At 37.2% G+C, this 144,179-nt stretch overlaps 2 protein-coding genes across 16 annotated transcripts in view; one reads left to right on the forward strand and one right to left on the reverse strand.

Moving 5' to 3' along the window:
• Positions 1–5,848: 5,848 nt before the first annotated feature.
• On the reverse strand, positions 5,849–76,206 carry GOLGA4 (golgin A4). 10 transcript variants are annotated; one of them, XM_042806339.1, is made up of 26 exons: positions 75,817–76,205; positions 70,142–70,237; positions 60,645–60,743; positions 56,060–56,125; positions 54,619–54,906; positions 52,500–52,547; positions 52,026–52,082; positions 48,426–48,524; positions 47,757–47,895; positions 45,546–45,733; positions 44,310–44,393; positions 43,246–43,393; positions 36,841–37,019; positions 35,642–35,773; positions 34,497–34,652; positions 29,263–33,554; positions 28,403–28,524; positions 27,243–27,373; positions 23,032–23,145; positions 19,640–19,660; positions 19,390–19,458; positions 18,690–18,765; positions 16,265–16,368; positions 11,043–11,129; positions 8,455–8,518; positions 5,849–6,559 (listed from the first exon to the last, which is right to left on the reverse strand). In XM_042806339.1, the coding sequence occupies exons 1-25, from the start codon at positions 76,195–76,197 to the stop codon at positions 8,489–8,491; spliced, it is 7,206 nt and encodes a 2,401-aa protein (XP_042662273.1). In that variant the 5' UTR covers positions 76,198–76,205; the 3' UTR covers positions 5,849–6,559; positions 8,455–8,488. The 10 variants fall into 10 exon arrangements, with proteins under 10 accessions (XP_042662273.1, XP_042662271.1, XP_042662275.1 ...); XM_042806337.1 differs by having other exon boundaries at positions 54,619–54,933; XM_042806341.1 differs by having other exon boundaries at positions 54,619–54,825; positions 75,817–76,204.
• Positions 76,207–95,212: 19,006 nt separating this feature from the next.
• Positions 95,213–144,179, forward strand: part of LRRFIP2 (LRR binding FLII interacting protein 2) — a 58,648-nt gene continuing 9,681 nt past the window's right edge. For 2 of the 6 annotated variants that reach the window (XM_032997423.2, XM_032997425.2), the window contains exons 1-8: positions 95,213–95,824; positions 105,552–105,656; positions 114,758–114,844; positions 133,326–133,370; positions 133,663–133,776; positions 134,224–134,295; positions 138,858–139,028; positions 139,673–139,765. In XM_032997423.2, coding sequence (XP_032853314.2) covers positions 105,567–105,656; positions 114,758–114,844; positions 133,326–133,370; positions 133,663–133,776; positions 134,224–134,295; positions 138,858–139,028; positions 139,673–139,765 — 672 coding nt within the window. In that variant the 5' untranslated portion in view covers positions 95,213–95,824; positions 105,552–105,566. Of the gene's footprint in view, positions 95,825–105,551; positions 105,657–114,757; positions 114,845–133,325; positions 133,371–133,662; positions 133,777–134,223; positions 134,296–138,857; positions 139,029–139,672; positions 139,766–141,777; positions 141,871–144,179 lie in introns of all 6 variants that reach the window. The other 4 variants (XM_032997424.2, XM_032997426.2, XM_032997421.2 and 1 more) reach the window with 3 other exon arrangements.

A 144,179-nucleotide genomic window follows, 5' to 3' on the forward strand; every position in this document is an offset into this window, starting at 1 on the left:
AACAAGCAGCAGACCCATGATGTCTAGCAGCTCACCGAAAGTCACCCTCACCTTCTGCCTGTTTAAAATCTTATTTCCAAGGAGATGCTGGTGCACAAGCCCTCGAAAGGGTCAGCAAAGACAAGTGAAACAGAAGTGTTTAACTAAAAGTGTTTGATGAATAATTGCACATAGCCAGCACATGGAAGAGGAGCTGAAGAGACCACCTCTACCAGGCATCCGTGGCAGTTTTGTATTTATTTATTCACTGGTTGAACAAGGAGAGTGCTGTAAGAGCAGCACAACTTCCACAGTATTTTTAGGGAGCATGGGGATGTCCTTGTCCTGAGGAAAAGTACAGGCAACCTGGATTTTTCTTGCTCACTCTGTATTTATAGCAACATTTCTATTGGTCCATCCTAGAAATGAGGTCCCACCATGGCAAAACCTGCCTAAAATACACAAAAACTGTGCTTCATCTCAAAGAATTTAATACCTTGAGAATCATCACATCCTGAGTGTGCTACCTGAAGCTGAGGGATGGGGGGGTGGGGAGATGGAAATCCACACTTAACTAAGCTAGACACCTCCTGGACTGAATTTGTGGCTGGCCCACATTTTAATTCCGTGAGTAACAGCACTGGAATCTCAGGGCTGAAGCGTGCTGTGCTTTAAATAAGGCACAGATAACACTTGCCAGGGCTGCAGGGCTTCAAGGTGAGGGCAGTTTCTTTGTGGAAACACTTTTTCGGGGAAGTCGAAGCTAGAATTCAGTGTGGGAAATCAAAACATTCACTCTCCGAGACAGTTCAGCCTACCTGTTATTTTCACTATCCTAAAAGAAGACCCTAGTCTCTCACCTCATCCCTCCTCCTCCCTTTCTTTTTTTTTTTTTGTTTTTGTTTTTTTGCCACTTATTTAATCACCACTCTAAAACAGCCACATAACTCTGGTCCTAGCCTAGGTTATGAGGAGGGGAAATAATCTGTTACTTTTAAGGCATATTACTCTGTATATTGTAAGCCCTGGACAGTCATCACAACATACAGCAATATAATTGTTGGATTGGCTGTCTTTTTTTTTGTATAGTTTGCAATTTAGTTGTTTCAAGCTTATAAACTATCTCCAGTGGGCTTCTTTGCTTCGAGGCATAGGTAAGTACTGCCCATTTTGTTAAGGGGTAAAGGAAAGTCTAATTTTCAATCCTCCAGTTCATTTCCAGAATAACTTGTTGTATCAGCAAGAGTGATAATTTGATAGTATGAATATAGATACATAGATGTATATGTGAACCAGAATATCCAGCTACATTAACACAGGATATTCCGTTCCATCAATTCTCATGCATTGGGGCACAAAATCTCATGGGCAGCGGGGAGGTCTACTTTTAGACAGCTTGTGCCTACTCATGATTGATTACTTCTACCCCCTCCACAGGGCTGATCGGCTGCGAGAACAGCTGGAGAGCTGGTCAGAGACATGGCAAACTCAAAACTTCTACACATAACCAGCAATATATTTAATATTTCTCATCTGATTTGCCATGATGGACCTTACATCTCAAATAACTTTACTCTGTACTTACTCCCTCTTCCTGACTCAGTTACTACTCATTCTCTTGGTTTTCTATTTCAGCAGTTTCTCCAGAGTTTGTGGCTTGAGTGAAAAAGACTGGCAAGACTCAGCAGGAGCAGCCTACAGTGAAGGAACCACAGAGCATATGTCATGTTGGCTGCACAGAGAGATGCCTGTTCTAAATTTGTACATACTGTTTGTTTGATCATTTTGATTCATTTGTGAAAGATATACTACTGTCTCATCCAAGTAAGAAAACGTTTAAGTGCTCCCCTTACTCCAACAAAACTGGATGCTGCACAAGGCTGCTACATGCAATAGCTATTTTTCTTGCAGACATCAGCACTGTAGTAAGTGGGGATCATAGATCTAAACAAGAAGGCTAAATACTTTCTTGGACCACTAAAGTTTCCAAAACATAAACAGTGGCAAAGATTACAGCATACACTCTGCTATTCACCCCTCTTCCTTTCAGTGGAGTTAAATGCTTACAGAAATGCTGGAGATTCGAGCCACGCAGCCACCGAGAGGCTGGTACAGCAACTCCTGTGTCACGGCAGATGCCTGTACCACACGCCACTCCAGCGCCCGCCACTGCCGTACCACGACCTGCTAGCACAGCTGTAACTACCACGGCCTTAATTACAGCCTCTCTGAAATGTCACATGGTATTATGTGGCAACTGTAGGAATTAATAGCTGTCACTGTTCTACAGTGAAAGAAATCTCTGGAGACGTGCTTTGAGTCAACGTGCCTTGAAAATCACTCTCATCCATACAGGGAAGTAACTCAATGTCAACAGAGGAAGACTAGAATCAGTGTAAATGAGAGCCTGCAAGAGAAGAGAAAATTAAAGGTGGCAACTCCTAGATCATAAACACAATGTAGAGTAACGTGCAACTTACTGTTTGCTTCTGTTTTAACATCTCTCATTTGCAACATTATGAATATACACAACCAGAGGTTGGAAGGCCCATGCTAGCAATGCTTTTGAGGACCAGGGTCTAGGAACAGCCACGAGGAATCATATACAGCTGGGTCTGGATATCCTGCACGTATAGGGGAGAGGCTGCCAGCTTCTGCTCATCTTGATTTCCATAATGAATCAGCAGTGGCATTGTGAAAGAGCTGTCTTTCCTTGAAAAAGCAAATGAAAAATAAGTTCATCAATTTAACTAAGTCCATAGAGAAAATAGTATTTTCTGGAATCCTCACTTTAGAAGGGAGAAGCAGATACCACGTAATATGTAGGAATGAAAATAAATTTCAGTATAGATCACAGAAAGAGGGACTATAAAAGGCAGAACTGGAAGTTGAATGGGTTTATGCATAATGTTTTATAAAAAGTTTGAAATAGTACACTGCCAATAAATATCAGCCTAGGCACTGGAATAATACAGGAAAAAAAAAGCTGGTATTTTCATCTCACATAACAATGTTTAACCCTTAGGACACTAGAGGACACTTGATAAACGTTTTAAGTCTTATTTTTATAGATAGATGTAAAGAGTTTTTCCTATGCACATGTGTATGGGTCCATAAAACTATAAATATTATGTATGTTGCATGTAAAACTGGGAGAAAGTTCAACATAAGACAATCCAAATACATTCTCTTGCAGCAGCATCTTTAAACAATCCAGTCTGAGCAAGCTTGGGATCCTCAAACCTTTGCTAAAGGCAGCCAAAACTTTGATACAGTCTTTGGCTTTTAGCTGCATGTGTCTAAACAAGGATATTTTATAATCAGAGGTATTTGTGGCCTGGAGTATATTATAGTCACATTGGCACTACTAGCAGTATTTTGTGACACTCTTAACAACAAAAAAACACTACTCAAAGTGAAGCTCTCATTTTCACACTTTCACCGTAACTCATTTCCTTTATTTCAACTCTGAAGCAATGCCTTATTTACATATTGTCTTTTAAAAAAATTATTCTAAAAGCAGTTAAAATGTCAGTCTGACAAAACTTTGTACTTAACACACTTTCCCATTATGTTAAGGAATAGTTATGTGATTGCTTATGACATACATAGAAGGGAAAAAAGCCCCAAACATTTAACTTCTTCAAAATGTGAATTTGGGGAGTGGTTTTCTGATTTTGCTTTAAAAAAAAAAAAAAAACAAAAAACCAAGGATAACTATAATCTCTTTTGCATTCTTTAATTAGGTCACTTAAGGAGAAAAAAAAATATTTACTCTATCCAATGTTGTATGAATATTATACAGACTATTTTAGTTTGCTCCACTGCACTTAGGTCATGCTTGACAAAGTACAGTCCATAACTAATATCTTTCATGGAAAAGAAAAAGAACAAAACCAGAAAATGTGAAAAATAGCCTATTTGTGAGGACAAGAGAACTGTAAGTGATCACAGTGATAATCACTGTCAAAGTAACAGATCCCTGCACTTTATTTCCCAAAGCCTAAGACAACATATACCTTACATGGAAACCTGAAACTCCAATCTATGTTTCAGATTGCTGTAATGATAGCGATTGCAGAATCCGACAAATCCTCAGCCAGCTATGAGAGGAACACTCCTTTTTGAGAACCAAAATGTACCCATGTCAAGTCTGGTCCAGGGAACATGCTGGAGGCTGCCATTCTGCTACCAACAGAAGCGAAGAGAAGCTCTTGTAACTGAAACCATTACAAAGAACATTGGGGGTTTTTTAAACCAAATCTGATACATTTTATGCTTGATAAAAGGAAATAGCTCAACCCCTCACCCCCTCAAAAAAAACCCCCAGAAGCTACAAATAATGAATCAATATAAAAATGAAAAGGTTTTGCCAGAGAAAGCAGTGGGAAATAAAGATGTAACTCTGGGTCCTTAACTATCAAAGGCAAGCTATGTACCTTTAAGCAGTAAACAATAATTTAAAACCAGGTATATTCTTTAGACAGCTAGCAGCCACAGTAGACCTCAGAGCGCTCAAACTGTTGCACTTCTCCCAGTGTTGTCAGGATACAAAACTCTGCAAATACATTTAGCCGCTTCATTTCTTTCCCTGCAGATGACTAAAATAAGTGAACTCCAGTGCATTTACAAAAAAAAACTCCACCAAAAGGAAAACAAACCCCAACTGTATCAAACACCCTACATGTCATTGGCCTGTACTTATTTTTTAGAGCCACGCACAAATATCCGGCTGCTATCTGTACCCTGGCGCGAGGGGTAAGCTAACTGAACAGGAGATGGAAAACCACTGGACACGGCGAGAGAAACGGCTGAACTGGACAGGTAATGGCAGGAGACAGAACAGCTGACAAAAGGGATAGCGTGGTGAGGAATGGCCAGGTCTCACAGGTGGGTCTGGGGGAGATACGCAAGAAAAGGCTGAATTTCATAATCAGAGGTGAATACTGGGGATGGAGAGTCCTGAAACGCCAACACCACGGAGGTAACCGCAACTCTTAGTACCATATGAAGCTCTATTATCTAGGTAACAGCATGAGAAACACAAAATTGGGGTATACAGCAATACAAAATGTTGGGTAGTGCTCTTGGGCACAACAGCTGGAGCAGGACAAACAGCTGGAGCAGGACAAACAGCTGGAGCAGTTTGGACCACGCCACGCGAGCCAAACCTGCTCCTGCAGTCAGGAGGAGCCGCTGTTTTCCTCGGCTACCGGGAGCCCCCAGAGGTACAGACCGGGCATCCCTGCAGCAGGATGCACGCTGCAGGGCTGACAGCACCAACAACCAACCATCACTTCCCAGCAGTATTCCGAAGTATCTTTCAGGCAGGCAGCGTGGTCAGGCAGCCTGCTTCTACTCAGAGATGAGCTATTTCGAGGACCGCTGCTCCTACAAACACTTGTTAAAAATTATATTCATGGAAGACTGATCACTTTGAACCATCTCGGCAAACTAGCATGCACAGTACAGATGATGGTTATTGATATGGAAAGTATCAGAGCAGCTGGAGAACAAGTTAAATTTATCCATACTCGCATACTGCTTTAGAGGATCACAACTTACATGCCAAAATGACCAGACAGGCATTACTTGAAAGAAGAAAAATACTTAATTGAAAACTTTTACAAAGCAAACTTCCCTACTTGTTATATTCTCACGCCAGCTTTTCAGCTCACCATGTGTCTGTTTCACAGGGTGTGATCCCCTGAAAATCTGAAGGTCTCCACTGGCTTCTCACAGTTCCATGTCCTTGAAGAGGCATTTCAGCCTGGAAATGTCTCAGCTAAGGATGTCTCAAACAGGAATAAGAATAAAACTGGTGGTTCCTTTCAAAAGAAAAATCATACCAAAAGAAGTTCCAAAGTTATACAGTAAATAAACTTTATTTCATCTCAGCTCTTGTCCGATTAGTGCTGTCAACAGTCACAGATCAGCATATGATACAGTAATGTATTAACTATTTACAATTTACAGTAACATACTTTTTCTCCAGAAAATATAAGTACAAAAGCTAGGAGTAAACAAATGAGGTACTGCAATTTGGATTTCTTGTAGGCAAAAGCATATAGAAGTGACCTTTAGCAAACAATCCTAAGATCAAATCGGGAGAGAGTAGTCATCAAGAGTGCCTAGTTCATCAGGAAAATCACCTCAACCGCTACCCATCCAAAAATGTATTGCACAATTCATTCAAAAAATAAAAAAATAAATAGATGAAACAAACCATTTATTTCAACTCTTAAAAAACACCCAGTAAAGCCTGTATAGAGATACAGTAGTGGGCAATTCCTTCCTATGATAAAGTCGTTTCTCTCCAGAAGACAGTGTTCAATAGAAGAGAAAAGAGACTCATCACCAGATAACCCCTGATTAGTGTTTCTTGTCAAGGCAGTTTTAACTATATTCATGGTCCGAAGGTGGTGCTGAGTTTTGGTTCTTGCTGTTCTGTTTGTGATCACGAATAATAGCTTTTCTTCTTGTCCCTCCTCAAGGGACAACAGAGATACGAGCATATTTCTAAGCAGAAGTGTCATGAGACATTCTCGTCACCATTTCTTCAAGATGGTCGTAGCCATGACTAAAGGAATGAAAAGTTAGAACAAATGAACAAATGTTACATTATTGGGAGCAACTTAGAAGCACTTAATATTAAAATAATACTGACATTATTGTTTATTGATAGGAATAGGAGATGGAAGGATTTCAGAGAAATCATATTGCCAAATCATTAACTGATTTCGAGCAACTAATTCCATTCCAGCATCTGCAAAACAGTTGAGAAACTATGATGAAAACAAAACAACCCCTGTTGCTACAGTGAGGAATCTCACTGGAAACAGTCTACCACACTGTTGCATCTTAATCCAATGAACTCACAAAAATACCTGAGATAAAGTAAGGAACTACAATCCAATAGTGAGGTCTGAAGAGTTTCCATATGTATTATTTTAAGTTATGAAAGTGTAACAGGTAATTGCCGACATTGAGGTCAGAATCAAGCCCTCCTGTGATGTGCTCCAAATGCAGCTGAGAACACCTGAACTTACTACACCAGCATTACAGACAGCATGATGAGATTTTAAGTTTCAAAGGTGCTTTTCGCAACAGGGTTGTAAATAGCTCTGCTCTATCATTACTAACAAATCAATTATTTTCAACAAAGGGCTAGAAAAAAAGAGTTGCTGATTTAGTCACAAAGTGCTCAAGGCTAGGAGGCAAACAGTCCAAACTCTATTGCATTTTAAGTGCAATAAAGTGCATCCGCTATTGTATTCAAAGATTTAAAAGAACACAAAATAAAGTAGAAACCATGACTGCTAAGGTGAATAGCTTTTTCCCTTTGAAACAGATAAGATTTTGTGTTGACGGCTACATCTGCGTGACTGCAAGAGGGGAAGATAGCCTGTCAACTGCGTTGTGATGGCTGGCAATGGAAACAGCCTAAATTAATCCATTTTGCTCCGGCAGTGGCGCAGGCCAGCCACTGCATTTCAGCCCACTAACAGCAATTGCTTCATATGCACTGAATTCCTGGCAACTGCACAAAGCTTCTCAGTTGCAAAGGAGGAAAAGGGAAGTTGAGCTGACCATATCCTACGGAATTAATCTGAAGAGTTTATTAAATATCACACATCACTAATGACTCAAATGATAATCTTATCGGGCAGCGCAGAAAGTTTTAGCTGTGTGCTTCCATATCCTACTCCTCTCTCCACCACTACCGTTTGCGCACTGCTGGTTTAGCTTGGCTAGTCTGATGCAACCTGCATCTTTAGGCCTAAATCAGCTGTTGCTTTTCTGCAACATTCCAATTAGTGGTGAAGATTCATTATCAAAGTAGCTCAATAAAACCTGGAAGAGGGCACAATAAACTGAGAGCATAAAGCTTCCCAAATTGTTCTTCCTAATCTTTTTGCTTTAGTTTCTCTTGATATCAAGCCAAAGCTCTGATTCAGAAAGGTACTAATGTTTAAATGCAACCATATCCTAATTCCTCTACAGAGAATACTTCATCAACCTTTTTTAATGTAATCCATTCTTGTATTTATAAGATTAAATGCTTCATTTCAAGCAGTACAGTATAAGTCTCCCATAAATCTGACTTATTTCCCTATTCAAAAAAGGAGCTCAGAAAGCAAAGACAGAACAAAGCCAAGTTCAATAAAATTCAGGATTACTTATTAATTGATTTAACATCTGATTTGTTTGTTTCTGCAGTTGAGATTTCTGTAGCTCAATCAACATTTCAAGTTATGCTTATAACTCAAAAGGATTGGTTTTGAACTAATATTTACCATTTTCAAACTTGGCCTTGTAAGACAAAACATGATTAAGAGTAGAACAAAGTAGATCATACATTTGAATTTTTTTTAATGAACAAAAGCAGGCAAGAGCAAAAAGCAGAAGAATGATTCATCTCATACTACAGGTTTCATCTTTAAATAAAACAAATATGTATTAGGCTTCACTCACCCACATGCTAAGCAAGCACAGACTGATGGGATATTCAGAAGATACCACCACGAGGTGAGGCAAACTACAAAGCCAGGAAGAAAACAGTGTATTGGACTACTTTGTTATTAGTATAGATAAGAACTTTGTGCACATCTACTGTTTACAGACAAGATTGCTGCAATTAGATCAAAACTGTGTAGTAAAAGCTAGATTAGTGAAGGAGATACATTGATCTAGCATACGTTTATTGACTAAGGACTTTGTTAAAAGTTTTCAGAAACCTGTTAAATATATGCGCATTAGCAGGGTAAATAATTACTCACAGACGCTTAGTACTACACAAACTTATTCTCTTCCAGTAGCACTGTTAATTAACAATTTATACATTATAACAAGTTATAGATGTTTCGGCCATAAACTAACATACAGAAACAACCAAGTTTTATGTTAAAAATGCACATTTATGTTGTAGTTCAGAACTTCATTGCTGATAAGATCTAAATACTGGATGTTTTCAAATACCAGCACCACTCCAATATTAGGTGTGGAGAAGCACTACTGCCCTGTTAGTAAATGTCAATAAATAAAATACAAAAAGCCAAGCATATTTCTTCATAGAATAATTTATGAAGACCCTTCAACTTTTTAATCCTAAACAGAATTACGGAAGACTTGCCCCCCAAAATAATTTGTGCTTCAGTAAATAAATCTAGTAACTTTGCAAGTGAAGAAAAAAATTATTACATCCTCCATAATATACCCTAATATTTGAGTTTCCATTAGATGTCTAATTTAATCTCTGTGGATTTGGAAAGGAGACAATTCATAGGCTAGATGTGAGCCAAGAAAGGACTGCTATGTGAAACCCAAGTAGCTTTTAATCAGGACATGAAACTCTTTGAACGATAATATCCTTAACAATGAAAGCACTTGAAGCCTGCAAAAAACCTAACTGTATGTTGTAGCCAAAATTTAATACCAAGGACCAAAACCTGTTGGATGACTTTGAGTTAAAGTTTTAATTAGTATCAGAAGTTGTGAATATCTGTTTTAGGAAGACCAAGTTTCACATATGAAAAGCTGAAGGGACTGCAAAATGAGGTCCCTCCCCTCTAACCTCTCTTTTGGCCAACAGAGAACTCAAAATCTTTCGTAAATATTACTCTAGTTTGCCAAAACAAGCAAACAATAAAAAGTGCCATCTTTCTACCTGAAGGTCAGAGAAAGAGAACATTAAGAGAAAATCATGTTTGGGATGCACGATACCTGTTGGATCTGCAGTATTGTCAGCATTTATATCATTCTAAAAATATTTTAAATATTTAAGATTGCAAGACACTCTCAAATCCACTAAGTGTACAGAAAAATGTTGAAGTATTTAACACTTCCCTCAAATTTGATACTTCAAGCAGATAAAATGGTAGAAATTTTTTTAAATTTTATTACAATAGATCAAGAGGACTTTAATGTAACTTCTTCAATTGAAATGTAAAAATGTTCAAATTTTATTCTGTTTCTGAAAGTGTTAAATAAATATATATGCAAGGCCAGCAAGACAAAGAATACAGTTCTTCCTCTCACTTATTTCCTAAATATCTTACTAAACTGACCCACAAAAGAGAGGGATCACAGTGTTGACTCCAGATACAATGTAGAGAAAAGTATTACTGGAGTTTTTATCTTAATAAAAAATAGCTCTAATATATATAATACTAAAATTAATACCCAAGAAATTTTTATGCTCATAGATTCTTCTTCTATTTTGGGTCTGCTTCTCAAACCCAAATTCACCATTCTGCTAAACAGATCAGCTGTTAACGACCAAGCAACTGTCCTATAACAAGAAGTATATTAAAACTGAGAAAAAAACAACCAAACAAAACCAAAGTTAAGTGTTTAAGACACTTATTTTTGACCTGTCCTGACTCAAGAGTGATCTTGACATATTTTGATGTTTTTTCAGCACAAAAATAAAGCAGTCTCCTAAAAAAAAAAAAAAAACAGCAAACAAACAAGCAAGCAAATAAAAAAGCCCCAATCTTATTTTATTAGGATACTCAAGATAAAAACGCACATATACCACTTCAAACACACATATCTCAGTGACTGAGCTAATCAGTTTTCTGTTCTACAAGCAAAATGGCTTTCAGTTTTGCTGGAAGTGTTATCCCAGGACTGAAAAATCTCTCTTGACATACTTTTCATGAAAACTGGTATGACTCCATAGAAACTTCTGAATTTAAGAAACATGAATTTTCTGTCAGATTATTTTTTTGATTACAAAATCCACCTAGAGAATAGTAGTGATGACTGAAATTGCTTTGTTCTGTTGTACTCACAGTGATCAGAAATATGGCTTAATTGATGATGAGAAATATTAAGAAATTATGCTTGCTTCCCCTGCCCCTCTCCCCCCCGACTTTCACTACAAACTCAAACCTGCAGCTGTAGTTTGACATTCCATTGAAGAAGAGGGAAGGAAGAAGAAAGGGAGTTTTCCTTGAATGTGGACACAGGGGAAAAAAAAGACTTAAAAGAAAGTTTCTAATTCCTTATCCTTGCAACCTAATTCTCCTGCATAAACTTGGTTTACTTATTTAACTTACCAATGGTCGAGCATCTTCTCGTTCTAGTATCTTCTGAGTCTGATCTGCTGGGAACTTCAGCACTGTTGTTATAACCTTAGCCATTGTCTAAAAAGAAAGAGGTCATCTGTAAAGTAATTTCATATGCACTAAAATGCTTTGTAATACTTTAAAATACATTTCATATAAGAACACTGGATGCTATTTTTAGTACTATCAATGGAAAACACAGTGAAATGAGCAAGATATAACTACTTGTTTCACATCATATATGCATGACATTATGTGAACGATATGAAAACCATGAAGAATCCACATTTCACATTGTCACAAACTGCAGCTACTGTAATTTGATGTGAGCTCTATGGTATTTATGCTCAAATAACCGAAGTCCACTGTTAAGAGAGCATACTGTTACAAATACCGCTCCTACCACTTTTGATCTTAACATGGCTTTCTGAAAAGCACATTTCAGGCCCATGGCACTTGAGGGACTCCTTATGGATTCAACTATATTCACATCATCCAAATATCTTGTAAAGAAATGAAACATTGAAAAAGCAGACCCAAATGTCAGATGTGGAACCCCAGTTGTGTAAATATTTTTAGCATGTGTACAGTAACCCCGTATTTAAATAGCAAATCATTTAGACATCTTCAGATGAAAGATGCCAGAATATCAAAGCTTGGTGAAAAACAGGCAATGATCGTTTCCATTTTATAAACAGATGAGTGGGAAGAAAAAACTCCAAAAGGCACAAAACAACGTTCAGGTGACTTTTCCAAGAAAGGTCAAACTAAGAGCTGCAGTGCAGCTCAAACAGAAGGTGACTGCTGCAAAAGCAGTAAGTGCTGCTCTTAAAGAATGTGAGTGAGATAAGATTGCTGCTCTGAATGTCTACTGTTTATTACCAGTCTCACGTGTGGAATGAAGAGGGAGGCTGTAGCAACAAAGCAGTTGCAGAAGAAAAATGAGTGCAGAGGAAAATGAGAGATAGAGCCCTAATTTGCAACCATTGTTTCAGTATATAACTTAACTGGGGATAAAACTGACAAGAACGCAAAACAAACCAAGCCCTGTTGAACCCCTTCAGCTCAAAAAGCTTAATTTTAACATATAGTTAACATTTTAACATTATAGTTCCCATAATTAAGAAGCGCCTCTACTGCAGATCCCAGATACACAAAGAAATGTGCTCAGTGCCATAAACTAACATAATACTTTTGTATTTCTTTTGTCAAAATCATCATCACAATTATTTAGGACTAAAATATTGGCAAGCATTGAGCTTACAATGTATTCAAACTCTTTGAACAGATCTATGAAGAAAGCCGTCTCCTAACAATTTTCTACTGGACACAATGGCTTGCAAATATTAAAGAAAAATCTACAAACACTGCAAATACTCCATGAAAGCACAGACACTCATGTGCCAACTTTAATAGGGGCTATCTAAAACTTATTTCCTGAAAACACTCATTTTGTAATTTAGCATTAGCAATGGCTTGAAATCATCTCCAAGTTTCTGAGGCCACTAGGGAGATTTTGAAACAGAATAATTCAATGTTGTTCATAGTTGCATAATTATGAAACAAAGTTACAAGGATTGCAGAACTTAGGATAGTATGTTTAATACAGGCTTACCTTATCACTCTAACAGTCTATTGCACTATAAGAAAACACCAATAACTTTAAGTATGTAACTATGCACACATAAGTTCCTGCATTTCCATCTCTATATCTACCAGTAAAAAGACCCTGAACATTCTCACACAATAGCTAGTTCTGCTACAAGAGATGACAGTTTGTATTCCCATTTCCTTTCATGAAGTCGATGTATTTAAATATATCATCTCTGAAAATAATACATTTACAATTATACCGATCAGTCCCCTCAGCAATTAAAGAGCTGCTGCTCAAAGGCAGAACCTTGAAAAAAAAACAAACAAAAAAAAAACCACCAAAGTTTTACCCTTTGTTTTATACCCCTTGTTTTTCAGCAATGCACAAGAGCCCATCGAGGTGCCAGAAGAAGTTCTGCATAACTTTAGTATCTCCAAAACATATGTATTCCATTACATTCTTCCACGTACCTAGTTGATATCAACACACACATTTATTACAGACATACAAAACTCTGACCGATTTTCCGGCCTCAGAACAGACTCCAAACAGCAGAATGAATTTACGAGTAGAACATCTAGGATTTCTGCAGGACTTAAGATTTAGTGTGCAGTACAGCTGGACAGTGCATCTGTTCACGTGTCCGTACAAAATAGTATTTTGTTTGACCTAGTGGTTTATGCCACATATTTCCAGGTTCTGATACTCGGAACAAGGTGCGTGCTTAGAAAAAGCTGGCAATCTCACTTCTTAGAACCTGCCAAGGATAATGCAAAAAAATAAAGTTGGACAGGAGGTCAAGACAGTAAAATCCCCCAGCGAAGACATGTGCAGTTTACAAAGAATGTGACAGGTTACAGGTTACGTGTAATGACTGTAATTCCTGACCCTTAGATACTGAGCCACTATCAAACTCCAACGTTTCTCAAGTCTCCAGCACCGTAACACAACTGATACATTCATTAATCTCTCTACTTAATAGGATTTCAGCATCATTTACAAGGCTGCATAAATGGTAATCCATCCTAGATAGTTTGTACAGATTCCCTTGAACTCCTTTCAATAAAAAGGAAATAAAGTCTATAGAGAACATCAATTCCACTGCCGAACCACCTTTGAGACATGGCATATGTATTTGCAGTATAAAAGGAGACCCTGGCACAGAGAAAGGCCACCAGAATGATCTCACAAGAGAAAATTAGAAAAAAATTGTTTTGTCTGGTTCAGGAAAACAAAAGCTGAGAGAAATGTATGTCTGTACCAAGGAGATAAATCTCACTACAGATCTTTTAAACTCAAGGACTGTGTTGGGGAAAAAAAAGCATATGTTAATACTTCACTACCACACTTTGTGTATTAAAAGATTTTATCAATCACATTGTCACTGCTCATGGTTTTCCAGTCCATGTAGCAGGACGGAACCAGTTTTCAAAACAAAGTTGAGTAAATTTAAGATTATATGATACAATCCCTATGAAAGCGGATGCTAAGCTCAGCATCTTCCATCAACACATCTAATGGCTGAAAGAAAACCAGCAGATGAAGTCAGCTTGAAAGTACTTTTTGAAGCAAAATGAAGAGATTAAAGTATCTTCATATTTAAATTACTAAAAATGCTATCCTTCATTCTATTAGTATGTGCCAGTGCCTCTACAATCTTGATCAACTAATAATAGAGAACTAGACAATACCAGTACTTCTTCCCTTCTTGCAATACATCAGAACATTTACCCTCACTTAAAAATTGCTAAAATGTAACCAAATTAGTATGAACACAAAATAGAGAGGAATACAATTACATTCCATTTAAAAAACTCTTGTCATTTTCCCTTTCCCTATATACATCTAACTTCCCAAAGCCAAAAATTGTGGTGTTTTGAAAATTATTTCTGCTGGTTGTTTGTTTAAATATACTTCCCATTTCAATCCTATCAACTTTCAAACAATGCTTTCTCAAGTTATGGTAGGAACCAGATGTCTATCTTTTCCAGTTTATTTTTTTCTCCTCCCAATAGTAATCTTTTTTTTAGGAGCCTGTGTGCAGGCAATGCTGTAGTGGCATCTTCTGGTTAACTACAATGTAATCTCCAGGGGAAATAAATACATATATATCTGCAAACGCATATACACATAGATTTACTGTATACATTCATAAAGCTTTTAATCAAAGCAATTGAAAGACAGACAGAAGGAAGACCTAAAGCCAATTTACTACAGAACTGATTGTTGTTTGTTGCTGTTATTGAAGAAATCAACTGCAAATTTTAGTACATCACTGTTAAAAAGGAAAAAAAACCTCACAATTTTATAATCCAGAGTTTTGAAGCATGTAGAGTAATGTTTTGAAGATAAGTAAGAAATAGCCTTAATGAGTGAAAAAGAAGTTTCAAATTAGGTTTTTTTAAATACAAATTTGCTACATGCATCAGCTATCTGCAAGTCATCTGCAGCTGTCTCAAAACTTGAAGCTGAAATATTGCTGATGTTTTTTAGCATTTTCACTTGTCTAAATCCCTCACAATTCAAAACCATAAAATCCAGTAATGTACGTATTCTTCTTTTATGATTTCAGTTGTTTGTTATTAAAGTAAGAGAGTTGTCCAATGAGCCACAGGCTTGTGACCAGAAGGTAACTAGTGATTCTGCGTCTTTCTGATCAGGGATTTGTATTTTTAATAAAAAAGGAATTAATATCTAAGTGAAAAATGGGATAAAAAGACAGTGAAAGAGGAATCCCATAAAGACAAGATGTCCTGCACAGACCAAGTTTTATTCTGCACAGAACACAATGAGAACAAAGCTAATTAACATAGAAACCTACATAAAACCTCTTTGCTTAATAGTAGTCCAAGTTGAAAGCAGGACAACAAAGAATGGAAGAACTCCAGGGAAGAGAAAAATAAAAACAAACAGAAAAAAAATTAATCCACATAGCACTTATCATCCAAGAAAAATGTTTGTGGTATGACATACCTCTTCTGAACCTGGTCAATCTCAAAGCATCAGTATTGCTATAAACTAGTAAAATTCCAACTTAGGAATGATTTCAGAAGCTGGCAGCATACAAGAAGCCTACTGGGCAGTTTTTCACTACTTCTAAGGGTAAATTAATACTATCTAGAGAAGGTATACAGATGTGGGAGTCCTATAAATCATCTTAAGCAACAATTAAAGAGATACTCCACCATCTTAAGAGCTACTAACAAACTATTATTTAATCCCACTATTACTTATACTATTTGTGTCAAGATGACATCAAAAGAACACTTTTCCTAATATTGTGCATAACAGCTTTCACAGTACATCAAGCTTGACTGACAAGAGGACTTGTGTTAATAAAACTGTACTTGCCTACAAAGGTTTTTGTCTTCATAGGTACATTGGTGAGAGATGTGACAACCCTCACTACCCCACCAGTCATCTTTGCCTGCTGACAAAGTTATTAAGGTATGGAACATGTCACTTTGCAAAGAAAAAAAAGTGAAAGCCTATCGAACCCTGTGTCAGTAATAAACAGCATGTAATGAATCACAAACACATGGTACTTCACATCTATACAACCAGGATATTACACTGTATTCTAACATAAATCACATGTCACCATATACAACTTCCCTACCTTTGTCTCACGACCCATCATATATTCAAAGAGCACTTTCCTCAAGTATTCAAACTCAGTAGGCTCCCCAAAGAGGGAAACATCAGCATGGTGAAGGTTTCCATCTGTGTAAACAAAAATAAGAGAATATTTATACTGAGAGTCAATCATATGAATCCAAGTTTCACCAATGGCATGAACCTGACCAAGAACAAACGCCGGATTCTGCACGTGGGACAGATTAACAGCAGGCACCAGCCTAAACGGGGAGAGGAGTGGCGGGGGAGCAGCCCTGCAGAAAGGGGCCTGGGGGTGCTGGCTGACAGGAGGCTCAGCAGGAGTCAGCGGTTGTGCCCCGGCAGCCAAGAGGGCAAACCCCATCCTGGGGTGCATCCAACCCAGCACGGCCAGCCGGGCAGGAGAGGGGATTGTCCCGCTGGATTTAGCGCTGGTGCGGCCTCACCCTGAGTGCTGGGTGCGGTTCTGGGCCCCGGCACCTAAAAAAGGGCGGGAAGGTGCTCGAGCGCGTCCCGAGGAGGGCACCGAAGGCGGTGAAGGGGCTGGCAGGCACGTCCTCGGCGGAGCGGCGGAGGGCTCGGGGTTTGTCTAGTTTGGAGAGAAGGAGGCCGAGGGGCGAGCTCGCTGCTCCCCACAGCTCCCTGAGGAGGGGCCGTGGGGAGGGAGGTGCTGAGCTCTTCTCCCTGGGACCCGGTGCCAGGACACTGGGAATGGCTCAGGGCCGCGTCCCTCGGGGAGGCTCTGACTCGAGGTCAGGAAACATTTCTTTCCCGAGGGGGTGGTCAGACCCTGGAGCAGGCTTCCTGGAGAGGCGGTCGCTGCCCCGGGCCTGTCAGTGTTTGCGAGGCCTTTGGACAAAGCCCTTAATACCTTACCAGTGAGTGAACTGGTCAGGCAGTTGGACTAAATGGTCGCTGCAGGTCCCTTCCAGCTGAACTATGCTGTGCTATGCTATGCTTCTTCCTACCTGCTCCTTGCCCCAGCAGTACCTGCTGAGGAAATCCCTGATGACATTTCTCCCCAACCCTGCACCAGAAGCCATGTCCCAGCCTGGGCATTGGCTCTGGCACGCTGTGGGAAGGAGGCAGGGACATTCTGAGGGGGGTGAGAGCTGTGGATGGTCTCAAGATGACTGGACAATCTGCACAAATTTGCAAAAAGCAAGTGTAAAGTGCTGTTTTTGAAAGTCTTCTGTGTTCATCCAATTTCACTGAGTTTCCCCAGGATGGCAAAAAAAAATCTCTGACACTAGCGAGGCTCAGGGATCAAGCCCTCAGTCTGAAGCAGGATATGAATGCAACCAAATAGTTGCAAATCTTTTGGACATGAGCAATACCCATTCATTTCCCATAGATGTTTTGTTTTGTTTTTTTCTCCTTGTACTCATCTTTAGAAATGCCTCAGCTGTTTCCCTTGGAAAAACGTACTAAAACACAAGAGCCTGAGAACACCAGCACTCCCTCAGAGCTGAGATCCATCTGGCCCCACGCTCGCTCTCCAAAGTGGCCGACCATCGGTGTCTGAAGGAGAGCGTGTGAGCAGTGCAGATCCACTTCTGCCAGGGTCCTGGGGGGGCTCCCAGGCCTCAGTGGCTGGGACCGGCCCCCCCGGGACCCCCGCCAAGGGCCCAGGGGACGTGTCTGAGCTCAGCCCGGGGCCTTCGGTCCCTGCCTGAGCGATGGTGTCGGTGTGCCCGTCCCTGCCCCTGGCCCCTGGGTGGGCCTGGGACCTGCCCTGCAGAGAGCTGCTCTGCTGATGGGCCCCTCAGCCCCAGGGCAGCGCTGGGCACGCGTGGCTCTGGGCACAGCACAGCAGGGCTGCTCTGCTCTGCCCTGCTCCCTGCGCTCAGCATCGGGCGAGCAACGAGGAGACAGGGATTTGCGTGAAACGCCAGGGGCTGCGGCTCCAAAAACTTTCAAGCACACATAACACAAAGGTTACAAGGGGAAACAGCGTTTTATTTTATTACTGTGTCAGAGCAGGAGATCTTGCAAAGGAACTCTAATCAAAAGAAGAGTAAAAGCTCAGACACATAACACCAGAAATATCCCTAAAATCTAGTATTTGCATTTTTAAGAATTTTAAAGTTATAAAATGTATATCTAATTAGACAAGACAAATGGATAATTCCTCCCTACCCACTTTTGAGTGCCACTGCAAACCCCCTGGGGATACAGAAAGCTTAAGAACTCTGATATAGAGCTCTTCTAATTGTATGACATAAAAACAAATATCAAGCAAAATTCTGTGTGCTCTGCTCACCTGAAATCGCACACCAGCTCTATTATAACAGACAAGACAAAACAAGGATACGATGTCATAAGATATTATGTAAGTGTTTTAAAGAGACTGACATTTTAATAATTGTCTAAACTAAAGCATATCTTTCAAACAAACAGAAAACTTGTGATGAAAGCGGTGTACTTACCTCTGTATGGTGTTCCAACAGAAGTGACATACGTATTCTTCTCATAATTTTTCAGTCGGTCTTCCAGTACATGAATCTAAATACAGAACAGTCAAAATGATGAACAGTGTTCACAAGCAGCTAAAATAAGCATAACTGAAAGTTTTCAGCTAAGCATCATCTCCTTCTACGAAAGCAAAATATATTTGCTTTTTAAGGAAGGAAAACATTAAAAATGGTTATTAAAAACTGTCCTCAAACTACTTAAGGAAATGTGCGTACATGTGTATATACATATAAGAACATGTGTAGTAAATGTTATGCATATATATATATTTATCTACATGTGTCAATACACATAAGCATACATAAAAAAGAAAACACGCCAAAAATTGTACTTAACATCAAAAAAGGTTTAGTTTAGAAAAAGAAGAGATCCATAATTTCATTAAGTGCATTGTTCCATTGTTAGCAAATGTTTTGCTAACCTGTATCACAAGCACGTGTCATTTGCATTCTCAGGGGACAGAGGAGTACTTTGAAAAGCACACAGATATTGTGAGAGCAAGTACCAGTCACAGCTATTTCACATGCAAATTATTTCCATAGTACCTTTGTGGAGATGTGCCACATCATCACTTGAAAAGAACAAACCTTTTAATACTGCAAACACAAAGTATCAAACAAGAATACATTTTATTTACTCAGACAGCACCCTTACCTGCTCTTTGAACTCCTGCTCTTTCAGTTTTGAATCATTGACTAGTGTTGTCTTCTGTGCAAGCTGTGCCTGAAAGAACACACACATATGGAAATCATCAAGAAACTGCTGAAGATATATCACAGGTACCTCTTCAATAAACCTCTCTCTGCTTTTAAACACACACGAACTTATAAACAGCATTTCTGCTTTCTAACTGCTGTGAAACAGAATTATCTAGAGAGCAAAATCAATAAAATTTAAGACTCACCTGAAGTTCTGTTATTTTGACCTAGAAGAACAACAAAAAAAAGAGAATAAAATGTATGAAAAATACTAAGTATATCAAGCATTGGACACGGGTAAAAAGAAGAAATATTAATCACCTAGTTCTGATACAGTGTGTTAATGGAGGATGATAAAAACGGAAATGACCAAATCACACGTATAAGTAGTCCCATAAGTAGAGTTTGACTTATTTGTATGACATTACATAAAGATTATATTTAAATTCTGTCATTTGAATCTGGAAGACAATTATCATAAATATAACTTCAAGAAACTAGTATTTCCAAATCTTTACAAAATGCATATTGGAGATGAAGCACATGCCAGAAAACCCTAACTACTATTAACACTATTCACAGTATTGTATCTTTTTCCTTAATTTCTCAAGCTGTATCTGGAAATGTGAACATATCTGAAAACAGCTTCAATTTAAGAGCTTCATGAGCTCTACATCTTGCAAAGACAGCAATGTTTAAGAAGCATAGAATCAATTCTAGGCTGAAATTCATATCTTCCAGTGTTCCAACGCCAAGGAAAATAATGCTTTAGTAGTCATGAGTGTAACTCAAGGCTGTAAAAATCATTTTAACATCAAATCATTTGTGTGTGAAATTTCTTCCCCCCTGCCATGTTCCCCCTCTTTTTTTAAAGTAACCTAAACCTTAACAGAGAAGGGGCACATACTACTTGTTTCTTCCCAAGCCTCTTTGGAATTATGTTGAACACAAAAGCTTCCCCATCTTTGAAGGTTCATAAAACCTGTGGGTTTTCCTACAGTCCACCGACAGAATAGAAGGGAAAATCATTCCTCTATGGGTTTCAAACCTGTAGGTGCAATTCTTGATTTTGAAGAGCTCAACCATCTGACCAGACATTTATTTTCTCATGAAGAGTTTATGATACTTTTACATCCCAGCACTAAGACTTAACATTTATATTCACCAACTGTTTATCACAGTCAGACAAATGTTGTTCAAACAGAGTTATGCTTCATGTCAAAGCAGATACATTAGGTATGTGATGTTTGGCCTAGGCTGACAACAAGCAACATATGAGGCTTTCTAAGACAAACTTCTGTGACTTGGGAGACTCCAACTTTAGACAATATATGTATCAACTGCCCACAGAAAGTTGCTTCCAGTCAAGGAAGACTTCTGCATTGTTTTACTACTAGGGCTGAAGGGAAAAAATCTCAAACCAGATAATGTTACAAAGCAACAAAAAAAAAAAAAACAGTAAGGTGGGACAAAAGATACCACGGCAAATGTAAGATGACAGGATTCATTTGAATACACATGTAAAATCCAGATGTGAATTTGTACACTTCTGCTCACGTATGTCGACAAGGTCCACAGGCCTCATCCAATTTTCTCACCTAGCTCTGTAATGTTGCACACACATGCTATTGTACCAGTTGCAAATATATGCTATTGTATCGGGTAATAGCAAAATTAGTTTTCTACAGACATATCGAGGGCAGGCAATGGACAATTAAAGCAGGTAAGAACAACAATTCTTAATCTCTGAAGAGGAAAATAGAAAACTACCTCCTGACCCCAGACCAAATTGTGTCAAAGAGTGAGAATCCACTCCACTCTAAATATTTGAGCTCCTGATATATCTTCTAGTCCAGTCAAAGCTATCTGAACATTCAGTAGCATAATCTGACTATTAGAATAGTTATGTTGCTTTGAGATGAAGTCACCATTGCAAATAGTATGAAATATGAAATTCACATTCAGTTAAATCAGAGCTATACAAAAGAAAGCCTGTGAATAATTTGCTAAATTTGAATTTAGTTCGAATTCTCAAAATTACTCAAGAAAGCTCGATGCCTGTATGCCAGTAAAATCATGGATATTTAACTGCCACACACTCACCAAAAAATCCCATTCTTATTTTATAAGCACTCTGAACCTGGATGCTTTAACTCTTCAGTACATGCACTACCACACAACCTGGTTTTCGTCCCTTCCAAATGAGACATCATTTATCCTTTAGAACTAAGCTATTTACCAGCAACGGAGTTCTCTCAACTGTTTTAAACCCACCATAGATGAAAGAACTCCCTTGAGTTTCTCCAAAGTCTGCCATGGAAACTCAAGGAGTGGAGAACTGTGGACAGGATTCCAAACACAGGCAAAATTAGCTGTTCAGTTTGTTTACTGTAAGCAGATTCATCTTTACATAGAGATGTAATATCTGCGATACTAAAATATCTTACAGCTCTATGCTACCACTGCAAATCTGTGAGATAAATTTCTGGGAAACATTGAGAAATACATGAAATAACACTGCTGGTATATAGTTTTGATATAACTTTCATGTCCTATCAGTGAATATGCAATGCCAAAGATGCATGTATAATATGATGCTAAATAACTGCCTGTATTTATAGCATACTTCTATAAAAAAATAAGTAGTGAAATAGTTAATGAAGAAGTTTTGAAAACAAAGTACACTCTGTACTTTTCAGAATCATGGTTTAGGGTTTAGGAGTCTCTTAAATCTTCCTCCAGATAATAAGGTTAAATAAGATTATCATCAGCAGGTGGACAAGGGTCAATTAAGAATATAAAGCACTCTGATACAAATATTTCACTTTTCATTTTATGAAAAAAACACTCGTGTCATGGAATAGTTAATAAAAGTAATATAAAGGGTGTCATGAGCAAGTGCAAGGCAGAAGGGACAAACCTTAGGACAGTGAGATAATTTGTACTGTAAGTTTGTAGTGTCAAATAAGTATATTTAGTACCCCCACTGCTGTCTGTTGTCAAAATTAAAAATTTTAAAATAAGGTTAATATGAATTCTCATCAATGACTCAACTCCTCATACACTTTTCCTCTTCTCAGTGTAATAGTAACTAGTAATATTTTAATCAAATAGTTCTTCAAACTAAAATGTGGTCTCAGACGGACAAAAACATGCACTCAGTCTTCTTTCGATGAAGACCTCTCTGTCCATAACTGATATATTCAAGGCACTATTTCAGAGCTTCTTAAGAATTTGAAAAAAAAAAAAAAAAAAAAAAACACCAATCACACTAAAAATGATCCAATGTGATTTCCTTTCCTTCTGAAGGGCTTCCAGTAAAATTAACATAAACCCCACACATGTAAATGGCAAAAAACCCCACCTTAATCATCAGAACACAACCGGACTTTTTAACATACCATTAAAAAAGGTAGTATCAAATATTGCAGATTCTGAAGAGGTTCACTTTTGAAAAAGTTAACATCCAAAAGAATAGAAACTGAAAGTGAAGGCCAGATATATAAATAAAATCCAATTAACAGCAAACAACAGAATTTTATGAAGACTAAGCATTTCACACCTAAACGTATAAAAATAAATGTTAGTGCCAGCTTACTTTCTCACTGTTCCAATGCTGCTCTTCTGCTATCCTTTCTTTGTATTCCTTTTGCAAGTTTTCTAGCTGTGCCTGCAACTCATGAACTTTTGCTGTCATCTCTTCCTCACGAGCCTTCAAAATACAGGAAAAAAAAAATTACTTAATCATCTAGCCACTCAAAACCTTAACTACAGTGGGCAGAAAGCAATCACCAGATGAGTTATACTATACACAGAAAAGAATATGCTTGAAATTCAGGATAAAGACTAAGTTACACTACAGGACTGCAGAAAAGAGCAAGAAACAACCATAGAAGCTTGACAAGATTTTGCAGGCCTTTGACAAGATTACATAGTTAGGATTACAGTTAGTTTTTTGAAAACTACAGAGAAAGAGCTATTTGTACCAGGCACTGAAACAGCATTTGAGTATAACCCAGTAGGTGTGTGACTGGAGAGATTGTGCTTGCTTATATGACCTTCATGAAAGGGACATACGATGATATAGTCACGTCCTATACTCTGGAAGCGACAAGGACTTAAAATCATTTCTTCACTCACTCTCACAAATACGTTCCTAAAGCACTTTTAAGCACATTTTCAGAAACAACAACTTCCCATTCACAAGGGTCTGGAGACCACTGTGCAGCGTAAAGGAAGGAGGCAGTGGCAAGAATAGGAAGGAGGAAATGAACTTTTCCTGTATGTTTTCTGACAGTGTGAAAAGTACATTTATAGGAGAAAAATACGATGGTCTAAATCCTAGGAAGTTAATCCAACTATATGGCACTTTGCAAAAGAAGTATTTTTTAAAATTCTGTCCCCTCTACCCTTTTTGTGAGATAATACGCTAGGGAGCTTATAAAACAGCATTCCAATTCAAAGGGCATGTTTCCACTGCTGAACCAAACTAAAACTCTAGTTTCACTCATGCTAACCACTCAGGGCAGTGAGCTGCCCACTCTGCTATGCAGTAGTACTTCAGATCAAGTTAGTATAATTAATCAACTGTTATCAAGAACAGAACTGCTGATCAAAATTTTCTTCCATTCAAAATTTCAGGAATACAAACTAGAGTGATACAGATTATTCACTGGAAAAGTTAAGTGCAGAACTGGAAAGCTGGTCCAGGCTTAATAGATTTAGGGTATGCCATGAGTAAAACAATTATTTCCCTGTAAAGCCACTTTTTAATGTGTTCTTTGCATCCCACTTAAGAATAAAACACCCTCCCGTGCAGCTCCTCAGCCCAAAACCCACTACCAAAAAGTAAGCAAGGAACCCCCCAGCCCCCTCCCAAGCCAGTGAATGTGAAGTCACAGTTACTGAGCAAGTTTTACAGCCTAGAAATTCTAGGAATATCCATCTTCAATAAAAATCTTGTTCAAACACCATGACCTCCAAGAAGCGCTATTTTTTACTCATTCATATGATTTTTCTATGTCCTCAAAAACATATCGACAATTAGCCTTTCCTAAGATTTTTTTTTTAAGATGGTTATATTCCTCTATTTAAAAATGCTTAATACCTCGCATATTCAGGTGCTTCTATTTTCCCTAACTTGGGGTTCTTCTGGGGTGGGTGGTAGGTGTTGTTTTGTTTCTTGGCAGGGATTCTGAGGTTTTTTTACATCAAGAATCATAGAATCCTAAAATTTCTAGACTACTGTTCACTGAAATAAATCAAAATTGCATGCTTATCAGTCATGGTTGCTGAAACAGAGAAAATAAATTAAACTCAAAATGATGAACGACACCTTTGTAAAAGGGATCCACCTGTGAGCCACTGATTTTATAAACCCGTGAACAGAGATTATAATTTAAAATTTTAAATAATTAAGGATTACGTGGGGCTCCAACATGCTACAGAATCTGTATTTACAGTAAGAATTTATTGTTCTATACAATATCTGGCATATACTGAAAATAAACAACATGCTATTTGGATTTAATTATAGTTATAAACTAAGACTTTATTAAAGTCATAATTTCCCAAATCTTAACCACCAGGCCTATCCTGTATTCACATGGGAGTCATTATAACAGATGAAAGAGCACACACCTGAGGTTAGGTATTTTATTTTTAGCTCATAGATAGGCTTAAAATAAGCTAGCTGGAGCACAACATTCAATTTTTCCCTGATTATATACTTTAGTTGAAGAAAAAAGACTTAGGCCTCAAATTACAAACTATGCTGATTTACAAGTCCTTTAATTAGGGAGACTTTCATGAAATCTTATGTGATAAGAGCTTTTATGAAAGATAAGAAAACACCAGATAAAGCAAAAGAAGTACCAGGGGAGCACTTCACAAATAAATCATATTACGTTTAACAGACTGAGTGATTCCTGCTCGTCTTTAAGGATATATACTCAAATCAAGTTAGACTAATTTTTAGCATCATTAACCTTGTTTAAAATGCAACAAAGAGCTACAAAGTTGTATGAGCAAAACTCATTCTAGCAACTGGAATTCTTTCTGCTTCATCTTCTTACCATTTATGACAGAGACAAACCTCTCTTCATAATGTCTTGATGTGCAATTTCTCAGGCCTATCATGAGCCAAGTCAGGCATATAAGTGGGGTAGTAACCGGTAATAATGGGCTAAACTGAGAAAACCTATAGATTTACTGATGCATATGTTCCTATTTCTATCAGAGATCTCAATGAATATGACATACGCTCAATTTAATATAACGATTTCTTAACTTTTGAGATGCTTGCAATACTTTTTCAGGAAAAAAAGGTAACAAATTCTCAAAACTTTTATTTTTCCCTTCCCTAAAATAGGAGAAACAAAACACCCACATATATACCATTAGCTAAAAAAAGAAACACCTACTCTGAAAAGTAAAATACCATACTACAGCTTATTGCAGTTCCAAGCGACTGTCACTGCCATCAATGACATGCAGAAATAACAGTGTTCTTATCCTCCAATTGCAGAGAAGTCAAATTAGCCTAAACCTTCAAGAACATACATGAAGTACAGGACATGTATTTCTGATATATGTACGGACTGAATGCATCAGAAAATAGAGAGGAATCACATCTGCATGACTTAAAAATCTCACACCTATTTGGGCTTGTACAATAAGGACCTGAATGGCAACACACTGCACATTCAGTTAACAGAAATATAAATCATCCAGAAGTGCAGAATTTAGATATATGGTACAAGAAAAATTATCTCAATTGTTTTATATCATGCAATTGTTCTAAATTAGGAAACAGAAGAAGGGGTCTCTAAGTTTAAAACCCTGCCATCTCCATCCAACTTGATAGAAGTTAAAAAAAATCAGAGTGGAATACACCAACCTGCCTACAAGATGGAAATTTTTAGTATTAAAGAGTCAGTCATACTCAGTATGTAGCATTCTGGCCTGGTAACTGAGCAGACACAAACAGAATTTCACTTACATTTATTAGTACTGGCTTTATTCAAGGGACATTATTTTTTATTAAATTATTTGTGCAAATAATACTAAGATTAGCAAAATTAAAGCCTGCATCCCAATATAATGTATAGTCTACTGCAAACCATTTGATCTTTTGTTGCCATACATGGGGGGGGCTGGAACAATTTACTTGGCTAAAACAGGAGGCATCCTTGGAAGGTAAAGTATCTTTAGACTGGAGTTGGCTTCTAACTTCTGGTTGAAATGTTACTGGAGCAAAACTATGTCTATCTGCAAATATCATGAAGACAAACTGTTCACTTTCAAGTAAAAATGAAAGCTTTACTAGCATAAAACCTATGCAAACAGACTGCACCCTGCATAGAACAAAACCTTACTTTAAGAGCTATGTTGCCAATCTGGACAGAACATCAGAAAAAGGAGGTAGAGAGCGAGGCTGACCTATAAACACTGTATTGAAGTCCTGAAAAGAAACACACCACCATCACCACAACTCTAGTAAAGCTTGTATTTGACTCATCCACTCTCCTCATACCACTCTGGAAGACAAACTGCTGAAGGACACAAGGACTTAACTGTGTAACTTCTACTGAGTCAGAGATGGGGCTTAATTTTGGATGTTCTTTCATATCCATAAAACAAAGAAACAAACATTTTAATTGCAAACTAGGTCACCATACATATCAAGTATAATTCAAGCTGTAAGTTACTTATTAGAAAGAACTATAGTTTTTCTGTCTGGTTGTGCAATGAAAAAAGGGGAAGCTTATTTTAAAATGTATGTAGTCATTTCACTTTTCATAAAGATACCTCAAGGATTTCTTCATATTTTTTCACAGTTCTTTTTAGATCATCTTCTTTATCAGCAATTTTCTTATGCAACTGTGTTGTCTCTATGTGATGGTTTTCTATCAGTTCAGTTTCTACCTCCTGGGCTTTACCTGCAAAAAAAGACAGGTGATATTAAAAAAATCCATATTTATTTTGTTAAATTATGTCACAACAGTATTAAAAAAAGCTTACAGACAATTGTGGAATGCATAAGGAAAACTTGTCATGAAATTAATTTTTCCACGCTGTCAGTGATAATTATGTCACTTGATGCTAATACATATGAAGTTTGTTGTCTGCAGTTTGGTATCCAGAGGAATTTTTATTGCCTGATGCCGGACCTTTTCTCTAAAAGTTAAGATCACAACCAATATTTATCAACTAATTCTATCACCTACTTTATCTAGAGAAGTGATTGGACATGATTGTAACATCTGAAAATCTTCAGACATTCCTCACTTGCAGAGACATTCCTCACTGCTCACTTCTCCAACCTCCAACTTACACTGTGGTGGTAAAAGACGACCAGAGAAGTAAAGCGGAAATTTGCTGTACTCAAGTTATAACTGTATGGTATAGTGACCAGACATCATATCCAGCTGGTACCTGTTAGTGGTTACAGTGAATGAAGTCTGCAAGATGCTGCCAAAAAAATGCAATTCTGATTCCCAGATGGATCTAAGTTTCTCTAAGAGGCATCTTTCAGTGCCATATATTCAACAATGGTGTTAAAGGTTTGTACTGCTGAAGCCAAAGTAGTATTACAATGAAAATTTATTAATGTGCTTTCACCTCCAAAATCTTTCTCTCCTTTTTTTTTTTCCCCTTTCATACAGATGATAAAAAGATAGGTACCTATCACAGGTAACTCTTGCCTTGACAGATGAAAACAGAGTGCTAAATCAAAGATCCATCCCGCAGGGTAAGGAAGAACAGCTACATATGCATTTTCCTAATTGTGCTACAATTAACATTTCTATGTTATTTCCTGAGCAAGAGAAGTTCTTTCCCCGAGTTCTCCAGGCAGTCATAAAACATGTCTGTACCACAGTCTCAGGTAAAACCCTTACCCTAAAACATCTCAAGATTTGGTTTTCTGGCTATTTCACTGATTACAGTTACATTATTATTTCACTTACTGATTGTCTCTTTTACTGCTGTCTCCAATTCTCTTTCTTTTTGAGCCAGCTGAGTATTGAACTCTCTCATTAACTGCTTTAAGGTGGAGTTGTGCTTTAGCTCAATGTCTTCTTGTTCACATCTGTACAAAAATGTCAAAAAAATACAATGAGGAAATAAAATGTTTGAAAAGAGTGTGGGAACAGTTTAGCAAGGTAGGAGATCTGGGAATTTCTCCAAAACTACTTTAGAATTATATGAATTCTGTGGGATTCAGTGAAACTTTTTGTTCCTCTACGGCTGAATTCCCCTAGAAGACACAGGTGTTTCATTTAAAAAACAACCCAAAATTGAACCCTTCCAAAAGATATGGAGTTTCTGCTGAGGAGGATGAAGAACTGGAATAATGTGCTTCATAAAAGTGGAATTTTTAGGGAATTCCTTGCTTAAGAAACCATTAGAGTGCTGAGCAGTATACCACTTTTTTGTCCGCTACATATGAACAATTCTTGGTATCATTTGAACATGAAGCTCTCAGTACTAGGTATTAATAAACTTTGCTCCCTGTTTGAGGAAAATAGTCCTATGTTTTGTGTTCTGGCAATGCTGAAAATGACTATCACTAAAGCAAACCAAAGTGGTATTACTTTGCTAAAAGACAAATCACTTTTTAAACTGATGATTCAAATAGTGTTTTGTTCATGAAGTGCTACTTTCAAGTAGCAATTTTCTTGCTGTTTCTCTAAGTCTACTTAGAAAAATGACAGAAAAATATCAGTCATTATTTCATTGTTACACACTGAAATTAAAAAAAAGTATTCTTGAGGTTTTAGTGGTCATAGCAAAGAAACAGTAACAAGACCAGGAACAAAGAATTTACCTGATTTTCTGCTCCATTTCTTCTAAGGACTCCTTTTTAACAATGTCAAGCTCCTGCTGATGTTCCTTTCGCAGAGTACGTAAATCTTTCTGAAGATTATTCACTTCTTTGCGTAGTTTCTGTTTCTCCCTTTCAGTCTCTTCCAGTTTAGCCTGCAAGTCCTTCTGCTGGTTCTGCATATCACCTAGTAACTCCTGCAGCTCCAAACCAGATTTAGCCTTTTCTTCAGCATTTTCCTCAAAAGCTTTCAAACTGTCATTTCCTTCATCTAACTGTTGCTGTAAACTTTTTAGCTTTTCTTCATATCTCAAACTCATATCTTGCATCTCAGTCTTATGCACTTCATTCTCCTTCACTAGATTATTTTCCAATTCCTTTATCTTCTGTTCTAAAGATTGACAGACTGCCTCCTTTTCCTGCAATTTTTTCTGGAAATCTCCAATTACATTCTCCATATCAAGACGTTTTTGTTCTTCAGCTTTTAATTCTTCCCTACTGCTTGCTAACTCACCACCACAACGAGCATGCTCATCTGCTAACAAAGAGTATTTTTTGGTTTGCTCCACAAGTTCTTTCCTGAGGCTTTCAGTCCTACTCTGCTCCTCCTGATGGCTCTTCTCAACACATTCCAGTTTTTTAAGGAGTTCTTCCTGCTTGTTTTGCAGTTCTAGATGAGAGTCATTACTCTTTTGTTGCTCTTTTTCATACTTCTGCAACAATTCATCTTTTTCTGTTAATCCCTTATGTAACAAGTGCATTTTCTCTTCATATGCCTGTTGGACACTCTCAAGCATGTTTTTTTTTTCTTGTTCTACAGCAGCTTTTACACACTCTACTTTTTGCAGCATTTCTTTCTCTAAATCTGTGGAATCTCTTGTTGACTTAATTTTTTCTTCTAAGGACTCAATTTTGGCCTCTCTCTCCTGCACTTTTTGTTCCAAGTTTCTTAACTGATTTTCTCTATCTTGCTTAAATTGCTGTTCCTTTTCTTCCATCTGAGACATCAATTGCTTTTTAATAGAACCAATTTTTTGCTCTGCCTTCTTTTTCAGATCTGCCAGCTTAGTGCTGTTCTCTGCATTCAGTCTCTCTTCTAATTCTTTCAGTTCTTCCTCTTTGCTTTTAAGTAACCGTGACTTCATTTGATCAAATTCCCTCTCCTTTGCTTCAAATTCAGCTTTCAGTGAACCTATCTGCTTCTCAAGATTAAGCACTTTTTCTTCAGCCTCCTTAAACCTATTGTCCTTTTCAAAAGCCACCTTTTCTGCCTGCTGGAGTTGCCAAGCTATCTCTTTTCGCTCCATGTCTTTTTGTTCATTATACTTTTTAAGTTCCTCCATCAAGGAATCATGTTCTGAAGTTTTCTGAGCAATGTGTTCTTCTAGTTCAGCAATTCTTGCTGCTTGTTTTTTTAACTTTGCAGTTAACTCACTTTCTTGCTTTTCCCTCTTGTTTTGCTTTTGTTCCAATTCACTTTTTAAACTATTGAGGTTCTTGCTTTGTTTAGCCAGCTGCTCCTTCAGTTTATTTAGCTCTTCATCTTTTCTATTGGCTTCAGTATTGCTTAATTCAAGTTTGCTCTGCAAATCTTTAATAGCATCATGATTTTGTGTAAACCTGGTTTGTGCTTTCAGCTTCCACTCTGACAGCTTGGCTGTGCAATGATCTACCTGCTCAAGAGCTGATGCTTTTTCTTGACTCAGCGTCTCAACTCTGGACGATAACTCCTGTACCCGGTTTAACAACTGCAACCGATCCTCTTGATGCTGCTTGCTTAACAGAGACATGGCTGCTTCCTTCTCCGTTAAACTTACCATGCTTTCAAGTCTAACATTAAGGTCACTAATCGTTTTGTTGAGACCAGAGATCTCAGATTCTTTTTCCTGGAGTTCCTCCCTCATTGAAGTGACAGCATTTATATTTTCAGATAACTCTTTCCTCAGCTGTGTTATGCAAGTTTCTTTTTCTGATGCTGCTTGCTGCTGATGCCCTCCCTCTTTTTGCAATTGTTCCTTTTCTGTTACAAGTCCTTCAATGTCAGCTCTCATGGACATAATTAAATTGTCCTTCTCTTGCAGCTGTTGCATTGACTTTTGCAAAGAAGTACTCGCAGCAGAATGATGCTCTGTTACTTCTCTCAGTTGAGTTTCTAGTTCAGGAATCTTACTCATTTTAATTAATACCGCTTCTTTAACTTTTGCAGTTTGGCGCTCACAATCTGCAATTTTGTGTTTTACTATGCCTATTTTTTCATTACATCTTTCAATTAATTCATTGCTTTTTGTTTGCAATAGAGCTTCAGCATTCTTCCAATAAGCATCTAACTGGGCTGCAAGTTCTCTTGACTGCCTTTTAAACTCAGTTTCTTTTAGCTGAATTGCCTCTATTTTTTTCTCATAATTTTCATGATCTTTATACTGAGAAGACTGCATATTTTGGAGTTTCTCTTCAAGTGTTGTCATTGTGTCAGCCAGCTCAGTAATTTTGGCTTTGTCCTTTTCTTCAACTGCTTTCTGTTCACTGAGCTGTTCCTGAAGTCGTGACTGCTCTTTCAGGGAATGATTAAGATCACTTTCCAATTTCTTCAACTGTGTTTTCAAGTCACTTTCCCTATCTGACAAAGCATTCACCTTAGCCACTGATTGCCTTAGTTGTTCTTGCAATTCCTTCAGGGACTCCTCCCTTTTCACCTGTTCTTCCTTCAGGTGGGATATTTCTGTTCTAGAGCGCTCCTTCTCAGCACTGAAAGTGGCAAGTTTCTGTTTCAGGTCTCCAACTTCATATTCTTTCTCCTGCAGTTCCATTTCATGTTTTTCCTGGAGCTCTTCAACCTGCTGATTGAGTTTCTTTTCCCAACTCTGGGTAATTTCTTCCAACTCCCTCCTATGAGCCTCAGCAAGACTCGCTAGTTGCTCTTTCTGATTAGATTCCAGTTTTGACACAGCATCATTGATTCCGGCTGAGCTGGCATGTGCCATTTCCAACATTTTAGCATTGAATTCACTCTCTTTCTGACTGAACTCCAACTGCTTGTTTTCAAGCTCTTTTTTTAGTTTAGCTTCCTGCTCAGCAAGTTTCTTTTTAAAAGTTTCCTGCATATCTTTTGATTTCTGTCTGATTTTCTCCATTTTGTTATCCTGATGTTTCAGTTTACTTTCATATTCTCCTTGTAAAGCACTAATTCTCTCCTCTGTGGCTAACAGTTTCTGTTTAAGCTCTTCCACTTGCTTGTTCTGTAACTTCATGTGTTCAATTTCATTTTCCTTCTCGCTTAGACTTCTCTTTGTCTCATCAGCCTCTCTTTGTAGATCCTTCAGTTGACATTCATACTGTTGTGTTAGAGAGGTTTCTTTTTGTGTATTTTCATTCCTTTGTTCTTGCAAATGCTGCTTCAAGTCACGTACCTGAGAGATGTATGCCTCTAACTCATTCCTGACATCATTCAGCTGGGATTCAGTTCTTTCTAGCTGCTCGCTAAGTTGCAATTTTTCACCTTCAAGATCTGCATGCTTTTGCTGCAGCTTTGCCAATTCCTCTTCATAAACCTTTGCCTGCTCGTTCGATGTACTCTGATGAGACTGCGAAAGCTCCTCCAGCTTTGCAGACATTTGGACAAGTTCAGCTTCAGATCTTTCTACAGATTCCTTTAGTTTCGGTTCATGTGCTTTTAGTTCCTCCAGATGTCTGTCCTTCTCCTCCAGCAACTGCTTGAGTTGGTTGAGTTCCTCTTTGAGTACCTTCTCAACCCCTTGAATAGATATTTCGTGCTCTTTCAACATAATTTCAATCTCTTCTTTATGCCGTCTCCTCTCTTCTTCCAACTTTCCTTCCAGTTCTTTCTTTGCTTCACACGCTTTACTATTCAATTCTGAGAGCTCTTGTTCTAAATCATTACGTATTTTTAGTGCTTCTGATAGCTCAGAAGACAGTGCTTCTAATTCTGTTTGTTTTACATCAAGTTTTTCTAATGTTTTTTCATTCATCTCTTCTATGTGTGCACGGAAAACTGTTTCTTTCTCTTTCAAAATTTGATCTATCTCTTGTTCTTGTTTCTGTCTCATTTCTTCTATTTTGGTTACTTGTTGTTGCTTTAAAATTTGAAGTTTTTCTGTCCAAAGCTTTTCCTGCTGCTCCTTCATGTTCTCCAATTCTTTCTTGTGTTTTTCAACTATATCATTGATTTCCTTACTGTGCTTCTTTTTTTCAGACTCCATCAGAGTACTTAATTCCTCTGATTGCTTTCTGTCATATTGCGAATACTTTGCAAGAGAGCTTTCCAGCTCAAGAATCCTCTGTTAGGAAATACAGTGTTAAAAGAATATAAATATTCAAAAGGTAACAAGTTGATTAAATTTTTTAAAAATCTGACCAGGTTCACATAACCACAAAGACACTTATTCCATTATTTTTAGAGAGTATCAATTTTTTATATAAGCTTTTCATTCATCTAGTTTGTTCTCAACTTTATTTCCATCATGGTGAGCTAGGTATTTAATAAAAGCTTTTCATTTCACTGCAGTGAAAATAGGTAACATAAAAACTTAGAAAGAATTTAACTAATTCAAATAAAATAATTCACGTGATATTTATGAGTGGTATGTTCACTTTTTCTTATTAAGCTAAAGTATTAACACATAGGATGAAAAATACCGGGAGTCTACATGAGTATTACAGGGCCTTGCACACACGTATTGATTTATCTTAATTTCACCTCTCAAGGAAATGTTGCTGTAAAGGTAAAATGCTTTTATAGGCAAAACGTTCAAACTAAGATTTGGAAGTGGTGGAATAATGTACAAACTTGCATTACCAGATAATACAATCTTTGCTTTATGTAATGGCTAAAGACACTTCAAAATTTTAAGCAAATTTTTTACTTACTCAAGTAGCCTTGTGTTTGTATGCTAGCAGTACCCAGCAGTTAAAAAGTTTAAAGTTTAACTCTCCTGTACATCATGCATAAAAATCATGTAGGTGGACACAAATGCATATCCCACGCTATGATATGAAGTGAATATATTTCTATATTTTGCCATCTAATCTTGTAAAAAAACTAGGTGCTGCTGCATACAATGGCAATACATTAAATTTCTGTCACCACAAGAAGCACTGTCAGATTAGAACAATCCAACCACAACAAATCCACAGTATCTGTAAACTAGATGAATAAAACGGTTCAATATATACCGAAAGGAATTCTTCTAAACGTTTACCCTTTCGGAATCTTTACTCACAGTTCTAAAAGTCTCTACTTTTTGATGCATCTTCTGAACTTTCTTGTCACACTCTGACTGTATTGCTTTCTTCTGCAGCTCTAATTCTTCTAAGGCCAGGGATTCTTGCTGCTCTTGTTCTTGAAGGGTTTTTAAACACTCACTCTGTTTTCTTTCCTGTATCAAAAATGATTAAAACAATAAACTATAAATATAGCCATCACACCATCAAAACCAGTATAATAGAACATTTACAAACAAGTTAATAGGAGTCATACACTAATCACCTGTATTATCGCCACACACACAGAATTTGTATTTCATCCGTGAAAACGGAATTGTTATAAATCACTTCTATTTTATCTTCCTGGGAACTTTTTGTCTTTTTATGAAAAACATAATGCAATCCAGCCTTTCATTTTGGTTTGCTTTGCACAATTGAGAGTAACACTTTAGATGAAGAAAGGTCTGTTTTCACTTGACTCCACTGCTAAAGTATTTTTAAACTTCTATTCCTTATAATTAAAAAATAACCTGAAAAACAGGCAGAAGAAATATATTCAGGAAGGGACTCTCGAAGTCCCTCAGTCTTGGTCACCAACCATCACAGAGGAGCACAAAAGTGAATCTACTATTTGTTAGGTAAAATTATATGATGAAGTGGATTACAGTTTATGAAAAAGAACAAGGAATCCCAATGATTTCTCCCAGCCTGACCTAGAAGAAAATTATTTTCTGAGGTCAAACACTATGAATAATGAACCCTGCTCACATAACACAACACAACCAGACATAATGATACCGACACTTTCCAAGTAACAGTCTCATTCTTTGTACCTCTTTTACTCTAGTTGCTGTGGCTAAGCGCCAGTGATCCAGAGGAAGAAATAAAAAAAAACCAAAACCACACCAGAGTCTAACAAAAGGAATTAAAAAAAAAAAAAAAAGTCTTTCCCGCAAAATACAGATGTTAGTGAGCAGTGTTAGTGATTAATTATCAGCATTCAATCTGGATCACTGCAGCTGCTTTCCTTTCATGTTGCTGAAGTCTTTCATGTTGCATGTGAGCACAGAAGGACTTCACTGCAGAATACTGTCAGATTAATACTTCTAGTCCCACCTCACACTTAGAGAAATGTCTTTCTACACATTTTAGGAACACTTACAATAACTGCCTTCATCTTCTCCTGGAATGCCTTCTCTTGGGCGTGTAATCTGTCATTTAGCTCCTGATCTTTGGTAGCCATTTCTTTTTTATGGAATTTTTCTAGTTCAGCAACACGCTCCTCTGAAGACTTCTGTGAATCAAAGTCGGAAAAATATAATTTCAAAATATTAGCTAACAAAACACTTTGTATTATTTCTTAATAAGAAAAGCAGTACAACACAGAGAGGAAACCAGAACCATCTCTTTGCTCTCTTTGAATAAGTAACAGTTACTTGGAGAGCTTAATATTATGCCCTGACAGTTTTAATTTTCAAGTTTGAAGTTATCCATCTTCCTTCTCAAGTCTTTCACAGTTTTACAAAAAGAAACACCACATTTTCTAAAGACTCTTCTACCAAGGTGAGCTCAGTGTTCTCAGTTTCAGTTCAAATGTGGTAATAAATCGGAAAGGGAACTTCTGTCTGTAGCTGTCCCTGTATTCCTGCTATTTCATGAGCCAGAAAGTGGTGATACTATGTAGACAACTATCTACAATCTATATACATGCTTTATTTAAGAATAACATAATGCAAGTCAGTCACCCCTCTGAAGCATCAGTGTATCCTCTTAGAAAAATTAACAACATAAATGTCAACACAAGAATTGCAATTTAAAGGTGTTCAAATTTACAGCATTGCAAGGCACATGCAGTACTCCTGCAATGCCTACCTGAATACACCAGACGAAGCAAATTTTAGCAATTCTTAACTAGCAAACAGTTTGGCAACAAGTTCTTAAACGTTTACACATACTGGGCTAGGATAATCATTAAAAGTACTTAGTATTAAAACCCAAAATCTTGGTGGAGATGTGTAGGCTGACTGCCATTAATCTCTTCTTCTTGACTCCCTTTTTAAGTCTCAAGTGTACTTCCTATAAATAATTTTATTAAATACTGTGAAACAGAGTAATACTGTTCATTTTTACATGCCTCTAACATACTGATTTTAAACTGTTAGAGAAAAAAAAATATCTGTATGAGGAGTTTTCTATTCTAAGTAAATCTTTAATCCCAGAAATTAATTTTTATAGAACTTATTCAATGCAAAAATTTTACAACAATGTTCTGATATACTAATGTATTTTACAACTACATTTTAATTGTAATTGAATCATTAGATTAAAAGCCAATAACACAAGGTGAATTTCAGCTTTTACCTTCATAATCTGAACCACCTCTTGTTTCACTCTGGTTAACTCCCGTTGAAGATTTACCCTCTCTTCCTCACTTGCCTTTTCTACTGCTTTGATTTTTTCATCCATTTCCACCTGCAAATTTTTCCGGGCCTCCTCTGTCTTTTGGGCAAGACTCAGAGCCCTCTCAAGCTCTTCAAAAGCTGCAAAGAAAAAAAGTATATGATAGTCGAGAAATATCAATGTCCCTTAATAGAACAACAGAGTTCTCAGTTAAATTCTCTTGTAAATTACACAAGTAACAGAAGAATGAAGTTAAGAATCCATCAAGAATTCACGTGGGTTTATTATCTAGAAAGGAAAGAGAACTGACATATAGCAGCGAATATCTTTCAATGCATTCTGCAGCTTCTATTTCTTCCCTTAAAATCACTATAAAATACATAAACTGTATAAATAAACTATGGATTCACTTCTGACTATATGTGCTGAGTAACTCTGAAGAAGAGAAAAAAAGCTGCATGAAGGAAAAATCAAGTCACAAGTTGGTCTTCCACTAAAACAAGCAGACGGAAGCATAAGCCAGGAATGACTGCTATGCAAGTCATTTTTTACTGAATCATGTAGTTCTTCCTGAACAGAACACTGAAGTATAATATCAGGCACTTTAATTACCTAGGAGTTATTCATTTCAAACTGTACAACCTTCATAACCTTCTCTCTGAACTGTGGGTTTGGTGGAGTCCATACAGAGGGCTTTCAGTAATTTCACTACTTACTTTTAATATAAACTGCTACCAAATGCAATTCAGAGACACTGGAAGAATGTTTGTCTGTTATGAAGACTGTCCTGTGCTTCTAAACTTCATAAATAAAATGTAAGAAAAAAATATTAAGATTTTTTCCCAGAAAACTCAAATATCTATAAAATGTTTCAGAAGAACACCCAAGCTGCAGTGATGAATTTTATTTACATTTGCATAAGATGGACAAGTCTGCTGAAACACATTTTAATTTACAAATCGGAAGCAATAATTCCACAGCTTCTTCCCATGCTAAGGAGAAGTATTCCAACATACTTCATTCATTTCATAGATGATCATTTAGATATAAAAAGAAAGCAAATAGATTCCTGTGTTGTGAACTGGTTTGTTATTATTATTATTACTGTTATTATCACTATTATTATTATTCAATAACAGTATCTGAGCTCCTCAGTTAAACTGATGGCAGAACGTGTGTGGAATTACACAAGACTAGAATTTGATCAGTGTTAGGGAAATATCTTTTCTGGAATAGATCATTAATGTGGAAAACCTCTGATGCTTATCGAAGGAAAATCCAGTCTATTATATAGTTAATTTTTTGCATAAAAGAACTTTGGCAAAACACCTCTGTAAAATTCAAAATCACAGTGCCAATATCAAGACTGTAATTTATCAGAGAACAAAACCCCCAGAAGTATATTATTCTACTATAACCTGGACTACTTGGATACTAGTTTGGGAGCAAACAAAATCATTTTCAAAGTGTTATTTAGTATGCTACACTTTCTGCCACTTAATTCTATCCCAAAAAGAAAATCATAATAGACACATACATCTCTAGTTTCCTGGATTCAGCAGTACTTGGTAGGCATACACAGCAATTCTTGTAATCTTTAGTTTTTTGAAACTATCTTTAATGACATCCAGGCATGAGTTTGAGAAGTGAATAATAATTTCCATTCCACATCCTCTGATAATATTCAAAACTGAAGCCTTTAACCACAATCTATACTTTTGAGACAATACTGCAAATACGTTTCCAATTAACTTAACTCCATTAGATTGCATTCACCCAAATTCTGACCTTTTCCAGAATTTTCTTCTATTTACTGAAGAAGCCTTTCTCTGACTACTCACAGCAATGATCATGTTTTAGGGCAAGACAGAGTTGTTATTGACCCTGGCAATACCAAAGCACATCATTGTATTCACTTTTTCACTCCCAGTTCCACTTAAATAATAAATACTAAAACTCATTACAAAAAAGTTAGGAGCACTAGTCATTATTTCAAACAGCAGAACAGTCTAAAACATAATGCAAGCATGCACGAGGCTTATAGCTTATTTTCCAAGCACAGTTCTTGACAGTCCCCACCAAGGTATTTACCACCAGGGAGCCGCAGGACTCAAGTCCTCCCCCCCTGCTGCCCTGGGCACAACTCGGTTATGATCACAGCCTGCACAAGTGTTTTTGGAGAATGGCAACTTCCCTGATGCTCCTCTCAGCCCTGACAAAAGCACATACAGCCAGCAAAATTGGCCAAGTTCTTCAGTATTACAGAACCAAAAAAAAAAAAAACAAAAAAACAAAAACAACCCCACAAAAAAACCCAAACAAATAAAAAAATAAAAATAAAAATAATAAAAAAAAAAAAAACAAAACAAAACAAAACACAACCACTTCCCTACAGTTACAAAATATAGCCTCAAAATAAAGCCTGCAAGTAAAAAATTAAGTTATTTCACTTTTCCAGACATGTTTTCTGATTCTTGATGTAAGCAACATATACATTATTTTCATCTGAGAAACCTGTATCTTCTGCAAAAGGAAGGCGAATGCTTTTGCTGTAGCCCACAGACCTGCCACAGAAACGATCCAGATTCACACTAGGATTGACTACTGATGTGTAAGAGCTGAGCAACATGCAGTACAACAGCTCCATCACTGTAATTGCAAGCAGGATGCTAATACAAAAGCTGATGGGTAAAACGCCAAGAAGGTATGAAAGCACAAAGAAGCAACACTTCACAGAAACACACTTAGCTCTCTAAAAGTTAAATTATATGCATCTCAGGCACTTACAGCACTTAAGCAAAACAGAACATTTTTATTCAAATTAGTGAAATCCAGTGTAGCATGACACAACCAAGTTTTAAATCAGCAGAGGGTTAGACTATCATCAAGTAGACAGAACATGGTCTATATTATTATTATTATTAATCTATGGGAGATTTTAATGCTACTGCTGATAAAAGCCTGGAATAAAAGTCCCTGTTTTTATCCGAATACGTCTATTCTGAATGTAAAAAGTAAAGGCACTGTCTGTGTTCTTCCCCAACCAGCACAGTTACTGGTGAGGGAAAAAGTCTTTTAACCAAGGTACTAGTTAAGCAAAGTCTCACAAAGGCACAGTGGCAAATCAGAAACAGTAAGCACACCAACAGAGCGTCAGGTGAGTCTTGCAAAATCCCCTTCCTGTGAACAAGCCAGACAAACAGGAAACCTTCCTGTGCAGTATATGTGTAACACAAAAAGAGCCTGAGCAGAGTTTAAGAAGTGCAAGGTTGCAAAACCGATTTTTACAAAACGTGTGCGAGAGAGTTGATTGCTTTACATACCCTACTCCAAAGTACCAGTCTCAGTTCCCTTCCCCTTGTCCCTCCTCCCCAGTGTAACACCAGTCCCTACTTCTTGCTTACTCTCCCCGTGCTGCAGAGGTGTTGCCTTCAACCATAGTGCCATCTACTGCTCAAAACCGTGAAAAAAGCACAGAACAGGATTGCAAATGTGTTCTTACTAAAGGCTGAGAGCAGGCATCTTGTGAAGAGTTTGAGAAACCAAGGTTGAATTAATTTCCTATAGTTGATTCGTGCACCTAGGCAGTATTTCAAATGCACAGTCCAAGCTTTTTGTTTCTCTGTAGGAAGCTGCAATTTATACGTTAATTAAGCTTGCAAAAGAAACATCACCTACAAAGAATGGCAAAGTAAAGCAAAATGAATTTGCTTTCTAAAGACTTTTTTTTGTTTACTGTACAGAATATAAAAAAGTCAATAATCTGCATCCTGAGAAGTCAGAAAGGACTTATGCCAAGTAGTTTCAGGAGAAACAAACTTCAGTTTACCAGTAAATTAGAAATGCTATAAAGAGCTTTGCTTAAGTAAAATGTAAATAATCTCTGTACATTTCAAAGCATTTAAAAAAAAAATGAGTTGCAGTTACTACAAGTAAAAGCGCCTGAGAAGCACAGAATTTACTTTTTAGAGCCCAGTTCAAGCACCCAATGTGTGATGTAAGAAAAAAGAGCCCTTACCCCAGTCCTGTTCATACAAGGCTTGGGAAAGGCACCATGATTCACTTATTGGCATGTGTGGATGCACAAAAATAAGATGCTCTGTGAGATTTCAACATAATGTACCTCTAACTACAAAAAAAAATGAACTTCAACTGGGGAGACCCAGTTACAGTTTACAAAACACACACAAAATAAGCGTACATATATTTTCACTATTTCAGTATGCAAAAATGCATTAACATTAAATCAAACACTGGAGCATTTCATTTAAAGTCACTGATTTATAAAAAAAAAAAAAAAAAAAAAAAAAAAAAAAAAAGCCAGACACATAACTCCAGACAAGTTAAAAACATGAAGTGGAAAAACATACCACTTTTCAGCCTACAATACAGCAGTATGAAAGTGAATTCCAAGTGTAAATGTATTATGTTTATCTTTATTTTGCCATAACATAAATTAAATTATCATTTCTACAAATACAATATTCCATTAAGTCAATTCTTCACTAATGACATAGAAAAAGAGAAATCTAGAATTTAAAATCATCTCACATTAACTATCCAAGAAACAGAATGTTAAATATATTGACCTCAAATACATGAAACTGCCAAATTCTTAAAACTGGTACAACTCAAAGGTTGTGACCTAGAAGTAATTTTAGGCTGTCCCAATACTGATGGTGGTTTTCTCAAATGCCTGAACAATTCAATTCAACTGTATTGAACTACACTTCCATTGTAAGTCACAGCATTTTTGGAATTCATTAAGCCAAGGAAGTAATAGGAAAACCTAATAAAGGTCACCTTACAGTATCTTAAAAGTAGTGTTAACTAGTTTTCCAATGGTTCCAATATTCATATATGCATGCTTAAAAGAATACAAAAATAAATGCACTCAAAGGTAAAGTGGATGCTTATGCACCATAAAATTCACCAAAAGTACTTTACAGTTTTACTTAAAAGAGAAAATACTTAACACACAAATCTCCTCCTAGAAAACTGCAATGTGCACAACACATTATTCATAAATGAAATCACTTCTCACTACAATAGTTAATTTTTCCAGGTATCCAGAGCATCTCTAGCCCATTTTCAGCTTCTGGCTACACAAATCTGAGGAAACTACTGTATTAACTGGAGCGTGTAGATATTAGTTCATAATTAAGACGTTGCTACTGCTTCAAAAAATGCTGTGTTTCAAACAGCTGTGGCAATAGCTTCATATCTATAGAAGTATTAAAATATTCTTCAGCTTTTTTTATCGTGAAAAAAAGCTTCCTACTCTCCAAGAAGTGAACAAAATCCAACTTTAGCAGAACTGACTGACTTCTGAACCATGAATTTCCAGAGCTAGAAAGACATAGGCAACCTGAAAGAGTAGGAGAGGAGGGCACCTAATTAAAATTTGTTGCTTTCACAACATGGATATTCAAGTTGCTTTTCTGTATTACAGCAGAATGATCTACACACAGTAATCTTTAAAATTGAAAGTTCTGATCTAAATCTACATAGGTTTAAAATAAACCCCTATGAAATGTATAGTTTGAACTTCTTATTCCTTTTTAAAGAAAGAACATATGCATAATGTTTTACGCAAACTAACCACATCTGAGCTTCTGCCAAAAGAATGAACTCCTTAAAATGTCTATGAGAGCAAGTTAAATTCTTCTAAAAGAATTTTAAAAGATATAATGCAAAACAATTTCACTGTTTAACAAACAAAGGTAGGGTGGATTGACCTTCTAAGTTAGTTTCAAGCAAAGGAGAAATGCAAGCACACATAATGTTACCTAATTTCCATCAAAAGCAAACTACAGCGTGTAATAGTGACATAACTGCTAGGTTCCAAGCCTGAAGCGAAAGGAATCATCACTGCTGTTTCACTAAAAAGAAACCAGAAATGCTTCCGCTATGATTACTGAAAGAAAATACTTATTATGGTTGTAACACATCCTCTTGTTTTTACTTCTTCCCAGGCTCTTTTATAATCACTGATAAGTTTTCTATGTAAAATACTCATGATATTATAATCATAATTTATACATAGGTGCAAATTTCCCTCCTGAAGTTATACCAGCACAAAACTATCAATCTTTTCTCCTACCAACAGGGAAATACAGCTGCCTTTCAGCAGTTTCCTTCCTAACGCCAGTTGAATTGGTAACAGAGACAAGACAGTTGAAAACATCCCTAAACTCTACTGCCCTGAAGTTAGTAACAACACTAGCAGGGGTGAGATGTAGAACGTTAGGAAAAAGAGCATCTCTTAATATCCATTCCAAACAACTGATGAAAGAGTGCAAAAAGACCACACTGAAGCTTCCTCAAGTTTAAATGTGAAAGCTATTAATCTCTAGAGTTTCTTACCAGCTCTTTCAGATTTTTCTTTCTGTTCCTTTAATTCCTCGCCTTTTGTAGTTATTTGTTTGATCCGAGCACGCAGTTGGGCTATCTCCTCCTCCTTCATTTCCAATGTTTCATGCATTTGTCGCTTTGTCTCTGCAATTACCATGCCCTATGGAAAAGGTCCTTGTGATAAAAAGCTAATAAATAAATAAAACATATAGCTGAAACAATTTCAAGCCAGGACACAGTCCTCGTCAGGAATAATCTTTAGTCTATTACTACAAGACTAAAGATCATGGTGGTATTCTATGGCAGAAAACAGCAAATGCTAACAAAAAGAAGATAATAATAGGGATTATTTTGAAGAGTAGCCAAAATTTATCTAGTGGTGAAAAGACCTCATCCAGCAACTAAGGACCATCAGAAAACTTCCTCCTTCTGGTACAGATACTTTTCTTTGGAATATGTATTCTGTAAACAAACCAAAACTAAAAGCACTGTAGTGTGTGTGCTTCTCCCTGGGCACATATAACCAGTGTTGGTCATGACACTTATTACACCACCAGAAGTTACTCCAAGTACCAAGCCTGTGATAAAAAAAAACTTTCAAGAACAAAAAACTGAGTAACTCTTCATGTACCTAAGAAACTAGTTACTGTTCCTTCATCGGTCATTTATAAATTCATTTACATTGTATCGCATCCTCATTAGTGTTTAGGGGTTTTTTTGTTTGGTGTGGGTTTGATTTTTTGTTTTGTTGTGGTGGTTTTTTTGTTTGGGTTTTTTGTTTGTTTTTTTTTTTTTTTTTTTTTTTTTAAAGCTGGCATTGAGGAGTGTATTCAGCATAATTGCTCCATCCTAAATAACATAATCTTGCAGTATTAAGTATAACCCAACAGACAATTACCCTAAAGTATCTATACAATAAAATTCTCAGGTAGCTTAAAGTATTTACTCATTAAAACATTAACTAAACCACATCAGATGACTTAGAACAGCTTCTAATACCAAGAAGCCAGACATTTTAAGTTGTAAACAATCATCTTCAAAAACTATACAGAGTTTGAAGAAAATTTTTTGTTTACCTTGTCTTGTTCTAGCTGCTCAATCAAATTCTTTGCATCACGCAGCTGTGTAATCAGTTTAGTCTTCTCAGCCATGTGAAGGTCCTAAAAAAAGACCCCAACCACAAGATTAAAGCACTGCCATCTGTAAGAAAACCTTTTCCTGACAAACAGCTTAGGTTAGCTCTTACCCTGCACTATGCCTTGCAGGAAGAGCACGGAACAGAATCCAGGGAAACTGAAGTAGGCAGCTTTAAATTACTTCTAAATTTGCCAGTGCTAGGCTGCCTCATGGCTTCCATAATAATTCAGTGTCCTGGGTTGAATGAGTGGTGGAGTTTTTTGGTGTCAGGGGAGGGGGCTATTAAAGGGTGAGTGAGTCTTGCTAATCACTCCTTGGCTCTCTAGTTGACGAATCAGTTGGTGGAGGGGAACTACAGAGTCTCTTGGTGGCCCGTACGGGCTTTGTTACAGCCTCCCATGGATGTCAGACCTGCTACAGTAAGATGGGCAAGAAACATGCCTAAAACAACTGCTCTATTACCTGTATCTTGCTTACAAGAGAATCTCAGCAATGCAACGTAATTGCTCATTACTGGCCTTGTTCTGGAAAAGGTCCTTAAAATATTCGAGAATTTCAGAGCACTTTCAAACTGTGCTCTGAGCTAGCACTCAGAGACCAAGACAGACAAGAGAACCTGATCTCCAGAACTAAAATTGAGTACAGCTATACTTATCCCATTTTCATGTTTCTGTTACTATTAGCCACCTTACTTTTACTCCACACTCGGCAGTACTGGCCTTAAAAGGAAAACTGAGCAAAATATTAATATAAGTGCAGTCCCAAAGCTAAATTATCGTCACTGTATCGTGCTCTCCACCTTTCCGTATTTTCTGTTCATTTACATAACTGATGCCTCTGCCACTATGTCTTAAAGATTTAGCTCTGCTCCACTTTTCTGAATTTACCTCCTGTCTTGTGCTAGGACAGTCTTTTCCTCACCCTAACATCCCACAGCTACTTTATTTTCAATATCATTTTGATGGTTATTCATAATGTAAGGTTTCATACCCTTTTGCACAGCTTTTTGAGTAATTGCTGAATGTGCTCAATCCAGGTGGGTTTTGCACCTTTAATTCCAAAAAAAAGTATGTGAACAGTTTGTTTAATGGTCTGTCCTATTAATAAATTTTGGAAATACTGGAGTTTTTACTGTGTCTTAGTAACTACCCATAAAGTTAAAGCATTTTCCATACCTTCATTTTCTCCAGTTCCTGAAGCCTCTCTTCTAACTGTTCCTGAAGTGCCTCTTTCTCATTGGTTAACTGGGCACAGCGCTCCTTATGTGACCGAATCATCTCCTTACAACACTGCAGCAAGTTCTCTTGGCGCTTCACCCTCTGATTAAGAGTTTCCAATGTTTTAACAGAATCTTCATTACCCTCTACAAGACAAAATACCAACATGATCACATGCACATCTTTCCCAAAACGCAGACCTGCATTCATCATTCACATTGTGGGTGACCCTCAGGTCTCTAAAGAAAGATGTGCAGAGTCTGAAAAACTTCTACTATATCTGCCAGAAACATGCTACACAAACACAGTGTAAATACAGTCTTTCACCTCAAATTAATTTACAAAACTCCAGTTACTATATAAGCTTCAACAACAAACTATTATTCAACAAGGTTTTCTATGCAATTAAAGTCATCGTGATTTAGGAAGCTTCCTGCTGCTACTAACAGCATATTCCCAGGCAGGAAAAAATGTGAAGCAAAGCAAATCACATCTCTCAAGTGCCAAGAACACAGATTCTTGCTTTCCCAGGACTGGGTATGACGTTAATTTTAAAATATCCAGGTTGGCAATACCACATTTGGCATGACAAAGGCCATGTTTAGTGTCTTTCCGAGCTGTACTCCTCTCTGTATAACTAGCACAGTAGGTAATATTTTACCGTGTGTTCTGCTCTGATGCTCTGGAGTCTGTAGGAGCACTGGTCATGAAAATAGGATCAGACAAATTCAGAAGTTCGGTTCATGACCATAAGTCTTACACACTACAGTCCAGAAGCAGACTCCAGCACAGAAAACATCATGAACCCTGATTCTTAGGGACTGGATACTTACGTTATTTCCTAAGCACTACAAAAGATGTGATAATGGGTAAGAAAAATCTCTGGTCTAACCCTTCATATCATCCTAACATACAAAAATCATGGCAGATGCTGAATAAAGACTGAACCCTACCTTTTATGAAGGATACCTATGAATGACATGTGCGTTATATATCAGCATTATAATGTCCCTTGCTCAGTAATCAAATATACAAAATACTGGGAGTCCCTGTTTTGCCAATTGACGGGGTTAACACAAAGGACACAGACACCAAGCTAAAGAAATAGGCTTATTTGACTTTAGTTTAAAGCAGCAGAAAGAATAAGCAAGGTAATGCACCTAGTCATTAATACATAAAGCTATCTATAGTGATTAAGGAAGATCCATCACCAATTGCCCTCCTACTTTACCATCCCCCCGACCCGTGCATCAGCTGGGGAGCCCCGTCCCAGCGAAGGGTCGCAGAGCCTTTCCCAGCAGCTGGGAAGTCCCACGCAGGGCGTCCGCTCGTAGGGGAGGTCTGTGTCTGTGCTGTGAGAGGGCCCAGCTTGTACACAGTTTAACAAACAAATCTATACAAAATGCACGGGAGATAGCTGGTAGATTGACATGCTTCACTCAGGCGTGGCCGGATCTGGCCAGGATCCGGGCATGTCTGAGGAGTTTCTGTTTTTCTTTACATTTGGGATTTATAGTTACTTCCTGTTGTTTACTTAGTTTACAGGGATTGTTCCCAGGGTTGCATTTCATGCTGATAACACGCTGGTTGCTGGTCAGGGAATTCACTCAGAAGTCAACTTTGGTTTGAGGCCTACTGTTTGGGCCTTTTTTTTGTTTCAGTCCCGTAACTCAAATAACCTCCTGATGTGAGGAACACTTAGATTACTGAACAGCAAGAGTATCAAAATTTATCTTTGCTTTGACTTTTTCCTGAGTGGGGAAAAAAAAAAAAAAACAAAACAAAAAACAAAACCATAAGAACTCAGATATACTGGCAACTGGTGTCCTCTCTAAACTCCAGGGATAGGTCCTTACTTATGGGGGACAGGATCTCTTAATCATATTAAGTAGGGGTAGTAACAACACCAACCAGCAAAAGAAGGAATTACAATACTATCATCATTATTTACAAAGGCAATATGTATCAGATTTGAATTCTTATTAAAATTTAATACCTTAGAAGAGTTATGCTGTCCACTAGCTGTTACACTGTTTTCAAAACAACTGTCTCCTAGAAAATATACCCTTATTATGACATGTTCAGCCCTAAGTGTTGTTACTCCATCATAACTAACAGCAGGTTTATCTCCCAGAATTCAAGATCTCCTGAAAAAGCTGCAATACCTACCATTGCTTCCCGGTTCCACAGTATTTTCCGTTCCGATTTCTTTTGTTGGACTTTGAACTTGTGGTTCAGATTGGATATTTGGATCAGGCAATTCAGTGCCTATCTGACCATTCTGCAACCTCTGTTTCAGTAGCGATACCTAAACAAAATATTCTTTTTGTTAAAAAAAACAAGGATTCTAAGTATATCGTGTCATCACTTTCAAAACTAGAGACAGATAAATAAATTTAGTATTGGCGAGTAGAGAAAGGAAAAGTCTGTATGAATTTTTTTAGCATTTTTACAAAATCAGAATTATGTTTTCAGTTAACAAAAATAGTATCATCAGGAGTGGAGAAACAAAGACCAATTAAGCAAAACACATAAATTTTGCCAAAGCAATTTTCACTCAAATTTACTCTGGTAATGTTATGTTCTTGACAACAAAGACATTACATAGGTATTTAAGCACATACCAACAACCACATTTAACATGAGTGAGATTTTACAAGGGTATCTTCTACCAGAAAGATGGACTTAATTTCTAGATAATAATTATCTCTCAAGAAGCTTTACAACATCACAGCAATTATAATAGAACATGGACATGCATTAAAAGAAATACATAATTAAAAAAAAAAAAGTAGGAAGAGCAGTTTCAAAGAACATCTGTTGGGTAAGGTATCTTACCTGAGTTTGCAGAACACTAATAAGTTGATCCTTTTCTTCTAAGGAAGCATCAAATTCCTCTTGGAGATGTTTCTTAGCTTGTTGATCCATCTGGAGCTCCTGAGAATCATAAATAAATGCATCTCAAATGAAAACTAAAATGTCAATTTAAAATGCTTATCAAAATATTAAGAAATATTAAAAATACCTTTTTGCAGTGGTACCCCAGAATATAAACATGAAGTAGATATTTCTTTTACTATACAACATTCCATACAACATAGTAAGAACATCCCATTACAATACCAGCATTAAAACAGCAAGAGACTAGATTTGATGCAAAGTTATCAAGGATTCTTTCTTCTACAAAATAAGTTTGTGTAGGGATCACTCGAAGACTGCTCCTGGAAACTGTTTTCCATGCACACATTTCTCCTGAAAGTTGAAGACTGCACTTCAGTAAACTAGATTCTTCATTTAGACACCAAAGTCAACATCAACAGCAGAAACATAAGTTTCTCTTACGCTCATTCAATACCCTAGCATTCTAATATGACAAATGCCATTTATAAGAGCAGAAAGATGGCTTTTTTTATTCCTTATTTATTCCTATTTCTCAAATGAGAAAGCCAGGGAATGCCACAGAGCTTAACTATGTGGCTTTCTTTGCTACTTCGTTGCATTTATTTGGCTGAATGCTTTTAGAAACTTCTAGACATTGCCTAAATGCATTACGAAGATCTACATAGTCTTATAGAACACAGCCTTAGGGAGGTTTCTTTAATTTACTTCCTATGCTTTCAAGGTTTAAATATTTTAATTCTAATAGACACTAAATGTATTTAAATTATTTCACATCCAACTGCTTATTGAGAGATTCAGAACCATACACATTTCACACGTGTTGTAAATGATTTCCCAAACTTGTATTTTCCTTTTTTTTTTTTTTTTTTTTTTTTTAATATACTTATTTCATCTGTATGTATCTTCCCAGTGATTCACCCCAGGAAACTAATGCTTCTATGACCACTACTCTGCAAAGATCACTTTTATAAAAGCAAGCGCCACCCATAAACATAGGTTCTGTTAGCCAGGCAAAGATAGAGGACGATAGAAAGGATGAAAAAGCAAACAAGAGACAAAACAGAGGGCACTGGGTGCTTCCTGTGTGTCATTCCTCCAGCTCCCAGCCTTGCTTCCATGCCGCCCTGCTGCCCATCCTGCACCCCCAGCGGTGAATCCCCGGCAGCAGGGCCTGACGCTGCGCGAGCTGAGCCTGCCCGGGCAGGACAGCACGGGAGCAAGGAGCAGATTTCCCTGCAACACTGTCTGCAAAAGCGACTACAGCCACTTCCCCAACCTGCACTGCCTCGGGTTCTCGGCAGCCACCGGTCACACTTCCTCCTCGTGCTTCTGAGCTTCAGAACCAACTCCTGAGCAAAGCAAAGCAGTCCGGTGCAAGAACAAGCGTCAAAGAGATTTACTGAAACCAACACAGAATAGCCCTCTTTGGATCCCAAAGTCCCTTCTGATCCTCGTCTGAGAAGGAGAGCGCTGAAAACTGCTTGAAGACTACTGTTGAGGAATTATTCTTAACAGGAGAAAAATAAGGTAAGCAAAAGACACATGGATTTCCAGGGCTATTTCACACCGTCAACTTGTCCTTAAAGAAGACTTTATTCCTACATGGCCCTCCTAGAAAATACTTGTCTGATTCAACATGTTTATAGGGAAAACAGACTGTATGAGGAGGAAAACAATCCTTAAGATTAATTACTGATAACAAATAATTACATCAATGAATGATCTATTTCGTACCATTTCAGCTCCCACAATGGAAACATACCATGTTCTTTGTAATTTTTCTTTTAAGTCTGTTTTACCTACTGCTGTTAACACTCAGGCTTCCAAAAGACCAAAACTTTTTGAAGATTTTCAGTTACTAAAGAAGAATTTCAGTGTTAGACTTGAAGGAATCTTTAAATCTACATGACCTGTAAGAATTAAATTAGATTTTTATGCCAAATATATATATACAAATTTAGATCTATCAGAAATATATATGTGAATCAGAAAGACTATGACCGAAAAAACATGACAAGTAAGTATTCACACATCCAACCCTTTTCCATAATCAAAAGCTTTAACTCTGGTGTATATATATGCCTTTCAAATTTTACCAAGTATCAATAAGCTGGAAAACTAAACCTATTGGAGCATGCGGACATAGACTTAACACAGAATGAGCTTCTTTCATTTGACCCTGTAGTGAACTGAGGGGAAAAAAACAAACCAAAACAAAACACATCGGCAAGCCGCTTCTGTCAGTGCTGCTGTGGGTTTTCCCCTCCCGTGGGCTGGTAGTGTAGCTCAGGACAGGGCAACAGCCCAGGGGCAGGCCCCAGCTCAGGTCGGCCCGGCGCAGCCAGCACTCCAGCCCGCTGCTCCCAGCTGCCAGGGCAGCAGCGGCACAGATCTGGCGCAAACCTCTCCCCCCATGGCACGCCCCAGCCACAGCCCGCTTGCCTGGGTTACACCCCGCAGAGCGCGGAAGAAGAGTGCCCCTCATTTTCTCAGGGGCAATCCCCTGAGGGTGAGCAGGAGCCTTGGGCGCTTGCCTGTCAGTCCCTCACCCTCAAGGGACAGGCCCCACGGCCTGGAGCCGGTCTGCCCTCAGGCAAAGGTGGGACCCCGCCACAGCCTTGCAACCCGCCCCCCCCCCCCCCTCCGCAGCGCTGCCGCTGCTCGGCACCGCGCCCGCCAAAACGCCCGCCAAAACGCCGAGGCGGCCCGCGGCTTGGAGCGAGGCGGTGCCCAGCTCGCAGGCGAGGCCAGGGCACGGCCGGAGGGGCCCTCACGCCCCGGCCCCGAAGCCGATGCTGCGCTGGAGCAGCAAAAAGGCTTCAGCTGCACATTCCGCTTCATCAGGGTTTGACAGTATGGCTTTTCTCCACTGGCCCTTTTAATTTGTTCTGCCCAATAATTTGTACATGTACATGTCTTTTAATTAAGCCCAACGTGTTTATTATTAATACCAAATACATCGGTTTCGCCTTTTAATTTCACTATAACCTAAGGAGACAACAATCATAACGCGACCTGCCTGATTTGATGACTGAAATCAAACTATACTACAAATCCATAAAAACAATGTAATATTATGAGATCAAAATGAGTATTTTTAAAAAAAATTTCCCTATTTTTTTTTCATTGATAGTCATTAAAATCTTTATTTAAAAGTGCCTATTTACTTGTATTTGCCCAACATTAGTATTTCTCAATACTAGAAGACCAACAAATTGCATGCAGACATCTACTGCTGGGCCCAACAGTACTGTAAGAACCTCACGTTTTTCTACCTATTTCACAAGGAACAGAAAAGCAGTTCAGTCTGTACGATGAACTGCTCTGTCTTAGAGTATGACAATAAGCTGCTGAATAGGAAACATGCCAGAGAAATAACCCCACATAAACAACTGAAAGCAAGCAGTAAAAAACCCTGCTGTGTAATAGAAAATATTTTGTAAAGTGAAACAAAAAAATTAAAATCAAAAGCTAGGCAGAGAAAGATCCTATGTATGTGTGGTATAAAGTAAATATTCAGTCAATAAAGTAAATTACCTCTCTCAGTTCTCCAATTCTGCGAAGTGCTTTATCCTGACTCTGACTTAGAATGCCCTTAAAAAAAAAAGGAAGAATAAACATCAGGTGTGTTAAATGTAACTTCAGTTGTAAAGTATAAATAACTTCATACAATTGTATTTCAGCAGAATACTTCATGATTTCTATTTCTCTTTCAAGTCAAGCTCAATGTGTTAAACTGCCAACCGTGAGTTGGCCATCTACACCTGAACTCAGCTGATGCAATAAAAAAAGGCTGGAGTACAAAAGCTTCACAGTTACTTTGACAAACCAGTATTAACTTGGCTTCCTTAAATCCCAGCTAAGAGTCTTCTGTTATACTCACATGCACATACACACACACAAGGTGTTGTGTAAACATACAATGCATTGAAAATTAATTCTGTACTTGCACTACACATTTTAAGATTCAGAAAAGCATTCGGGTAAGAGAGGATAAAAAGTAATGCTCACCTGTAGTTTCTTCTTCTCCCGCTGGATAACTTGGTAAGCGGACACTAGCTAAAATACAGAAATCAGGTATAATGATGATAACACATGCACTTACAGCTATCAAAGTAAGTTTTATCACTATCTGCATTTTCCAACTCTTCACTTCATTTGAAAAAGCTCTTCTGACAGAAACGTACTTGGATTTTCTCATTGTTTCCTTTTTCAATTTATAAAACAACTCCAATGTCTTAAAAAAAAAATAAAGCCTACATGTCAAAACAAGAAGGTTATTGAGCATTCATTCAGTTTTCCCTTCACTGAAAAGACCTCTAAGAACAGCCATGCTTCAACACAGGCAGTCAAAAACCAAACGTATGAGAAAATTACATCCCAGACAGCTACCCTACAGGTATGTACATCTGTAAGGATACACATCCCAGGAAGCTTAAGTAAAATTAATTTTACAGTGAGTATGCATTAACAAATACACTTACAAATGTAGCCAAGAACGGCCAGTGTAATACCAAATGTTCTCATTCCATGTGCTTTGCATATACCCAGCAGACAAAGAAAGGCTAGAAGTGGACAATATTTCTCATTGTGAGCTGACAAAAGGACTTCATGAGTAACTGCATAATTTAGTTTAATTAAAAATTTGATCACAATTGCCTAAGCTGTCCAAAGCTGAAGTAGCACAATGGCACTTGGAACCAGAGTATTCCATTTTCAAATTGCTGAAAAATTAAAGAAAAGCAAATCCAAAACACCAAACCCAGAAATCTTTAATTCAAAAGATATCTTCAAATTCTTATTTAAAATAAATTGGCATTTTTCAGAATTCAAAATTACTTTTAATTACAGTCATACTTATTTTGCATTTAAAAGAAAACTAAACCTACTATGGACAGTTTCCCTTACAACGTTTTTGAGGTGCTAACTTTGTAACCTACTTTAACTGAGGAAAAAAAAAATTTACATCTTAAATACTCATTATGTATTGAAACTACTTTCTTTCAAGCTCCAGTAAAACAATTCTTTCTGACTGAACTAAATAAACTCACAAAATCAGAAAAAAAAAAAAAAAAAAAAAAAAAACAAAAACCAAACAAGCCTTTTTGATAGAGAAAATTAAAATTTGCTGGATGGACTACACTAAAAAAATACAAACTAAACAAAAACCCAAAGCACAACAACAAAAAAAAAACACCAAAACAAGCCTGCAAACTGAAAAACTTTAATTTTACCAATACAAATTACATAAACTTTAAAAAAAATGTAACTTATTACAATAGCTGGAAGAGAATGAAAAATAAATGGGAGACAATTACTGAATTAATGGAAGAAAGCTGTTTTTTCAGGCATATGTTGAACACTGTAATTGCTGTATACATATTATAGATTCCAGGGGTTTTGACATTAATTGCTAAAAGTCTGCACAGGAATTTTTGTATTTGAGGGCAGCAAACATGTAAAAAACTGTAAAAGCCAGCGCAAGTGTCCCATTTTAAATACAACACATGCACATACAAAAGCAAAAAAACCCAACACTACCACTCGGAAAGCTTTACTTTTCCCAACAACTGGAAAAATGAGTAGCAAAATTATTTATAGCATTGGTTTTCACTAAAATAGCAAAAGAAATAGTCCTTGAATTAATTCCTTTCAGGGAATATCTGGAAATTACAAGATATAGAACTTACTTATTGAAAACAAAACACTTGCCTATTGCACGTGCACTGTGCACTTCAAGAACAAGTTTCAGAAGAAAAGCAAATTTTCTGTCATGCAAGTACAAGCCATGCTCACCTCTGTACTGAACCCCACCCCTTCCTACAGCTTTCAGCAGAAACCTTCACAGCCTAACTTTGTGTGAGCAACCACTAATTAAGCTCTGTTGCTAACATCATGAAATAATTTACAAACAAGAGAAGGATATCCATGTTTTATTACCAGAGAAACATCTGACCTATTTAGGCCAAAAATAACCAGACTTACAGTAACAATTTAACTTCCATGCTAGCTGTATATTGACCCACTTGCTCCAGATATGAAAACAAAAGGATTATCCACTACTGCAGTATCTGTTAACCTCATCTTTTTCCCCTCTCTGCCCAGGGAAGTCAGTTACAACATTGCCTACCTCCGAGTATTTTCCTCTATAGTTGCCCAAACTGCGCTCCATTCTGCGCATTCGCTGCAGCAACAGCTCTTTGCTGAGGCTGTCCATGTTTCCCAGAGGCTCTTCCGTTTCACTTTCACTGTCAGAAGGTGGATCAAAGGTGGGACCGGCTGTGTCCAAGTCCAGTCGATTCAATGAGTCTCTTGAAGAAGTTCGTACCAGGGACTCCTTAGAAGGAGAGCGGGAAAAGGACTCTTTTACGGGGCTTCGAAACAGAGACTCCACGGAGGGAACTCGGAGCTGAAGCCTCTGGGCAAAAGACTGAGTGTCACTCAGCTGCAAAAATTCAAAGCAAGTAATTACTTCTGCACTGCTTTTCGGCGGACACACAGACACTAAAGCCCAGGAAAGAGATCTGACCTGGGCAAAGGAACAACTCTTGCCCAACACATGCTTGACACCAATAGCTACCACTCCCTTAGAAGAATCATCTCCTTGTGCAGAAAAATCAAGCATGCAGCTACCACATGTGGGAAATTTCAGACAGCAACTAAATTTAATAAACTACACCTCTGATTTAAACTTCTAAAAGACACTATTGCTGTGTAACCCCTTTAAAAAGTGAAGAATACGTAACTAAAATAAATAGTTGCATTTACTGTTGTCCCAAATTTAAAAAAAAATATTGTGCGACCCACTTCTTGATGTATTAAACGGAAGACTGTACTTATCTCAGACACAGGTATTTTCCTACGATTAAGAGAACAAATTTATTGTAAAAGTCCTTGTACGAGTTAGTGCTTGCATGCTATCTTAAACAATACTTTTCTTATTTTTATGACTTTATGATTTTGACATAAAATGCAATTACTGATTTATGCAGCTAAAGTACTTATGCTTTTCTAAAACAAAAGGTTCAGTGCTATGGCACCATACTCTGCTGGTGCTCCAGAAGTGATTTGAAAGCATTACTTACAATGTTGATGTCGAGACACACATGCTAGGAGTCACTGCTAACCCCACTCCAGCAAGCTAAGCTTTTTCTGAGACATATTAAAGAATGACCTCCACCTTTATCACTGGTGACAATTTTTTTAAGCCTATCAGTTCTTTTGCTTCAGCTAGGAATGAGAACATGCCCTCTACTTTTGAAAGCTAGGTTAACACTCCATATCCAGTGCTGGTTGTGTCTACGAGCAACGAGACACACCTCAGCGCAAGCAGCCTGCAGCACACCATCGGCTACTCCTAACGCATCCCCACAAAAAAAGCTCCACGCATCAGTGACAACACTTAATACCAACTAATGGATTACACACAAACACAACACCCTAGTATCTTGACAGGCAAGTACTTGTCATCCCTACTCCAGCATGAAGACATCCACTGGGCACTTAAGCCAACATAACACCAAGACAACACAGCAGCGAAGGAGAGAACAAACCCCCGTACCCTCCCATACCTGCGGGGAGGTTGGCCCACTTCCATTGTTTTCTGCAGATCTGGGAAGTGGTTGTTTAGTTAAGTTCTACAAGAGGAAAGACAACTGTTAGAAGGAATAAACTGCAAGGGCTGTAATTCACCAATTCCTACAAAAGGCATCTGTGCTTTTTCTTTGCCTGTGTTTTTAATACTTTCTTTTGAATGTTTATTAAGATGTCTTCATGCAAACAAGCTAGTTTGTTAAATTCAAAACAGATTGCTGCAATATACCGAACTACAAAGCAGCTACGTGTGCATGGATTAGTATGAGACATCTGCAAATGCTTACATCTCCAATTAAATTATTCATAATGATTATTTATGTAACATTTATGCACAAATCAAACACCAAAAAGACAAAATGATAGCAGGAAAAAAATCTAATTGATGACCAGTGTTGTTTACAGACAACATGAGTAACAGTGGAATCACACCACCTTTCTCTGTTTAAGTACATTTTGAGGGGTGGTAGCTACCTGGAAAAAAAGTGCTGGTAACAGGCTGTTAAGAATCCAAACAAGCACAGGAAGAAAATTAGACTTCCAGAAAAAACATCGTGTGCAAAACTTCATGTATGCATTCCTCTGTACTCCCAAACCAACAAAAAAACCCACCCCAAAAAAACCCAAACCAAACAAAACAGGAAACAAGAGTATTAATAGTTCTGGGTTTGTTTTTTACAGTTGAGACATTTCTGGTTTTAGTGTGTCTACCCTGCTTTTCCTATGTCCTGTGTTTAGGTGTTTTCTAACCTGTATAAATCCAGATGGTTTTCAGGTCAAACTGAAGTAGCAAAACATGCTAGAAACCATCTCAGATATTAGTTTTTTCCATAAGAAGCAAAGCATGGAGACATATCAAACAAAGTAGAGGAATTCAGCTAAAAGCAGTGTCACTTTTAATCTTTAATCAAGATGACACTGATAGTTATATGCAAGCTGTAAAATCTAAATTGTATATACAACTAAAATATCAATCATAATCATCCATATATCTGCTACATGATTACACCCACAGCTGCTACTCTGTGTGGATATGCAGATAAGTATACATAAACAGAAATGTGGAAGAGGAATAAATCAGTGTAAAAGGGCTTCAGAAATGTTTGACGTGGAACGAACTCAAGAAAGTACAAAAATAACAGAGAATAAAGAGAAATCCAGCCAGGTAAAGAAGCCAGAGAAATGAGTAGTCATCCAGATTCAGACCAAGCGAAATGAGCAATAACCAGCCATACAAGTACTCTGTTTGGATTTCAAAATTGCGCTTCACCTGGTTTGAACAAAATCTGCATTCTGCTTCAGAGCACTATCCTGTTGTGCTGGATTTATTCCTAGTGGATCAAGAGCTCTTACTGGGTTTTAAACTAAAGTACTCCTACATTTTATTCTCGGCTCCACTACTTGTTCTTTTTCACTTCCTAACTGGAAAGTTAATAATAAGGGTAATCCAAATACAAATGTATCTTCTGCTTTATAACTTACAAAGCATCTACTGTGCTAGTACTGGATTGACAACGAAGGACGACAAATACTTTACTAAGAATTACAAACTAACTACAAATACTTCTTTCAAAAACCAGATATTCTGATACCCATAAAAAGAATTAAAGGAAACTATGGAAGGTTTGTACATCTAATTCACAAGAATAATAAAATTTAAGATCTATTTTTAAACACAAGATTAAGTAATGTATTAAATCTGATAAGGTGTTTATGAATATAAAAACACCATGAAAGCTGTTCTTTTTGTGACGATCCTCAAAAAAAACACCATTTCAAAACTAAAACTAATATCGCCACTTTTAAAATTTTCCTATTAATTGTGCTGACATATTTGTATTCAGTCTGCATGAACAAAAGTAGAGCCAAATTTGGGATTAGACATTCTACTGGTATAAATCATAAAAAGGATACACTGGTAAACTTTTATATGAAAACTAGACCACCACAGGTATCTAGCTGCTGCAATTCTAAGTCACTGTGCTCTAGGGCAAAGGGTCATATTCTGGTGTCCACACTGTGAAAGGTACAGATGAATGGAAGTTGCTATATATAAGTACGGATCCAAGAGGCTTTGAAGAGCTTAAAAACCCCAGCCTTGCATAAGCCTTAAGAGATGTTTCAGCAAAACTAGAATCACAGAGCACAGGCTGGCGTTTTGAAAGTCTTACAAGCAGCAGTTACATCAGGATTTCTGGAGACCAACAGAAGCTTTTTCTCCATGAACCCATATAACATACATAACTGTATCTTCATTCAAAAAGAACTATAATCTCTACTAAAAAGGCTGGAGCACATTAGGACATCCTAGTGACACTTGTACTTCCTTTACTTCCCTATTTCTGAAACGAAAACTAATACATCTTGTTTATTTCTCAAAGGTATAAATAGATTCATAAGCCTAAAGAGCGAAAGCTTAAACGTTTGCATTTAAAAAATTTGACTGTTCTCCCACTTTCTCAGGTATTCCAAAACTGACTAAATTACAGAGGAAAGGAGGAGAGCTTAGTACACATTTTCTTCCCCATTTTTCCTTCAATTTTTCGTTAAAAGCCTCTCTGTCCAATAATATTTTAACTGTTTTCTCAAGCAACAAAACCCGTGCAGCTTAGTTAATAAAGAGTTTATACTAACTTCATCTACGCCAAAAAATCCACACTTACAGTCACTTCTCTACGATGCTCACTCTCCTGAATCACACATCACTTGCACAAACACAGTTAAAATACTGGTCTGCTTTAGAAGAATTAACATCCAGTTGTATGTGCTGATGAAACTTTCCCTCTCCTGCATCTTTAGTTTATCTAGATTTCCCAAACATATATAATGGGGTTTTTAATATATATTTGTGTATATATATGTATTAATATATATTTGTGTGTGTATATATATAACAGCCCTCCTCTTCTCTATAAACTTCTGTATCATTGTTTTCTCCCTCTCAATTCTTACCATTAGAGTACAGCTCTACAGTTTTCAAAAAGTTCGAGAACGAGTTTTACACGTAATATATTATTAATAAACATTAGTAACACATTAATAACTCTTACATTACTATTATTTGCTATGTATGTAGTCTTGTATATAAATATACAAGTCAGTGACTCCTGCCACTGAAGTATATACTAAATGATACTATACAGACAATATCTGAGCAGTCACAGAAACATGTTTTTCTAAATGCAACTATACTATGGATATCCTGTAGTGTAGTGAAAAACAGCCCACAACTGTTGGCTGCTGTAAGTATAGAACAGTTTAATTAAATTTTCAGTGAAACTAAGTAGTGAACACTGGACCTGGAATATGGTCAAAATACCTAAAACTGAAAAAAAGTAATAATCTAGTATCTATTTCAAAACTACAAATTTCAGCACAGTCTCAATGGTCTCTTTGCTCCCCATCAAAAAGCTCAACCTTGTGAACACCAAGACCAAGCTAGTAATTAATTTGTGCTCTCAGGGAATGCTCCAAACAAGCATAACCCTTCACAACAAATGACGGCTTTCCACAGATCACCTTTTTAACCACTGTTCCAGTCCAATCTTGCTTAGCTTGAGAGCAACAAGTCCAACACAACCTGGCGTGTTGTGCTAAGTCCATCTGCTTATCAAATTTCTATCCTGTTATAGCTTTCAGTGACTTGTCATTTTCAGCCTCTGTATGAGCAGCAAAAAAAGCACTTGCTCCACTGGAAAAGCAAAGTAATCATGAAGCGTGAGGATGAGCTGGGAGTCTAAAAAACACTGTGATTTGAATCGCTATGGACTCAGGAGTGCCGTGCCTCTGACGCACATGGAAGATGACATCCCAGTCCTGTGATAATAATGAGAAGAATACAGCTTTGTACAGGTGTATGTTAGAAACGAGAAGCCTGCTTTCCTCCCCATGCCTGCTTCTTTTTCTCCGTTTCTTGTTCTCTTCTCACTGAGCTTCTCCACTTGTATATATGAAAACATTCCCAGGCAAAGAAATTGATATTTAAAATAAAATCTAATTATTAAAAAAAAAGACTATTTATTCTCACAATAATGGCTGACAGGTTACCAACTAGAAGTAGCTGAATTTCAGCGTCTATGTGAGATAATTATTTCCTGCTACCATTAGTAGTAAATGACACTGTAAGGCTTTCACTGTACACTGCAAAAAGCACGTAACTTTTAGACAAAAACAATCTCAATGTTTATCATATCCATTTATCTCAAAATACATACAGACATACATAAAAATTAAGAGGAAGACTTTCAGTGGCATTAATGACTTCCAAGCAACAAACGTACAAACTTGTGCAACAATTATTTAAAAGTTGTGTAGAGTATGGTTACCTGTATAACAGAAAAACGTGTTAATGGGGTTTATGTTACAATAAATTCACATCATACAGCATACCAGCCAGGAGCTATCAGGTACTACCTCTTTGAAATTTAGTGCAGGGTTAGCAACAGGGCAGTTAAGATAGATGCCTTTGTGAGAACAAGCCACAAGCAACACTAGGTTTGCCTTCTAGTACAGTACTCTCCTCCCTCTGCTAAAGGCATCACTAAGAGGGTTGGGAGGACTCACCACACCGGCACTCTGTGGCTTAGGTTGTTTGGTGGGATCCAAAGCAAAGATAGTATACTCAGAGAGAAAAGCAGGTTCTGCTATCATCCCGGCTAGCAGCTGTCATTCAATGCAAAAAAGCAGGAAAATTAATCAAGTAATAAGGTAAAGAATGTTGCACGGTTTTACTCATTTTTTCCCACACTATTTAAAACATCATAAAACAATACGGCAGTTTATGAGGCAACAGATATTGATAAAGGCAGGACATAACCAGAAAATATGCCTAAGATAATTTCAGAACAGCCAACACAGTTTTGATCATTTGTAAGTAAAGAAACACACAATTGACAAAAAAAATAATCTTAGTTTAGCCAAATGTAACAGCAATGCTTCTGGCACTGATATTGTAATTTTTCTTAAACTTCTGCAGACGACTTGTCTTCAGATACCACTGAGCCTTCTTTGCTCTCAGTTAGTGTGAAAAACTCATTATTTTTAAAATTCTATCAGTACTTCAGTTATAAACAATATAAATCGCATGCTTTTAACTATCTTCTAAAGATCTTATGTACTAGAATTCTAAAGACACTAAAAAATAAATTCCTTACAAAATTTTTCAAACTACTAGAAGACTCTGTTGTAAAAACACCACAAGTTCAATTAGCCATTTTATCAAGTCAGTACCAAAGAAGAGATTTAAATTCCTAGAAATGAAAAACATGAAGAAGAAGGGACTAGAATTTTAATTCAAACTGAATATATACATGTAATGTAATGCCATCTAAAGCTGTTTGGATGATACAACAGATTTCAGAAAACATTCCTCTTATGATTTTATTCACACACATTCAAGGTTCTACTTTCTTATAGCCTGAGATTTCAGAACTGTGCTGTCTGCTGACTGAACCAAAACACGCTATGGTTTTTCTTTATTTCAGAACAATTTTGTTTTATTTCAAGTTACTAAATAGTATTTTTAGGAATCAAATGCATTAAAATGTAAGTTAGAGTTTCATATTTTTATTGGTGAATGTTACCTGGACTCCAGTGCTCCGGTAGACCAATTACATAAATTCTAATTCAGAGAGAAAAAATATTTTCACATGGAAGATCTGGAATGCTACACGACTTGCAATCTGTGCCCACGAAACCCTTTCAGAAAACGTATTAACTGCCTAATGTTCAGTGACAGCCATACACAATAGCCTCTGAATGTTGGTACTGACACCCTATGTCTTTTCTCTAATGTATTTCTATGCTGGAAAAAAAAACAAATAATTACTGAAAAACCTGAGTTTAATAATTACTGAAAAACCTGACCTAAATTACCAATCCCCCAGAAAACAAGCCAAAATAAAACCCTAAACAATGTGCTTTTATTGCCTCCTATTTGATTCACTATACTATACACACACACACATATATATATACACATATACACACACACACCCTTGTACAAATATCCATTGCTAGAGAATCCTGCTAGTTGTATCAGAAGACCTTCTAGAGCTACAAAGGGAAAGAAGCTTTGTTTCATGGTCAAAAAAAACCCAGAAACAAACACTACAAAATTGTGAAGTGTGTTTATAGACATGGTATCTGCAGAGCACTAATTCTAGTATTTATGCCCAACTTTTACTTCTCAGACTGACAAGTACAGTGACAATTAATTCTGACTCGTAGTAATCAGCTGCCTTCATCACAGCATTGTCAAAGCCGGCACAGGACAAGTGCTCCAGCAGTTTCACTGATTTGCCAAGAACTATCTAGGCCCAAGAAACTCAGGTGAAACTTCTCACTTTTAAACTACTAGAAGCAGGAGCTGCTAACAAAATAGGTGGTCCCATTTCTCCTGCTCCCAATCTTCTTCCCCCCAGCCCACACACTTGCCCAGTGCATCCACTCTGGTTGCAGCCACACACTGAGTTTGGTCAGACTGGTCACCAGTCCCTTTCTCAGCCTGAAAGTATAATTCCTAAGAGTAAACTGTGTTAAAGCTCCTGATACATATTTAGGTGTGTAAAACCCACCTAAAATTCTCTCCTCATCTGAGCTTTCAGGACAAACAAAAACAAGGAGGCTGACAAGTATTGATAATTCCAGAAAATCTTTGTGAAGTGGTGGTGGCTGTAGAAGCTCATAGACTTGGCCGTGTTATGCATTTTGAACACGTACTTCTTGAAAGGGTACATGCCAGAAAAAGAAATGGCAAATAATATGTATACGTAAGCATACAAACATACAGCAGGAGTACTACAAGCAAGTCTGATGGCTTTGTGAATTAGAAGCATGCAAATTCTCAACCACAAATAAGACAAAAAATCACTTGTTATGTTTAGAGAAGACCAGTTAAGACGAAACAGTTTGCAAAGCATACATACATGGATTATGGCAAGTATTATTAATCAAAATATCAAGGCAATTTTCAACATGTAACTTTTATTAGTTATCTTCAGCTTAGTTAAATCACTTTTAAAAACATGACCATCAAGAACTTCAAGAACCACAGATAGTTCAAATTACCTCTTCATCATAAAAGTATGCTAATGTTTGCTTCTCAAAATTCTAAGTTATGACATTTCACTATGGTATTATTTTGCTTAATCCCAAATCCATTAAATAGTATATCAAGCAAATCGCATTAAAAAGAATACTTATTTAAACTCTAACAAGTTAGTGTTCTTCATCTGAAATAAAAAATTGGACTGTCAGTATGTTCTGCATCCATGAATGGCTGTATTTTCAATCATCTTCTGAAGTCCATGACCATGTCAGTACAGCCAAGTTCTAACAGGAGGCTTAGCCAGTAAGTCTTTCACAAAACATTAATTACAAAACGCAAAACTTACAGGTAACATGACCAAGAGCTTTAAACAATTGTAAGAGTTAATTTTAAAAATTAACTCAAACTACCTGGTAGGCAAGTGATAGGGAGTGAATGTAACTCCTTTTTAGCAAGATCAAAAGATCCAAGCTATCCACAGCCTAAAATATGCCAATCTACATTACTAACTGTGACAATTTAAAAAAAAAAAAAGAAAGAAAAAAGCTTATGGATAGAAACTGATGCAGTACTGCTTGAGTTTGCAGACTTACAACTCCAGGGTCTCTATCATAACCAATAGTTTACACAAACACTAGAATGCAATTAACAGTACTGTTGAATTTCAAAGATGTTAGTCAGAACCCTGATGCAAGAATAACACTAAATCATCTCAGCTTAACCCTACTGTTTGTTGAGTAAAGGCAAGCACAAAAGGGAAGGAGCCAACCCTACAAATAAAGAAGGGCAGAAGATAGTAATACTGAGGCAGAACAGTAATCACTGTATCAAAATGAAATTGCAAAATATTTCCTCTCTAGTATCCAAAACAGGAGTTTCAAATAGCTACCAAAGACAGAATATCCTCAGTCATGGTCCAAGAATGGTATTTCCTTAGCACATTTAGAACTGGCTGCATGTTCTCCTTAGTAAGTTTATCCTCTGTTCTCAGATGCTGGGTGCCCATCAATGAAAATACTTAAGTACTTGCTCACAGTATTTTTGTTACTCCACCACCTCATTATTCACTACGTTTTTACACCTAAATTATAGGCAGAGCTCTCTAATGAGTCATGTAGTTACACTACCCAATGCTTTTCAATACATACATGTGTTTTTATTTGTACTTTTTAATTTTTTTAATCACCCATTTGGTATGGCTTTAAAACTAGCTATCTAGTTAACTTGGACCAGAGAGGGCATTAAAAGACACTAAAAATTATTCACCTATGCCTGGAAAAAGGCAGGAAACAACCTGCTAGTCTAACAAAATTAAACAGATGTAAGTATTTCCAAAATGGATTCTTGTACTTCAGTATCTAGCCTAAAATCCACTCTGAATTATCTTAGTAGCTTCAGAAACATTAAACGTATCTGGTGCTATACTGTCTAATGCATCACTAGCACCACATTAGAGCTGTGCCAGTAATGTGATCAATAAACCAGACAAGCAGGGAGTCCAAGTGGGCTGAGGCATACTGGAAGCAGTCAGGCTGTGCAAAGATGTAAATAATCCTTTAACTAACCTTCTCTAATCCTCTGAATGCCATTAAATCACACTTGAAGCTTGCTATAGAAATCCTACTAAGATCTTCTGTTTCAAACATACTCTAGGGTAAGTGAACTCCCTACCCAATACTAACCTTAATCTCAGGCACCAAATTAAGGCTGTGATATTGCTGAACTTTTGTGACAGTATTCAACTCCTACTCTTTTTTTTTGCAAGTAAAATCTGACTAACCAACAAACCTTTGTGCCTTGGAAAAAAAGGTGCAAATTAGGCAATTTAGGTGATGAAGCCAGACACCAGATGAGGCTATGTTTCTTTCAGTATTACCAAAGAATACATAGTTATTTTAAAAATGTATTGCCAAAATTCTGAACAGTTTTTTGTAGCCCTCAAGTTTAGCCTAAATTAAGCAGCCTTACTTGTTCTTTACAGACCTTCTGAACTCCAGAACCAACTGTGTTCATATTATCTTTGCTATTCCTCCTCCTCCCAAAGAATTACTGATATGATATGAAGAATCATATCTTCCTTTGCTGAGATTCAGATGAGTGGGGTGCAAAGGCCAATGTACATGTGACCCCTAGATCAAAGGGCTTCCTTAACATGATGTGAAACCAAAACCAGAATTTAAGAGGGATTAGAGTATGACCCAAGTCTTATTGCCCTGGAGATGGCAGTAGTTGAACCAATGCATGTTACATAAATATAATACGTTTCATCCCCAAAGACAGTCATCATTCCCTTTCAGAAAAAAATGAAAAGAATCAGTGGTTCCAAATTTCAGATTATCCTATTATCAAGCAAATTTGAAGATTAATACACTTTGTTAGCAAAAGCATCATGGTATATGTGCATTTGTAGTATGTTAATGCTTAAAAGCTCCTCTAACGGTACATGGCCAGTTTTGCTATGTTGTATACACGCACAGTGAGACAGAGGAAAAGGGATCAGACTATACGCTTGTCTAAGAGACAAGCCAGTATTTGTTCATCTAGTTCAAGGAGCTGAGGAATGTCAGCTATCAGGCTAAAGGTTTAGAGTTTCAACTCTTACTGACAAGTAACCCACTCCCCACAGTAATATAAATAAACAAGTTCGGTTATTTGTCCAAGTTGGAGAATGTCAGAAAAAAGTTGTGAATAATTCAGTAATCTGCTGATTTACACAAATATTTATTTATAGAAGGTTTGTGCAATTTGTAACATAACCTTTTATGCCTCATCCCTACTGTGATCAGGGAATCAGAAAAACTGAAGAGTTGAAAGTTCAAGGTTGCTCTCTGCAGTTAAAAAAAATCCCAGAATCTAGGAGTACAGAACTGCATTTTCAGAAAGTAGTACAGAAATCAAATACGACTCTTTTCTGGTTTGTTTTTTATTCTGATGAGCAATCTAAACATGCCGGTGTGCACATCAGGGTTGTAAAATCCAGGCTTTAGATACAGATTAGGTTATACACCCTCCAAAATTTAATTTTAAATTTTCATGTCAGAAAGGAAAAAGATATAGACATATCTGAACCATCTTTGCATGGCAACGTCTATTTAGAAGTACTTCAAATTAAGTATATGAAGATGCATTATTAACCACGCCCATGACAGGAAAGCATTTCAATTGATTTAAAAAACACAGTCCATTATATAGCCCTAAAGTGAGACTGAAAAGTACCTTGGCTAGTTTATCTTTAGCTCTAGGAAGAGCTATATATATCGTGCTCTGCTGTCACTTCTATAACACTCATGAGGATGTGAGTGGTATTTGGATCTGCGTGACTGGTAGGTCATCCACAGCAGGCTATCAGCTGTTCGCTTTCAGCTGATGGCTCCGAACTAGCTTTTTTATCTTCTGCAGGTGGGCCTGACTTGTTAATAAAGTATATTATAGAACAAATAAAATTGTGAACTTCTAGGAACTATACTGAATATGACTGATGTATTTCACCTCAAATTCTGGTCAAGAGTCAGTTCAATAACAGATTGAAAACCACATTCTTCCCTAGAAGAGACTGGAAGCACCAAGTAAGCAAGTTTTAATCTTTCAGGGCTGTTTCAAATGGCACCAAGACCAACTCAGAAAGCATCTGACATGCCAATAGTCTAAAAAGTTCTATGGCAGTACCAATATATGCTTTCACCTCACACTGTAGTCATATTTTATGGGCTACTTGCAAGAACAGAATACAGAACTAGTCAGACTTCTGCTTTTTTCTTATAAATGAAAAACATTATAAACTTCTCTGTAATACTGCCTCTGGAGATCCACAGCTCCACTAAAATAGAAGCTGAAGAAGAAAGCCGGCAAGAAGTGGGCAGGAAAAAAAAAACTTACCTAGCATTCTATGAATGGAACATACACCAAACAGAGCGTTTTGGAATTTTGAAAAATAAAAAAAAAAAAAAGAATCTTATCATTGCAGAAAATAAAACAAGAAAGTTTGCCTGTATGCTTTATTATAATTCTTTGATCAGACTAATGCTGTCATTTACAACTGTTACTCACTCTGAAATTGTTTTTATTCTAAAAATATTCTGAGTTTAAATCAAAGCTTTCACATGCAATACTTGCAGCTTTGATATTACAGCACTAAAAATCCAAAACCATGATCTACTAAAGACATACTAAAACATAATGGGCCAGAGGGAGGACAGAGAACATACAAGAGAACTATGAAACACTGTAATTTTGCTTAGCTTTTAGTACCAACAGGGTTAGCAATTATCCATATACTGCAAGAACATTTAACATATAATACTCTTCAAAAACCAAACATTTTCAGTGTATTAAATGTTGTCTGGCTTTACTTCACTGTAATGTCACTGCCATTTACACCTGTACATAAAACATCTGCCTGATCAAATGACAACACTGCAAAAAAATGCCCCCCAAAAGACATAACACACCCACATAATCAAGGTATGTACTCTCGAGATAGTATGCAGTATCTGCATCTTTTTTAAGCATAGTGATACTGCCGTTGAACTCAATTTTATGCAAATCTAATCCAACAAACGAATTTGAAAGACAATTGGCTTTTAATCATTCTGTTAACATTTATGAGAAATATTTGGAGAAAGGAGATTTCATGACTTCATCATTTTTATTTACCTTTATTTTCCTCAAATTTTCCATTTGTTGTAAAACTGGTCCGTAGAAAAAAACAGATTTTCATTCCCTTAGCAGCTTCACTACTTTCTGAATTTTTAATTACAGGATATGTTTCACAAGTAAACTTCTCATAGCAGCTCCCTAAACCCAAGGATAACTCTAAATCTCAGGTCACTTTAGTCCTCCCTTTCCATTCCTAATATTATTTCTCCTTCTGCCTCTCTGATCATTCCAGTGTAACCACTGTATTTAGAGCATAATGTTCTTCCAACTTGGCATATCCCGTGGGGAATTCTTTGCTTCTCCTGTTTGTCTGGAAAAGCAGCCTGGAAAAACAGCCTGCTGGGGGGCAACATAAATCTAATGAAGCACTACAAGACGAAATGTAGTTCTCTACTGAAATAATGAACACTACAGAAAGCATTGATACAAGCAGGTGACATATCAGTGCACCCAACAACATTGGGAAACATTTATTTTTTAAATGTTATCTGAACTGTGAAGAGAGCTAGTGTTTTGTACTAAATCAATTGATAAAATGAAAGAAGATAAGCCTTCAGGCACATAAATCTTTTCCAGCTATGGAATAAAAGCAGACATCCTCAAAAATAAATACAAGTTAAGGAAAAATATTCTGCCTTTCAGTCAATGTGTGAGTTATACTATTTAAGCAGAAAAGCAGATGGTACTTGTATTATAAAAAGGATGAGGACTGTCACTACTTAATCTTTCCATTTATTACCTTCCACTGAAAAGAAAGAGGAAAATTTCTTCCTTTTGTGTAGGCAGGGTCAAGTTAATGACAGACAAAAGCAGTGAATCAGTCACACAGAACATCACTATGTCTCACAGCTTCGATATTTCATATTCCGCTAAGCTTTTGCTGTTTGAAAAGTCTGAAAACCTTGGGCAAATCTCTAGCACATTCTACAATGGATACAAATAATAAAATAAAAAAATAAAGAAAAAAAAAAAAAAGAGGGAGTGGGGGGAATCTTTATGTTTGCATAGATCACTGATGACACCAACTCTTGGCACCAACTCATTCTTTCCAGGCCACAGTGGTACTTTCCTGCAGCAATATGCCACTTTTATATTCTTCATTAAAAACAGAAATGCAGGTTGTTTTCCTGAAGCAAACCTCAAAAAAACAGCAAATTCTCCTTACTGAAACAATTTATCTGGGTGACATTGTTTGCTGATATCCTGGAGCATCGGTTAACAGAAAACTTCTCTCCAGGGACAGAGGGAAGTCATTACATACATATACACATAAAAGAAAACAGTAGAGGAAAAAAGAATTTATTAGGAATGTCAATACTGCATTTCCAAAATACAAAAAATAACGAGCTACTCTTCCTTTTATTTCTGTTATCATTGCAGGAAGCAAACTGCCAAGCTGTAATTAATGGTAACATTCATAATGGAATTTAAGACAAATCTCAGGTATAACTGATCATCTCCTCAATAAAAGGTGGTGTTAAAAAATTGAAGTAGATTGTTCCACAGCAAGAAAACACATCTTTTTTTTGTAGCAAAACCCAGCAAATTAATTTTCTGAATGGGAACTCAACACTTCCTCTGACAAAGTTCACAGAATCACAAAAGTTCCCTGCTTTACTCCACTGGCCTATTTTCACATTCACTAAGTCAGGGATTTTTTTGTTTGTTTGTTTTTAGTTTTTGAATCAACCCACTAAACAAAGCCGTAGTACTTAATCTGCACTCATCTTTTTTCACGTTAACTCCTCTGTTTGCTCTATTATGCAAGTCATGGTTACCCATCATCCTGAGAGTGATTTTAAAGATATTTTATTACTATTATTTTTGACTCAGTTTGGTTGGTTGATTGGTTTGTTTTGTTTTGGGGGTTTTTTTGTTGTTGTTTGTTTTGGTTTGTTTTTTTAAATTTTACAATTATTATTGGTATGGTTAGAAACAATCACAAGGGCTCAGTTTAAGCCTCTAAGCTCATCCACCTCAAGTTACCTGTGTAGTTAACTGGATTCTCCTAACTTTTCAACCATAAGGAGCACAAAAAACAAAGCTGGTCTCTCTGAATGTAACCTCTGTTCCACTGCCTAAGTTTAGTTCAGGGGTAAGATTTTTAAGACCTGAAGAAGGACTTAAAAGGTTTCCTATTCTAGGTTTTAACCACTACAGCTTAAAGGTCTGCTTTACTAATATTAAACACTTCAGAATTTAACCTAAAAATTGTACTATTCATATCCACAGATGCACAGAAAATAGTGAGATTGAAGAATCAAAAAAAAAAAAAAAGTCAAGGACATAAAGTTAGATTTTTTTTTTTTTAAGTTCAAGTTGGAAAAATACAAAAAAAAACCAGTTCTCAACTGACCTCTTTGTCTGGTGTTAAAGTGCCTTCATCATTCTGATCTGTAAATGAAGATGTCCTGCTTCTGTTGCCAGTTGATGGAGGGGATTTGGAAGGGACCTACAGAGAGATCACAGATATCAACAAGGAGTAATATTATTTCCAGAACTAATTATTCCATATTGTAGTTTACTTCAAGAATTATTAACTATAACATCTTAGTAAAGTCTGGTCTAGATATTCATTTTAAAGAAAACAACTAGTTCCACGTACTGCCTGTGGAAAATTCTACCTTACTACAAAGCCTCCAGAGCATATTATATCACAAATCAGCCACAAGAACATGCAACAAAATTAGTTATTTTGATTGTTTCTGACCACGGTCCTCTCAGACCAGATTTGAAACTCAAACCTCCTACTACTTTAGGAACATTGTACAGTTGCTTACAGTTTAAAAGTTTCACAGACTGACAGGGATTCAAACATTTACATATGGAATACCATCTGATTGCTTAAAGAAATTAAAAAAAACAAACACACCTGACAATAAGAAACCCACTTATAAAATTAAATCTAAACAAAGAAAAAGGCAGAACAAAATGACACATTTTGTGATGTCAAGATGAGTATCTTGTTCCTGTCAGCACTGAACTTCCATTCAAACAAATTTCATCTCATGCTGAATGAGGCTGCAACAAGCCCCATGAACACAAATCAAACTTAGTTTGCCAGCCTCATACTTCAAAATTCAAGCTTTTATGTACAAATAAACTAATAAGCAAGATCTCTCATTAGGTATATTCTATAGTATAAGCAGAATAAACAAAGTGTTGCAACAACAAAAAAAAAATAGAGAAAAAATAACTACCACAAATCCTTTAACACTTAGTCGCAGAACCAACATTGAGGTTGCATACATAAAATCTGCCTGGCAAAACGCGCGTCTCAAGACAGAGCTGGATGTTCAAAAACATGACTGACAAGAGTATCAGATCACTGAAAAGATATTACCAAAAAAGACAGGTTCTTTTGAGCATTACCCCCACTTTATAGCTTAAATCTGCGGGTATGATTCGTAAAATTTGGATACTAATGAACTAACCTCGATATCATACAAAACATAAGGTTATTCCAAAATCAGTCCAGTTACAAGTCTGAGCAAGTACACTCAATGTTCCCACTTTAAAATACAACCGAGAAATGAAACATCCCACCTAGTAGCAAATAAGCATTCACCATGAAAGCTCTATGTCCTGCTGAAAAATTTCACATCAGAAGTATTCATAAAGAGTGAAAAACAATGACAATCTATTCATGCCAAAAGTCTACACTTCTCCCTTTGTTCCTATTTCCTAACCTAACGCCAGCGATTTAAAGGCTATAGCTTCTGGCCCTCACCCAACAGCAGAACAAGTACTCCCTGTAGCTCATCACCACTTTGCTACCGTTTAGGAGTACAAACGTATCTCTTCACTAGGCTCTGCAGCACCAACATTGATTGATCTTATGCAAGGAACGGAAGGGTTACACATCTGAACTTGGATGGAACAGAGGTGATGAAACAGAAGCATTCCATTGGAAGGGCCCTACAGTGACCACCTAGTTCCACCGGCCTGACCACTTCAGGGCTGCCCAACGCTCCAGCACGGCATTAAGGGCTTTGTCCAAAGGCCTCGCAAACACTGACAGGCCCGGGGCAGCGACCGCCTCTCCAGGAAGCCTGCTCCAGGGTCTGACCACCCCCTCGGGAAAGAAATGTTTCCTGACCTCGAGTCAGAGCCTCCCCGAGGGACGCGGCCCTGAGCCATTCCCAGTGTCCTGGCACCGGGTCCCAGGGAGAAGAGCTCAGCACCTCCCTCCCCACGGCCCCTCCTCAGGGAGCTGTGGGGAGCAGCGAGCTCGCCCCTCGGCCTCCTTCTCTCCAAACTAGACAAACCCCGAGCCCTCCGCCGCTCCGCCGAGGACGTGCCTGCCAGCCCCTTCACCGCCTTCGGTGCCCTCCTCGGGACGCGCTCGAGCACCTTCCCGCCCTTTTTTAGGTGCCGGGGCCCAGAACCGCACCCAGCACTCAGGGTGAGGCCGCACCAGCGCTAAATCCAGCGGGACAATCCCCTCTCCTGCCCGGCTGGCCGTGCTGGGTTGGATGCACCCCAGGATGGGGTTTGCCCTCTTGGCTGCCGGGGCACAACCGCTGACTCCTGCTGAGCCTCCTGTCAGCCAGCACCCCCAGGCCCCTTTCTGCAGGGCTGCTCCCCCGCCACTCCTCTCCCCGTTTAGGCTGGTGCCTGCCGTTACTCTGTCCCACGTGCAGAATCCGGCGTTTGTTCTTGGTCAGGTTCATGCCACTGGTGGTTGCCCAGTGCTCCAATCCATCTAGACCCCTCTGCACGGCCTCTTGTCCCTCGAGAGAGTCAACAGCTCCTCCCAGTTTACTATCAGCAGCAAACTTACCAACCGTGCATTCAGCTCCTGCCTCTAGATCATTGATGAACTGGCCCTAGAATTGAACCCTGAGGACCAGCGCTGCTGACTGGTCACCAGCCAGATGTGGCCCCGCTCACTGCCACCCTTTGAGCCCTGACGCTCAGCCGGTTCTTCCCCCAGCACACCGTGTACCTGCTCATCCCACAGCTGGACAGCTTGTCCAGAAGGATGCTGGGAGGCCTTACTAAAATCCAGAAAAAATACACCTACTGCCTTCCCTTCATCCATGAGTTGGGTGACCTTATGTAGAAGGATATTAAGTTAAACAGGACTTTCACTTTGTGAGCCCATTTGATTATGCCTGCAATCAAATTGTTCTTTAGATGTCTTTCAACAGCACCCGTATGATCTCCATAATTTTCCCAAGTTCTGATGTTAGACTAACAGCTTGTAGTTTCCTGGATCTCTGCTCATGCACTTCTTGTAAACTGGAATAGTGTTGCTAGCTTCCAGTCAGCAGGGACCTCCCCAGACTCCCAAGATGACTGAGAGGGGTCCTGCTGTAACATCTGCTAGTTCCTTCAGTACACTGGGATGAATCCCATCAGGCCCGATGGAGTTATGAACATTCAAGTGGCACAACTGCTCCTTTACAGTTTCAGTGTCCACAAATGGAAAGTCACTGTTCCTGCAGCCCTCCAACTCAGGGGACCAACCAGCCCGAATTCTAGCAGCATTATTGAAGACTGAGGCAAAAACCACATTGAATGTCTGCCTTTTCTTCATCCCTATTTGTCACGTGACCATCTTCAGCAAGTAACATTCCAAGAGACACCTGAAAATGCTGAAGTGCATTTTTTTAATCCCTGACATCTGTTAGAAACTGATGTGGTTTTCAGCCAGGGAGTGGCAGAGCATGGGTATTCTCAATCTGACAGATGACACCAGTTAGCTAATCATTCATATGAAAGAGGGAAGCCTCAAGGCTTCCTCAGAAGAAGTGTTACACTTGAGAAATTTTACTTCTGGATTTAAGCAGTATTAGGTCAGTACATTTAGTTTTGGACACTACAACCCAAATACAAATAACGAGTTCTGTGTCTCAAAGCAAGAGATATGAATAGAGAAGAGAGGGTATGGTGAATGAAGTCCCTGTACCACAGGGTACAGAAAAAAAAAAAAAAAAAAAAAGAGCAAAACCTAATGCAAATAAGGCTCATTAAGAAATGTTATGTGATTGGAAAATTTGGTTTGAAAATGTCTCAGTAGAAAGTAGCTGATAAAATGATGACAGAGTACCCAGTAAGTAGAATGCATTTTATGGACCTGAATCACTAAAAGCAAGGTAACAAAAGTATATTCCACATCCTCTGCAAGACTTCAGTACATTTTACAGGCTTCAAAACCTTCTCACTCCTTCCTCATTTTCAGCATCTGTTTTCAAATGAGATATGAGGGGTGAGCAGACTAGCCTATTTTAATATCAAACTTAACTCCAATTTCCCTCTAGTGTTACTTGAGAGCAACTGAAGAATAAGCAACACTGCAAGACTAATATTTTACACAAAAATCTGTTCTTATTTTCTGCTTCTGCCTTTCCATTCATGTCAACTCTTGAGTTACGTGATCTACTCTGTCAACAGTAGAGTGGACTAGGTGAAAGTATAATTTATCATAAGCTCTTGTAATACTTTTCATTAATTTTATCAGTGTTAACAGCCAAATAAATACTGTGATATTGTGCTGTTGGGTACCCATGTGCACTCAGGCCCAGATTTTTTCACAAGCCTGATTTTTAGCAAGTACTGACCCTTTAACACATGCACTGAGCATTCTGAACTAAAGTGGATTACAGTATTGTGTGCAAGATATCATAATTTAGCAGTTACTTACTGAAAACAGTAAACTCTGCAGCTCAATCTCTTCACACTGTACTGACAGTTTACCACATACACCAACTCACGACAGCACTCCAAACTGCCACTGGCAAGAATGTACTTAACTTCACTAACTAGAAAAGACCCAGAATTAATAACTAGGATAAGGCTTGAAAAAAAATTCAACAAGCAAGGTAAAGCTTTACTGTAGATCCATTTCCAAAAATTCCGCCCCTATTTGACAAATGAGTGATTTGAAAAATACTACATAGCTGAACGTCAGCAGTTTTGAAACCATGGTCTAATACTGAGACTATGCAGTGTCAGATCTCCCAGTGGTTCAAATTACATTCAGATCGAGCCCAGACAACTGATTGCCTATTTGTAAAATTAACTAAATTAGCTGCCTACAGCTTAACATTCACATGACATAGAATTTATCCCAGTTTCATTCTTTTAGATTCCAAGATGCAAAGGATACATAACCCAGCAAAAATCCAAAGAGACACAGGCAGACATTATCTTTTCCAGCACGGAGTTTGCCAATACAAAGTCAACTTGCCAAAGTCTTTCTACCCAAATTTGAAATCGTAGAGAGTTTATTCTGCTTCAACACATGCGTGAAATCATCCCAGCATTTTTTTGGCTATTGTCACTTTCAGATCTATTCTGCACCCAGGCCATGTCTAAAGTTCATTGTTATCATTTAAGAGTAGTTTCTAGAATCCAGCCCTAATCATAATTTCGTGAAAGTGCTGATAAGAGAAAAAAGACCAATTAAGTTACGACTAAAAAAAAAGTCTCTCAGCTTTATACTAAATTCTCAGTTTTTCCACAGTTAAAAAAAAAAAAAAAAAAAAAAAAAAAGGTTAAAGTAAGCAGACCAGTCCTCGAACGATGGAAACAAAAGTACCTCAAAGGAATTGAAAAAACGAATATCACGGCAAGAGAGAAAGGTAACTGGCGACCTCGGTACCGGCTTGTTACCCGGCGCACACGGAGGCGTCACTCCTTTAAACGCCAAAGAAAAAACCCGCTCCTGTCACAGGCGTTCATGTTGAAGAGATGAGGGCTTTTACGCTCCCGCAAAGACAGCCTGCCCAGCGCGGCCGGAGAGGAGAACGGCCTGGGCAGCCTCCGGAGCCGCTTCCAGGGCGGGAGGCGGCGCGCCCGCCCCGAAGCTGCCTCCCGAAGTTACGGCGAAGCCGCCCGGTCGGTCCCACAGCCCTGCCCCGGCCCCCACGCCCTGCGCGGCCGGTCCGACCCGCTGCCAGCGGGACGCCGAGGCCTGCCCGGGCCCGGGCCCGCCGCTCCTCTACGGGTAGAGAGGGCGGGGGGGGGAAAAGCCACCGGCGGCCGGCCGCCCCGTTCCGGCCCCTTCCCCAAAGCCCGCGGTACCTGCGGCGGGAGCGGGGACCCGCGTCCCCCCGCCCCCCGCGGCGGCGCCTGCTCCTCGCTGATCTTCTGCTTCAGCTTCTTGAACATGGTGGCGGGAGGGCCGGCGGCGACGGGAGCGGAGCACGACGCCCCGGTTCGGTTCGGTTGCGCAGCGAGCGAGGGGAGCCGGCGGGGGAGGGACTGAGCTCCGCTGGCCGCGGCCTCGGGGAGGAGGGGGGGGAGCCGCCGCCGCCGCCGCCGCTCCGGCCCGCGTCCCCCCTCACCGAGCAGCAGGTGAAGGCGGCGGCCAACGCGCCTGCGCAGCCAACGTGGAGCCGAGCGCTGAGGGCGGTACGGGCCGCGGCGAGGCACAAACTTCCCAACAGAAGAACCCGGCGCCATTCCCCCTCCTCCTCCTCCTCCCCGCCTCCCGCGAAGGGATGGATGGGCGTGCGCCCCAACCTTCCCCTCAGGGGCGGCGGGGGCGGTGCTGAGGCGGTGGCCTGCCCGGAGCTCCCGCGCCTCGGCTCCTGTTTTTTGTTTTGTTTGGGGGTTTTTTGTTTGCTTTTTTTTGTTTTGTTTTTGTTTTGTGTTTTTTTTTTTCACCCGTAGCGACTGTTGTCTGGACGGCTGGATAAATCATTACCAAATAATAAACCGTTTTCACCTCAAGGGGGTACGGCCGAGCAGCGCCCTGGCTTGATTTGCCAGCACTCTGAGATTCGGGGTTTGTGAGGCAGCCCCTGCGCTGCATGCACAAGCTTTCACCAGCCGGAGAATCGAGCACCTTGTTGTTGCTTTGGAATTACCTTGCGATAACGAGGGGCCCGAATCTTTGGCTGACTAAAAAAATGCTCAAAAGTTGCTTTTTGAAACTCTGAAAACCTGTCTGCTGATAAGAAAGTCACCTTGTTTCCACTTAGGCCACCCTGAAGTCTTTTGAGTACTCTTTATTTATACACTGCTTACAACTAGACTACCGTTAAAGCAGTGAAAGGCAGTGTTCGCCGCCACTGTCACTATCATCTCTGATACCAGGGCAGAAACGTTCTTGGCTGCTTTAGGTTAAAACCTACAGCTTTAGAGCCCTTGTTGGATGAGATTTTTGTGTGTGTGTGTTCAGTCCTGTCAGTGCAGATGCAGAGAGCTGTCAGCAGTAGCTGGCATTCATTCTCCAACAATGGGACTATTTTGGAACTTGCTGTGTTGACAGCGATGCTGTGTGAAGGCTAGAAATACACGATGCTATTTGCAAGAAATGCTGACCCATGTGGTCTTCTGTGTAGTACCGTACTAAGGACATCACAAACATCCGCAAATACTGTCACAGAAATACACTCCTGCCATCTTTAAGTAATTTGAGGAAAAAAGTGGATAGGAAATGGATCGTTTACTGTACACTGACCAAAAATATAACCAAGATACATCTAAGCAAACAAACTGCTGATTTTCTTTTTTTTTTTTTTTTTTTGCAACATGTCAAAACACTTTCAAAAAAGCTAGTCCAAACCTACAAGCCATAATAGTCAGGTAAGTATTTTGAAGATTTGCATGTTCTCTTTCCTGTAGGTGAGCTTGAAAGAGAGATATAGGGAAAAGTCTCCAGGACTAAAGGGGCAAAAACACCTGAGTAGCAGTCCAGGAGGAAATGAGATAAAATGGGCAATCAAGTTTACTGCAGCCATAAAAAGCAAAAATTCTCTACTTCAGTCAGGTAGCCTCTCTTCTTTCCCTCTAAACATGACATGCAGCAGCAGGGCTGTACAATTCAGAGATTATCAAGCGAGAGGGGTATTGCCTAATGAACGCTTTGGGAAACTTAGCAACCTTCAGTCTCCTGCTAAATCTGTGCTTCTCACACACCTATACACTCTATTACAAGTGCTATCTCACATTCTCTTCTCTTCAGCATCTACAGATTACACTCCAATTTTAAACCTAAGTTGCTAAATGGAGTATGTGAGTTTGATCGATAGATGCATAATTGAAAGGACACTAGCTCCTACAGCTATCGAATAGAAAAGCAGAGCTTTGTTAATTATTTCATAAAATGTATCCAACACCAAAGAGAGCTCTGTTATTTCATTGGAAAATTTAAAGCTTGAGATAGTATGTTCTGACTGTTTCTCATAGTGCAGATGTTTTCATAGAACTAAAGGCTATGTGGAAGAGAACAAGTGTAAGACTAGAAACTATAAGTTATTTTTTCGTACACTAAAGTCGTAGTAGCAACAGAAAATGGTAAGGTGATTAATTAATTGGAACTCTGTTAGTGGATTGCAGTAATATTAACCCAATATGGTAATCATATGGCAGTTAGATATTTTCCAGGATATTTTTTTACTACAGCAAGGTCTTTTGTTGTATAAATTCAAATGTATTATCCACAAGAGATGCCTTAACTGTTTTTTAGGAAGAGGTGAAGTAATATTCGTATGTATCATTTCATCATATATAGATTGGTAGCATTTAAAAAATCAAAGACTGAATTTTTGTGCTTCTGAGTTGGTACAAAACAGCAATATTTTTTGACACACAGCTATGTGCCTAGTGTTGCTCAGATAGTGCAGAGTGGTATCCCACATTAAGTGGTAGTATGCAAATTCTGAAGGTATATATGATAACTCTGCAATATACTATTGTAAGTCTTCTAAAAGGGCTTTAAATGTTTTAGCACCTGGGCAAGTTTAAGACATGTTGCACAAAGCACTTACTCTAAACCCCACAGAAGTCCAGGAACCATGCTCTTACACACACACACAGAGTGTCAAAATCCCTTAGTTACCTGAATAGTACCTTGTTTCTAGAGGGTCGATCTGATCTTTGTAGTTTGTGAAGTTAAAAGTAGCAGCTGAAAGTGAAGATTTACCCCTCCTTTTTTATCTTTCTTAAGTACACCGGTGAACATAGGCTAAACGAGAGAAATAGGACATTATTGTACTGTCTGTGAAAGATAAATGTGTATCTGCAAACAGCACTGGTTATGGTAGATAATTAAGAATAAAGGTCTGTTCCAAATTAAATCTACAGCAGTTGCTAATGTATTTTGTGGGAAAGAGAATAGAGCATAAATACAGAAGAGTCTGTTTTCATAGCAGTCTAGACTTCTCTAATTGCCAGCAAGAACGGCCCGCACATCCCTGCAGTCCCATTCCTTGCCTTGTGCTAGTGCCGGTGCTTGTCAGACCTTTCCCTGAGTCATTTCCGCATGTTGAGTCTGCAGAAAACTAACCTGACAAAAGAGCAAATAATTTTCTGCTGACTTACTGTGCTGAGTCCCCTGAGTACAGGAGCTGCTGCAAGAGAGACAGAGGCAGGCAGGAGCTGGGTAGCCTTATGTTGCCAGAGTTATTTCAGACTGCTCAGGAGCATACAGTCTTTGCTGAGCAATTTGCTTAACTTTCAGCTGAAGCAATCCTACTTCAAGTTCAGTTAACAAGCAACTCTGATACTGATAGAACTGATACTACCTCAACCAGTAACAATCTTAGTTGCTAATGGTGGTGGAAGTATTCATGCATATGGCCTCCAGCCAGTCTAATCTGATTTTAAAAATGCTGTCTTTAAGTTACTGCAGCTTTCTGGAAGTCACAAAAAAGGCATGGGCATAAATTATGAATATGGCTTTCAGTACTCTCTTCCACACCTACAACCCCATTACTTGGTGAAAAATGTATGAATTTGCTAGCAGCTAGTTCTTTCAATCCAGTCATCCATCACAAATATTAAAAGACTTAAAAGAAAGATACACGCTTTGTTTGGAAAGGAGGTTTGCCATGTTTGAAATTTTCTTTACATCATCATCATGCTGTTGAAATAAAGTTAATAAAAAAATATTCCTATTATTCCTACTGGATAATATTTGACATTGAGGGAGTTACTTTAAAAATAAATGAACATTAACTGGCAATACAGCAAACAAACCTAAGCAGAAGGGAGCACTAATCATGTAACAGGAGCTGATGTACACACCACTGTTCTTTACAGACAGTTTATGGAACATTGCATTTGGTAATAATTGCAGTTTTTACTCCTACTCATAAAATTCAAAATATTAATGTTGATGTTAAAGCAGTCAGAGGGTGTACCATACAGAGATGCACAGGTAATCAGTTTCAGTTAGGAAGTATTTTGATCTTTACTTCACAAAGTTTACAAACGACAGCCTGTTATCTGACAGTGCAGTGAAAACTGTGACAACTCACTGTACCTGCAGCCTATAGAGTAAGGAGAAATAGTTGTGCAAAGTAAATCCTTTATAGTGCTGTGATTACAACCCTAAAAGCTTTAATATTAATAAAATGGATAATCAGAGCATTTGTCTAGCCTGACTTGATTGCCATCTGTACTTTTGTATGTAAATGTTGTGACTTACAGCCACCACCAGATGACAGTGTTCTAGACTCTTATAACTGCCTCTACAGAGTCAGTCAGTATTATAAATGCAAAACTATACCAGCGGTGGGATGAGAGTTTAAAAACATTCAGGTCTGGGAATTGACTAAAACCAGTTTCTAGAGCAGCTGTATAATCCTTCCCTGTACAAATTATGGGCTGCCCTGAGTAACTTGCCGTATATTAAATACTAAATCTCTTTACCGTGTGGCTGACCTCATGGTTCCTTAGCAAACACTCTATTTGCTGTTTCTGTATTCATATATTCGCCTGAGCAAAAAGGTTCGTTAATTGCCATTTGAATAAAGATAGTGAATGACTTGAGTCAAAAGTCAGTTTTGTGAGTGTGTTCAAAATGCACAAGGCTATGAAAAGAGCAAGAGCACTGCTTAAGAAAGCTGAAAGGTAGCCTAAAGGCTGCAGCTGTTCACACTGACAAGAGAAGAGGAATTAAGTCGCTTCAGAGCGAAGAAAAGCTGACAGGCATTGCTGTGCTGCACCTTGGGAGGGGAAGGAACCTCTCTGCTCTACTGGGAAAGTTGTTCAGAGATCACATTTCATGCCTTCCTTTCCAAAAGTACAAAGTGCACACTCAGGCATTGAAGACTACTAAGAACAACTGCAGTAAACTGGCTCACTAGTTAGAACTGTAGGAGGAGGAAAATTATTTGAATTTATACAATTGAAAGACCATAAGCCATCCTTTTGTGAATGAGAATATAAAACATGGAGAGATTTAAAAGCAAGTAACAGGATTTAATCCTGCAAGAGTCTTACTTTCCCAAAATAAAAATCTTCATTTTATCAATGCCTTGTTAAATGGCATTTCCTTTCTCCTAACTTCCATTTCACTTTAATTGTACTTTAAAAACTCTGGATGCCACAAGAAGAGAGTCGATTATGATATAAAACAGCAGATCCTTTATATTGACAGTGATGCTAGTCATCAGTTTGATTTTAAATTAGCATGCAGGAGACTGTCACTTGAGTACTTTCATTCTTATTTTTTGAATATTAAAAAATAAACAAACCAACCAACCACCAACAAATCCATATGGACAGGGACCTTGTATCTAAAAAGAGAAAATAGCTTGCTCCTGAAGGCAGAGCTTCTTGGCAGAGGCGTGGGCTGATTTCGAGATCTGGGTTCTGTTCCCCGATCTCCCAGTGCCCTGGTCACCCACCCTGGGCAAGCTATTTTGCATCTTAGTGCTTCAGTTGATACTTTAATCAAGAGCAGCAATGCTACCCAATTGCTTACAAACACAGGGTTAGTTTTCCTCTTTGCTTGCCCAACTGCTAATAGAAAGGTCAAAGGAATGACTGCTTATTTAGATGCTTTTTAAGAATACCAAGATACACATTCATAAACCACAATTATCTCCATGCTGGGATTTTTTCTGATTCTATTGTAATATTTTCCCCTTAAGCACTGTCATTAAGAAACAGCAAATGCTTTTGCCTAATCAATTCTGGTCAGCAGGGCTAAGAATACATGCAAGGATTTTGAGACACTGAGGTTATTCAGCGGGGGAGAGCTAAAAAACCTAATTTAATTTGTGTGATCCCTTTAGCTAAAGTGCATAACATCTAAAACCGCATCACTGGAGATGTTACACCCAGCAGAACTCACTGCTGAGGAAAGTCACTGAGTCATAGCATGACAGATTCTGAAAGAAGTGTACCAAATAACATTTGGAACTATCAAGGAAAGCAACTATTTCAAGGAGAATCGTGAAGTATTTTTCCTAATTACAATACTGTATAATTTGATACATCATTAAGGAAAACCCTCGCTTTCCTTCTGTGGCATCAGATTTATGAAACTGACGGATGCAGAAAACAGAAAACATTGATTTAGGAATAATTATACTACTTTCCTTCATCACAGCTTCTAGAATCTACAAAATAGAACAAATACACATTTTAGTTCTCTTGATTACACAAACCCATTACATATAAAAGCCCAAAGACCATAGTTTTTTGTAGCTAGATATATCAATCAGTGCTTGAATTCAGGACATATGAAGGTTATGAATGTAACAGATCTCTAAAAACAGTCAATCTCAGATTAGGAGTTTGTCAGCATTTAAAATACTGTCCTGATACTACTATAGTGTTGCTTGAATGTTGTCATACTGTAAATTCCCTACTTTTCAAATGTTTTGGAGGGAATCGTTTCTCATCCTCTTTAGCTCCTTCTTCTAGCTCCCAGGATTTACTACAAGCATTGCCACCCACTGAGTAGGGTGGAATATCTGGTTGAAGAGACTGAGGGCTTTTAGGCCTGCAATTCCTTTCATGTCTGACCTACTTCTCAGTGACAGGCCCATAGGGCACATCTGCATAAAGAAAAGTAACCTACCTTTCAGTTTAAAATAGTGAATACTTCCTCGCCTCTGCTGAACTACTACAGAAGCAGGGTTATTACTCAGTATTGATTTGCATACATGGTAACAGGTCTTCTTGAAATGCTTTAGAAACAAATGTGTGGTAGGTCTGAGGGTATGCCCATAAAAATAAACACAAGTCATTTTACAGGCAAGTAAAGCGAGTTCTGAAAAATTCAAGATAATGCACAGCAACTTAATGGACTGAAACACTGGCCATTTGATACTCTTCCCAGATTAATAATTGGAAATATTTTTAACCCTCTGGTCTAGACAACATCCTTACTTAGCTATATACACACATAATGAAAAGAGTTGCTCCCCTTGTATTCTCATGATATTTCACCATCTTTAGGAGCTCACCTGTATGTAAAGATGACATGCTGACACGCTTCCTTTTTATTATCCCCTTTGTCTGCAAGGACACACTGCCAAATACAGAATCTCGAGATGTGAAGCACTTCGACTCGAGAAAACTATTATGTAAAAGGAAGCAATTACCAAACTGCTCAGAATGCTCCAACTATGTGATTCTGCATCTTCATCTGTTAACATGTACTATTTCAAATTAAACTCAAATTCTAATCATCAAATTGTTCTCTCTCAGACCTAGCTCACTTTGTCACTTGGAGTCCACACTCCTCTCTCACAGCAAGTTTTTCCCTGCTTATTTCAAAAAGGCCAGAGACACTGAGTTTGGCTTAACAAATACCAGGTACAGCTCACAGCATAGTTATGTTTAATTACTAATATAAAATATACCTTCTTGATTTACTAATATAAAATATTCCTTACTGAATTTTTGATATAAAATATTCCATATTGATGAGTGTATCTACTAAAATGGATCACTTACCTTCGAAATGACAAAATACCAGTTTTCCAATTATCCAAAACAAACTCTGATGCCTGTACTTGGAGTACTGTGTTACATTTACAGAGGAAAAAAATGCTGCAAAAAAAAAAAAAACATCACCACAAAACAAGTCTTCACACAGATACTTCCCCTGGTAAATTGCTTCAAACCACCTGGACTTTCCTGTGGTTCTGAAAGGGGAGTGGGTGTTAACCTCAGGGTTGCAATTATACAGTTCAATTTATAGTAAACACAATATGAACTTAAACTATTATGTCAAGGTAAACTAAGCTGATTTCAACTTGTCCTCCAGCACCTGAAACTTCCTTTGGAATAACACCTGTGGGAGTTATTCCAAAAGAGATGCTGAGTTGATGGGGACTGTCTCAGTATTAAACTACATTCGGTGTCTCTGGGTCAGACTGAGGTCATAATCTGAAAGTTCAGCTCTAGAAAGGTACTAGCAATTTGACAAATTTGTTTGGTACTACAACATAAAGCAAACTAGCTTGGCATAAAAAGAGCAAGACACCATGTCATTCATTATTCTGCCTGTCTAAATAAAAGGATTTCAGGCAAACTGATTATTATTTCCAACACTGCCAGGTCCTTCTTTTGAAACCAGGAGCCGTATTGTGAGCTGCTTCTTCTGATTTAGCAGCAATTTGAATGCAAACACAGAAACTCAAGAATTATGATGCAAGTCACCGTTTACTAAAGAATTTGCAGTATGCTTCTTATTATGTGAATCTTTTATATTAAACACATGTGATAATAATTATTCACAGAAGTGTTACACTGAATTATTTACCAGAGATGAAGGCCAGAACTTGTGCTCAGGCAGGGGGTCCTGCTGTGGATACTTGGGTCAGGATACACAGAACTCACAGAAACTCTGAGATGTAATTTTATCTCCTACCAGTAATGACTCGGATAGAGACATATTATTTAGTCTTTGATTTCCAAGTGTAACGTGTCATGTATTGTTCTATTGTCCTACCTTATTCAGCTGATCCCTGTAACTATCCAAAATAGCAAGAAAAGTTATTTCTACATCATTTAGCTCCCTGGATCTCTTTTCAATTCATTCTTCAATATTAACAATCCAAAACACCGAGATAATATTGTAGTTAGGACACTGAGAGAAAAAAAACATTGGTCAGAAAAAGTGTTGCAAACAGTTAAAATTTCATAATTATACTATAAATATGCAGATGATTACTTAGAAGGAAGGCGCAATTTCCTTTTGGCTCTGTTCAGATACTGTGAGAAAGATAACTCCTCACTGGCTGTCATAATGCATTAACCACCATCATGCTATTATATAAATGTTGTTCAAAGCATACTCTACATCTAACAGTTTCCACTGAAAATGTTTCATGCAGTATTTTCTCCTCTTCCTTCATGTACTAAAATTTGTTTTCTTTAAATGAATCTAGTTAAAAACAATATGAAGGTTCATACAATCATTAATTTTATTAGTTGAAATATTTTTTTATATATTTAATTCTCTATAGTTTAGTGGTCCAAACTTTTGCTACTCCATTGGGGGCAATACTAAGTAAGTAACATACCGCAGGTAAAATCAGATTTTGTTCTTGTCAACCTCTGTTACAACGTTTTTATTTCTTATAGCTATGAACAATGCCAGAAAGTCTCACTGGGTAATGTACTGCCCACAAGCCATGCAGGGCTTGAGGTCTTCTGGTGTATTTAGCATTCAGTCCATTCAGCATGTGCTGAAACTGTGGACTATGATGAAATAACAAACCACCACAAATGCAGCTGCTTTGGCTTCTGTGGTGTCAGTAATCTAGAGCACACAGTGCATACTTACAAAACACATTCTCTCATTGCCTTCACCTTCCAGCCTGCAAACCAGCCATGAAGCTATCGAGCAGTTTTGGAACTCGTACCTAAGCAGCCTGAAATACTTCAGAATCAAGGTGGTAGTTCTCTGGAGTTCAAAGAAGAAATTGCAGCTGTGGCAGAGTGCCTAGTCTCCAAAACTAAAGCTGGAAAAGCAGACATCATACAGGTCAACACAGCGGTTGCTCAACACAAGCCTCAGAGCAAAGAGAACAAGTAGGTGGTGGCCTGCAAACACAATCCAGAGCAGAGAGACAGGTACATGCGCAGTCTTCAAACCACCCTTTGTCCAAAAACGGATAAAAGTTCTCAAGTTCAAAAATTTGCACTTTTTGTATGCAGTTTTGTCTTTTTTTTTTTTTAGCACTGATTTACAAACAAATAAATCCAGTTGTATCATTCATGCAGAGACACCCTAAGAAGAAAAAAGCAGAAAGGATCAAGTCAAAAGCTTTGTTACATGGTACAAAGGAAATAATGAAGGGGGAGAGAGTTCCCTCATGCTTATTTGAGAGGATTACCACAGCAGACAAGAAACTTAACGCCTATGAAATAAACTCCATTAATGACAACTAGTAATTTTACTTCTAGTTAGGGAAACCAATTTAATTTTTGCTGTAGTAGAAGAATTTTGTTGTTTTGTTAATTTAGTCTAACACTAAGACTGCTCAAAGATATAAATAGTTGAAAAGCATAGAAAACTGAGGCTTGTCTCCAATGTTTCCAGAGAAGATGATTTTTAGGAGGGGAGGGAGAAGAATGTAAATACTGAATACACTTAAAAGGCTTGCTGACTGAAATAAAATGCTTCAAGAATGAGAAACATATCAAGTATATTAGTTAACAAGGAAAACATTTATAGTTTTTAAATCAAGAATGGTTTGCTTTTTAACATCATCTTTTGACTGCTGTATTTTAAATACTTAGGTATATTTTTGTTTGTTGACATATTTGGAAATAGGGGAAAGCATAAATACTGAAAATATAAACTATTAATGGAATTTGAAACACGGGCCGCAAAATCAGAGCTCACAGTGCAAATACAGAAGGGCCAAAGGACTGGAAAAGGGCATCACTGTAGAGATAACAGCACAGTACTGGGAAATGAGAGCAGCAGTACTGCCTGACGCTCAGGATACAAGTATCAGGTCCTCAGTACACCAGTGGAACAACCTTCACACCTTCCTGATCCTGACCTTCCCAGCGCTTTTATCCCACAAACCTCCTCAGCTTTCACCAGCTGATCAGGGAGAACAGCTTCTACTTCTGCACCCACTTCTCTTTCTACTTTACTACACCCCTGCAGACGCTACTCCTTTGCCTTCTCTGTGCTAAACCAAAGGGTTCTCAGCCCTGAGTTTCAGCCGGGAAGCAGCTGAGCACCCAGCAGCCCAAGTCCCCGCACCCATCCCCGACCCAGCACCCTGCCAGGCCTGGGCCCTCGGGCTGTATGCTGGGCTCTCAACTTTTATTTGTCATGATCAAGGGAATAATTTCAAATTAAAAGCCTCTGGGTTTTTTTACAAAATCCCCAAGTGAAACTCTCGCATTTCTCATCTTACCCCAGCATGGGCAAGGGCAGATGTAAAATACTTTAGTTCAGTGTTGCCCTTTAATCCTATCTTAAGCTGCCCAAAAATAGAGCCAGAAAGTAAAATAATTGCATCTAAGAAAGGCTTAGATGAATTTCAGTTCAGTGTCTTCCTTACAACTTTTGTCTTGGTCTCAATAATTTCTGGGATCACTTTTTACAAAACATCTCTTAGTAGTCTTTCCGGATGCTACTTCTTTAAATCTGACAAACATGAACAAGTGCAACCCTCAAATAGCTAATGTGAAATAAGAGTTTTTACTGGTTTTCCTCATCCAGCATGAAAGTTCTGTGTTTTTTTTTTTAGGACTTTTTTTTTTTTTTTTTTTTTTTTTTTTGAAAAACTGTGCATGTTTCAACAGTGAAAACACAGATAGGAAGGCACTTTTTTCCTGTTCTAGGTTATACACCAGACATTCCTTCTACCCTTTATTGATGGCAAATTATAAGAAACACAACTACTATTATGTCCTTTCAAGCAACTACATTTTAGTTGTATCAACCCATATTTTTATGTTTAGATAGCAGTTACCATCCTACTGGTTATGCTTGATACCATCTTTTACAAGCAACCCAGCCAAATGTCCTCCCCATAGCATACAAAAGTAGATAAATGCAGATGCAGAACTGGTTGTTCTAAAAATGAACATGGCTGTCTTGCTTACCAGGAATTGAGAACTGTGGTATTTCCATCAGGAAACAGGCAAAGCTTGAAAAGTCAGCACACATCTTACTTATGCTGGTCTGGTGACTATTTAAATTTCTTCTCAAAGGTTTTGAAGTAAAGCAGACATGAAGAGTTAGGAGAATACTGTGACATCTTTGGTGAAGGAGCAATCCAACAGCATGAAATGGTTATTTAAATAATTGCTTGTCCTTAGACACTGCAACCTGTTTGAGATTCCATGTAGCCTAGTTTTAATATTTAATTTATCAATACACAATGTTCTGGTTTATACATATTGCATGTATGTTTATTTTATATATATAAACAGAAGCTACAATTTATGTCGGTGATTTAAAGGACACTTAAATTGGTGGATTAGCCTGTTTTATTTTCATTACTCAATCCTAAAATTATTTGTTTTCAGCCTGAAATATTTAAAGAATCTGATCTCTATGGCAAAGTAGCAAAGCTAAATTGTTGCACAAAAGCTTAAGGTGCAGTTCAAAGTACAGCTTTGCTCTGAAAAATTACTGTAAAAACAGTAAGAAAAAAAAAATCCGTATTTGTTGTGCTTTGGTTCTGACACTAAATACGCTTTTTGTAGTCATGTAGAGAGTTTGCATTTTTCGTTTTGCCTTTTTTTGCCCCCAAAGTTGCCAGGCCCGCAAACTCAACCTTGGCTTCTGTAGTCACCCAGTGTTACTTCTTGTTCCTGTCTCACTTCGTGTAACAAAATTTTTCCCTGCCAAACAGTGTCCTCATTACAGTTGTGCAATCCTGGTTTTTTAAAGCAATGCCTTTGGTGACACCTGTGAAAGTTGAGCTGAGGTTGCACAAGTAACCAGCCGGCTCTCTTATGTGGATGCTAATAAACAAGTCTGCACAAGAAACTATAATCCAGTTTGTGAGTGCTCGCTCTCTCTCTTTTTTAGATGAGCTGGTTGGAATAGTTAATAAATGTACAAAATACTCAGGTATGAATCATCACAAAAAGTTACTCGATCTCCTTTCAAATGCTACAGAAAAGCTAAGCAAGGCTGTCGTGTCACTCTTCAGAATTAAATTGTGCCTGGAAGTACAACTGCCCAGTATATATTTAGAGTGACATCTGCTCACTTTTATACTTTTTTTACATTTGCTCAGCCTAGAAACAGTAGAAGACAGATTCTTTCTCCTGTATTATCTATAGCTTTGTTTATTCTGTTTCAATCAGTTTGACTTTTGCTAATGTAATTCAAGAAGTCTCACAGAGTTGCATAGTATCATGCATAGGTGTAATTTAGGACATCCCTTAACAATCATGATTACTTGCATGACTGTCTTAAAAACTACTGAAAAGGCAAAATAAAACCTTTGAAATTGAAAATAATATTTTCTTGTTCATGTATCAAATCAGAAATATACAACGTTAAATGTTTTTTTAGATTAGAACTGCACATACAGAAACATAAATACTTGCTTTTTACTCCTTCTAGGTCACAAAGGTGGAACAGCCGTAAGCGTCCAAAGATTCAACATGAAGTACACATACAGATAAGTCTGCTACAAAATCTAAGTAATTCTATGTCCAAATTATACAACGCAATGTACATTTAAAGGAATATTATCAATTTCATTTAGTTTAATTAATTTGTTTAAATATTTTCAAATTATATATCCACTTTTCACTTTGGCCAGTTCTAGTGTTACAACTAGGTACTTGGAGTCTTCTGGTAGCTTCACTCTCTAGCTGAATAAAAGATCCACGTATTGTCACAGGGAAGACTGAACAGAGATATGCTGTATCAAAATCCTGTATAGTAAATGATTAAAGCCAGATGTCAACAGCTTAGACTTTACAGACAAGACATGGTTTAAACTGTATTTAATTTAAATTAATCAAGTATTATGAGCATTTCTGTGAACTTCTCACCTTCTTCTTCCTTGTTTTCTAGTGTTTGAATTTCATTAACAGAGCAAGAATAGGAACTAACCATTAAAAAAACAAACAAACAAACAAACAAACAAACAAAAAACAACAAAAAACAAACCCAAACAGCTCAAAACAAACCATCTTTTATAGTATAATCCTAAAATTTCAAGCATTAGAGCTATTATCTGCTCTAATCACAACCTGGCAAAGCTGATTTTGCTCTATATCTTGGGTGCATATACCTTATTCTACTTAATTCCTAGTCTCCTGATTTGCAATTTGGCAAATAGAATTATTAGATCCAAACTGCTTAATTTGAATGGGCTGTTTCTCTTAGGAGTGCTGAGCATCCACAGCTGCCACAGACTGAAGTGGCAGTGCCTGCTCAGGAGCTGTAAAATAACTGGACCAAAAGTGATGGTGATTAAGTCTACAAAGAAGATACAAAGTTACCATTGAGAGGCTTCTGTGAGCCATAGACAGATTTGACAATCTCTGAAGTAAACCCCAGTTCAGAGCCTGACACTTCAAATTTAAATTTCAGTGTCCTTTTGCTTCTCCGATTTAACAGTACCTGTATGAAGGAAATGTCTATCTTCACCTTCAAGTAATGATGCAAATTCATGTCAGACATACACCAACAGAGAAGCAGCTCACCGCAGGAGCGAGCAGCAGCATGTACCATACAGGCTCAATACTGATGAAAAAGCATCATCTCTCTCAGCTTGGCTTTCAGTCATTCCATCTAATTGTTTTTTTAAATACGTTAGACAGAGGGTCAACTTTATTGCTGAAGAAAATGAGATGAAAGCTCAGTCAAAGTTATTTTAGTTATATGGAGAATCTGTGAACTTGAGATGTTGAAGAGAATTGTCAAGGAATGGTTTCTTCAGGTAGGAAGAAAAAATAAAAAGAGTATTTTAATTTTTATTACATTTTCTAAGGAAGATAAAAATCATAGTAGATATGTCTTAATTATATTAATATTTTGTTCACCTCTGCGTAACTGGTGGGAACAATGTAGGTGCAAGATAATTTGGGTTGTAAGGATATCAGGCATAGGAGATTTCTGATAAATGCCCATTAGAGTTTAGTGTGTTATAAAATCTAAAGGTATTGAAGTCATATTTAAAGTTTACATTCTAATGACATTGCTACATAAAAAAAAAAAATATAGCTGGCATCAGAAAAGTAACTAAGAAAAACATGTGAAGACATACTAAAAGATCCACACATTTACTCACTTCTGCTTAATATAAACACTGCTTGTTAGTTTTGCAAACTAACACAACTATGTAAGAGTGAGGTGATTTCCTCTATGTGGCTTGTGTGTCATCAGTAAAAACAACTAGCATGTACATGGTCTCTTTGGGGGGATATATTACACAGAAAGAATAGATTGTGACTTCAGATTGAGTTTTCAAGAATTATATTTAGCATAGGAAATTATCAGTATTTCTATATATATCAAACAACATACAGCAACTTAGAAGTACATCTGTAAGGTCTGTAAGGATGGTGATACTTGTTTTCACAAGGGAATAATAATGAAAAGTTCTATACAAAAATTAAATATACTGCTATGTATAATATAAAAACCTTCACATTTTAAAGTAAAACTTTAATTTTTAAATTATTTTTTTCAGAATACAGCTTAACTTCCTTAAAAAGATAAAAAGGTTTCTCACCAACTCTCAGTCCACAAACCTTTCATAACTTATTTACGTCTAAATGGGATCAATTGAAATAATGCCAGTATCTTCCCCTTATTTGTTATTTAACAATCTGATCTTTGGACACTGTTCAGAGCACTCTAGGGCTCAAAAATTTACTGTATAAAAGTGGATCCATAGCAATTAAAAAAAAAAAAAATCTTCCTACGAGCACATTCTAAACATAAAACACAATATTCTAGTGCTTACCTTATTCCTAAAAGACTTTTTTTAAAAAAAAAAAAAAAAAAAGAAAAAAGAAAAACAAACCAAAACCACCAAACAACAACCAAAACAGTAAAAATAAAAATCTAGTAAGTGGGGAGCATTCTGTTTTCAATTGCTTGGTAAATTAATAAATCTGTGTTAAAACAGATGTTTTCTACTAAAGATTGCATTTACTTGGAAATTTAGATTTCTGGGAAAACACTGGAATACAAATTTTTCAGTTAGGCCTACCCACAGCTATTCAACATACAGCCTAACCCTTTCCCTGCTGAGGCTGCAGTGGATGTGAACCAGAACTCATGCAATTCTATTGCTGAAGCGCACCAAAAGATTTGTGGGTGCTAATCTCCATTAAAATACATTCTGTATGCATAATTCCTACTGTGTCCTACAGATTTTTGCACTATTAAACATATATGAGATAAAGGGAAAAACTAAATCTCATTGATTCTGCAGTTACCCAGAACTATCAGAAACCTTCTAGTCTATAATTAACTCCCTAAAAGAACAGCTGTGAAATGTGCATATCCCCACAACAAACAGCCAGGAATTTTGAATGCTTGTTTTTTTCCACTACTTGGTAAATGCCATATGTATGCAAAAACCTTACAGAGGAAGCCTGGTAATAGTCTCTCAGTACTCCAATGAATACTACAAAAGATTTAAACACAGAATTTCATGATTATGTTCAGCATACAGTCTGCATACATGCTGGCTTATAACAATTTAAAATATTCTCTTTAAAGTCTTAAATTGTTTCCCATAATTTACATTTAAGTCGTGCAACCCTTCTTATTGCTTTGAATGTAACTGAAAATCAACATACTTTGAATAATGACAAATGCTTCAACAGAGCCAGTACTGAATCACTTTCAAGATCTTTTGAGTGTGCCACAGGATTACTCATTCTTTTGCTCTATCTATTTAGTTTTCTAGTAACTAAAAATATATTTTACTAGTCTGGAAACTGAATTATAAACCACCTAGTTTCTGTTTATGCAACTTTTACGTTTAACTTACAGTAGAAACTGTCCGATTGCTATAGTTCCCCAGATCTTTTATTGTGTAGATATATTAAGGGGAGGGGGGGAGGTAGGTAAGAGAGAGAAGAATAGGAAGGATACAGAAGGGAAAATACATTGAATGACCTCAGGTATTACATTACAGTATAATCCTACATGTGTGCCATCATTATTACATTCTTAACCAGAAGCTGCAATAATCATGAAACAAAAGCTTCATGGGCAGATTAGAAATACTAAAGAGAAGGACAAAGAAGATATTAAAAACTGCACAAATAGAAAATATTACACAGGAAAACACCTTTTTCTCTCATTTAAGTTGTTTCAGTGACAAAATGTCTTTAAAAATGTAAACCAATTACTGCAGGTAGTTGACCTTGTTGAAAGTGTTCCATATCCATACAACTGACTTACAGAGTCGTCCTAGATATACTTTCCTGGGTGACCATTGCTCTACAAAGAACTAAGACTCCACCCATGGAATGCCTCCACTGAGCAAAACAGTTTGAGAGACAGATTTCCAGAGAAAAGAGAAAGGAGAGAGTAAATCAGCAGGTTCAATTACAAGAAATCTATACTAACCTATCATATAAAAAGACAACAGTGAAGAAAAAAATATATGCAAAGGCAGATCCAGGGATACTTCATTGATTCATTGCTTTATTTTTAGCAGAAACTCATTAACAGAGCAAGCAAGTTCAGTAAGAATTTGTTCAATGCAGATTCAAAAATAATTGTAAATTTTGTAACTGTAGCCATTTCACAGCAAAAGTTCAAACATAACTTTAATTTTCTGGCTTCTAATTAAAGTTTTATAATGAAACTGTATATAACTTGACTGTTTAACTACTCATTAATGATGCTGAACTCAGAATTGCTACTGTGACATCCTGTACCACTGCCTGTAGTAACTGCACTGTGCACGGCTTTTCAGTCAAGTAAACAATTGCTCTTTGAAGCCACAAAAATGCATGCCTGCTCTCAAGGAGACACGCAGTTTGCTGCATCATTAAAGAAAAATGCGCAGCCTATGATATCAAAAGACTAAACACGTATGCAAATACCAACACTTCATTGGAGAAAAATGTACAAATGATTGAAAACATTTTTCCCCTTTATATAGCAATATATTAACAGAGAATCATCCCACACAGACCTGGGACATCCCACATTTCAGATTTCACACAAACCCTCCACTCAAGAGGGAATGAGAGACTTCTCCCCCCAGCTAGACCAAACCAAAATGATCTGACATGTTTTTAATGAACTCTCCACAAAGCCTAGAAAATCAGCAGGTGAATCATTCCATAAGAATAAACTTAAAATAAAAATGTAGTTTTTAAGCCAGTACTTTTTTTTTTTTTTGGTCTTTCCTACTGACGTTCCATGAGAAACTTTCTGCTTCATCTCCCTGTGGTGAGATCATCTATTACCACAGAAATTAATGTGATGTTAAAAATAAGCATGACAAGGCTATGCTGTATGATCAATTTAGGAAAGAGATTGAGACAGTATAGGGTTTCTCAGACAGATATCAAATACTATTGAAACACAAGGAAGTTGTTTTATGTCCACTGTAATAGGTTTAATTCACTTGCATGTCCCTTTATTTTTACTTTATGCACATCCACTTGAGCATATGTTAGTAAGACAACGCTTGACCTCTGCCAAATGCTCTGGTGAATGTTCTTGAGTCCTACTACTATGCTTGCCATTTTAACACTGCTTTTTCATTCCCAGGTGATTTCTAGCATGTGACATGCCATCTCCTCTAGATCTCTGATCATCTCTAGGTTCTCACAGACACCCTGCACTTACTGACAGAGGTGTAATGCAAATGACTACAGATCTGATCCCATGTCTACTTCACAGCAGTCTCATCCATACTTTCATGAACGTTAGTTGGCCCTCTGTGTATAAATTTGAATATATTTAATGGTATAGCCATTTCTGTATGCTATCCTTAGGGATTCTGATGCTTGCTTGTATTTAAATTTTGATAGTACTGAAGTTCGGTCGAGTTTGGGTCAGTGTAAGATAAGGTGTTAAATGCCTACAAAGGATTTTTATATCCTGGCACTCACCCACGCCGACCTTTTGAAACACTCGCGCGGCGTGCCCCGTGAAGATGGTGGGAGCAGGACGCCCGGCTCGGCGGCGGCCGAAACGGCCTCACGAGGCTCTGGGTGAGCCGTTCCCTGCGGCGGGGGGGGGGGGGGGGGTCACCGCTCCCTAAAAACGAAACCCCGGCTAAAACCCAGAAACAAACCCCAAGGAGAAGGCGGCAGACCTACCTCTCCCCGCCACAGCAGAGTCAGCCCGGTAGTAAATTGGGGGGGGGGGGGAGGGCGCGACGCGGAAAGCTGGGCGCGACCCCCCCTCTCCCTTCGCTGCCTGCTGAGGAAAAGAGAAACGGGGAGAGAAGTGCGCCGCTCCAGCCGAGCGCGTAACGGCAGCGACCGGCTGCTGCCGCGCCTGCCCTGAGCTGCGAGGTCGCCTCAAAAGAAGGGCGGGCGCCCGCCCCACGGGAGCGGCGGCCGGGACACCGCCAGCCGAACGGAGCGGGGCGGGGCGGGGCAAGGCAGCCACCGGCGGGCCCCCGGCAGCGGATCGGAGCGAGGCAGCCGCCGGAGGGACCCTGGGACGGGAGCGAAGAGGAGCTGAGGGGAGCGGGTACCCCGCCTGCCGCCGCCACCGCCCCCTCAGCCGCGCCCGCCCGCCCCGCGCATGCGCGCCCACCTCCCGCTCGTGCCGTTCCTCAGGGGGCGGCGCATGCGCAGTCCGCGCCAGCCGGCCTGCGTGAGGGGCTGGGGCGGCGGGCGTGGGGGTGCGTGTGTGCGGTGCTTGCCAGCCGCCTTCCTCCTCACCGCCGGCCCCTTCCCTTCCTTCCCTTCCTCCCGCCGCAGCGGCCCTGCGGGTGGTTTGAAACCAAGCCGCTCTTTGCTACCCGCGGCGCTTGATGCGGCTGTAACCGCCCGGCATTGACGGGGAGGAGGCAAGAGCGTGGGGCGGGGAAGGGAGGAGGAGGAGGAGGAGAAGAAGAAGAAGGGAGGGCGGCCTGGAGCGGCTCGGCTCGTCTTTGCCTGGAGCTCCGGTTCTTGCGGCCCCTCACGGGGAAGGGGCGGGAGCGTGGAGAGTGGGGGATAAAGGGTAGCAGCCGCCTCGCCGCGGCTCCCGGGCCCGGCGGGTACCCGCGCTCACCGTGAGGCGGCTTCTGCTCTGCTGTTCCTTGGACCCTGGGCGTGGGGAGCGAGGGAAGGAAGGAGCCCGAGGCGATTCCGGGACCCACGAGCCCCTCGCTCCCGTGGAAGCGGGGAGGAGGGGAGTGTGAAAGAAATCCCTCCTCCTCGTTAAGGCGTTGGGGTGCCGCAGCAGGCTGGCCCGCAGGTAAGGCGGCTCGGGGCCCGGGCAGCGGGAGGGGGAGGGCGGGTGTCATACCCATAGAAACCCGGACGGGGCGGGGAAGCAGGGTGGGAACCCGGTTCTTCGGGTTTAGAGCAGCGGGGAGGGCTCGGCGGCTCAGCCGGGACCGAGGGAGGTGAACAGAAGGAGAAACCATCCCGGCAGCGGTATGTGGGCCGCTGTCCGAGCCGGGGCCGGGCCAGCCCTTTCGATCCCTCGCCCCCAGGCCTGCGGGAAGGTGCGGGTCACGCCTCGGTACTGAGTGGAAACGGCGGACTGAGGGGGAGGAGGAAGAAGAGAGGGAGAGAGAGAGAGAGAGAGAGAGGAAGGCAGATGTCCTGAAATCACAGCTGTGTGTATTTTGGTGCCTTTCTCGCTCGCACTTCCTCGAAGCACGTTACCACAGCTTTCACCGCTCCCCGGCGCGGGAGGGCATGCCCCCTCGGTAGAGAGTTATGGTTGCGTTCAGTCAGGCTTTATTTATTTTGGAGCGCGTCTTTTTATTTATCGATTTTTTACTATGCCCTGCTGCTATAATTGCAAAGAGACTGTCAGTGATGATAAGGGAGATGGGCACATTCATGAGTTTGGAAGGAGCTCGAAAACTGCTTAGGGCTGCGATCTACTCTGTCTGTTCTAAGTGATTTTCAGTCTGAATCTTGGCATGCTACTTTGAAGGGCAGTGTTGTGTATTTCACTGATAATAAAAACGGTTTGTAGCTGAAGCAGTACTACACTGAATTTGTATGATGTTACTCAGCGACTCCCTCTTTTTAGAGAGACAGAGATTTTTGGTTTCAAATGAGGAAGGTCTAGGATCAGTTTTGTCCCTTTAAAGTATCAGTATTAGCATCGAACATCTTTGGAGATATGTGGAGTTTTTTGTTACAAATGTCCTGTAAGATTAAATCGACGCTTGCCTGATGAGTTCTTTAAACATTCATTGTGTCTTGACTGTAAAGTGAGGTAATTAAACGTATTGGGGCCCAGAAACAGTTATCATCTTAATATACATCTGCTTCCTTGATTAATGTAATTGCTTAGCGATGATGTAAGAACAGATGAAAGGCAATCTAGCAGTACAGAATAGTTTGATGTGCATGACATGCTTTTTCCATTGTTTTGTGTGACTTGGGTTTGGAGATGTTTACCTTACAATGTGAAGTCAGTCTTACCTGAACTGAACTCCTGGCCGTAGCTGAGGCCTTACTTATGAATAGAAGACCGTTGTGTGAGATGTGTCAAGTCTAAGCTTGTTGCACTTCGTGTGAACTGACTCCAAAGGACCTTATTTTTTTTTAATGACTTTTCTTGTCTCAGAGGATGGCATAGTACTTGTAACACACACAAACTTTTAGAAAGTGCTGGTCTCCAAGTAGTGGAGATCTGTAGAATATGTTAAAGTCTAGTCTTTTGCATAGTGCCCAATTGTCATGTGCCTATACCCGTAAAACCTAGATTGGTATCATATGTAATTGAATACCTCTGGTATATAGTGCCAGCAGAGGATTAGAAACCAATATCAGATTTGGTACTGTGTTGTTGTTTGTGCTTGATCCTGATGTGAAGGTGTGTGGTGATAGTTATGGGTCAGTACAGTTCAGTAGTGCTACAAAAAAATTATTAGAGATGCTTTCTGAGAACATAATCCAAATCTATTTTCTCGAATATCTGGAAGCTAGGTAACACATAAAGGTATGCAGTGGGCAGTTTGTGTTAATACATGTCCTTGAAAATATTTTATATAAATAGTGCTGTCAGCTTGTGAAGATGATAAAGTTTGGGGTTTTTTTGTGTGTTAGGCATGCAGAGTTAGAGCTGCTGCAGGGGAAGAGGTACCTCCCGAAGGGCCAGGTGGGAACAAGCGTTTCTAAGCCTACCAGCCTGCTCCCGCAGCAGAGGGTTAGTCGGCAGGAGCGATGTCAGCTGATGGAAGAAACAGCAGGTGGAGAAAGCTCTAAGGGGTACCCAGGAGAATTTGTCTTGCTTGCTTCAGTAGCCTTTCTTCATTGTACTGTAACTGTAGCAGTAGTAGAAAAGAGTGTAGGAGTGTATTAAATTGGTAATGGAAAAATATCTTAAATAGTTGCAGCTCGTTAGTGAACGTGGGTTGTTACCATGGGGCTCTCTGTTTGTTTCATTAAAAAAATGGAGCCTCAATATAGTAGCAGTGTTTTGTTTTTGTTTTGTTTTTTTTTTTTTTTTTTAATGAGTAATGAATCATTCTTTCACAAAATGATAGAAAAGATACTCATTTTGAAAAAGCTGACAGTGTAAAAATGATGGTTGTTCCTTTTTAGAATAAACATTCATGGAAGATTCTTGTGGCTTTATTTTTTTTATTACGCATTCTCATAATTTTTCATGGTGCTCATTATAGTCTTGTCATTTCCTCATATTTTAAAATCACATTTGATTTCTTATTTTGTTCCTGGATCTTCAGCACTTATGGTAGCACTGATTGTAGAAAAGTCCAACTGTGTTACACTGCTTCTCTGAAACCTGTATAAACTTCATATTGTGGGCTGAGAGATCCTCTGATGAGCCACTGTTGTAAGAGCTTTGCAGATACTTCTTGTCACTGATGATAATATCATGTATGTCATGTTTTATTTCATGGAGTGATGGTATCTCCCAGTGCAGCTGTTAGCACCTGACTGGCAGAGAACTCATACTTCCTAAAATAAGTGTCATTGCTTGAAGTTGCATCACTGCCTGATGTCTTGGAGTTTTGGTAATCTGTGAAGACTGAGGAAAGTCACCAAAGATAGCTTGGTGGGTCTGGAGGTGACTGGTAGTTCTGCAGGGCTGTGGGATACGTTGGTACAGTTGCTGTCTTGCATTGCTTTAAGTTTACCACCAGTAACTAGGCATGGTTACATTTTATGGCTCCATCAAGCAGCGCTTGCAGACTGCATAATGGCTTTTTGATTGTCTTAACTGGTGCCCTTCTGTTCATGGGTAGCTTCATAACGCCAACAAACTGGGGGATTTTAACCCCCTCTAAGGAATTGTCATTCAGTTCCTAAACACCATGAACTCAAGAAGTTGTATTTCTCAGCTTTTAAAATGGCAAATAAACTGCAAATATGCTGCGTTAGAGGGAGATTGTGCAGTTGTCAGTTTATACTGGATTAACTGCCAACTATCCAGAGTAACTTTTCTCCTGAAGAAGGTGACACAAGCTTCCTCCCTCAGAGCAGAAACTTTGTGCCAATGGTTTCTGAAGTGGGCCATGATGAGAGATGAACAGTTCTTTTTTAAATGGAAACACTGCACATGAATTGGAATAACTTTGTCTCCATCATAGTGGTAAGCACTGTAATCTCTGGCAGACAGTAATTACATGATTTTCTCAGTCTTTGCTTTTTCCTTTTAATGTTAGGCTCTTTTACTCATATTAGCAGCTCTTTTTTGCAATAGCTCTACTTTCATTTAACCTTTTTCTGAACAAAGAAATTCTGAATGAAAATTCTAAAGGAGTCCTTAAAACTATTGCATTAAAAGCCTGTTTATTTCCCTCTCTCTCCACACACTCCTTTTTGGGTCATGGCCCCTCTATGATCATGCAGCTGCTTTTCCTTCTCAGGTGCTTTTGGGCCCATGGACAGACACATTAATCCTGTGTCTCCTTTTATTTGCTTTGATAAAGCTTAACTGAAAAAACTTAACTGAAGATTAAGCAAATAAGACTGTGATTCCCAATGTGAATCCTTCTGTTCCTCCTCAGATACGAATGCTACTTTTGCTGGTTTGCAGTAATACTACCTTTGACTTGTTTGTAGCTCTGTGTTGCTAGAGCTGCAGTTTCATGAGGCAGTTTAAAATTGCTGGGTTGGGTTTTCCACTGTTCTTCTGAACACAATAACTTTTAGAACTTTAATTGTGGGTATGGTAGCTTCCATACCTTCACTCATCACCAGTATTCATTTGTTGGATTAAAAAGCAAGTGTTCAGTTAACTTAAGTATATCTAGATTCTTTAATTTAAACTCCGTTATCATTGCGTAGCATTCCTGCTTTTTAGATCTTTCTTTTTAGTTAGGTATTTGAAAAAGCTTTTGTTCTTTTTAATATATTTCACAAGTGTATTTTTTTAGTACATTTAACATTTGTGGAACTGTTAAAAATCAAAATGGGTTACTACTGTTTGTGCTTTATCATCAACCTGTGATTGTTTTGCTGGTGAGGAATGTTTCGGGTTTTTTCCTGCTTCTTACACTCATCCTCCTTATTTATTAATGTGTTTCTAGCATTACTTGTCCTAGTAACCTTCATTAAGATTTTTTTCTTGTAGGTTTTTAGACTGATGTCAGGAAATACCATCCTTCCTCTGTGTTAATGTTCCCCTCTTCCACTGGCTTCGTCGCCTTTTTGTTCTTATGAAATCAGAGAGTTTAGCCACTAATTTAAATTGAATCAACTTGTAACTGATATTGATCACACAGACTATTACTACGTATTCTAGAAGATCTTTGGGTTTTGCTGAGAAAATGCTTAGTCCTGTGTCTTGTTAAGGCAGATAAAAATCTGTAGCAAACATAGGTATTTATCTACTCTAAAACGATGAAATTATGTTCAGATGATATTTTATAATGAGCAATTTCACAGAAGTGTCTATCTATTGTATTGCATGTCAAAGATAATTTCCAGGAGCAGATAGGGCTATTGGAGTATTCTGTAGAGCCTCCTTTATGGTCCACTCGATTCAGATGTTTAAAGGTCTATAGCAGATAAAAACAATTTTGCACGTGGACAACTGAAACTGCAAGAAACTTTGCCTGGATGTTATGGACAAAAGGTGCAACTCCTTCCCAGGATTAAAATAATCAAAGATATAAACTGCTATGTTTCTGGTTTTGGACTTAAAATACAGGAGCTGCTGGCTTATATTCCATTATTAATTAGGAAACTATAAGGCTGGTTCTAACAGCCAGTGGTTCTAGAGCAGGGCTGTTCTTTCTGTTGTTGTATCAGAGATTATTTCTACACAGGTAAATTTTCATTATCTTGTGGTCTTACTTGAAAGAGAAAAGGGAGAGTTTCAGTCTGTTTATTTATAGCCTGTTCACACTGTAGTATCTGAATGCCTTGCGTGTATGTGATGCCAAATACACTGGCATAGACCCAGGCATCAGAACAGGTGGTGCCATTGAAGGTGATGAGTGATAGGGCCTTAAATTGTAGTGTAGCTTCTGTTTTACGTAAGATGGGCCACACTTTTTTTCTAGGAAGTGAAAAACAAACAAAGAGAACCTTTAGTCAGAAGGTAATAGGAAGAAGAGTAGATAGCAAAGACTTGGGGAAGAGATAAAATTTATTTATGCCAGAAGTAAAGACGAGTGAGAGAGGGAACTTGAGGGAGATCCTCTGAGGTCTTCTGGTTTGTTTGGGGACTTCAGGCACTTCAGTTTTTTGGAATGAAATAAAACAGGATGTCACTTCATCAGTTGTGTAATATAGCGTGTAACCCAGCCTACAGTAAGAAATAAACATGTAAATGGTGTGACTCAGGAATTCTGAACTGTAAATGCAGCAGATTATAATATACTATCCTTTTATTATCTTTTAGAGCTTATGAAGGCCAGTGTAACAAACTGTTCTTTCTGTGGTTATGTTTTGTTTTGAGGTTCTCTTTAGTTATTTTCTGTGAAAATTCTAATGTTAAAGCATATATTAAATTGCTCATAACATGCAGCAAAATAATTATTACAGTAATCAGCAAGTTTTGTAAGTGAAGCACCTAAGAAATCTTCATGCATGCATGCGAAATATTTGGCACCTTGTATTTTTCCGAGAAAATATCATCATGATACATTTAGTATTAGACTAATGAGTCTATTAGCAGTAGAACCAGATTTCTTTACTACTGAACTGTATAACGAGACATGAAATACTCTGACATAGATAAGATCAATTAACAGTTACATGGAATGGAAGAAATTGTGACAAGACCCTTGAAGAATATTAAAACATCTTAATAAAGAAAGCTGATGTTGAGTTTTAGTTTCAAAGCTATCAGCAATAATAACTACAGAATCATATAATCTTTTATTATGGAAGGAACCTCTGGAGGTCACCCCTCGCCCAAAGTGTGGTCAATGAGAGCAGGTTTCTCAGAGCCTTGCCCAGTCAAGTTTTGAATATCTTAAGGCTGGACATTTCACAACCTCTCTAAGCCAACATTTAACAACTGTCTGTTCTTCAACTCCAGGGTCCCCTATTTGCCCGTGATTCCTGTTGGAGATGTGGATGTTCTAGATGGCTGTGTCCCTGCGCTGTTCCCTGCAGTGCCCTGATGCAGGTGCCACACTGCAGCTCAGGAGCTTGCGTTCCCGCGCCCGAGGGGTGGGTTGTCCTCCCCAGCTGCACCCATGGCTGCCCCCCCGCCAGCCGGAGCGCGGGGCCTTGCACCCCCCCGGAGGGACGCTGTGCTCGCTGGCCCAGGCACGTGTCATTGGGCAGTCGGTGGGGTGACTTCTGCCAGTGTCAGACCAGGTTTTGACTGACGCTATTTCTTCTCCAAGGTCTCTCCCACTGGTACAGACTTTTTTTATACTTTTGAAGTGTTTACTTCAAACATTTCTTTCAAATTCCCTAGTTACTGTGTAATCTAATGGTTCTTTTGCTCTTCAACATGAACAATTTGGGGCAAATATCCTGTAAGACAATTTTGCTTTTTTCTTTGTCCTTATCAGCCTTCACTAGTTTTGACTTGAGCTGAGCTTTGGCTTTGCTAACTCCTCCTTATAGGCCAAGGCAATATCTCTGTATACCTCCTAGGTAATCTGTCCCTGCTCCCTTTTTTGGGGTTGTGCTCAGTCAGGAGTTCTGTGCTCATCCTAGGTGAGAAGTGTGGCAGATGGTGGCAGGAACGCTGCACTTGCCCGCCCTCCTCCACAGTGACTTTGGCACAATTATGCTACAGTGAGACTGAGATGAAGTACTTTTTGCTTATTTAAAGCATCAGCATCTAATTTCTTTAAATTCACTACTCTCTCTATATATACATTAGTACTTATTGTCAGCCTGAACATAGTTACACTAAAAATAGCTTTATTACCTATTACATTCAATTCCCCAAATCAGTCTGCCAGCAAAGAGACTCCCACTGAATTAACAAACCACAGTTAATTGTCTATTTGAAGTGCTGTGTTGTTTAAAGGATGTCCACAAATGCATTTCAAGTCTATGGTATGTGCAGGTATTCTGCAGTTTTTACTTATGTGGTGAATAGTGAAGGAATACAACCCTTAACATGCAAATTAAGAGGATTTCATTTCATGCTTCATGACCTTTTTTTAGTAGATAGGTTTGAGTTCTGTTGTTTACATGAAGTGATCTATTTCAATAACATAATTTCTTGATTTATTTTTTATTTTTTTGGCTCATATATAACCTTCTGTAGTAGGGGAGTATTATTTTGTGTTGATGCAACTACTACTTTGGGTTCTGTCTGCTTTTCTTATTTGAAGTCAGCCAGTAAGAATTACTGATAAAAGATGCAGGATTTTGGAGAAGTTTTTCCTGAATGTGGGCAGCAACCTGTAGTTCTGAGCGTAAAACTTTGCCACAGAGATCTCCAAATGGCTTTTGGCATGTACATAAAATAAGTTTGCTTGTTTTTAAGTCTGAAAGACAGACTCTTAGCAAATGGATTAACAGTGGCAAGTCCCAGACCTTATCTCAGAGTCTCCCTTAACCCTGAGTTTGAGCTCTGCTGTTCTACTTCCAAGACCCATCCCAACCTCTGATAAGAGCGAGGCTGGAATCTTGTATTTCTTCTGAAAATGTCATGCTGCCTAACACCAGAATTAAAACCAAAACAAACAACAACAAAAAATAATGTTGTGGGGGAATAACAAATAAATTGAATCATGAGCCACATGCAGATGGTAAAAACAATTCCTGTCAGGTGAGTCCTGTGTGTTGGTCCAAATGCCTCTATTTTACTCAAACACTCTGCACTGTGAAATGAATGAGCAGCCTGTGGAGGAATGGATGGAATCTGAGGGGGATACTAACATCCACTCTTCCCCGTCACGAGTGCGATCATAACTGGTTGATAGAACTGCATCTTTTCTGGCTCCTTCAAATACTGTGGTTTTCTTCTACTATTCACCTGCAAACACTGCAAGCTCTCCTTTAAGGTTTTTACACAATGGAGTTGTTGTGCACCTGCAGTGTTGAGTGTGTTTAGTTTTGGTCTCAGAATAGCAACAGGAAATGAATCAGATTATTGCATAGTTGTTTTATCTGTCCTATGCAGGAGCTCTTAAGATGGGGCACATGTAGTTTCAAGTCTCTGTTGTCTTTTCTTTCATCAGGAAATATTCTATTTCCCTTCTCTAAGCACATAAAGAGTAGTAAAATACTTGCAGAATTTGAAGCAGAGTAAAATACTTCCTGCCTGCAAGGAGAGGACTGGTGGCATAAGGTTATGAAAGGGGGAAGAAGTGTAGAAGCTAAAAAAAGACCTGTGATGCTACTTGATATCTTTGAGTGCCAGCAAGTACCTCGGTATATTTTGGCTTTGTGATTGGTGTATAAAAATAATACAGTAAAAACTGTGCTTCTACAAAAACACACCAGTCATGTTCTTTCCCCCCTCTGCTCCTTTGATTAAACTGTAAGGAATTCTTGAATGTTTGCTGGTTAGACCCAGTATGAAAGAAAGTTCTTGCACCAGTTCATTTTCAAAAGGATAGCCAATAGTAGTTCCCTTCTAGATCTTTTCTATTTGCATGAAGAAAACTTTGTTCTAGATAAGGTGTTTTCCCAAGCCCTGTGTGGGACACTTACCTTGTTTATATCAACTAGCTGGACTACCACCAAATTCTGATCTGACATTTGGAAGGACCTGGATGTCTGGAAGTAGGGTTTCTTTAGGATATTGGAAAAAAAAAAAAAAAAACTAATTTAGATTATTTTTTTCAGTAATATTTTGCTGCCTGTGGCTGTATGTGCTGTGGTTTGGTGGTGATTTTTATTTTCTTGTAATTGATAACAGTGGTTACTGGAAGAAGACTAAGAGGGTATTTTATGTATCAGTCAGGGTATATGATGCTAGTACTTTCTCTCCTCATTTCTCAAATTAGGAATCATGTTAAGCAAATGAGTGTTTGTTTGTCTAGAAATGCATTTACTTCTACTATAGTAAGACTTTAGTAGAAGACTGCAGTTCTCATGTAAATATGTAAATAAGCCCCATCTCCCTGTTTGAATGCTTTGAAAAGTTCATCTGCTGATATACCTTTTCTGTTTTGGAGAGAGCTCTAATGATGGTGTAAGTTTAATTCTTAAACTTGTTGCCTATAGATTTTCTTCACATCCATAAAATTAAATGGATACTTATTTTTAGGAATTGTGAAAAGTGACAGCGTACGTAGCTAACATCATTGAGCTAGGAGCAGTTCACAGTTGTGCGTAACTTTGAAGCAGTAGGTAAACTGATGCGTTCTGTTCAGTAGGAAAATGCAGTGTGTGCACCGTCTAGGATGCAGTGGTGCTCTATAAAACTGCCACAAGATGTTGTGATAAAGTTTTCCGGGAAATACAACTGCTGGATAAATTTGTGCCAGTGGCATGCATGTTTCTTGAGTATTATATAGCTCAAACATTGGAATATTTATTACATTTTGGGGTGTGGATTATTTGTTTTTAATTCCAGATCTGAAAACTGAGCTTTTTCCTGTCTGTTTTTGCAACTACAGAACCAGAGAATAAAAATGGGAACTCCTGGATCAGGACGGAAGAGGACTCCAGTGAAAGACAGGTTTTCTGCAGAAGATGAAACTCTGAGTAACATTGCCAGAGAGGTTTGTTAATTTCAAATTGTTTTAAATGAAGAAATGGGCATGAAAGCAATCTCATTATTCAGAAAAGGTTAAACTTTTTAAGCTGTGCTAGTCTAATTAGCCAAAAATATGACAATTAATACAAACTAAGAGTATTTTCAATCCAAAAAATCACATTTACCTCATTGTGACAACATTTCAGTATTAATTGTATGATTAGTGTAACTTCACAGGATCACACTTAAGCTTAGCAGATATTTCTATAGGTAGTTATATTCTTAGCTAAAGAGAAATGAAAATCCAGTTGCTATCTCAGGTCTAAAACTGAAAAATTCCACGTTTATCCCATTGCAGTGTGTAGTATTTTTAAGATGGTAAATATAACATATTGGTGTTGAAGGGGTAATAGTCAGATTTCTGTCAAAATATGCCTAATATGTGCACTATACCAGGACTTTCTTACAGAGTCACCACCTGAAAAATAGAGAGCTGGAGGTAACGAGCCAAAAATGCAGTTAACAAGAAGTTGATACAAAGGAGAATTTTGTTCCACCGGATATAGGAAGGAGGCAGCTGGAATTTAGAGTCTTACAGACTTGAGTCTTTCTGGGAGGAAATGCTGTGACTTGGAAACAAAAGCCTTAGTACTGTTCGTATATAAGTGGATACAGAAGCTTTGAGCTACACTATCTACAAAGCTGCTCACCCTAGTTAACATAAATGAGTGCAAAATGCAGATTCTAATTAGCCTTGTGATGTAAACTGTTGTCTGTATGTGTGTGTGTATAGTATATGTACATATATGTTTAGGTAAGACAGAATAGGTAGGTGATAGGTCTTTGAAAACACAGCTCCTGCATGCATTTTCAAATGTAGCTACCATAGACTGTAGGCAAAGGAAACATTTGGTCAGCAAAAAAAATAATTTTAATTTAGTTGGTAACTTTCCAGAAAGCTATGTTCACACCAAATCTAATGGAAGTTCTCATCCTACCAGATATGTTCTGGGTGGGACACTGGGTCATGTATGGTCTCACTTATCAAGTTCCATCTCCCATTTTGGGGGGAAACAGTTAACAAAGGAGAAGGAATCCGGCTTTAAATTTAATCTGAGTATTCTCTGTATGGTTCCAGTACAGTAACATCAGCTTGCAATTTAGCCTAGGAAAAAAGGTCCCAATAGCAAGGTGTAATAAGTATTTTTTAAATTATTGTGGGGCTTTGTTCTCTTACATTGCTAACCCCCTCAATTAAAATCTGAGTATGAGCATAAATTAAACAAAAATGAAGGTTGTTTTTTCTTTTTTTTTCCCCTTAATGCTAAATTAAACAAATACCAGGTCTGGCAGCTAGAGGTGTTCTCGCAGAAGTAACAGAGTTGAACGTGTCTGTTCCAGGGATTAATGTATATTAAGTCTCCCTTTCTGTCAAAAATGAACTGGAAAACAACTTGCTGAAAAGCTCATAAAACTTATTCAGTATTGTAATATTAATCTAACTCTGCTGAAGATAACTGAAAGTTTTTTATGCTGATCAGCATATCATTTAAGGGGTAGGCATTTCATACTGTCTTTAACTGTTTTATGTCTGTTGTTAAATAATTCTTAAAACCTATTTGGATTAAATTGTTTTAAATGTTAATTCTGATTTTCTTACTAGAATTATTTTTTTCCCCTTCCAAATATTCTGGCATTTTTCTGTATTTCAAGGGTGATCTTTAATGGCTTGTTAGGGGGAAGAGAATTCAACATATTCCAGAGTAAATATTGTTTGTTATCTTTACACACACGTTTTCAAGACTGTGTATAGCACCACCTCTTTTGTGTTGCCATATCCAGATTTCGCTTTAAGAGTCTTAATTTAAAATTGTTATCCAATTTTAAAATAGTGTGAAAAGTTGTCTGTCGTCATGAATATTGTGTTATGACAATATGTGCTACTGTCAGGTTGTTAATCTCTTGGTCTGTGTAGGAGAAGCTGGCCCTCAGATCCTGTGTCACACAGCAGCTGTTGTCATTGAGTTGGTAGCTGTATTTCATAGTATTAGCCAAATTACTCTAAAGAAAACTTTTACTTTAAAGGAACAGAATGCATTTTTTAGGATATAACAACAGAGGCCAGTTAACAAAACAAAGTTCTGTCTTTAACATCTGATTTTACTGTGCCATATATGTGCTTTATTTGAGGCTGGGGAAAGTTTTCAGTTACCATGCTGACATAAGGCATGCCAGTTCTCAGCGCATGAATATATAGAGTAGATGTCCTTTGCTGTTCTGAGGCCATTATCTCAGCAACGTGGCTTTCGTATCTTTTTATTGTCAAAGGGTGTTTTGTTCTTCAGCTTCCTCTTTTGAAATTACCTTTTTAGCAGATGTTACTTCAAACAGTTGAATAGAGTCCCATAATTCAGAAGTCAGATGTCTTGTGAGGAAAAGGTTCCTAAGAGGTGATTTAGGTATCAAGAGATGGTAAATAGAATGTGCTGGAACAAAAGGCTGGCACTTAGGATGATCTGCATGGAAAAACTGCAGAGAAGTGCTCTGGGATTCCCAGCAGTCACAAAATGGCACTAGGAATTCTCAAAGTTTGTGATACTAGCTAAGACTTAGTGTAGTATATGAAGTTTCAGTGTTTTTTCTTTCAAAAGTTTGGATTTCAGAAAGCACTCGTCTTAATCTTTCATACCACTCTAATTTGACAAAATTGAGACTTTCTTGTTCTGAGACGTGTCAAAAGGTGGTATGTTCCTTTTGGTAGCAACAAACATCTGCTTTCTAGGAAATTTTGTGTAAAGAATTTTGTGGTCCTGATCCAATAAATTAATTTCTCTATAGTAATTTTTATGAATGGGTTGAATCTGACGTGTCATCTTATAGGAAAATACAAGGGCACTATCATAGGATCTGAGGGGTTTGATCAAACTACTTCCTCCTTGTCAGGTTTCTTTAGTTTTCTCTATCCTCCATCCAGAGGTTGCAGTTTCCTCAGAGGAAACTGCATTGGAAAACTTTTCTTCTGTTGGTTGTCTCTCCTCCCCTTCCCTTCTTGTAGCACTGGTGCTGTTATGTAACAGAGTTCTTTCATATCTTTTCCTTGCTGTGGGAGTTTGCATTGAGGCAAGCTCTTCTGCAATGCCTCTGCACTAAATAAGGCACAAGCATGCTAAAACATCAACATTGGAGTGAATTACTGTCTTATTCCAAGAACGTTGGAGTTACCAGACTTCTTTCTTTGGGACTTGCTTTGTATTTTGTTGTGTGCTGTCCTTCCTGGCGTTGAATTCCCTGTGCTCACTGGAACCGAGGACAAGGACATATGCATTGTTTTCTGGAAGCAATGCACTCTCCATAGTATTGAGTGTCTTGAGAGATTAGTTGCAGTTGATCAGTTTGGAAGTCATACCTTGGTAACATGGAGAGGGTCACCAGTTTATCATGTTTGTTCCTACAGCTTTTGAAACAGGTGTAGGTATATTGTCCAGGAGAAAAGGAACTCTTGAGTGTAAATGCACCCAGCTTCACTGGAGTATAAGCAAGTGTCTTCAAATTACAGCAAGGTTAATTTGATGTCCACTTACTTCTTACTGAAAAAAAAAAAAAGAATCAAAAAACAAAACCCACAAACAAAAAAAAAACCACACACACAAAAAAACACCAAAACCCAAAAAATATAAAAAATGCCTATCTCCATTAAATATGAAGAATTCCTTTATACAGCCTTCTGCTTGTTTCTCTAGCTGTTGTCATGGATTTCAAAGCTGTTAGATTTATCAGATTGACAAAGAATATAAGCTAGCTGGTGTCTGTCTTGTGGAAAGTTCTGCCTTCTAAATAACAGATAGGGATTGTCTAGTGTGAGTGATGGCTCCTGTCAAGATTAGATTCTTATGTGAGAATCTTTCTTGTTTAACAAAGAACTAACTAAATAAAATTTGATGTTCATATTCTCAGGGTTATGTTCACAGTCTACACTGGATGCAGCTGATGCGATCTCAAGATCTGTTTTCTCTGTGGTTTTGTTGTGGAGATCATCTGCTTATAAAGCTGTCTTGTGGATGGAGTATCTTCAGCTGACAGCTGCATTACTGCCTCGCTTATCTTCATAATTTACAGACAAGTTGTTGTGTTCATTTTAAATGTTCAGCAGTAACCTCTGGTGACCAGGCATCTCTTATGATTAATCAAGACCTCTTTCTCTAAGACCAGCCTTACATGCAGGAGCAGAGGTTTCAGTCACCTCTGCGTTCTTACATTGACTTCAGTTCAAGCTCAGATACAGTGAACATCATGACAGACAGTTGTCATCTCACCAGCCTCAACCTGATAAGCAACAGTTTGAAGGGACAATTGGGATTTACCTTTTATATCCTTTCTTTCCATGCTTGCATCAGCAACCCTTCCATTCTTCAGGACTGAATAACTCTAGACAACAAAGAACTAGAGCTCATGGACAATTCCATCACGGTTCACTTGATTTACTCCTTGCAGCATCTTGTCTATTTTTTCAGGAACTGTTTTCACGGCTCTGTTCTCACTGTATAGCAGGAGCCTGTTCTCATGGGAGAGAATGAAGATTCATTTGGATTTAAAATTCAATCTGTAGTTGTTCAAACTTTGCGTGGAGTGCTGTTGTTCTTACTTTGGTAAAAATGTAATGCTACTTATTTGCCAGGTAGAAAAAGCCATAAGTTCAATATTTTTAAGTGTTTGAAGACTGAATCTGAGCTAATTAATGAATCACTACCTCTCCAGTATGAAAACTAAAATACTATTGCATTCTAGTGAGTTCCTTCTTGCAAGCAAGGGGAAGGAGAAAGATGCCTGTCTATGCTGTAGAGACAGATGTTATGCTTCTCCTTGCTCACCATGGAGGGAAGCATCTACCCTCTTAATTCTTTGTACTAGTATGCTTCTTACCTTGGTAAAGAACTTGACCGTTGCTGTCAAGACACTAAAAAAACACATCAGACAAGAAAGACTCTAGACTAGGTCTTTATAAAAGCATTCAAATTAAAATCTAGTCCTTTTTCCTTTCTCTGTTCTTGCCAAAAATATATCGGATTTAACTGAAGAAGTAAAAGTTATTCTTTGAAGTTGAGATAAAATGGTCTGAAAGGCTTTCCAAAAGCTGTGGCAGAATATGTATTAAAAAAAAAAAAAAAGATGAAAAAAAGGACTAAGCAGAGGTGGGTTTCTAACTTACTGTAAGTAGTTGTTGGTAACTAGATTTTAGGTGAAAATGAGGAAACTGACCACGTCACCTGTAATGGAAGGTGAACATTCTCTTGCTACCCCAATGTTCACTAAACATGCAATAAATAACCTCATCAAAGTAAGTACTGCTTCAAGTGAGTAGCTTAACTGCTTGAAAACAGCCAGAATCATCATATTCTTCTAGAATGAAATGCTGTTTATGCAGGTGCAAGGAAACACTATTTTTTTTTTCCGATGTAATGCTTATTGGTACCTATTTTGAGATGAAGAATTCCAGAACTCATCAGTGAACAGATGGCTTTGTTACTCAGAGCAAAGCTAATACCCAAAGAAATGCAGATATGGCCTTTGGTTAAAATCCCATATTTGTCCTTAGGGTGGAAGGTAAAAGATAAGGGATAGTATGAGTGTGTTCATAATAAGGGGAAAAAAAAAAATCACAGATTTAGTTATTAATTATTCCTTTATTGAGTCCTTTTTTTTTTTTTTTACTGTCAGTTTTGAGGGCCTGTTCCTCGTGTTTCTTTGTACCCAGTCTCTTTTACTGGTTTTTCTTTCTGCAGTTCTCTATTTCCTTTCTTGATCACTTCTCCAACTGAATTCCATGCATGTTGTTGGATCTATGCCAAATGGTTCCCATTTGTTCTCCAGATACATAACCAAACCATTTCTTTCCATTTTAGCCATCAGCATAAGTGTACTGGTATGGTTCCAATGGGTTTGGATATTTCATTTCTTAGCTGAATTTTCTTGATCACTTCAACTTCAAATATCACATTTCTTTTTAGCAGTTGGAAGTCCTCTTTAGAAACTGTTAAAGTGTCAGATTTGCTAGATCTTGGGCAATCCACAGTTTAATTTTTACTTTGGGGAATATAGGAATTTGGTATATCACTTTTTAATAAGCTTTTAATTACATGGTATCGTAATATATCCTTATCATAAATAATATGTTTTATTTACTTACATCTGGTCTAAAGACTGTATGGAGAATAATGACTAATGAAACTACAATCAAAACTGTAGTGGCCAGTCTGTAGTTTTCTAAGACTGGAATGTGTTTAATGCAAGCTGGAAAAAGTAACCTGGACTGAATCTCAAGCTCATATGAGCAAGGAATTGTGATAGATTTGGAATACTCGTCAATTCAAATACTAATTTAATTAGAAAAGCTTTATAACATGACTGCCTGTCCTTATGCGCTTTTTTTGTGGGTGGTTTTTTTGCGTGTTATTTTTTTAAAAAAAAAAAAAAAAAAAAGTAGGTTTTCTTTCTGTGCTGCTTCTGTAATCCAAACAGCTTCATCTTTTCAACTCTGTTCTCAATCCAAAGCTGTTGTGGCAGTGTATTTCCCTTAGGAGATACTTAAAGACTGTATTTCAATATAGCTGAAGAATTTAATTTGTGAAGAGTTTGTTGGAGGAAATTTGGTTCACAACTTTTATTGGCTTTCTTCAGTAACCCAACAGAGTGAACAGCAGCACCCAGGAAGAAAACTGACGTTTAGAATTATGGTTATTTCTTCATTAATGTTAATCTTGACTTTTGATTATGTAGTTATCAAGTTTTCTATGACTGCTCTATTCATAGCATGAGGTCTGCTCTGTAACAATTCTGCTGAGAATAAAGAATTATTCGTTATTGGTAATGTGATTCGTCTCGTGCTGTAAGGTGTGGTGAAGGAAGCCTAAGAACTGTAATTTCCGTTCACTTGCCAACTTCTTTGTCTTTTTGAAATTATGTACTTTTTATAGGTATCTAGTTGCTCAGATTAATAACTAATGTAATACTAAACCATTTCTTGCTAAAAATTTTCTCTAAAAAGATAAGATTTTTTTTCTTCAATTTCAGGCACCCATTTTATGGCAAATATTTGTAGAAATCTGTATTTTATCAAGGGTTTAGTAAATTGGAAAAAATGGCGTTTCCCCTGTACTGCAGGAATGTGAATGTTAGGTCTCTGGCTGTAGGACTAGGGGAGAGTGGTGAGTTGTGAATTGTTTTTTAGTGTGAATCAGTAAATGGATGTACTTTCCATCATTAACATTAAAGACTTGCCAGAGTCTAAAGGCTAGAGGCATATATCTACTGATCTATAGACAGAGCTAAACCCAGACACATCCGCTGTTTGAGTCCTTTCTCTTTCTGTGCTGCATGGACGTTTATGTGGAAGTTTATCTGCCACAGAGCTATGATTACAGACAATTAGAGCAGGGCTGCGAGCAAGAAAATATTTCCTGTTGCATGGGAATTCCCTTTCTTTGCTTGTGTGCTGTCATCGAGTAGGAAGAAAAGTAGCTTTATGCTGTTCTGAAAATGGATTACATCGTGGCAGTCAAGAGTGCTGACACAGACTTGGAATCATTTCATCTGACTATGCAAAATATAGAAAAACAGTCTAATGAGAGTCATTTGAAGTGAAGACAAACTGTTTTCAGTAATAAAGCTATAATGTGTTTGCCTTCTTTCTCATCATTATTTCATAGATATTTTTGTACCAGTAGTTTAATCATAATTTAAACTGTGAGTTAAATGCCCTTTCCTTTTCCCTGAAGCACAGTAAAAGATTTGCAATTGTCGTGATTTTTGTAGGTTTCTAATACTTTACCTAAACCTAGACTGTGATAGTGGCAAAAGCAGAAAAAACCCTATCTTTAACCAATGGCAAAATCACATTGAATTTTACATTTTTAAGAAGTTCTATAAAATTAAGTATTTTGGATGTTAGGAGTTATTTTTAATTAACATTAGATAAAGAACTGGAGGTTTTTTTCATGGAAAACCTGTCTTCAGTGGTTTAATATTTCAAGAATTTAAGAGAAAATTTTCATCAGTTAATTGTTCAAACATGAAAAAATGGAGCTTACGTTTTCCTCAACTACTAGCTATATGTCAAAAATTATTACCTCGTGTAATTAATTAACTGGTTAAATTTGAGGTAGCATTTAGGGTCTGAAAGACAGTGTGTTTATTTTTGGGTTGAGGCTGGATAGAAAGGGGAGAAAATATATAGTTGAGTCTGCCAAGAACCAGGTTCCAGAAGCGGTGCAGATGTAGCAGCTTTTTGCCACTGGAAAGGAGGAGGCCTCACTACTGTTTGTCCTGCCCATCCCTTTTGCTGAGTGTGGCGTTCCTAAGATCCTTGTACAAGCCAATTCATCTCACTAACACAACAGAAAACTCATAAAACTTCTTTTTGCTGTTGTTACCTGTCTGCTCTGGTGGTTAGTTATATTGGCTTACAGCAGATCCCAATTGCTGGAGCTGCATCCCAGGAAGGTGTTGGGAGTATAAGGGCTTTAATGGAAAGGTAGGGAAGTCTCTTCTTGGTGATGGTGAATGTTTCAGTTGGCTCTTCAGGAACCGTAATCTTCAATTTCTTTCTTACATTTTGTCCAATAATGGATTTGATTTTGATTGCTGTTTGGAGTAATCCGACTTCTAAGTGATGTTTGCTTTTTGAAATTATTCCAAATGATAGCAGAGCCTTTAAATATGACATGAACAGTTGCGGTTTAATATCTTTGTTTTGATTCTTTCTTTTTAGTTTTAATGTTTTCCTGTGGCCAAAGATTCTGCAGCTGCATACGTGCCTATTTAAATACTATGCATAGGCAAAGTCCTGTTGAAGTCTGCAAGACATGAAGTTTTACATTTAGTGATAGTAATATTTGTGAACTCAGTTCTTTTATCAACATGTAATTCTTTTGACTAGTAATGGTATTTGTAAAGAGTCAGGTATATATCCTTTCTGAAATTTCATTCTGAGAACTTTGATTTCTTTACTACTTACCTATTGTGATGTTAGAATCTTAATGTGTTTTTGTGAAGAGATTACTAAGTTGAGTATTCAAACCTTTATTCAAAAAATGTGGTTTTTAACTTTCAGTATTTTCAATTTGCTTGTAGGCAGAAGCCAGGCTTGCAGCCAAACGGGCAGCTCGGGCAGAAGCAAGAGATATACGTATGAGAGAGCTGGAGCGACAGCAAAAAGAGGTAGTGTAAATTATCAGGAATTATTGCAAGCCTTTACTAAAATTCTTAATGTATTTTATTTCTGTACTTGCATCAGGTTTTGTCTTTTGGTGTAATTTTGCTGTGTGCTAGTCTTTTTGGAATCGGGTAACTGTTAGCTTCTATCTCTCTACCCATACCCTTCTCTTTCAAACCCTTAGGTAATATATCTAAAATGATAACTTGCTCAGTATTTAGCTGTGCATAGCACCTCACAAAATATTAATCTGAACATTAATTTTGAACTTCCTTAATAGTTACACTTGTGAAGAAAATCTGCTATTCAAAATAGGCTATTAGCACTCTTGCTTTCAAATTAAAAATAAAACATTTTCCATGTGATTTTAAATTCTAGCTTTAAAGGCAAAATCAAATGCTTAGATGTTTTACCTTTAACAAATGCAGTAAATTCAACGCTAGCAATCAAAGTTGGACAAAGATTAATCTAAATGTTTAGTTTTAAATATCTAAAGGCCTGAGGCTTTATTACTGCTTATTTGATTTTAAATTAGCAGAAGAGAGAACATAATGACAATGTCCAGAACTCAGGCTTGCATAAATAATTTTGCATAGAGGGAAACAGTTTTCAACTTCTAATGTGAAGTTAAATATTGTCTGGATTTGAATTACTAGATGTGTGGCCAAGTCAGTTGATGACTTCTGTGCTTTCATAAGAACAATTACTTAAACATGTGGCAGTTGCTTTTTTTGTTGTTGCTATGCAAAAAGTCCATGTAAATATGGATAACTGGCAGCACAGGATAAATAATAAACATGACTGTATCCAAAATGTACACTGTCTAATATATAGGATAAACAACTATGGAAAAAGTAGAATTATTTTGCTCTATTTTTAATATATTTATAATATACTTAGTAACTGGATAATTTGGGTATGACTTTGGATATGCAGTTTTCAGTCAATTTTTTCCCATACAGATTATACCAAAAGCATTCACAATAAATAACTACTGTGGATCTTTATTTTTAAAAGAATTAATAGAATTGGGATACTATTTGCACATATATAGTGTGTGTTGCTCCACACGTTTCTTCTAAAAAAGAATTTGCATTTCTTGAGCAAAAAAACTTTGGAACTAGGTTTTCAGTAGTCTGTTTATTTCATGGTTATTGCATTTAATTCAGGTTTTGACATAGCATGCAAAAGATGAAGAATTCATTATTTATCATTATTAATTTCAAATCCACATTAATGCTGATATTTGGGGGGCTTTTGCTGTGGTAATAACAGGTGCAATTTACAACGTATGTTTGCCTCCATTTTATATAGTTCTCGTTATTCTGTATTTTCAGTTCTCTAATTGCTGTAGGTGTCTGATATTATACTGAAGATTACATGGCAATTAACTTAGCTTTTTTCCAAATTTTTGACTCAGGAATTCAGTCTTGTGTGGTGACTAATCTATATTGTAAATGGTTTGTTTGTTTTTTGTTTTTTACATTCTGTAGTTTTCTCATCATTCATATGATAGAAAATGGGCTCATATCCAGAAATGGATGGTAGGCTAAAACCACCTGTTGTGCATGTTTTTGCCACTCAGAGAACTAACATAGGGTTTGGAGGAAGTAATTTACTAATGGTTTGCCGTGTGTCATTTCAAAGTGTTTTATTACTGAAAATAATTATGTATAAACTATATGTGGATGTGGATATGCAGAGCATTTCATGGCAGCAAAAGACAAACTATGAAATGAGATGCCTTTCTTAAAATTAAACTTTTTTTGTTTCCACCGTGTGCTGACTTAGTCATGAATCTATTTAAAATGAAATTAGATTAACTTCAATCGAGGTAAACATCTTTTCAGTAGTAAATGTTTTTATTTCCGTTAACTTCTGGGGTTTGGGTTTTTTACTTTTTTTTAATTTTGTAGCAGACTTGCATTTATTTGTTTCCTTGTTGAATAATGTTGCAGATGCTAGTTTTTTTCACTGATGATTAAGTCACCTCTATGACTTGGGAAAATTAATCGTAAGAGATTTTTTTAACAAACCAAACAAAACAGAAGAAAAACCCAAACCCCAAACAACACCCCGTGCATCACTTGCATCCTTTTACCCCTTGTCCCTTGTTTTAAATTAATAATGATAAAATACTTGACTGTTCATTTATTTAGCTTAAATACACTAAGTAGGAGAGAGTAATGGTAGTTGAGTTACGATCTGAGAAAGCTGCTGTTCAGTTTATAGAAATTTAGTGCAATGTTTCTTTAGAGAGTTCCTTTCAGAAACTTCATGTGCCACTTAAAAAGGCACATGGGAGATGTGTTGCTTTCTATGTTTTTAGGGAAGTGTTCACTGTGTGAATGTTTTGTATCAAGAAGATGGAATTAATACGTGCCGAGACTAACCATAATTTCAGATAGTTAAAACTACCATCACAGTTAATTGGCACTTCTGTTGAGAAATCCTAGAACTTTCATTAGAATTTTACTTGCAAAAGTCGTGCTGACTTTATATAGTCTCTGCCTAACTGATATTTGTGTGTCTATTGGTTTCCATGTCACTTACAAAGAACATAGGTTTCTGTTATCTCCTAGTGGAATGGACATTTGAATGCTTTTTTGCTGGAGATCAAACGTTTCCAAACTGTGGAACACAGATGTGTGAGCAATCTCACTTCAAAATTAATGCCACCCAATTGGATGCCACCTTCTTTTTGCACTCACAAGAGGCACAGCTGCTGCAGGAGGTTTCTGAGCAGATGTGCACTCCTTTCCTGGATTGGGAGACCTCTGTTATAGATAAAATGTGTATCTCAAACTTCAGTTCTTAGAAATCATCCTTGACAGCTACCAGCAGCAGCTGAATGTTTGCAGTGTGTTTCTGTTTTGTGATTATATGTCAGGAAGAGACTTGTTACCTTAGGTAAATTACCTACAGAAATATACAGAAATTTGTATCAGAAGTTGAAGTTCTGCACTATAGGAGCATATTATTAGCAATTATAAGCAATTAAGAGGAATCTTATACGAATAGTAAACTGTTTGCAAGCTGCAAATGTTATCAATGGGTATTTGTCCATTTAGACCACAGGCACAAAGTATATTTAAAATTGGCAATCATCTGACTATAATGCACTAAGAAATTATATAGCATCATTGTTAATGTTAAACCTAGGTTCTATAGAGAGGAAGACTAAAATATCATTATGAAATTAACCTCTTTCTCATCCTGTCATCCTGTCCCCCCTCTTCCCTTTTTTTTAGGAAATTATTTTCTTGCAGAGTATTAAGTAGGCCTCTAGAATAGTCACAAAGTTATACTAAAGAAATTAATGTATCCATTGATAATATGGACTATAACCACATGATCATAAGCAGTATGAAAGCCAGCTTTAGACTTTAGATATCCATCTGTGATCTGGAGGCTGAACTTTTAACTGTAAAGTTAAAAGGCTTGCAATCTTCAGAATAGTTTGACAAATCGAAAACTGTAGGAAGTGAGTCATTTAAGGAAGGATTCCTAGTTTTAGAGCCCAGGTGTAGCCTTTTAATTGGACAGTTTAAAAGTGTAAGGTTATTCTTAACATGTAACTAAAAATTTGAGAAGCTTATGTGACATGAAACATTTTAATGTTTAATTTTAAATTAGTTGTATTTTTGTCCTGCTGCTTCTCACATATTCCTTTGTGTGAGCTGAAATGAACATTCTCTGATCTTTCAACAGAACAAAAGATACTAAGGTGCCCTAGCTTGTTGTCCTCCCCCAAATTTTATGTTGAGTTTATTTTCACTGTCACTGTACAACAGAACTACCTGTAGAATTTAAATTGATCAATTTGCTTAAGAAGCTTTGTGCCTGTAATAGAGGAGAAAGTCTGAAATATATATGAAGAAACTGAGAATGATCATCTTTGTCAGAGCTAAAGTAACTCTGTAAAATGTTCACAGTCTGACTGTAGTAATTATATAGTAAATTTCTTCCTAAAGTACTTGTAATTTTGTAAAGCTTCTAATGTTTTTATTTTTACTTTGATTTCTTAATTTTAAAAGTATTGTACTTTTTTCTGCATTAATACAGTAATCAGAAGAAAGATTGACTACTGAACACTTTAATAATTATATTAACTCCCCTTATTTACATCTCCTAATATAGTATGTTGGCATACTTACACAAATCAGGGGAAATCACAGGGTTTCTGACTTGAATGAGTTTACTTGCCACAGTGGATTATTCAAAATAATACATAGCATTAAAAGTGCTAACAGCATGCTGCTTGCTTTTACTTTGTCTTTTATTTCTTTTTTGTTTTTCTTCCCTATATTAAGTAACTCTGCATTTCTTCTTTCTCAGGAAGATTCAGAGAGGGCCAGGTATTCCCATCGGTCCAGTCGACATTCATATTTGGTTTGTGTTCAAACTGTGTACTTTTCCATCGTGGCCTTTTAAAACAAAACAAAACAAACAAGTTGGGCTTTTGGTTTCATTTTCTTAGAGAACAGATGAGGCTTTAAGTCTTCCAAGTATTAGCAATTTCAGAGTCAGTATTTTAAGTCACATATAATGTTAAAGTTCATCTGGTATTTTATTTTCATCAATGTTAACAAGATAGTTAATATATTTCAATCTTTGCATTTAAAAAGGATCTCGACTTTTTAATCTTTAACTATGTTTTTGCTATAAATACCTCATGCTTTTTTACCTTTACTGCAATTTTTATTTACAGTATGTTTTTGATGTTGAAAATAATTGAGTAGGTGTATGGAAATGTATGTAGTTCAACAATCTATTATTTGGAATAACGTATTTAATGACAAGTTTTAAGTGTCATCTTTTAGTGTTGTTTTAGTGTAATATGATTTATTTTTTGAAAAGCTGAGTAATTGTACTTAGACTTCAGATATTGCCAATTATTAAGAATTAATTGGCTTGTCTTGAAATGGTAGAGTATTAAGATTCCTACGTAAGCTGTCAGTTCTCTTATGATCACTACTGCACATCAGATCTCAGTCAGGTGTGAAGGTGGTATTAATGATCAAACACTGGTTTAGTTTAGATAAGGCTAATGGGGAAAAAAAAAAATCTTTCCCACTTTCTCTATTTGTCTCAGAAACTCTGCAAACAGGCAAATTTTATCTAATAAAGTAAATACTACTGCTGACTCATTCATCCTGAATCAATGCCACTTCCTGAAGATGAGTAATACTGATTTGTAACTAGGGCTTTGATTCCAAACTGATGCTGATGGTCGTCTGCCCACTGTTGTGTCTTTTCTTGCACATTAGGTATTATTGTGTTTCTATAATATTTGTGGAAGAAATAGTAGTAGTACCTTAGGATACAATTTGAAGAAGAGTTTGGTATGATGTGGGATTTTATTTCTTTGAGTATGTAGGGATATGTTATTTGTTAGTGGCAAAGACTTACCTGAATGATGCAAGGTATCCCGAAGACTGCTAATAGAAGTATTTATTGTATTGTGTAGGGTCTCCTATATGCTCTTTAGGTAATACACGGTGCTAAAGAATGGTTTTATTGAGGGTTTGTAAATATTTTCCTGGGTTTAGTAGATCTGCCTAGAAATCGGCTTGTCATTGTTCTGAATATATAGACCAGGAGAGGGACAGATTGCTAAAATAAAAGGGTTGGGTTTGTTTATTTTGGAAAGTGGAATAAGCCATTACTTTGTGTAACTTAAAAAAATAATTGTCACTTACTAAGAGGTTTCAGCAATTAAATGTGATCTTTGGTTAACTGAATTTTGTGTAACATCTTGCAAGGTCTCGTGTTAAGTCTTTCTGCAATTCATCACACAGACATTTTTACCAAATGAATCATTTAAATCAGGTAATGTTGACTACTTGCAAACAGTAAATGGTTTACAGAAAAAGCATGTAAAATATGCTATGTGACAACACTTGCAAACCTGTGAGCTGGTACAGGTTTGCTCTTGCCTTGGTTAGCATACAGAATATGTTAAGATGCAGAAGTAGTAATTTACCCTTGACTAAAGAATGTGCCTTTCAGTGAAGATTAACAGTCATTATTAGAGCTTTTAAAAATTATTTTATGTATTGATATATTTTTACAATTTTAATTCTTAAGAGTTCTTTGGATGCCAGTGGGTTTCACAGGAGCGGAGCAAGTACCTCCAGAAGGAGAGATCTTGTGGTGTGTAGCCTGGAATGAGCATGCTTTGATGTGTTCACATAATAACATTTTATGAGTCTACTTACCAAAGCAGTAGTTTGGTGAAAGCATGTTTCTTTACAGAAAACTGTGTTAATTGGACTGGTGCAATGATGATGTAATCAAACACTTTGTGATAGCAAGTTTGAGGGCTGAAACACAGCATTGTGATAAGTGTTCCGTCTTGAAGATAACTTCAAGTGTGAACAGAATTAGTCTCCAGTCCCTCTTCTAATGTCTCTGAAAGAGAAGTAAAATAAAGTGGCAGAGGTTGTGCATCAACCTTGATAGGTACAAAGATGTTGCTAACAGTTATGGCAGGAAACCTTTTTTCTCAATTATGTTGCAATGTTAGTCCTACAGTGAAGTCTGGAATACAAACCGAATTTTTACTTTTTCAGAAATGGGAATTTCTGTATATTTTGTGGTATTCCTAATTAGGCCACTTAAATATTTGTTAGTAGACTGTTAAGATAGTTAACTAAAGGTAGAAGTGAACTGTTGTAATGATAATGATTATCTGAGGGATCAATCTCCATTCTCTGATAGCAAGGTTGCTTATTGGTAGGTAATAATTAAAGATAAAAACTGTTTTTAAAAAATATGGTTAAGTTGGTTAAAATTGGTAGTGCCCTAGGGGCTCTGCATGGTAATACTTTACCATAGTGTGCAAATTACATTAATAATATTAAATTATTATTTAATATAATATGAATAGTAGATATACTGGAATTATTGAGATAATATGAAAACAAGATGAAATAATAAGAACTAAACCTGGTCCATATTGATTTATAAACAAATATAAAATCTAAACCCAGGGAATTTTTTGTGTTAGTTTGAGCTCTAGAAGGAATTTTCAGACGTGTCAGTAGACAAGAAGAAATTATTTTTCTTGTAATCTCAGTAGTTCTCATGTTGAAAATTACACTGGATAATACTCTAGCATGCTATTAGTATTATCATGTAATGTTCTCAAACCAGCTTCAATTTCTGTTTTGTTTTGCGTTTTAAGAAAGTTTACGATGATACTAAGTAACATTTTGGATAGTGCATTACCTACCAGAATAGCTAGATTATACCTGTGAAATTGTGAATGAACTGGAGAAAACAAGCATGTTTTGGGAAAAAAAAAAAAAAAAAAAGTATAAACTCCACAAATTTTGCTGTTGTTGAGCAACAAGAAACATGAGGACAATGGCTAAGATATAGTTACAAAGCTGTTTTCATAAGTATTGTTAAGAGTTGCCAAATCTGGTAGGCCATCAGTGTCTCTGCACATAGGTGGCCCTTTCATCCCACCATTCCTCCTTTTTCACACACTTGCTCCGTCTGAAAACACCCTTCTTCCTCCCTTTCCCCACTTTTGATTTCTCTCCTGGCCCCAAGATGCTATTCCCCTACACCCCATAATATTTTCTAAGGTGTCCTGGAGCCCCCCCGCATCCGGGTGGGTTTAAGGGGTTCACACCTCAGCGGTGGCACTGACTAACTGTCTGCTGGGCTCCTTTGCCCGGGTGGAAATGAGCCTTTTATCACATAACCCAAGTACTGTCTCGGTTTAATACCATCTACCTTTGCTTAATTATTAAAAATTCTGTTGGCAAAACCACATGAAATACTTCACATAACCTACTGCTGTCCAAAATTGTATCACTTTTCAGAAATTGGGATGCTGTTGAGGGGAAAAAAAAAAAGTTTTTTATTAAAAAGTGTTCCAGCCTCAGAATGCCTTTTAGATTAGATAGACGCTATTCCTTCAGGTATAAATTTTCATAATTAGTAGAATATGTTTTTGTGTAATTTCTTTTAAAGTCTTTTTAGTTATTCTTTGGGAGAAAAAAAAAACAAACTAATTTTCATGCCTTTAACTTCATGATTTTAATTTTATTTTCTTTTACTTCAGTATGACAATGCTAAGGATAGATCTGCAAGATACTCGGTCCCTGTATGTTAACATTTTTCATGTCTTTGAGTGAAGACTGCTTTTCTGCTTTGTTTTTAAGGTGTAATGGCACTAGCTAGTTTGAATTACTGATTTTAAAAAGTATATAAATTTGTATTATCACACTTTCAGACCTAGAATGGCAGTAGGATTCTAACACTTTCCATAGAATGCATGCATAAACTCTTTCTGGGAGAAAATCTAATGAAGTCACATATTAGACTTACAGTAAGCACTTGTTAGTATTTATCTGTTATTTCTAAACTTTGTAGTGATGTGACATATACAGATTAGAATTGAGAACATACTTTTTGAAAAAGAAGTGTGTATATACATATATTTGTATTTTAAGTTTCCCTATAGAAATTTTAGCTTAATCTAATGGAAAATTATTTCAGTCCTGAGAAAAAGCAGGTGGTTTGTATAACTTTACTTAAAAAATTTCCTTCTTACTGTTATGAAGTGACAGTAAAGCGCATCTCATTGGTGTTATACCAAGTAAGATTTGTGTGTGTCTCCTTAAGCAAAGACAAGCACAAAGTACCACTAAAAGGTATACGTAAGCAGCTTAAAAAGCTGAATTTAAGCAGCAGTGCTATTTGAATTAGCTACACATAGGCAAAGGCAATATAGTGCTTAAAATAGTCTGTAATGTTAAGCTTTATTTATTTATTGGTTTTACTTTTTTTTTCCTTTGTGAAATGTCAGCAGTGGCTTAGGCCAAGTTTGTGTTAAACAGAGATAAGGTTGGTTATAGTTTCACTTACTGGCTCTTTTTTTACACAGCAATATAAGTATGGCCTATTATTCTAATCAAGTAGTTAAAATTTTCTGTGGTGTTTCTGTTGTAGGTGATACAAATCTTAAATCTTTATGTTTGATGACCTTATATTTTAAGATTGAAGTTACTGTTTATATAGTGGTATTAATTCTCTAAATTTTGTTCTTAGAGTCATACTTATGGTGAATCTCATAGTTCAAAGAAGAAGAAAGCTTCTTATTCCCATAAAGATTTGTTGGTTAGTTTTCTACTATAATGTTTATTATAAATATACTAACTGTGTGGAGTTTGCTTACTGATACAGTTATGGATGAATTTGTTAGCTTGCTGACATATGCATAAATGTTTTCAGGAAAAGGAAACCTCTAGTATTGACCAAATTCTGACCTGAAGTTGAGTGTTTGAAACTGTGCTCATGTCAGTGGAATCCCATGAATCAGCTGAACAGAAATCCCGTTCTGTTGGAGGCCTGAGGAAGGGCTCTCTGAAATATTTGAAAGTGGCACTTCTCTGGATTAAAGTTTATTCAGTCAGGGTGGAGATACATGTTTTATTTATACTTTGTCTTCTATCAGTTACAGATATTTTAAACGTAGATGTAAAACAGATTGAATTTTACAATAGATCTTGACATTAATCCACTGGACTGTTGAGAAAGGCATGTGGATCATTGTGATCTTCCAAAACCTATTCTAGAAAGTTCAGTGTGTCACATAGCTGAATGTATTGCCAAGAAATTAAGTATTTTGGATGTAATTTTTCAGACGGTTTTGACCCTGAAGAATTAGGAGTTGCAACAGGGCTTGGGGGAGTCAGAGCAGCAGTGGATGCCTGTGTTAAGACAAGGCTGAAATAATTTTTGTATTTACTTAGTTATTTGTACTACAGCATTACTCTGCTTTTGAGGTGCTGTTTTCCTGTTCTCTCAGTTCCTAAATAAATGAGTAATATGAACCTTTCAGCTTCTTGTGGCCTATTAAGGTATGAAGTACTACATTCTGAAAGCACTACCTTTCATCTCTGTTTTTCCTTCTCTATATATGTATACCAATTTTTTCCTTACATATGCATATATACGTAATTTGTGTAGGAAGTATCAAAACCAAACAAAAATAAGCTCAAGTACATTGCTAGGCTTTCAGCATGCACGCTTGATGTAAAGAGCAGCGGTAGGGTACAGACTAATGCTGATCACATAAACATCCCACCCCCTATTAAATTATTGGGAATTCCTGCCCTTCTGTCTCCCCAAATGTTCTGACTGAGGATGGTATCTAATGGGAAAAAAAGATCAAGCAAATCATTGTACTAATTATTAACAAGTTTTGTCAAATAGGTTTTTCATGTATTTCATGTTACACTTCTCAGAATTTAGATAAACTTTTCAGGGTTTTCTTATTTATTAGGGAGGAAAAAACCCTATTTACTACTTTGGTTGGACATGGCATTAAAAATAGAGATAATGCTGATATACAGAGTACGCAGGTAGTTTGGGGGAAGTTACATGGATTTTGGGTCAACTGTAAGGAAAATTTTTACAGCGTTTTTTACATCTTCTAATCTTGGGAATGTTTAAGCAATGTTGAGATAGAACTTTTATTTACAAAAGCTACAGATGCAACCTTTGTTTTCTCTTTTTTTTTTTCTCCCCCACAGAGTGGAATATACTATGATCAAAGAAATTATAGCAGTCTTAGATATAGTAAACCAGTTCCTTCATACCATACACGGGTCTGTCTCCTCTTCCTATATTAATTTTTTAAATGTATATAAAATACATATATTTGTGTTTGCTTATTTGCATTATACTAAGGAAACTTCTCTCTCTTTCCTATTACAACAATGCAAATTATTACAGCTATTAGTAGTTACAGTTAAAAGTGAGAAATACATGGGTTGCCTTTTATAAAGTGAATGGATAACATGCAAGTTACTCTGTTTTGCATATGTGGTTTTAAATTTGAAATAACTTCTGTTTCATGATTGCTGTATGATATAAAGAAAACTAGCAGCAGTGAGACTTGCTTTTTCAAAGCCCTATTTTAAAAAAACAACAAAAAAAAGTTTTAAAAGTTTAGCACCAACATGCTACATTCTTCTACAGTAATATAAATGTTAAATGTTTATAGTATTAATATAAATCTCTCATGAGATGGGTAGTATCTTCCAGTACCTGCAGCTACTGTCGTGGTCAGGTTTAAATAAGTTGCTAGAGGGAATTGATGTGTCTTTTGAAAACTACTTAATTTCTTATCATTTTCTTCTACAAATCTTCTGATAAAAATACTAAATTACTTTAATGTTTTATATTATGATTTCAAAGATAATGGATTTTCTTAGAGTGTTTATCCACACTTTTCTTAAAGTTCCTGTCTATCATATATGTAAAATTTAGTATTTCAATCTTTAGAACTTTGCGGGAATTTAGAGCAATAGATAAAAAAATGTAACGTACGTAGAAAAAGTTTGTGACTTTTTCTATTCTTCACACTGCAGTCTTCTTCTCTGTACAGTGATCCAGTGGCAACAACTAGGAGTTACAGGGTTAGTACACTGTAAAATAATACCTTGCTCATATTTAGATGTTTGAGTGGCCTTCAGAAATATAATCACACTTCTCTTCATAGGTGTCTCCTTCTGTAAACACTGGTTTGATAAGAAGTATCAGTTTGGTTCGTAAGCACCATTTGCATGGTTGCCTTAAATTTGTATTGTATGGCCATGAGGCTTGACAGTATTACATGTGCATTTTTTTCATGATTTTAATAAAGCTGCAGCTTGTGTGTGTCATTGTGGGGGCATTCAGTTAACATTGTTAAGTTGCCTCTTTAAAGTATTTTAGTAGTTGCTGTTTTATTGATATTTTTAGACAAGCATAAAGTTTATGAATACAACAATGATGTTGAACACAGGAGTTAGAACAAGTTAATCCAAGCATACTAAATAACAACTGCATGTATAATACAAAAAGAAGTATTTAAAGAAGTTCAACATTTGAACAGGAAAAATCATTGTCAAGACATTACAGAATTTTGTGGTACATACACTTTAAATACTTTGAGATGCCATATTTAAATTTAATGATCACACTAAAATGTAATTGGATGAAAACCTTATCTGCATCTTTACAAAATAGAGTAACTGGAAGTGCCATAAGACTCACTAGGATAGCTCTACAAAAAGTTGTTGTCTTTTAAAAGTGACATGCATGTCTGAAACTTTGACTTTTGCTGCTACAGCAGTTCAGATCCAATTTATACTGTCGTTAGAGATGCGCTAAACCTATGTAGAAAATTGACAAGTATTCTTATGTAATATTTTTAAGTAGTTAGTGAGGTCTTGTTCTGCACTTGGATGAGAAACAGAGATAATTTACTTTTTTGGCTTTGTGCATATTCTAAAGAAAACATTAGAAGATCCAGTGAGAGAACAAGACCATAATGACAGCTATTGCATATAATTCTAATATATATATATAATTCTGATTTCTGCTGGAGATTTCTTAATTTGTAGGGGGAAAGCAGCATGAGAGTGTTTTTTGGTTTTTAGTTTTTTGTGGGTTTTTTGTTGTTTGTTTTTTTTTTTTAATCGTACTGACCGGAGCTGCTTCTATTATCCATTGCATTGACAGATTTCAGCCTTGTACCTTGAAAAATTCTCTTTCAGGAAAACTTGCATGTGTGAGAACAAAGTGAAACTAATAAATGTACAATAGAGCTTCAGTTCCCGGAGTGGATTAAAACTCCAGAAGGCTTCAGAATAGTGAAAACCAAATTGCAATTTAAATATATAATTTCATTTTCTTCTGAAAATAGTTAAGAATTGATATTTTTAAAAAACTGTTTGGCTATTTTTCAAGGAAATTCTTAGATTTCTATTTGGAAATAAGCATCCCTAATAGTAGGAGAAAATGCTGCTGGAAATTTTTAGAAGTTGTTTGTCCTTTAAAAAAGTATAATGCTATCTGGAAAATGTATAGATAGGGTAAGGTAGAGTGCATTACAGTGCCTAGGAATTGCAGTGTATTAGAGTGTGGCAGAATTTTTTGAGACTGAATATAAATGGTATTTCATTCCCTCTTTCTCAGGCATCATTGTGTGGTGATGGATTACGTAGCTCATACAGTTCTCGCACTGTAAGTGTGACAGGCTTTTGGTTGTTTCTTTCATATCTTTGTTTTCTGGAGACAAAAATCTATGAAAATTGTGAAAATTTTCTTCATAACTTTTCTTTAGCCATCTGAATACAGTTATTCTTCAAGAGCAAGTTCAGTTCGAAGTAGTCCTGTGGTGAGCGTCCTTCTTGTATGATTTGCTGATTGCTTTGATACTAACACACAACAATTACAAGTATTTACACTGCAGATCATTTTACTGACCAACACACAGACTCAACTTTTCAATTCCACATCAAAAAAATGTAATTTGTCAGAGATGTGATTTTCAGAAAGATGTAAAATTTTAGCCTTAAGATATTAAAGTGTAGAAGCAGTAAGGAATTTGTTTTTCTAATAATCTTTTAAGAGTTTGTAATATGCACAATTGGGAGCAATTGGAAACTAGAACATAGTACGTTGCTGGGGTTACCATCTCGTGTCATAGTTGAGGCAGGCACATGAAACTGTTACTAAAATACATGTGAAGAAGTCTGTCTTCTGGGGAAGAGGACTAATGCAAAACTTTATTCTATCATGCAGTAAGAAGTAGCTAGATCATTTTTATGGTGACCAGTATGCAAAACTGAGATAAATTTGTTCCTGGATCCAGACTGTTAAAAGTGTCATTCCAAAGATGGGTTTTCATGCTACAACATGAATTTAAATAGTTCTACTCTGTTTCTGCTGCAGAATAGTGGTCTTAGTTTCATTGGTATACCTGCTCATTTGTCATGCTACACAAAAAAGTTGATTGGTGTTCTGGTATGGGTTAAATTGAACTATTTGGTCCTTCTTCCATTTTTCACATATTCTTAACAATGACTAAACAAATAAAACTAGGTTTGTCACAAACAGGATGTTTTTAGGTACAGCAGATGTCAGAGTGAATTTTTGCTGGTGCAGGAAAAAGAGAATTCTGCTGTTGCTTTATTAAGTTCCAAAAACTAAGAGGTATTAATATCCATCTGTAAAGTCTCTTGATCTGAGAAAATCCTACTTGTCTCCTTAGTTTCTCTTAACATTAAGATTAATTTCTTAAAAGTATATACTTCATAGCAATATGGGTATATGTCACATCTCAGTATGCATATGTGATACCAGTAATTCAAAGGTACCCTTTGCTTACACTAGTGGATGTTTAATAGAGTTCAAAATATTTGTTTAATTAAATAATTCTGAAAATCAGATGAAGTAAAAATCTTATGAATAACTTAAATTTCACTTTTTACTATTTCTATGGTTAATATTTTGGTTTCAGTCTGGGTAGTGCATTGGATGTCAGCTCAGTACTCACTGGAAATCAAGAGACAAAGCAGGAGAGAAGGTGGAAACAGAGTAGAAAACACTGATTAAAAACTGTGGTGCATCTCCTTCTTAAACTGTGTTTGTTTTGACAAACCCACTGAAAAAGATATTAGAAATACAAAAGGTGTAGAAGGAGGAACAGTAAGGTTTATCAGCCATACGGACATCTCAACAGCAAAGATAAGTTAGTTTTGAGTGGAAAAGAGCACAGTGTTGTCATAGATTGTTTGTAGCCCTTGGGTTGTTAGTTCCTTTGCTATAAGCATAATTCGTATAAGCATAAATCTGTTCAGCATCTTTATACTTTGTGATATTCAAGTGAAATAAGAAAATTTAGCCAAATTTCTGACTCTGAAAGTTTATTTACTTTATTATTTAAGAAAAAAAATATATTATTTAAAATGTAGATATAGTTACAGCTGGAAAATTCTTTGTCAGAGAAAGAGAACATAACCTAGCAGTGACAAAAAATACAAACTCTGTAGTCCTAAGCATGCGTAATCAGCGACAGGTGTTCATCAGCAAGCTGTATGGTATGTAACTGGTCACATTTGCGTAAAAGAGATCTTACTATCTTTTAATTGGAATAAGATGAGGCTACATCACTCATGTACATCAAATACGAAGAAATTAAGAATTATTTTTTTAAATGGTGAACATTGGATAAGTACAATATATTTTCAAACTGTTCATTTAAAGATTTTTCTCTTGTATAATCACTAAAAATGTTGACAGTAACTTTCTGCTTTTTGAAGTATGAAGTTATCAATACAACACTTGATAAACCTACTCTTTTCAGTAAATACTGTATTTAACGTTCATAGTGTTTTCTTGGTATAGTATTTCATTTGAATTCCCATGGCAGTTGTGATTACTGTATTGTGATTAGATACATTTTGCCTTTTTTACCAGTGATGTGTAGCATTAGCATTTGCCTTACCTTTTTAGGTGCCTGGGTGACATACAGCTTTGGGGAGTAAGCTTGTCTTCTTTTGTAAGGCCTCTTAAAAACCATGAACAAGAGGAAGTCCAGCTCATATTAATAATTAGTAGTGTTGGCATTATGTTGATTTGAAGAAAAGATGACATTTGTAGAGAAAATAATAACTTTTATCAGTCAATTTCAGAGTATATAATCTGGGTTTATGAGCTACAAACCTTTCTTTTTTTTTTTTTTTTAAATCTCATAATTTTTGTTGCTTGTGTTTGGCACCGAATTAATATTAAACCCTTTTATATCTCCGTGGTTTTTATATTACTCCAAGTGAGAAAAGTGAATCAATAGCAAGTATTCATTGCTTTTTTAGTTTTAGATAGGGTAATCTATAAGAATAATAAGCCTGTGAAAGGAGTGTTTAAAAACAATGAATATGCTGCCTAAAGTATTCATATCAGTGTGGCACAAGTTTATTCATGTAGACACATTTAAAATAGCAAAAATCTAGAAGAGTAATTAAGATCTCACAGCTTTTGAAGTGTTAGAAAAGCAAGAATAAATTGCAATAATGGAAATTACGTTTGAATTTCCTGTTTGGTTGGTTTATGGTGTTTTGGTTTTTTTAATGAACTTTTGTTTGGTCTGTGGTATCATCTTCAGTCTTCTTTCACCCTTCTCCTTATCTTTTGAAGTCCTCTGATTTTTCTGATCAAAGTGAAACTGCTGCTGACTATTTTAGTCGTTCCAACCGCAGGGGAAGCATTGTTTCCGATGCAGATGATGTCCAAGGTTTGAATAGTGTGAGTGTAATCCTTGTTATACTGTGGTGAATACAGCAAACTTACTAACCATGGTTTTTCTTTTCATACTCTGGAAGAGTAAATACTGTAAAAGCATTTGGAGTTATTTAACAGCCGATAGGTTTGTTGAGGGGTTGGGGCCATTTTTTTTTGTATAAAAATGTATGGAGTCTGAATTTTAAAAAAGCATGCTGCTTTATTTATTTTAAAGGGAATTTTGCCTGTTGCTAGAAGCATGTGACAGGTGTTAACACTTCACATTTTTTGTGTGTGATAAGCTTAAGCATCTGTTAAATGTAAAATGTTGGGGTCTTTTTCCCATGAAAATTAACAATGTCTATTTTCTGTGTGTATTTTTAGAATATTAATTCTTGCTGTAGTGACAAAAATAAATACTTACAACTGTGCCCTCGTTAGTGTATTTTAGTGTTCATTCATCCAAGATGAGATTTTGTCAGGATCCATTACTGGAGCACTTATTGTTGGCTATTCTCTTGTACTGAATCCCGAGTCAATAAACAGAGCACATTACAGGAAAATTGTCATGACAGTTTCCCTGTGCATCCCTTAAGTCTAAACATTGTTTATCCCAAACCTAGATGCCTTCTCTGTATTGCTGATATGAGTTCTAGAAATTCTTGTTCCTTGCCATCAAAGATTTTGCATTTAACAGTGGAAAAAATAGGGAAATTTCTGTTCTTAGGCATGTCTTTGAAGTGAGTTGCAGTTAGTACAAGCAATAGGAGGAGAGGTTGAGAGAACTGGGCTTATTTTGTTGGGCCGAGGAGATGCTACATAGTGCTCGGCAGCCTGCAGCTGCTTGATTTAGGATAGAGCCAAACATTTGATACCTGTGCCAAGCAGTGCAACAAGGGGCTGCAGGTGAGGAGGCTGAGGCGAGGCGCTGCCCGGAGCTCCCCAAGGGGGTTAGTGTCGTGCTGGGACAGGATACCGAGGGGCTGGAGAACCTCCGTCCTCAGGAGCTGGTGAGACCGTGTTGGACAAAGCCACAGCTGGCCCAGCCCACTGCCAGAGGTTCTGCTTTGGAGGGGGGGCTGGACTAGGTGGCTGCTGGAGTTACCCCTACAGCCACTGCTCCTGGGATTCTGCATTTAGATGGTCTAATACTCTTCTAGTGCTACGGAACTTGTATTGTACTAATGCGTGGTATTTACCGTCTGTACGTGCTCAAAGCATGAGACACGAGTCATTTCTCCGGTTTAAATTTCAGCTTTTTTTTTTTCTCTCTAATAAACCTACTATTCTGCAATTAATGCTCTGCTAAAAGAAAATGTGGAGGCTGAGACTGGCAATTATACTACCTTCTCAAATGCTTTTATTACCATCATCATCATTATGTTATTAAATTCCAAATTTATATGGTTATTCTGAATGGATACTTCAGATCAGTTGGATTCTTCACATCATTTTGTCATCACAGTGGTGACAAATACTCGAAATTTACAATTTCAGTATATCATTGGAGATGGTGAATTTGCCATGGAAATACAATGTTGCTTCTACAGAAACTTCAGTAGAAGGACAAAGAAAGATTTCATAAAGTAACATTTGTTTCTACTGTGATTGTAGCAAACTTCCAAATCTCTTCTCTCTGGGCTGGGATAAAAACAGGTGTTCTTGGAGAACCATGATATTTGAGATACCATACTCAATGTTTCATACTTGTTTTTGAAAATAGGGCAAAACGTTAAGGTCTTAATTTAATTCCACCTATTTTGATTCATAAGAATGTACAATATGGAAATCTACAATATAATTTTGAAATATGAGAATCCTAAATAAGAAAAGGGGAGTGGTAGTTCTTTTGCTTAGGCTGCAATACATAAAATGTGAATTGAAATTATTCTGTAGGTTGCTGTTAATTAGCACATTTTAGTTATGGGCTTTTTGGTTTTGTTCTGATGTAATTGTAGGTTTCACCAAAGAGACTGAAGAATCAAATGTGTGTTATAGTACCTAGGATGTTCACACTGGTGTCACTGATTGTCTGAAGTGCACTTGCATGAAGCTTCGTGTTTGTTATGCCACTAAGTGTTGTAGTCACTACCCTGTTGAAATTTAAAATGAAACCTGTTTTGTTGTTCAGTACTTTGATATTGGTTATGACTTTACAACTTTTTAAAAAGATTTTGGCTTTTTCTTTACAAGCATTCATTTATTTTGCAATTGAGGTAAAAACTACTTTTTCAGGCTGAATTTTTTTTTTTTTTTTACTGTTATGATCTATGCAAACTTCTAGAATTTTTTTCATTGTTTCATTTTTTGTTCTTTAATATTTTTCAGTATCTTTGAACAGAAGATGGTGATTCAGTAGTCTCTCATTGCAAAATGTGCATTGTGATAACTTCTTTCCCTTTTCTCTTTCAGTTGGAAGAAAAGAGTGAAAAATCACATTCAGAAATATTTTCAAGGGTAAGAGTTATTAATTTAAAAATTATTGAAAGTCAGTGTTCATCCACAAATTTACGAGTATTAAAATAGTTCCAAAAGTGTAAATACTGTGTGTTTTTAGTAGACTGTATTATTAATTCTAAAGAGCTTGCAAATAAATATCTTTAGACATATTTTTAATGTGCAAAATTAATGCTTTGTGTCTTTTATTTCCCGAGGAAGGAATTTCATTCTTTAGTTTACTTTTAGTAAGTATTAGTTTCATATAGAAATGATGGCATGATTCCTGATACAATGTTTTTCCCTTTTTAAGCCATCATCTCGCAATTCAGTAAGTGCAACTCCTTTGAGTGGAAATTCATCTAGGAGAGGAAGTGGAGACACAAGCAGTTTGGTGGATCCTGATGCCTCCCTCAGTGAATTACGGGTAAACTGCATTTTCAGAGAATTTGGAGCTAGTTTAAAATTGTATTTGTGGTTAGGAGGAATTTTTCTTTGCTGCAGAACTGGTTTCTTAATAGTAAGAAGAAATTAGGAGGATGTAATTTTCAGTCACAAAAGATTTCTGTACTGATCTTGGTAATTGTATTTGTGGTGTTCATAAATATTTATGGTACTAACAGTTTAGCTTAGATTAAAATAATACTTTGTGTCAAATTTGAAACAATTCTGTTCTTTTTGAGATGGCGTGGATTCAGGGATATAAACAAAATCTTAATGTCCATTGAGCTGTTGTGAATTCATTATAAATTCTGTGAACTATTGCAGCCTTTGGCATTTGACAGAAAATGCATGTAAACATTTTAATGTTTTTTTTGACTATAAATTATTTCCCCATACTTCTTATGCGATGGTTCATTCCTATGTCCTGCAGGATATCTATGATCTTAAGGACCAGATACACGATGTAGAAGGGAGATACATGCAGGGACTTAAAGAACTAAAGGTATCAGGGCTTCTCCCAAGCATGCATTCTGTATGGGTGTTTTTGGGTAATGGAGATATCACTGGTTCTACTAACTATATAAGGCTTTACTAACAAGTTTTTAAATTTCTTTAAAGCATGTATCTAACTTTTAATGCATAGAGAGCATCAGCTTAAATTTGTCACGTGAATAAATTATTAAGATATTACTTAAATGTACCTGAGATAGTATATATTCATTATTTGGATTGTGTTACAATAGTATTTTAGCAGGTATTTTGTGGTGACACAATGAGAGGTTCGATTTATATTTTTTAGAGTTTTGTTAGCAAAGAAATGGATATTCAAAATAATTGCTATGTATTGAATACTGAAGAAAGAAATGGGATTTAGTTATGACAAAGAATTTAAGAAAATGAGAATTGCTCTTCCAAGTTTATGCAAATACTACATTTTGTAAATCAAACCCGAAGTAATAATTTTGGAAGATGTGCTGAAATGAATCTGGGCAGACATATTGTTTGCGGGAGAAGATTAATTTTATTTTAATCCTTTGCCGTCAAGAAAAAAAAATTTTTTTTTTTTTTCATGTTTATGGTTGACATTCCTGTTAACTTTATCTAAATTATAGGTTGGTATTTTCAGCATTAGGTTAATGAGATTTGTCTGTATTTTGAGTTGTTTATACTAGTATGTATGCTTTTCTTAAGTTTTCACACAATTAAAGGATTGCAGTTAAAGTATGATAATTTTCCCTTCTTTGCTGAAAGTTTACAAATCTTTTTAATGATATTTGTTATATTCTCTTACCTGTTATCTAATTGTGAATGGTTCCATGTAAAAGTAGAGAGATCTTTCCATATGTGTTTCATATCCATATAAAGACTGAATTTAATGAATGCTACTTGTACTAGAGTATGTAACTGGTGTATTTAACAGCTTCCTTGAATTTCCTTGATTAAACAACATATTAGATGGTATAGTAAACAGAAACTATATAATTTGAGCTGTTCAGTGTAGAAAAAATTAATTCCTCTTTAGAGGATAAGTAACTCTGAATCTGACAGCCATATGCTCAGATGAATTACATCTTGTTTTAATCATATTGCCATATGAATATTAAAAGGACTTCAAAGAGCAGTAGACTACAAGCTTATTAGGCATAGCTATGATTGTACTAAATTTGAATAAAACAAGTTTGCTTTGTATTTTCAGAATGGATCTAACTCTCACTTTTGCATGTTTGCCAGCATTTTATGACTACTGTTCTGAATTATTACTAATGCACTATTATATATTGTAATCCATTACAGTTACCAAAGAGCACAGGTGTGCAATAGACAGTAAGATCTTGATCTATGCTGGTCTTTACAAAACTAAATTGCATTTTATGCTTTGTTAATACTGAATAGTATGTTACTCAGTTAATTTGCCTTCCATAAAGATGCTTTCAGGAGCCTTTCTTTCTAATTAGGAAGGTATTGCCTTTCTCTCAACTTCTGCTTTAGCAGTTTTGTCTTGTGTATATTACAAGAGTTACTAGGATACCTGCTCTTACAGTTCTCTTAAGTGTTCTTTCAGTGGTTGAGTAACAGCAATTTGTAATCACACTACCTTCCTATCTTTGTGGTTGCCCAACCTTCCTATCTCTGCGGTTGCCCATCTCTCATGCTGCTAAGAGTGTGGGTTTTTACCTGGCTACAAATCTGCTGGGTATCAGCAAAATAAACTCTAATGTGGAGAGTTCTGATTTAGGTCTTCAGATCTTCATGTCTCAGTTTGATTCAGTTTTGTTGATTTGTTTTGTGTTTGCTTGTATCAGCTAGAAAGGAATCCCTTTTATTTCCTCAAAATTTTTCTTTTATAGAGCACGCTCTTGATGTCTGCTGTGTTTAATCATCTTGTTCTAGCCAAGCAGGCTAATTTGCATAGCCATTTGGCTTTACTGACAGAATTGTGCGTGGCATTTCTTCATAGCTCTAGGTGCAGAGCTTTATTATCCATTTTCATTCTAGCCTGTTCCCACTGCTTCATCCTTAGGCATCCCACTGCCTCACTCTAGTGTTTCAGAAATTCTTCAAAATCTTTATTATTTCTCACCAGGCTGAAAGATTACTGAGGCTACATGGAATTCTTGAACCCATGGGGAACATGTGTCATGCTTTACTCAAAAAGGAGGAACAGTTCCCTTAAAGAAGTCTTAGCAGTGTTCCAGTTTTTTTAACTGGTCAGAGACTCTTCAGGCATAGCTTGGTTTCTTTCTTGGAAGCAACTCTGACTCTTCTATCTCAAAATCAATTTATTCCTCTTCCATAACTGCAGATTTCCTCCCCCCCCACCACCCCCTTTAACTTGTTGATTTTAATCCAACCTTTTAAGCCCCAACCTCTTTAAGGCTGGGGTCCTGGAACATGTGACACAGTAAAAAGCTGAGACAACTGAATTCAATAAATCTTGAGGGGATGGGTGGCAGTATCACTGCTGTTTTCAGCTGCCTGAGCAGAGGCTGTAGAGAAGACGAGGGCAGGCTCCTTTCAGAGGTGCACAGTGACAGCGCAAGATGCAACAGACAAAAGTTGCATTGTAAGGGCAGAAATTCCAATTAGACCTCAAGAAAAAGGCTTTTCACAAGGAAGGCAGTGAAATGCTGGAACAGGTTGTCCAGCCAGGTTCTGCAGTCTACGTCCCTGGAGATACTTAAAATAAACTGGAGATGAGTTGTGAACAGCCTGATCTTGGTTGGCCCTGTTTAATTAGGAGATTGGACCAGATGGCATCCAGAGATCTCTGCCAACCTAAATTACTGCATGACTCCATTCACCACACTCACAGAAATAATCAAATTGGAATTTATTCCTAGTTAGACATTTTGTTAAATTCTCTTTCTCCCCATAAAAGGACTATAGCATTAACTTTAATCCTAGAGTTTTCATTTTTTTCCTCTAAATTGAATTATTCCTTGAAGGGCTTTGGAAGGTTTGCTGTCTCTGACATTTTGTTTTACCAGTCTTTACAAGATTTGTCATGTTTTACACTATCACAAAAATGTTTTCTGTAGTTTTAATCTTAAGAATTACTTGAATACGCCTACATGTATCCTTTATTTTTTCATTATTTTCTTCTTTCTTACCCTGACTCTTCTTTGCTGTTTGCTATATACTACTTCCCAGATGATAATGGTACCTTTGTTATATTTTCACTACTTAGACTGTCTCGTTTCTTCTGATCTGTACTCTATCAGGATATGTCCTAAGTTATTTTTTTTCTGGGATTTCTAAAATACTGTATTTCTCCAGCACAAAATTCCAGAATTCAGTGAATGGAACAGAGAGGTATAAGAGATTACGATAAAATTACAAAAGGTAGTATATGTACTTTCAGGACAACTTTCTCAAAATGGAGATTTATAACATGGAATAGCATTTGAGGGATTGGGCTTCTTTAGTTTTCTTCTAATGGTATATTGAACTGTGACTTGGTATCTCTTAAAAGAATACACAAATATAATTGCATAATTTTGCTGTATAACAGCACTCTTCAGCATTTTCCTAGGAAATTTAGATTGTTGCCACCTTCTCCCCTAATATCTTACTCCTACTGTTCTGTTTTCTGGAAAATCTAAGCCTGGTGCCCTTTCTGTGCTAGTACTTCTACTGTCATAATACAAATAATTAAAAATGAAGGTTATACTACTTATGCCTTCAAAGAACAGATTACATGAAATACTGGGGAATTTGTAGTAGGGCACGGATCTACTTTAGTAAGGGAATGGCTTATTAGTTCTTTTTCAATTCTAACATTAGGACTCTATGAAACTCAATTTTTTGTATTGTTAAAAGAATGCATATTAAAGTCCTTGCATGTTTAAAAGTGCCTCGAGTGATAGTTGTTCTAGTATTTGAATAGTTGAAGTTTGTTACAGTACTGAGAAAAAGATAATAGGATAAAATAATTTTGGTAAATATGAGAGAATTGCATAAGAGGGTATATATCAAGACATATGTTCACCTTCAGGTAAAGAATTAAGCATGTGAATCTTTACATGCCTTTTTTTTAAAACTTAGACAAAATGTCTGCTTAAACAGGTAATCATTATTACTGAAAAAATGTGACTACCTTAAAACTTTGAATCTGAGGTAATAGAGCAGAACTTAAATAATGAGCATTAAGTTAAAGCTACTCTTAGATATTTCTGTGATTTTTAGTCATTTAATTGTCCACGTTCTCTGAGTGTTTTCTTGTGCATGCACTGAAAATACAGTCAAGCTGTGATATTACTACTTTATCCCTGCATTAAGCTGTGAAGGTGGCAGAGTAGAAAACGCAAGTGGAATATTATCTTGTAATTTTCATACTTCTGTAATGATAACTTTTCATTGCTGTGTATGACCTAACCTGAATAATGGAAACTGAACAGGAACTTGGTGCCTCTAAAGGGAAGACACGAATATAATTCAGAAACAAAAATGGTTGTGTAAGCTCACTGTATAACAGATAGCACTCTTCAGCTTTAGGGTGGTATTCTAACATTTTAGCAGCTCATTAAAAAGTTAGACTAACATAAGCTTTTCTACTATCTATAGGATTCACTAGCTGAAGTTGAAGAGAAGTACAAGAAAGCTATGGTTTCCAATGCTCAGCTAGACAATGAGAAAAACAACTTGGTTTACCAAGTAGATACTCTAAAGGACGTCATTGAAGAGAAAGAAGAACAGATAGCAGAGTTCTATAGGGAGAATGAAGAGAAGTCAAAGGTACGGATTTTCAAGACTTTTTTTTTTCTAATTATAAAGATAAACCATAGAAGCCTGATCTAGTTGGTAAGGACAGTTGAAAACTTTTGGATTACTAGAAAAGTCTAATCTATCTCAGTGGCCAAAGATGTTTTGAATATTGTGTTGTTTTTTTTTTTTTTTTTTAAATAAAACACTACCAACCCCCTACGCCAGAAAAAAAAAGTTATTTAATTAATGCAATACACTCAAGATAAAATATGCATTTAAATTTAATAGGACATCTTCAGTTCTGCTTTTTGGAAAGTGAAGGTCTATGTGGCAGGTTTTTCCAGCAATAGATAAACTCAGCATGTGAGATTTTCTCATTAATGTTATGCTTAAGCCTCTATGGCATCTCTTCTATCTGCTCTACTTTTTATTAAGTAAATTCTTCTGTATAGTAAGTATCTGGAGGTTACCTGAAACACTGATTTTGTGATTTTTTTTTTTATTATTATTATTTATTTAATTTTTTTTTTAGCCACTTGGTTGGTAGAATTTCTCAAATTGTTGCAGTAATTTTTTAGATAATGTTAAGTCATATTACTAACTTTTTTAAACTTTATATTGAAAATTAGTGTCAAACCCAAAATAAATAAAAATAAATGATTCATTTGATGTAGGAATTGGAAAGACAGAAACACACATGCAGTGTTCTGCAGCATAAGCTGGATGAACTTAAAGAGAGCCTTCGACAGAGAGATGAATTGATAGAGGTATGTTCATATGAACTAGGATGTGATAGATCTTGTGCAAACAAACATGGTATAAAACTTGTATGGGAACAGCCATCATATGCAGAATTAGCTAATATTATATCACATTTTTAAGAAAGAGTTCATCTTGTTTTAGTGGGTAGAATTTAAGATATTAGTCTCTCTAAAGGTATAAAGTTGAAAATGTCTCTACAGAGTTTTCAAATGTGTTGTCTTGTAAAATTCTTAATTCCTGTGAGAATCATTGTTCTCTCATTAATGTTCCTTGTCTTTTCTCCCTTGTGAAGGCAGAACTAATGTTTGTATGACCAAAATCTTTGCATAGCCAGAAGTTCTGATGCATGGATAATACCAAGTGTTATTCTTGCCTTTCCCAAAAGTTTCCATTTCAGTTATTTCAGATTTCTGTGAGCATCAACCACTGAAGTTTACAGTAGTGAAAGTTTGCTTGCTTACCAGCAACACTGGTCAGCATTTTAATGAGTCATAACCGTGTTGCTGGGTGTGTGGTGTGTTCTTTTCCCCTCTCACCCTTTTTTCTGGAAACAAATCAATGTGCCCTAAAATCCCAGAGCTATTATCAGTCTTCATTATGAAATGGTCTACAGAGATACATATTGTCAACAGTATGTGGGTGTCCATTTCCCAGAGATTTTAGTTCTAGCACTGGTAGTTGTTGTTCAATTAATATGTGATATTCTCACTGCCTTTTGGTTTCAGTAAAAATTAATGGTCTTTAAGTGTACAGGCCAGAGTTTCCACAACCTGATTTTCTAAAGCTATATAATACTGCATATCATTGATCAGCTTCTTTCCCCACTAAGTTCTTGTGCTCACCAAGCAGTAGTACAATAATTCCAAAAGAGTTCTGAAAAGTCCCAGATCTGATATGGTTACTGAGAAAATAATATGCTTCGTGAGCTGAAGTTGATATAAGTTAGTAGCAGAAGAAAAGGAGTAAGATTAGCCTACGTAGCAGCATTTTGCAGCAGATTAAGGCTGACAAGCAAGAAAAAAAACTTAACAAATTTTCGTTGTAGCTCTGTCACTTGCTCTGTTTTCTCTTTGACTTCACTGTGAATTAAAAAAAACCCTTTACTTTCTTCTTTGGTTCTTTGGTTTTTTTTTTTTTAAGTATGTGCATCAAGAATATACAATAGATTTGTCTGGAGTATTTGCTTTGGTAGAATGTAGCATATGTGTTGAATATTCACCAAAGGCATGCAGTCCCTTCAAAGATTTGACTCATATTTACCATTTATTTGAGTAACTTCTCCAACTGTTAACAGTAACAGAAAATCTAGCTGAAGCCGTTTAGCTTTTTGCAGAAAGACATTGTCTTCTATTCCCAGATGTAAAATCAAGTTCACTCATTAGGAGGGCAAAAAAAATTTGTCTCTAGTTCTAAAAATTCTTATGTCATCTTCATACATCATTACATGAGCATAGCAAAGAATTTTAGTTATGTTTGCAGGGCAAACAGCAAAATGCAGTGTTAGATAAAAAATAAGACCACACTTGATATGTATTAATATAGTATCAAAAAGCAGTCAGCAGCTGTATTTTACTTCCTGGATGCTTGATTCAAACTTCTTTCTTCATACCTTAAAGACGATTTTCAATTTTGTAAAACATTAATAAAACCACTTGTTAACATTAGTATTCACTTCCAAACAGTACTTGAAAGTATCTGGAAATTACAACAGGGTAATTATTTTCCCACAGAAAGGATGTTACCCCCAGTCTGCAGTGCGAACTGTTACTAAAGAAAACAGCTCTAGCTGCACTAAATTCTTCCATCAACATTGATTGAATAAAACTAATTACCATTCTCTTGCATAAATTCATAAGGAATATATTATGTTGCACTCTTTTTCTTTAACTTCATGCTTGTAAACTCTTTGTTTTACTTTTATTATTTAGTTTCCTTTATATGTTTGAATGTGGTTTGTTTTTTTCCCATTTCCTTACTACTTTCCTCTCTTATTCTTCCCTCATCCTATTTATTACAGGAGAATCAACACATGCAGCAGAATATAGACTCCATAACCAAAGAGGTGTTTGATCTCCAGGAGACAATTAATTGGAAAGATAAAAAAATAGGGGTATGAATTAAATATGGGGGGAAAGGTTATTTTTCCTTTTTAGAAGTAGATGGGTGCCCCCCAAACCCTAAGGAATGCTGTGTACTCCAAAGAAATGAAGGCCACTCCCAATTTAAATATATAAAACATGTTTCATTCTTTCTCTTTAGAAAATGAGCTCCACTTCATCTTTACTTACATCATGATGATTGATACTAATTAAAATCTATAGCATAATAAACTGCTATGCATACAATTCTATAATTTTTACAAAATACTTTTTACCTGTATTCAGGGCTTGAGAAAATAATCTTTTCCTTATTCGTAATAAAGGTAAAAATGGCCTGGGTCCATTTCGATCCATAGTGGCATAGCAATAATATAATTTTATACAGATCTGAAATTGTTTTTAAAGCTTTAATCTCCTTAGATGTAAATACAATTTTCAAAACTTGAACAGTTCAAAGCTTGCTCATCATTTGACTCCTGCCTCTGTTGTCATCTTAACAATTTGTGTAAGAATTAGTGGATTTTAAAACAGTCTGCTTTCCACTACCTAGGATAAGAGACATGAAATACCCCAAATAATGGATAAATCTAGAGAGCTTCAGGAGCTAAGGGTCAAAATGTAGAGAAGCCTCAGATAATATTTGTAGATCATGCTTGCGTTTGGCATACCTAGAGCTAAAAAATATGATCCTGAATTAACTTCTGCATCCAACTTGCATATTCCTCATCCTTCTAGGGCTAGTTAGCTTAGGTGTAACACTAAACCAAGTTGATTTGGTGTTACTACACACACAAAATACCAGTTACCAGCTATGGGAATTGGGAATTGGAATTGGAAAAAATGGTTGTGTGGGACCTTTTGAGGAGCATCTGTAGGGCTCCTATATAGGAAGAAAGGTGGTACAGAAAGAACTACGCAGCTATGGCAGGTCAGGCAGGGTTTGTCAGCTTTGCTTCCAGGCAACACAGAGGTGGTAAAACTGTGAGTCAGCCTGAACCTTGGTGATAACTAAGTGGCTCTGAACTGGGGCCTAGGCTGGGCCAGGAGTACATTGCTTGGTGGTGAGAGGGAGTTAACTGGAAACTCTTTAGAAAGGTATTGTCTTCCTCTTAGTAACTCTAGGGTCATTTCTCACTGAATTTTACTGCAGATTTATTTGAAAATTGCTGTATTTGCTGGAGTTCAAGTCACTTTGAAAAATTATTTTAACTGATGGTGCCCAGTTAAAAAAAAAAACAAACAAACAAACAAAAAAAAACCCCAAACTGTTACGCTGTCTTTTTTCAATCCATATTTATTTTGTGTTTCAGTCCTTCAGTCCATACTGCAAACTTCTCTTCCATCATAAAATAAATTTCAACATCTTAAAGCTTTTTTTCTAAACATTCTTCTGAAAGGTTTTTTTTTATCTTTAATTAACCATATCCTTTCCATACTTACTTTTTCACCTTTGTGTATTGGACTGCCTCAATTCGTGCCCTTTTTTTCCGTGCAAGAACTTTTTTCTCTTTCAAATACATTGCCAGAGTCAATACAGGGTATATAATTTAACTAATGTTCAAAAAAATAGCCACCATCCAGTTTGACATGGAAGATATTTTCTTTCTTTAGCCAAAATTTTCCTGCTAGTTTTTGTATTCTTCTAAACACCACACCTGGATTTTTTTTTTTTTTTGTCCAGTTTTTATTTTTTACCATCTTGGAATTGAAATCTTAGTTCTTAAAATGTAAAAATGCTGCTGTCTTTTCTTTGTCATCTCTGTTATCTGAAACCACTTACATACTTTTCTTAGCTACAGTTTTTGAGTCTTTCTCCCCAATATTGAGTAGCTTTGCTAACTTTTACTCTAATCCATCTTCAGAAGTCTGAGAAGTTTCACAAAGAAATAGTTCATAACTAGAATTGTAATGTAGTTTTACAGTGTACACAAGACTGATGATGCCTCAAAGGAAGAAGGGGGAGGCAAGCAGAATAGAGTAGCATGAGATTGTTTTAGACCTGCCTTCTTACATTGTCCTCTTTCTAAAAAGTGATTGAAATTTGCAGTTGTGTTTGGCCTTAAATTACATCAATTTGAGGACACTGAATGATAACTTGCAGGTTATCTTCCTGAAATATGCAGCTATCTTGCTGCTTGGTGGCTTCAAATTGTACATGCATTGCCAATTTGAAATTAGCAATGTCATGTCTGAGTTTGGTATGGATTTTATGAAGGGTTTTAGAATATTTAGAAAATAGGACCCCAGACAAATCTGCTATCTGCTAAATGGTCAGATTATCATCTTTAATCATACTGGTATGTTAAAACATGCCTGCAGA

This window comes from Tyto alba, unplaced genomic scaffold (assembly GCF_018691265.1).
Source record: "Tyto alba isolate M040663 unplaced genomic scaffold, T.alba_DEE_v4.0 Super-Scaffold_46, whole genome shotgun sequence".
NCBI classification, from domain to species: domain Eukaryota; kingdom Metazoa; phylum Chordata; class Aves; order Strigiformes; family Tytonidae; genus Tyto; species Tyto alba.

Coding starts and splice junctions, on each gene's coding strand:
- GOLGA4 (XM_042806337.1), bottom strand. CDS start 76,197: ATGGCGCCGGGTTCTTCTGTTGGGAAGTTTGTGCCTCGCCGCGGCCCG. Junction 52,548..54,618: donor ATAGAGGAAAATACTCGGAG/GTAGGCAATGTT, acceptor TCTGTATTTTAG/CTAGTGTCCGCTTACCAAGT. Junction 47,896..48,425: donor TTAGTGTTCTGCAAACTCAG/GTAAGATACCTT, acceptor TATTTTGTTTAG/GTATCGCTACTGAAACAGAG.